The 140384-nt window shown below is 43.5% G+C and overlaps 8 protein-coding genes, 3 long non-coding RNA genes and 1 pseudogene across 24 annotated transcripts; 6 read left to right on the top strand and 6 right to left on the bottom strand.

The window, feature by feature from the left end:
* The first annotated feature begins 4303 nt into the window (after positions 1-4303).
* On the top strand, positions 4304-5131 carry LOC133931061 (uncharacterized). The gene is made up of 3 exons (XR_009911844.1): positions 4304-4393; positions 4775-4910; positions 5047-5131. It is a non-coding gene; the product is annotated as an uncharacterized LOC133931061 (long non-coding RNA).
* A 3526-nt stretch (positions 5132-8657) lies between these two features.
* On the top strand, positions 8658-15351 carry LOC133883198 (protein PAT1 homolog). The gene is made up of 5 exons (XM_062322434.1): positions 8658-8820; positions 10109-10269; positions 10768-10824; positions 12077-12146; positions 12649-15351. The coding sequence occupies exons 1-5, from the start codon at positions 8775-8777 to the stop codon at positions 14775-14777; spliced, it is 2463 nt and encodes an 820-aa protein (XP_062178418.1). The 5' UTR covers positions 8658-8774; the 3' UTR covers positions 14778-15351.
* A 25389-nt stretch (positions 15352-40740) lies between these two features.
* LOC133883197 (uncharacterized) lies at positions 40741-60736 on the top strand. 5 transcript variants are annotated; one of them, XR_009902834.1, is made up of 5 exons: positions 40741-40987; positions 47142-47258; positions 47373-47512; positions 52665-52791; positions 52866-54746. XR_009902834.1 is itself a non-coding variant. In XM_062322430.1 (4 exons), exons 1-4 carry the CDS (start codon positions 40956-40958, stop codon positions 58799-58801), a joined length of 366 nt encoding a protein of 121 aa, XP_062178414.1. In that variant the 5' UTR covers positions 40741-40955; the 3' UTR covers positions 58802-60736. The 5 variants fall into 5 exon arrangements, 4 of the variants coding, with proteins under 4 accessions (XP_062178414.1, XP_062178415.1, XP_062178416.1 ...); XM_062322430.1 differs by lacking the exons at positions 52665-52791; positions 52866-54746 and adding an exon at positions 58750-60736 and having other exon boundaries at positions 47117-47258; XM_062322431.1 differs by lacking the exons at positions 52665-52791; positions 52866-54746 and adding an exon at positions 58246-58727 and having other exon boundaries at positions 40745-40987; positions 47117-47258.
* Positions 60737-65230: 4494 nt separating this feature from the next.
* Positions 65231-68398, bottom strand: LOC133931111 (uncharacterized; annotated as a pseudogene).
* A 941-nt stretch (positions 68399-69339) lies between these two features.
* LOC133931276 (uncharacterized) lies at positions 69340-71302 on the top strand. Its single transcript, XR_009911866.1, has 3 exons — positions 69340-69816; positions 70796-70878; positions 71052-71302. It is a non-coding gene; the product is annotated as an uncharacterized LOC133931276 (long non-coding RNA).
* Positions 71303-73314: 2012 nt separating this feature from the next.
* On the bottom strand, positions 73315-88224 carry LOC133883194 (uncharacterized). Of its 9 annotated transcripts, XR_009902829.1 has the most exons (7): positions 88022-88219; positions 86417-86611; positions 85155-85409; positions 83305-85057; positions 83063-83167; positions 82910-82972; positions 73315-73781 (listed from the first exon to the last, which is right to left on the bottom strand). XR_009902829.1 is itself a non-coding variant. In XM_062322425.1 (6 exons), exons 3-6 carry the CDS (start codon positions 83063-83065, stop codon positions 73551-73553), a joined length of 369 nt encoding a protein of 122 aa, XP_062178409.1. In that variant the 5' UTR covers positions 83066-83171; positions 83305-85057; positions 85155-85480; the 3' UTR covers positions 73315-73550. The 9 variants fall into 9 exon arrangements, 4 of the variants coding, with proteins under 4 accessions (XP_062178409.1, XP_062178410.1, XP_062178412.1 ...); XR_009902830.1 differs by having other exon boundaries at positions 83305-83601; positions 85155-86611; XR_009902831.1 differs by having other exon boundaries at positions 83305-83441; positions 85155-86611.
* A 608-nt stretch (positions 88225-88832) lies between these two features.
* On the bottom strand, positions 88833-94723 carry LOC133930336 (uncharacterized). The gene is made up of 2 exons (XR_009911739.1): positions 94492-94723; positions 88833-89116 (listed from the first exon to the last, which is right to left on the bottom strand). It is a non-coding gene; the product is annotated as an uncharacterized LOC133930336 (long non-coding RNA).
* On the bottom strand, positions 92384-93200 carry LOC133930335 (uncharacterized). Its single transcript, XM_062376972.1, has one exon. It carries the CDS (start codon positions 92900-92902, stop codon positions 92597-92599), a length of 306 nt encoding a protein of 101 aa, XP_062232956.1. The 5' UTR covers positions 92903-93200; the 3' UTR covers positions 92384-92596.
* Positions 94724-103591: 8868 nt separating the features above from the next.
* On the bottom strand, positions 103592-103983 carry LOC133930634 (uncharacterized). The gene has a single exon (XM_062377319.1). The coding sequence runs from the start codon at positions 103939-103941 to the stop codon at positions 103651-103653; it is 291 nt and encodes a 96-aa protein (XP_062233303.1). The 5' UTR covers positions 103942-103983; the 3' UTR covers positions 103592-103650.
* Positions 103984-117763: 13780 nt separating this feature from the next.
* Positions 117764-118480, top strand: LOC133930435 (uncharacterized). The gene is made up of 2 exons (XM_062377085.1): positions 117764-118175; positions 118268-118480. The coding sequence occupies exon 1, from the start codon at positions 117798-117800 to the stop codon at positions 118152-118154; it is 357 nt and encodes a 118-aa protein (XP_062233069.1). The 5' UTR covers positions 117764-117797; the 3' UTR covers positions 118155-118175; positions 118268-118480.
* A 765-nt stretch (positions 118481-119245) lies between these two features.
* On the top strand, positions 119246-123944 carry LOC133883191 (BTB/POZ domain-containing protein At1g04390-like). 2 transcript variants are annotated; one of them, XM_062322421.1, is made up of 8 exons: positions 119246-119452; positions 119832-119958; positions 120321-120837; positions 120943-121073; positions 121181-121587; positions 121701-122825; positions 122947-123099; positions 123211-123944. In XM_062322421.1, exons 1-8 carry the CDS (start codon positions 119295-119297, stop codon positions 123650-123652), a joined length of 3060 nt encoding a protein of 1019 aa, XP_062178405.1. In that variant the 5' UTR covers positions 119246-119294; the 3' UTR covers positions 123653-123944. The 2 variants fall into 2 exon arrangements, with proteins under 2 accessions (XP_062178405.1, XP_062178406.1); XM_062322422.1 differs by lacking the exon at positions 119246-119452 and having other exon boundaries at positions 120425-120837.
* A 1992-nt stretch (positions 123945-125936) lies between these two features.
* On the bottom strand, positions 125937-128157 carry LOC133931286 (uncharacterized). Its single transcript, XM_062378141.1, has one exon. It carries the CDS (start codon positions 127865-127867, stop codon positions 126650-126652), a length of 1218 nt encoding a protein of 405 aa, XP_062234125.1. The 5' UTR covers positions 127868-128157; the 3' UTR covers positions 125937-126649.
* Between the last annotated feature and the right edge of the window lie 12227 nt (positions 128158-140384).

The raw sequence follows: 140384 nt of genomic DNA, 5'->3' as shown, positions 1-140384 counted from the left end.
GAGATCTTAGAAAAATGTATCTGCAACAGCAAGGGATTAGACGCAATGTTGATCCATTGGATTGCGTGATGCACGGTTATGATCATACTTGTCCCGAAACATGGTGCTGGATACACTTTTCTTTTGTTGCAATCGTATTTGACATTGGCATTCTTATATATGATGGTAAATGAAGAAGAAAAAAAGATTTTAAAGCATGATACAGCCTTCGAATTCAGAAGGGAAAAAGGGAAAAAGAAATCTGCAGCCCACCCAGAAGGCCCATAAAGCCATACGATTGCTACCACAGGCTATTCGGCCGGGTTAACCACCTGAGTTGGGCCTAATGTAAAGCTCTGAAATTACCCTTTCAAAGAACGACATGTTAAAAAAAAATTAATACAATATTCTAATACTCTCAAAATTCAAAATACTACTTAAAATAAGCATTAATTTTTTAAAAGAATCTATGACGTAGAGTATTCTATAATCTAGCTCTAAGAAAATTTCAACTAAAACAATTACATGCACAACGAAAAAAAGACAAGTTTTATTATGCAGATTTGACAAACTATATACAATAAAAATTGCCTTTTTTGTTTCTTATTGTTCATATTATATTTCTGTTTGATTTTTTAGAGATAGATCATAGTATTCTCTCCACCACCAAATTTGTTTAGATTTTTTTTATAACTATTTCGATAGTGTATTGAATTTCGAGAGGAAACACATCATTTTTTTATTTGTAGACATGTCCGTTGAAAAGACCTGTTGCTCTTCCAAATCAACAGTTAGCCTTAGTTTTACAATTTTTTAAAAGGAACGTCTATTTTGTATTTTTTATTTTCGAAATATAATTTTTGAATCGGATCTCTTAATTTGAGGTTAACCTCTAAAAAAAATGGAGGCCCGGCGTCTACTCGTTCCTTCTCTCCTCTCATTCCTTCCCGTGACAGTATCGTCATTTTTCTCTCGACCTCCACCGACCACCGCCCCACGCATCTCTTGCCGCACCGTTGACCTCCTCCTCACAGGGCGCCGCTCCAGCACCGGCAATCCGAGCGTGCCACCCCTGCTTCTCCCCGTGATGTGCGCTCCTCCTGCTGCTCCTCACGTCGCCTCTGCTGCATGAGCTATGGCGCAGCAGCAAAGCCGGCGGCGATGACGCAACGGCTACCTGCACGGAGCGACGGCGTGGTGGCCAGAAAGCAAGGGGGGCATTGTCGGGAAGCACCAGGAAAGTTACTTTTGATGGGTACAGAGTTTGTAGTGCTAAATCGAATGATTTTTTTCCCCAAGTTGAAGGACTTTTGGTCGGTAGTCGTATGTTTTTAGTCCAACATCAGAAGTGTTCCCCGAATCGAATGTTTTTGGTGACAAATTGAAAGTTTCTCCCTGTGAATCGGAAGTTTTTAGTCCCGAATCGAAAGTTTATGGTTCAAAATTGAAAACTACTACGACCTGCAAATCGAAAGTGTAATCCCAAATTGGAAGTTTCGGTCCCAAATTGAAAGATTGCAGCTACAAATTGGAAGTTTTTTTTGTCCCAAATCAAAAGTTTGTCTTCAAATCGAAAGTTTTGGGAAGGCAGGAGGAGGCTGGGCAGCTGGCTGAAAGCAATTTTGCACAACGGGCCTTGATTTTAACTTGTTGCCTCATCGATCATCGTCATGGACTTTAGATACTCCAGTAAAGCCGGTTTGACCACAAATGATCAGAAAATATAGTTTTAAATAACACATCTCTACTACTTAAAAAATACATAATAATTTCTGCATAAGACAAAACATCTTACCTCCATATCCTGTAAACTATCCTCAAACTTTACAGAAATTACTCACCCTATACCACTCGTTAAATACTCAATCACCCGCCCGCCCCACACATACGCACCTGAACCGCCGCTGCCGCCCTCTTCCCCTGCGCCACTGCCGCTGGCACATCTCAACTAATGCCGCTCCCTCTACCCCACCTTCCTGCATCCATGTGCGCCTCCGGTCGCCCAATCTGCTCACCGCCCTCACGCCAAAGCCGCGCGCCACCCTCATGCCGAAGCCGCGCAGCCCTCCCGTGGCTCTGGTCCTCCTGTGCGTCGAAGCCGTCGTCTGTCGCGGCCCTCCGCTCCGCACGGCCGACGACACCGCCACTCCTCCGTACGGCTCTCCGCTCCCCCGTTCCTTCGCACCTCCGCACCTCTGCGCGCCCCACCGTTGCCCTCCTTGCCATACCGCGCTGCTTCTCGTGCCTTGCAACCCCCCGCGCCCATCTCCCTTGATCCAAGCCCTGATCGCCTTCGAAGATGCTGGGCGTCGCGTGGAGGCGGCTCAGATCTAGATGCGTGAGTGCTCTCCCTTCTCTACTTGCTCATTGAGATTTCTCCTGAGGGGTTTCCCATTCCAGCATTGTTTGACTATGATCCGTTCCGATCGGTGCAGGTGCTGGGCAGCTAATGTAGAGTCTTCGCTTGGCGATGGCGGCGAGGACCTACTCCGCTGCCCTGAAAGAGGTGAGCGTTTCACCGTCATACCCCAGTTGGCTCTTGTGATTTTGCACGTCACACGCGCGCTCGTGGTGTCAAATCCATCTCCTCTAGATTTTTTTTCTTCAGTGAGGAATGGGAACAGTCTCATTGCCAGTTCTCGCCTTCCCCCGTAGGTGTATGCGCCTCCGGTGGTCTGGTAGAGTGTTCTCTGATCGGCCAGTGTTGGGGTTAGCTGATGAAACGTGTTGTGTTGCGCCTATTTTGTGTCGTGGTGGTTCAGTTCCGGAAATGGCTGGTCAGCGTGGGATCCACAGATGCTCTTGCTGTGAGTGTCTCGAAATGACAGAAACTTCGTGCTGATGAATGGTGTTTGTTGTTGAGCTTGATGGATTCGATGGTAGTTGTACTGGGAAACGGTTAGGTGGCATCTAAGTGGTTGGGTGATGAAGCAACTGTGTATGAGACTGATAATTAGTAAGCTCACGGTGACAACCAACGGCAACTGTAGATTATGGATTGTACTTCAGTGCAGCTATTGTTTAGATGTATGTTATGGAGGACACTTGACATTAGGGTGTGCTGTATGGTGGTTATCATGGGGGCCAAACAGTATGCTCACTATATGGTGGTGGATGCTTAGTGTGTATACTAGAAGACTTGATTTGGTTATGTTGGAAGATCTTGATCATCTTATCATATGCACTTACCTGTTTCGATACCTGCTCCTGGAGAAGTGGCATTGTCTTAAGGTCTTGTGACATTTCACCTCTAAATTGGAAGATGCAATGCATGCTCATTGAAAACGCTGGCACTGGTAAATTCTTTTTTACCAAATAGCACTAGTAAATCCTTTTTTACCAAATTGGAATGATTGAACCAAACTGTGGCAGAATAAGTTGATCTTGGTGATTGAACATTTTTTTATCGATAGTATAGGTAAGTATCCAGTGTGATCTTAGCTTTTGTACAGCCAAAATAATTGAAATCCAATTTTCCATATGCCTTAAGATTTTTGGGATATCTGGTATAGTTAGACGACCTTTTAAGTTGTTAGTTCAAGAAAATGGCATGTTTCTTTAGATAATTACTTCTCTGTTATGCATGACTTGAGTTTACACAACTATTCTTTTTCTTTTAGATGATTGTGCGGGAAGCGTTGAATTCCTTCTTAGATGAGGAAATGTCTGCAGATCCTTCTGTTTTTTTGATGGGAGAAGAGGTACTACCAGTAGCTTAACTTATTTGTTTTTCTCCTCTTTGTTTCTTTTGGTCTAATAATTGTTACTTTTGTGGTAGATTGGGGAGTACCAAGGTGCGTATAGGTCAGTAATATTTCTAAAGATTTATGTTTCCTTCTATCTCCTTGTGGCAACTGAAAATCAATATACGAATGCTATTGGTGTTGAGCTTCTTTTCATTAGTGCTCTCTGCAGATATTAAAGGGATTGCTAGACAAGTATGACCCTGATAGGGTTCTTGATACACCAATCACTGAGGTTATAAACCTGTAAAACTATCAATCATCATTGTCTATTCATAAGCTGTTAGTTTCATGTCATCACATATTAATACTGAACTGCTTTGTTTCTGTTCAGGCTGGTTTTACTGGCATTGGTGTTGATGCTGCCTACGATGGTCTTCGACCTATAGTAGAGTTTACGATATTTAATTTGTCAATGCAGTTCAGTTACCTATAAATAAAATTTTCTAATTTATTTATTTGCTTGATTTGAACGTGCTTTCTAATCCTCACGTTCCGCTCCTCCCTTCGTGTCCGCGATCCACACGCTCTAGAACGGCGGCCCACCAGCACCCCCCCCCCACGTCTCTCCAGGCAATCTTCCGTCCTCCTCTGTGCCAGATTTAGAGTTGGGGTGGATGTCCGAGTACGCGGTCAGCAAGCCGTTTGCCTCTATCCATCCATTACGCGAGGTGATTCCTCGCCGAACTCCAACAGATTAAATAACTGCACGTCCATTGCACCATTGCACCTATGGATTCACTACATTTTGATGTATTGGCTGTTCACTTTACAGTAGTTTTGAATCATCTTTGCAAAGGTTTTGTTTGGCTTTCTAGATACTTCTTTTTTATCGACATTTGAGTTTCAGAAAACTAGAAAAATACAACACAATCACAGTGGACCATAACACCTAATCTAAAAAGGGACAAAATGATTTTTTTTCAGCAACAAGACCATCGTGCAGTAGGTTTTTAATGCTATCTTTTATGAAAAAAAATTGACATTCGGGATCTCTTTGTAATCCTTTTATTTTTGTTTATCTGTTTTTCCCTAACAGTGCCTTAATGCAGTTGTCAATATCTGGAGAGCTTATGAAGCAATGGAGTTTTCAATATCTTGAGAGCTTAAGCTGTTTGGATTATTTCCTCTGTAGCAGTCTCTCTACATGCTAAGCGATTGTACAGGGAGCTCCCTGCTTAATGACAGGTAGGCAATCCCTAAAATTATTTTGGTATTGATCTTTCACCTATTTGAATAGTCCTCATCTTTCTCTTTTTGTGCAAACATTAAACTCATAGATTTGCTTCCATGTTTGCACTCATAGATTTGCTTCAAAAAATAGATAGCTTGCAGGGTGCTGCTTTGAGCATCCAACATTCATGGCTAAAACTGTAAGAAACCTAATGGGCGGCTCAGGTATATGTGGGGGCTCGGGACAAGATAATAAATGTTATTTTTAGAGTGTTATTTCTTCAGAAATTTGAATGGTCTTAACAAATTGTTTTCCTTTTCTATCTAGTTTAGGTTTTTGAATTGAAGGGAATAACTTCTCTGAGCATTAGTGTTAGAGGGCTATGGCACTACAGGGGTACACGTCGGTGGAGGCTGCAATGGGGGCAGGTGTTGTGCAGGGATAGGGAGATGGCGACGCGATCCGGACCGACGTGGAGGATACACCAGTCGAGGAGCTGCCGTTGATGGACAAGGTGTCTGAGGCCGTTTGTTCCTATGACGCCGGCGTGCATATGATCCCTACCTTTGCCGGTTAGTCCTCTGCCCCACGGATAATGCTGAGATATGTGCCTCAAATAGACTGTTGTGATCTCTCTGTTGGGGTGCTGAATTGGAAAATTTTAGGACAAGATTTCATGTTGGTAGGGGATGCAATTGTGGAAGTGTTCGTTAGAATATTTGCATTCTCGTCAGTCCACATGTGAGTATGATGTATATCTCTTTGGCACCTTGACGTTGTTTCTAGTCCGACAATACCTAAATGCTCTTATGCCAGCGTTGTGTTACGTTTGCCATGGTGTCACGTCACTTTACAAGTTATAGTTTTAATCATTATTTTTTATTAAAATATATTTTATAAAATTCATTGCATTTGCCATATTATGAAAATATTCTATAAAAAATATCTACACATATGATTTTAAGATTTTTAAAACTAAATATTTTAAAAGCTATTGTTAATTAAAGTTTTAAAAATTTGATCAAACTTTTTTCTAAATATTATATATTTATGACAGGAAAGAGTACTTTCTATCTTATAAGCTGTGTGTACATCCATTTTTTTTTAACTCTTTTTAGATCTGACGCATTGTGCTTTCTAATTTCTATGTCTTTCGCTGTCATTCCTTTTGCCTTTCACTAAGGGAAGGGAGAGAGTGGTTGAGAGCAAAAGACAGTGTAGATTGAAGGCGTACTTTGTAGGTTTATGAAATTTACACCATTGCAGCTTAAAGATGGCCAACACTGAATAAAGGTATCATTGAAGATCAAGTTGGATCTATCTATCAAAATCAGTGACAGAATGTACAGATCCTCTTCTTACCAATGCACCTGCAGTTACTATATGGCATCCAACTGTGAACTTTACGAGTACATAGCACAAACGTATAAGTTTACAAGAAAGTGCCGTTTTGAATACCGACAGAGTCCACAAACATAACTTTGACAATGAAAGAAACGCAACACACAAACATAAACGTGGAATAACCATAACGATCACATACTTCAACTTATAGCAAGCTAGCAATAGCCGTATTCTAAGCTCTAGTTGTTGGGATAGTAGCGTGCCGACCTGGATAAGTGACCACATCACCAGACGCAAAAAGATGCCCAGAAACCATAGAAAACTCGGACAAGAACACAACTAGACTTTGTCTTGGTCTAATTGATTTGATTAATATGCGGAGATCTGCATCGCGATTCGCGAATATCTATTGGCTCCGGTGGAAGTGAGCCGAGTCAACATCCAACTCCGAGCCAAACCGGCCACAGATGAATAGGACACACATGGTTAGCTTGTTTAAGTGTATCTTCAATTATAAGACCATCCTCAACTGATTCTCGTCATATTAGAATTTTTTTATGAAGAGATTTTTTCCCTTCAGTATTTCAACAGTTTTTTTCACAATTTTTGTTACCAAGAAGTTCTAAGATCATTCCTTTCAGAGCATGATTCTCTCTTTTGCTTTTACGAATCCCTTCAAAATGAAACTGTTGGAGATGAGAGAAAATAAAAAAAATGAGAACGAGAAAGTAAATCGGGAAAAAAATAAAACGAGGAAAATATGATTAGGGATGATCTAATCGAGATTATATTAGATTTTTATCTATGTGGATAAGAGAATGAATGAGAAGAGAGAAAAGCTAGTTATTAATAAATAGATAGTCTACTTATTAAATATAATAATATTATAGTATATTGCATGCGAGGCTACACTAAATTTGTAGACAGTGCTATAATATACTGTTAGACAAGTTGACTATTATATTATTTATTAGTGACCTATACAACTCTTATATATATATATATATATATATATATATATATATATATATATATATATATATATATATATATATATATATATATATAGGAAAATTAGTATGTACTCCTGGGTGTATGTACTCCCACCTCTCATATACCACTTTTACACGTGTGTTATACTTCTTTATCACTTTAAATATACTTCATTAGTAATTATAAGATACTACAATACAAATCCCACGAATTTTTTTATGAAATTCTATGATTTTTATCTTAATTTGCGTATATACTTCTTTTATGTATAAAAAAGAGCATATAGCAAAAATGAAAGGCTAACATTGAATTTTTTTTCATACAACTCATATTGGAGTATCTTAGAATTAGTATTAGAGTATACTAAAAATGATAAAAGAGTATAAAGTGTTTGTTTAGGTGGTATATTGCATATGGGAGTACATACTCCTAGGAGTATAGAATAGGTGTCCTATATATATATATATATATATATATATATCAGCTATCGACTCGATGTTCTTGTCTGTATGGAGGGAATTCCTGACATCAATTCCATTTGTACTTTCGCAATTTCAGTATGTTTCCAGCCGTGTAGCTGTGACCTCTGAGTGAGCCTTCTCTCTTCGGGACTTCTAAAATATACAAATTATCTTTGGGGGAATATTCAGCTCTTTTGTGAAGGAAAATTGACTTGCAGTTTCCCACCGAGAGAATTTAAATACATACCAGTATATCATGGACTTGAGTAGCACTGAATCTTAGCATAAACTTTAGTTTGCGAATGACATTACATTTGTGGTGAATTACCTAAATTTGTAAGTCTATTTCATATCCAATGCAGAATAAGGATGTTCTCCCTATATACCTCTAATTAATGTTCATCTTTTCATTTGTATGTACTCTTTTACATGCATGCATTGAATATAGGTTGCAAGCTATTTCCGTCTATGTAATAATTAGAGGTAGTGTAGTCATAAGAAGATCTCTTGTCTATGTATAAAACAAAAATATATTTATAAACAGAGAGAGTAATATAGAGTTAATGAAGATAAAAAGGAGAAAGAAAAGACTCGGACAATGACACCTCTCTTTAAAGCTCTAAGCCCCTTAAAATTTAAAAGTATTTTAAAAGTGATAGGAATTCCAAAGTTCGATGACTTGCTTATACATCTGCAAACTTGTTCATAATTATTTATATTTTCCTAAATTTTATCCAAATTAGTTGTCAATACAGTAAATACATTAAGTTCGGTTGGAGCAGATTTTTTGTCACCGCCAAGCAATGTCTTTACTTATTTACCACTCGGATCTATAGTTATTAATTTAGATTAATCCTATATTTTATAAATATGAATGATATTATAATTAAATAATCCATTTTAAAGTGACAAATCATCGATTTATACCGATAAAAGCCTCTATCAGCCTGTGTGTTTTGGACAGTTAGGACTTTTCTTTTTCCTGTTATCCCTTCAAAATATCCCCGGTTCAGATCCATCCAGCTCTCTTTCAATCGCTGAGCGACGAAACCCTAACCCTAAAATCGCAGGGGTTTATCCATGGCAGCGCTCGGCGGCGGCGGCGGCATGGAAGAGTCGGGATTAGGTAAGTTGCTTTCTCTAATCCGTTCTTCTCTGTGTCATTTGAATCTGTTCGATTGGGTTTCGATTTGGCTCGAATGCTGCGTCGATCTAATTTCGATGCCAAAAAAGTTGTGTTTTGTGGGGCTGTAGATCTCATCTGGAGGGTCTGTGCGTCTGCGACTAGTTTGTTCTGTGAATTTAGAAGGATTTAGGCGATATGGTGTAGGTCCGATGTTGTTCGTTGATTGGGGAATAGTCACGCGCGAAGGTCGCGGATTTTCTGCTTCTAGATTAGTTTGATGATAGCGTTTGGTGAATCAAGTTGCCGTTTCTTGGCTAGAGCCATTTCTGGTTTTGTGCATGGTTTGTATTTTGTTTATTGCCTGGGAATTGAAGTTGTACATTTAATAAGGTTGAATCCTTGAATAATTTTGTTAAATTTCTTTAGAAGTTATATTGTTAAATCGTGAAAGTAGGATCAGCACCGCATCCGGCACTAGCAGTGGCAAACTGGGTTGCTGTTTGTTGTATTGCTCTTGTTGCTTTGGGTGCCATTACAACCATAACAAATCACTGCTTATAAACTTAGTCAACTCATAGTCTTATCAGCATTTTTACGGTGACCAAATTAAAGTTGAGGCAGTGAATTAAGCTGATGACACTTGTTTGAATGTTTTATGCTTTTTACTCTTTGATTTGATTGCTAAGGCTGTTATTTTTGCAAATTCTGTGTTGTCTTTGTACTCTGATTGGATTATACGTGTCAAACAAAATTCAATTATTTTGCCAGATTTGTTGCTTCATCTTGTTTGGATTGTTATTTTAGTTCTCATAATCTGACGACTTTAAACTGTTTCAAACCTGTCAAACTATCCTTGATGAAATATTCCTGTGAAGTGTCCAAGCAGTGTGTGATACCTTTTTGTTTTATTTGACAGAAAATCACTAATCTGATGATTGTGCCTGCTTATTATTCATAATATGCTGTTCTGGTTTCTGCTTTTTGGTGACTGCTTACATCATGCACCAGTTCTGATTACTGTACACTGGGATTTGCATCAGTATAGTGTCTTATTTTCTGTTTTTTTTCATTCAATTGTGAATGCATCCGTATCCAGGAGTTTTTGCCTTTATTTTTTCTCTTATTGGTCGCAAGCAATAGAAAGCTGACCTTTTGTTCGCCCCAAATAGTACTCCAGGGTATACCTGGTGCCTTGTCTGTTCTCAATCTCTGTTACTTGCTGGTTTTAGTTTCTTGTATAATAGCACCTTATGTTAGTTGGCCTTATCTTGAAATCTTCCCATTGCAGATGACACCAGATTTGATGCATCACAGTATGCCTTTTTTGGCTACAATGTGATGGAGGAGATTGAATTGGGTGGATTGGAAGATGATAATGACAGCAACGCTGCTTTCGTTGGACTCAATGGTGTTGAGCGCCCACTTTCTTCTCAAGAGAATGCGCTAGAGGTACTGATATACTGCAATTTCAGACATTTTATGTCTGAGTTATTAAGATGATCTTTAACTATTTATTCCTTGCTAGATAAGTGCTGCAATGAATAAAAACTATTATACTTTTGTACAATTACGACAAATGAGTAATTTCTTATAGCACTATGACAATACTGTTTATCGAAATGGTAGGGGAAGAAAACCAAATCTTTGTTCAGAAGATTGTGAACATAGTGCACTTGTACGACATGCCTTCATCCTTCTATTCTCGTTTTTGTCTTCTTAAGTTAGTTCATAACATGGATCTTGTAAAGTGCAGTTCTAGTCATATACGCATTTCACTTAAAGTGTGCTAATCTGAATATGAGAAAATGGGCTGCCTCTCTAACAGATAGACTCAAGTGCTTCCATGTAAATCAGTCTTGTGGGCTTGCACTGAAATAGAAAGATGAAGCTCTGTGGCTCGTATGTTGTGTACCCGCTTCTCACATAGACTATAACTTGTTTTTTCAGGCTGAAGATATAGGTTTATTTTCAGATGTTGATGATCTTGCTAATACATTCTCAAAGGTTAGCTCTCCTTGAAAACTGGAATTTGCTTTGCAGTAACATTCATTGGGTTCATGTGCAAACTCATTTCCTCATCTTTGTGTTTTTAGTACATTTGATACATCTTTTAAATTAGATAGCAGGTATTCATTGTAACTCCAAAGTTATCTTAATGGTATGTCTGCATCCACATATTGAGGGAAATGAAGTTCGTTGTGTTAGTTTTAGTCATGTGGGGAATCACCTACAAACGACGCAGCAGGGCCTCAAGGACACAACAGGAGCTGTGATCAACATCTAGAAGATTGCCGAATTAATTAGGTTGTTTGGATTAGCTCTCTGGTTTGTTAGACCAAATTAATTAGGTTGTTTGAATTAGCTCTCAGGTTTGTTAGACTATAGATTCGGGTTGTTAGTTTGTTAGCAGATATCTCTTTCAAGTCGATGTATCGTCGTTGAATAAGGGCAAGCAAGAGATTTATTCCATTCTTCCTATCTCCTTCTCTTTCCCTGCCTCGTGGACGCGGTCGCTGGTCACGGCGTCTCTACCGCGTCGATGAGGACCAGGGCCGCGTCCGACTACTTCGCACAACTACGATCTTCGTGTCCTTCCTCCAACCAATAATCCATCTGTTCGTGACAGTTTTTGAGTCATTTCCCCCTTCTTTTTGTGCGATGAGTCATAACTTTAATAGTGTATTGTTTATCTCATATATGCTAAAACATGGATTACAAATTTTAGCAAAATGTACTATATGGAATTCCACCTTTACCTACCTTTAAAGAGGAATGGAAAATGTTTCGATATAACTTCTCTGAAACCTACCATCCAATGTGCCCCTTAATGTTTTACTTGTTGAGTTATTGGTTGTATGGTGACCTGATGCACAACTCCCCCTTACAATGAGATGTATGTAATGAAAAGGAAAAAGATACTTCCATGGTTGTACACTTGGACTCTCTTTTTTGTTGATTATGGATCATGATAGCATGACTGATCTGCTTGCTGCTTCAGTTCCTTCTAGCCTTTTTTTTTATTGATTATGCATTATGATAGCATGACGAAAACAAAAGAATTCGAAAGAGTACTGCAGAATATCCATCAACATATGAGCTGCATGTTCTGGCTTTAGCTGTTTGACTGTTATATGACAGTGTAACTTGCACGCATGTGTTAAACGTTGTATAAGTTTTTCATTGAAATAGATTATTCATTAGATTATCTCTGCACTGTTACCATTTTTATTTGATATTATATGCATTTCACTTTCAGCTGAGAAGAGATGTTAATGAACCAAAGCACATTGGAATAAATAACCATGGGGTTCTTTTTTCAAGAGAAAGTGAGTTGTGCTCTTCTGGTTCATAATCTACATAACTCTTTAATTTAAGAATTTGATGGATTGCTTTGCTTCTTTCAATAGTATTTCTACCAGGAACTTCAAGTATCTATGTTAAATGATTGTCATACATTCTTGTGCAATACCATTTTTGTCTTACCAAGGAAAAGATTTGAGTATTGTACATAAAACTAAATCAAAGTTCTTGGAGATATTTATTGTGCTATGTATATCCCCTTAACTGCGTGGAAACATTCATGACATGGTAACACATTTGTAATAATTGTTTTATGGAATTTTCCCATGGATTTTGCATGTCCAGTTATATTATTATATAGTAACCGTTCATTTTCTTTGACTGTTTATACATCGCTTTATTCGTGTATGATCTCCTTTCATGTAATAATGTTGTAATGTGTTATAGTAAGTTGAACTGCAACATCTGCATGCCCATTTTCTTTGTTCTAATATAATATTTTAATATAATTTATATGGTCATTGGTAGGTTCTACAGCAGCTGACTGGGCTCCGGAATTTGAATCCTTGTGCTGGCCTGATCAGTATGTGCTAGGCGCGAAGCAAGGGAAGGATGGCAATGGCTGGTGGTCTCAACAACATCATTCTTCTCACTTTGCTGATTCCAGATTGCACAGAACATCCTCATCCCCTCAGCAACAGGAACAACACAATCCTAGTGAACCTGTTCGCGGACCAAGGCCATCTCCTTTGCACCGGACATCCTCATACCCAGAAAAGGAGCCTCAATACAATCCTACTGAAGCCATTCCTGCTCTAAAATTACCATACATTTCACACCCTCCACCTGGTGGGCCACCCAATTCATTGCCTGGACAACCGCATCAGATGAACATTCCACCTTTCAATGAATTTCAGATGCATATGTCTGCACAAAGTGAAGCTCCACTCTCCCAGTTCCCTCATGGAGGGACACCTCCAGAGTCATTATTTGGTGGAAACCTGGATAATATAGTTTCAACAGGCTTTTCAACTAACAGCAGTGGACTACAAAATCATCTGCTGAATAATGGACAATTTCCTAAGGAAGCTGCAAGGATTATGCCCAATTTGGTGCAGAACCATCTGCAATGTCCAAATGGATTTGTCCCCCCTCAAATGGTCCCATTGCGCCAACAGCATGGAATGTTCCAAATTCAGCAATCTCCGCAACACTTAGCAAGGATGCAGGCCCAGATGTTTTGTCCCCAGCATCCACCACGAATGATGAATAGGTTTGATAATTTTGGGATGCCTGAGTTGAGCGATCCAAGGGCAAGATCATCAATGCAACATGGAAGGCAAGGCTTTCGTTTTCCTCTGCAAGGTTCTGAATTTGGTACTATGAGGATGGATAATGGGAGGCCAAGGTTTAGATCCAGGTACATGTCTACGGAAGAACTTGAAAACATTTCAAGAATACAGCATGCCGCCACTCACATAAATGATCCATACATCGATGATTACTACCACCAAGCTTGTCTAGCCAGAAGATCTGTGGATGCAAGGTTGAAGCACCACTTCTTCCCAACCTTGATCCGGGATCCATCTTCTCATGCTCGCAGCAAGGATGAGCCACATGCATACCTTAAGGTCGATGCCCTTGGGAGACTCCCATTTTCTTCCATCCGGAGGCCACGTCCACTTCTTGATGTTGAACCAGCTTCTACAACTGATGATAACACTCTTGAAAGGTCTGTTTCAAAGCCTCTGGATCAGGAACCTATGCTAGCTGCTAGGGTCACAGTTGAGGATGGCCTCTGCCTACTACTTGATATAGATGATATTGATCGCTTGCTGCAATTTAGCCAGCAGATAGATGGTGGTCTGCAACTTAGGAACAGAAGACAGTCTCTCCTTGGTCAGCTGGCAGAATCACTTCAGTTGGTTGATCCGCTAGGTCCAAATAAAACTGAACATTTGTCAGCAAATGATGATTTGGTATTCCTTCGCATAGTTTCTCTACCTAAGGGTCGGAAACTACTGTCCCGCTATCTCAACCTTATGGTTCCTGGTAGTGACCTTGCACGGATAGCTTGCATGGCAGTCTTCCGGCATCTGAGATTTGTGTTTGGCAATTTGCCCTCTGATTGTGGTTCAGCTGAGACAGTTACTAAACTAGCCAGTGCTGTAGCTGCATGTATTTGTGGGATGGACTTAAGTGGCCTCAGTGCTTGTCTTGCAGAAATTGTGCGCTCGTCAGAGCATCCGCCTCTTCGACCCCTTGGGAATGCTGCTGGTGATGGGGCTACTGCCATCATAAAGTCTGTTCTGGACAGGGCGACAGAGCTTCTTACTGAGCAGCTTGCTGCATCAAACTACAGTGTTCCAAACCGAGCCCTATGGCAAGCATCGTTTAATGCTTTTTTTGGGCTGCTTGCAAAGTACTGCGTAAGTAAATTTGACAGCCTGGTTCATACAATGCACAAGCACCCTGCTGCTGCAACAGTGATAAGCAGGGAACTGCCTATTGAGCTTCTGCGTGCCAGTCTTCCTCATACAGATGAGCAACAGCGCAGACTATTACTTGAGTTCGCCCAACGGTCTGTACCTGTCACTGGGCATAATTCTCACGGGGCTGCTGGTGGACCCATGACATCTGAATCAGTCCCAAGTTGAGGTGGTCTCCCAGCATAAGTTGAAGCATTAGATACAGTTTTTCTTCTATCCTATAAACTTGCACAATGAATTGGGCGTCCGATGTGCCTTTCCCATCAGAAAAGAGGTCAAAGATGTGATCTGTAAGGAGCACAAGCTACAAACTGAGTTGGATGGAGTATGGGCGCTGGCAGTAATCTGGTTGTATATTTCCAGGTTTTCTTGGACTGAATGCAGTCTGTGCCTTTGTTGAGCTACAGTATTTACTCTGCGTTGTTGTATCACCCTACCAGTCGAATTAGCAGGATAGGTTCCTTCTGCAGGCTGTGTTTTGTTGCCCATGGGAGGAAACCCCTGCGGTTTCTAGGTTAGCGGCTGTACAGGTCGTTCCTTCTCCAAGAAAGTATCCCAAGTTGTCTTGTTTTACTTTGAATTTACGGGAGGTTTTGCAGTCGTATGAAGCCCTTTAGTGGGAACATTACCAAGATTGCTCTTTTCCTATTATATTCCTAAGTGAATACATTTGTGAAGCTGTCAACTTTGTAATGAGCTCAGTGAATTGAATTCCACTATAAATCCTTGTTATTGATGATGAGATGATTTTTCTGCTGGTGGTTCTGGGGTACTAACACATCAGCGCTCTCCTGTGCTAATGCTTCGTTTGTTCTGTGACATCGTGATGCTCTAGTTTGGGGAGGCCTATGCAAACGCATCAATTTACTTCTATCTTTGTGAGCTGATTGTCAAGCTTTGTTAAGCCTATGCAAAATCAAATCTGGATTTACGTGCAGTTGGCAACTATGCAAGATAGTAACCTAGTCGTTGTTGGTTATCAGAGAAGCAGATCTAGTAATCATTAGAATATGAACATCATAAATCGAAGGGTACTACTGAATTACTGAGTTTCCAGGTAGCATAAATCTTAGCCGTTGCACTCGCGCAACTGAGTAGCTTAACAATTTTCAATAATTGACTTTAAACGAAACTAGAAACCTGTGATCTATGCCACTTTATTCTGTTTCTCGTGCGAAAGCATGGCAGAGCACAGCCCTTGTTGTAGTTTTGTTCAGTTTAGAGCAGTTAGCCTGAGAACTGCAGCTGTTCTTAGGCAGTTAAATCCTAATGAATTGAAACAGGAGCATTATGCAACCATGGAATACTTCAACTAAACATCAGAAACGTTCCAATGATCAAACCAAGCAAATTGAAGCCTCAGCAGTGCACTGAGAACAAACATCACACAACACAACGACACGTTCGATCGACTTTTCAAACCAAGCCCATAAATCCCACGAACTGAACCTTCTACTCCGATGAGAACCTCGAATTGAAAAGGCAGGACGTAGAAGAAAACTACTAGATCGGAAACCTGACACGAAGACTGATGATCCGTGCACGCATGGGATCGGTCGTCAGATGGTCTTGGGCTTGGCCGGTGCGAGCATGGCGAGGGTGATGAAGGCGACGCCGAGCAGCAGGAGCGCATAGGCCGAGAGGACCGTACCCGCCCCGACGGCGTGGCCGGCCCAGCTGGTTAACACCGGCGCGGCCACGAGGAGGTACCCGCACCAGGCCAGGGTCCCGGCGTCAGAGACTGCGATCTGTTCTCGGTGGTTGTCGTCGTTGCCGTTCACCACGGCGGCGTGGTTCTCCTCCTGCACGCGCTCCATCTGTCGGCGGCGGGCGAGGGAAGCGGTCGGCGGCGAGAAAAGGACGGCGAAGTGAGGGAGTAGCTTCGCTTGCAAGCACCGTCCCCGTGATATTTATCGACGCTGACTTGCCCTTATTCTTCCTCCCTCCCGTCAAAAATAGTTACGTTTTAGACGCAGCACTATCTCTAATAAATACATTTAACCACTATTTTATAATACATTATAATATATTTGTAAAATTTAATAAATTTATTATTTATGAAAGTATTTTAGCTAAATCTATATATATAATTTTTATGTTTTTAAATAAAATATTCTAAACATTATTGATAGTCGGTTTAAATTTTTCGATCGAATCTTATTAAAAGAATCAAGTATTTATAATCAGAACCAGTACCTTATTTTTTTTAAACTTCCAAAATGTGTGTGCTACAGTACTAAAAAACATTCAACTCTACGTCTCGTGCTGACCGTCCCTTTTAGGTTACATTTCTACTAAGAGCGCTATAATAATATAATCAACTATTTAGCTATAAAATTATAAATGTCATATATAGAAAACACAAATGACAACTCCTTTCAATGACACTAGCTATTATTTTCTTCTAATTTAATATAAATTCATATGTAATAGGATATTAAAAGTTTATATACATCATGGAATACGCTATAGATTGACTTACACATTAGTAGCTAGATTTCTCTCTCATCACGTTAACTCTACTCTATTTAGATAAAAAAAAATATGAGTAGATATCTCAAAGTTAGCTGAGAAGGACTTACACGCACATACATATCCACACATAATAGAAAGAATTAGAGGCTCAAAAACCTTAATATATAAAAATGCACAATATCACTAAACATGCACTATGTATTCTATCCTAAGTCTAACTTTGACTCAACCCAACCACGGTCCACGGATAAACAACTGCGTCAAACGGAGCTAGAACGCAAGTGGACTCGTCGTGACTTGCCAAACGAGCTGCTGATGTACACGTGTGATGGTGCCAGCTGTCCGTCACGTCGTGCTGCATTGAACGACTTTTCTATTGACCTGAGCCACACACTACGTGAAACTTGGCAACTGATGTCCACGTGTGATGGTGCCAGCTGTCCGTCCCGTCGTGCTGCATTGAACGACTTTTCTATTGACCCGAGCCACAAACTCTGCGAAAAATAGATCATGAAGACATGAAGTTAGTGACATATCATATGATATGTTATTTATGATAATAATTATAACTCAGATGGATCGTTTTAGATCAGTTATTATTGATGGATTAAAATTTGATCTATTATCAATGACGAATTATCAATAACGTGTCATCCTAGATCAGTGAAGGATAAGTTTTGACTCATCATCAATGACTAACTCATCAGTAAAGGGTCTTCTAGGTCAGTCATTAGTGATAGAATAATTTGTAACCTGTCACTAATTAACATGCACGCCCTTCCGGTTAAACAAGTGCATGTAGTCATATACTATTAAGAAACTTTACCAATGAAGATTTAACAATAAGATGGAAGTGGTTATCGTAGATGAAATCAAGATCATTTTCTATGAGATAGATCAATCCGAAGCACTTAAGCTGATAATGGACAATCCTACCTATTATTGGTAACAATAATACATGAGATATTACCAAAATAATTTTTATTTTATTTTATTTTTCTTTTATTTTTTCTCACCTCAAAAACACTAGAATATGAACCATTATAAATTTATTCTCAAGTTTGATATAAGGGGTAATAGCTATGGACATAAACTCGCGTTCCGAAAACTATAGAGAAAATTTCGGGGGCGAGAACTCAATATTTCAAGCCGTTTTTGGCCTCAAAAAATTCACCGAATCTGACAAAGTCGAGGAGAAACATATGTAACTTTTATGTAGATGTTCGTAGAGTAAAAAAACGTTGAAATCAGAGTCTGTATGAAAAAGTTATGACTATTTTACCAAAGACACTACGGGTTAACTGGTTTGTGTGTCTATCGTACAATGAACATGAGTGACGGATCCATCACTTATAACCTTCGGCAAAATGGTTAAAAGGATAAAATATACTCTCCCTTCAGAAGGCACATGAGGGTGAGGTGGTAAGGTGAGTACGTGTATGAGGCTAGGTCGCGGGTTCGATTCCGTTGAAACGTAAGTATAAAAACAGTGTGAAAATTGCATGTGACACGTGGCGAGTGGTGATGGCCTTGGGTTGGGATGGCTCGGGTGAATTTTTTTGACTTTTTTCTGACCAAAAAACACGAAAAATGTTCATCATTCATTGTGACCCATCACATATGAGTTGTAATAAGTGATGAGACACAATTACGACCCGTCATTTATGACCTTAATGATTTCATTGGTGATGGGTCCTTACCCGTCACTTATAACTAGTCATCAGTGATACGTTCGAGGTGATGGGTGCGATACCTGTAACCTATGACGATTATGACTCGTCACTTTTGAGAAATTTTCACGTAGTGGCAAGCAACACCAAAATTAAAATGTTAGCGTCAATCGTGCTTTCCACGCTAATCCCTGTTACCTAGAACGTGTGGCTGAAGCGAAACTGACGAAGCAAGGAGTTAGGCCAACACAGGTGCTTCTATTGAGATATAGAAGGGAATCCTTCGCCCCTGCAGCGCTCTGAGAGGTGGCTTGGGCGACACTAAAACCCTAGTGCCCCGCTCTTACCATCGCTCCTACCTCGCCGCCACCCGAGCGCGCCATAGGAAGCCCACGCGATCGCAAGGACGACAGTGACGAGGCTTTCCACCTGCGGATCTGTCGAGCTGGGCTGGCAGGAGGTGATGCGATGGTCGCTCTTCTGAGCAGTGGTGGTGGTGTCACGGGAGGTCGAAGCCGACAAGGTCTTCAGCGGAGCCTCTGCGGGCGAGCTTCGGACAAGGCCAGCGCGACGTTGTGTTTGGCCGCGGGCAAGGCGCCACTATGTGCTGCTCTACAGGAGTGGCACATTATTGTGGTGGTGTTTCGACCAGCTTTGAGGCAGCGAGGGTGGATCCTGCCAGTGCGGCGGCGCGGATCGAGTGGATCTGCGCATGCGGGTGCGCGAAGGAGTGAGGTGGCACGAGCGGACCCCTCTGGTGCGACAGAGGCGTTCCGGTGGATCCGCGCCTGTGTGAGTGTGTGGAGGACAGTTGACGACGCGTGCCAGCTGACACGTGGTTGTGAAAATACATCTAGCCCTTATGTATGGTTTTGGTAATTAATGATAATACCTATGGACTAACAATAGTGTTGAGTGTGTTAGTAGGTAATGCATTGAGAGATATGCATGAGCTATAAGTGAATTGGGAGATTGAAAATGCATCAAGATAAATGAGCTCTAGGTTATTTCATAGGAGATGCATAAGTGATGAATCATGGATTTACTGAGAAATGCTATGAGAACAAAAGAAATACATCGTTATCATTGAGCTCTTAGTGATGCTCATAAGGAGAAGCAAAAGCTCAATTAGATTGGCAATAAACTTGAAGATTAAGTTACTTGTGGAGATCAAGTAATTAAAGGTATGACATTATCAATAGAGTTTTATGGACTAACCTGTGTTTTGTGCTTGAGAGTGAGTTGGGGTTAGGATCCATAAGAAGGCATAAGTTGAATTGAAATCATATATGTCAAGAGTAAAGAACAAGAATAGACTCCATATTTGATAAAATGAATTTCTTGAAGATGTTGAATACAAAGTGGTTTTCTATGGTAAGAGGGTGAAGGACAAGCAAGAGTCGGCTGCGATCGACCATCCGATGGTGAAGGGCAAGTAAATGGCTTGACGCCGAAGGACCAAGGTGGTGGTGAAGAGCGAGTGAAGACTTTGCGCCAATGGACCGTGTGAGGCCATAGGAAGCTATGAGTGATTCGCATCAATCATGTAAAAAATAAAAAAAGATGGAGTGAAGAATATATGAAAGTTGACAACCCTCAAAGTTTGAATGAAAGAAGTGGTACTTGAAAGTATTCAAATGCTCAAAGTGGTTCAAATGAGTTTTATCTTAGAATTTGAGTATAGATATGCCGTACTATTAAGAGGGATGCAACGTGAGCTAATTGTCGTGTCTCAGTGCTCAAGAGTTTCTAACCAAACCTATGTGAGTTTTTTTAGAAATCTGGAGTGAAAAATATGGATGTATTCGAATTAGGTTTCGAAGTGTTCCTAATTTTATCCTATGTGTTTTAGGTCATGAATTCAGTTGGGGTGTGTAGCCCTCTGAATAAGCTTTCTATAGAGTCTAAAATCATCAAAATCGGATTTCGGGATTAAAAGTTATCGATATTTTTCAGTGGGTAGTTCCGCTGAATCCGGATACTCCGGGTTGACTCGGATATTCCAGGTTGTCCGGAGTCTTCGGGTGAGGTTCCGAGGAGAGGTCTCAGTTTGGGCCTTTTTAGTTGACCCGGATACTCCTAGTTTCGGATATTCCGGGTGAGGTTCCGAGTCTGGGTGCTTGGTTTTGCCTTCTTTAGCTTACCCAGATATTCCGGGTTGACCCTGAGACTCCAAGTCAGAACAAAAAAGTCTGTAACGGCTAGTTTTTGAGGTGGACTATAAATAGCCCCTCACCCCCACAGGCCGGCCCTAGGAGGGGAGCGGGGCAGCCGCCCTGGGCGCCCAAATCCCAGGGGCCCATTAGGGTTTCATTTTTCCCTAAATTTTAATCCTTGATTCTCTTGATCTTTTCTCTGATTTCGTCGCCACTCGCCCGTACGGCCGCACGCCCGCACCTGCCCGAAGGCCTGGAGCCGTGGAGCGCCACGCCACGGCGACTCAGTGGCTCGGACGCTCGGTGCATGTGCCTTGCCGTTGCACGCCTACGCCAGCGCCCAGCGTGGCAGCGCCACGTGCCCACACCGACGACCCGACGGCCCGACAGCGAGCCCGACAGCGACAGGCAAGTAGTAGAGTAGGCGACAGCCGAGATGCCCAGACGCCACATGCGGACACGCCAGACGCCCAGACGCCACACGCCAGTCTGTCGACCGTCATCTCGTACAGTCGTACTATCGTCTGATCGTCTCCCTGCCTGCTAGTCTGCACTCTGCCGAGTCCGCGAACGCAGAGCCGGAGTCGCACTGTCGTCTGTTGCACTGTCGCAGACGCGATCGTGGTGGTGAGTGGTGATCGGTGAATCCGATAGTCCGTCTGTCCGTGATCAATTCTCAAAGTATGCATATCAATTGTTAATTTGTTTTAATTTTCAGTGGGGAGATGCCGAGACGATGGCTCGTCTAGTCGTCTTAGTCGATGAATTGGTGATTGGGGACAACGGTGAGACAGCAACATGGCCTAATCGTTGAGATAATAACTTGTCTTAATCGTCTAGTTGGTGATCCTTGTAGTATTTCAACCACTAATGTATTTTCTTTTTAATTTTCAGCATGTTCTTGAATTATGTCTTCTAGAAAGTATGCATCTGGCAGCGAAAAAAAAGGAAAAAAAAAAGGAAACGAGTAGATGAGTTGGTGGAATCACAAAGGGAGCCATTGATAAATTTTTTAAGAGTAATACGAGCAGTTCAAAAAACCCGGATGAGTCGGCGATAGCTATTATAGAGGAACAACCTAATGAGAATTCAGAAGACCAATGCGCTACAGAAGAAAATATTGATACCAACGGGGATGATAACAATGTGAGTGATCATGAGTATATATTTAATTCATCTGCTAGTGTTGATGAACAACCATTTTTTTCTATGGATATCTATGATTCACGAAATTGGGGTAATCTTGATAACAAAGCTAGGGACGTATTAGTTGAGAAGGGACCTATAAGAGAAGAAAATCTTAAATTCCCTTTAGATGGTAACTCAAGACATTTCTTGTATGCTCATTATTCTAGAACAATGAGAAATGGAGAGGTACATGACAGAAAATGGTTGGTTTATTCTAAGCATGTTGACAAAGTGTTTTGCTTCTGTTGTAAGATTTTCAAATCTAACAATAGCAAGAGTTCATTAGGAGATAATGGATTTAGAGATTGGAGGCATCTCAGCGAAAGGCTCAAAGAACATGAAACTAGTTTCAAGCATATTACTAGCATGAGGTCTTGGAATGAATTAAGTACTAGATTGAGCAAAAATGAAACAATTAACAAAGATTTCAACAGGAAATCACAAAGGAGAAAGAACAGTTGAAGCAAGTTTTGTTTCGAATAGTTGCCATTGTTAAATATCTTGGTAAACGAAATTAGGCTTTTAGAGGATCTAGTGAGCAGCTTTACAATGATAACAATGGTAATTTCTTAGCTTGTGTTGAGATGATTGCAGAATTTGATTTGGTAATGCAAGACCACCTTAGGCGCATTCAAAACAATGAAATTCATTATCATTATCTCAGTCACAAAATTCAGAATGAGTTGATTTCTCTTTTGGCTTCCAATGTTACAAATACTATCTTAAAGATTGTCAAAGAGGCCAAATATTTTTCCATTATCCTTGACTGTATCCCTGATGTAAGTCATGAAGAACAAATGACTTTGATAGTTTGATGTGTAAATATGTCTAAGAGGAAAACAAAAATTGAGGAGTACTTTCTTGGGTTTTTGAAGGTGGATGACACATCTGGTCTGGGGCTTTTTAATGTATTGCTTGAGTCTATGAAGTCATTTGGTCTTAATATTGGTGATATAAGGGGTCAAGGTTATGACAACGGTTCAAATATGAAAGGAAAACACCAGGGGGTAAAAAAAAGGTTGCTTGATATCAATTTAAGAGCTTTGTATATGCCATGTGCTTGCCACAGTCTTAATCTCACTCTTTGTGACATGGTAAAATCATGTGTTAAAGCTATTTCATTTTTCGGTATTGTGCAACGAATATATGTATTATTTTCTGGTTCTACCAAAAGATGGAAAGTATTACTTGACCATGTTCCAAGTTTGACTATGAAATCATTGAGCAATACCCGTTGGGAGAGTCGAATCAACAGTGTTAAAGCAATTAGATATCAAGCTTCTCATCTAAGGTCAGCTTTGTCTGAGTTACATCAAGCTTGTGATACCGAACCCAAGGACAAGAGTGATGCAAAAAATTTATTCGATGTTCTTGGTAGCTTTGAATTTATACTTGGTATGGTTATTTGGTATGATATTTTATTTGCTGTAAATACTGTGAGCAAGAAGTTGCAATCATCATCCATATGCATCGACTCTGCCTTGCACCAAATTGAAGGTATGGTTCAATACTTTGACAAGTACAGAAATGAAGGGTATGCATCTAGTTTGAACATTGCCAAAGACCTTACATCTGAAATGAGTGTTGAGCCATCATTCCAGTAAAACGTCAAGCTCTTAGGAAGAAACAATTTGATGAAATTGATTGCAATGAAGAAATACTGCAAGCCTAGAAGGCATTTGAAGTTAATTACTTTTTGGTCATGGTTGATATGGCAACAACTTCATTGAAAAATAGATTTGAAGAACTCCAAGTGTTTCAAGGTATATTCCGGTTTTTACTAAGTTCAAACGCCTTGAAGCCACTGAATAATATTGAACTAACATATTGCTGCACTAAATTTGCAAAAACTTTCTATCTGCATGGTTCATCTGATGTGGAGTTAAATGATCTAATATCTGAATTAAGGGTTATACAATTGACTTTGCCGGATAGAACAATGTCTGCTATGGAGATTTTTGAATTTGTTAGAGAAGTGGACTATTATCCTAATGTTTCTATTGCTTATCGAATCTTATTTACTGTACCTGTGACTATGGCATCGGTTGAAAGAAGCTTTTCAAAGTTGAAGTTATTGAAGAACTATTTGAGATTAGTAATGTCTCAAGAAAGGCTAACTGGTTTGGCGATCTTATGTATTGAGAAAAAATTACTAGATGAGATTGATATTGATACCATCATTAGTGACTTCGCTTCTGTAAATGTTAGAAGAAATTGTTTCAGATGATCTCCACAGGTAAAGTTACAATCATATGTAATTTTACTTTGTAAGCTTAGCTACATTCATTGTGTCTAACATGTATAATCATATTCTTATATTTGTTTCAGATTTATGATAAGCTGGCTTCTGTTTTCAAGTTGGGTGATGGAGTCATGATTGCTAATCTTGGTGCTGATAAATACAGAGACTTGACTAGGAAGTATGTCTTTATTTTACCCTATCATGTAGTCATATGTCTCGTCTACATCTTATTTTCTCTGTTTATGTTATTGTGTACTAGGGCATGCTATTTTTTCCATATGATACATATAACTGCTATTTGTTTGATATAAAAAATAACACTATTGCTTTGAGCCACTGTGGTACATAAATATTTTGAAATTTATATTTAATAGGGCCACATTTTTAATCTCGCCCTGGGCCACCAAAATGTCAGGACCGGCCCTGCACCCCCATCCTTTGGGACAACTGCAAGGGCACGAAAGAAAAACTTTTTAGAGCAAAAAAACTCCTTCCCACTCTATTTTAGTGAGAGATTTGAGAAGAAAAGTAAATTGGGTTGTGAGATTGGAAGATTAAGTGTAAGTGAGCTAAATCCAATCTTGAGCATTTAAGTTCATCGGCAAAAAGTTCAATTGCGTTGGTTACTCTTGGAGCTTTGAGTTCCTAGCCGATTAGGTGTCGCCGGTGAACTCCCGTGCTTTTGGTGAGCCGTGGGAAAGTTTGTGAAGACTTCGATTTCATCTCCGCAAGGGAAGAAATCAAGAGTGGAAGTCAAGCTCAAGTGTGACCGAGCTTGGAGAGGAAAGTGGTTGAAATAGACCCAACTCATTAGAGCTTCCTCAACGGAGACGTCGGATTCACGGTGGTGAATCCGAACTTCGAGAAATAAATGTTGTGTCTCCTCTCTTGTTCCCTTTTATTTGAGTTATTACTTAATATTTGTGTATTTTAATCGATCTACTTGTTCGTATGTATTTGATTGTAGGTTCTCCGTGGATCTACTCGAAATTATCACTTGGAACACACGATATCACTTGGTTTGAGCTAGAACTCTTTAGGCATACATTAAATTCAGTTTTGAGCTCAGTTCTGTACAGAACCTGGAGAATCCAGATTTACTCGGAGGTTCTGGAACTGTACAACTCGGAGACTCCAGGTTGACTCGGAGTATCTGGGTGAACGGTGTTTTCAGCCTTTTTCAATTAGTGTTTTCTTGCATATCTTTTGCTAGAATTGAGTAATTTTTGTCACCCTAAGATTATAACTTTCACATTTATTTAAGGTGATTGTGCATTAGTTGAGCCTAGCATATTTAGATTTTTCACTTATGAAAAAACTATTAATTTATATTCCACTGTAAGTTTAGGCCAACAGTAAAAGGGGACGAATTTTTGTAAAAACACCTATTCATCCCCCTCTAGGCATCATCATTGTACTTTCAATTGGTATCAGAGCAAAGTCTTTCTTTTTGGGTTTTACCACCTAGAGAGTAAAGATATCGATTAGCGGATTAGTGCATATAGAGTCACTCTTACTAGATGATTCAAATTACTTTAAGTGGAGTACTCGCATGCTTAATATCTTTATGATCATGGATCCTCATATAGAGCGAGTTTCTCCTCATAGTGATAATCTCTTATCATTTGAAGAGGAAGAGAAATGCATACATCTCAATGCTCAAGCCACTAATGTTTTTATTTAATGCTTTGAGTATAGATGTGGTTGAATCCATCTTGCAGCTTGAAGATGCTCATCTTATTTGGGCAACTTTTAAAGAAAGATGTGATAAGCCCAAATGTGATGAAGAAGAGCTTCTTCCGGAGACGCCATTTGAGGATTGCTTTACTTCATCATCGCACCATGAAGAGCATCAAATGAATATCTCTTTGTCCAAGAGGATGTCACTCCATTGTGTACTTCACCAACATTTAACAACAAGTAAGGTAATGAAATGGTGAGTATGATAAGTGAGTGTCTAATCCCTCATTTGGACTTTAACAACACTTCCGATGAAATTTCTATGTCTACTAGTGTTGTTAAACCTTTCATATCATCTAGTGCAAGAATGCCCATTTATCACGATGATATAGTTAATTGTCCTCATTCTAATGAATCTATTTCCATTAGTACTTGTGAGACTAACTTTTTGAAGGAAATAGAAGTTTTTGAGAGACAAAACCTAAGTGGAGAAGCATCCTCCTCTCCAACATCCCCCTACATTGATTCTCCATTATGCTTTATGGCAAAACGTAAAAGGAAATCGGTAAGTGAGATAAATAATGCTAATGCTAGTCTTAGTGCTAGTGATAATGACGAGCTCGGGTTTGATCTTTTGAGAAAAAATGATATGTCTAAAATGATCAAGCTCTTATGTATAATAGAAGGCCATGAGAAAAGCCTCGAGAGATAAGAGGAATTTCTCATTAAGAAAATAGAAGAGCTTAATGCCTTAAATATAAAATATGAAAAACTTCAAGAATCACATTGTAAAAATAGAAGAGATTAAGGTCTTAAATAATAGAAGACCATGAAAAAAACCTCGTTAGGTGTTGCTATTTCGTAATTTTTTAAATAATATTATTTTAATAAAAAATGTAAAAATAATACTAGATTTTAAAAAATTTGTACCACATTCCCCACCGTCTGCGTCTACACGCACGCCGTATAATTTTACAATTCTTAATGGTTTAGACACAGCTAAACTGATCTACACATTCAACTAAGCACACATCCGGTCCTTCCTGCCTTCGCCTTCAGACCAGCTGGGAGGGAGTCGGTGAACTCGGGCAGAGCCGTGCACCTAACAACTGTAGTCACCATGAATATTGTAGTTCTTAAGACGGGAACTCCTTTTCTTGCAGTCTGAGATTGAACAGTAAGCGAGTCTCTTCAGTCATGCATTAGTAGTAGGATTGTTAGTTTAGTATATAGTAGTATTACACAATCACGGAGCACTTATTCTTGTATTTCCTCAATGCAATGTCGTGCTTTTACCACGCAAAACATTCTTTCCGAGAAAAAAAATTAACACATCTCTCAAGTTACATGCATAACTGTTGACCTTAAATTATTAGAATATTGACACATCTCTCAAGTTACATGCGTCGCCTCCAACCAGCGCCGCCATCACGGTGGCGGTCACAACGACCAGATCGAATGCCTCATTGTTCATGGAGGAGAGGGCCCTGACGTCCTTGGTACGGTAGCCGGTAGGTCAACACAACCAACATCAGCGTCGACAACTCGCTCACGAAGCTGTGCGGCGGCGGCTCACCCTAGGCTAACTTCAGTTATAAAATAGTATGTGTTTGGATGTTGACACTCTGAGCAAAACACTACGACTTTTACAACTAATTATTAGGATAAAATATATGTAAAATCTAATAAGACTGTAATATCATGAGGCTACTTTTTCAAGGCAGATATAGAAAGTTCAATCAAAACATTAATTTTTTTTATGGTCTTAAACATATTAACTGCATGTAACAAAAAAAATATCCGGAGAGAGTATCATGCAATTTAACACTACGAGGGTAGATATCTATGATAAGGTGTCTAAAAAAATACTACTATAAGGAATACATGCTACCTTCTCAAGAGTCGTGCTACGTTTGCTCAATCAGCTATGTTTGGAGCACCTGCACCACCGACACCTCAGGTATTTCGTCTATGCTATAGATAGCTAGTTTTAGAGATGAGAAATGAATCTAAGCTAGTTTCAAAAGCCCAGACAGACAGGTTGAGGGCCTTTTTGGTTTGTTATCCTAGTGTATCCAATATGGTCAAGCCAAAATTTGGTCACTGTTTGGTTGGATGCAAAAATTTGGCTTGACACCGCTCTCATTTGGACACCTAGTTCATTTTAGAGGCCAATGTTTGCCAAAACCTTGGCCACCAAATTGGTGTTTCTGATTTTTGGCATGCCAAAGTTTGGCTTGGCCTCACCATAGCAAATTTGTGTCTAAACCAAACAACCCCTCATAGAACATGCATGCGAACAATCTACACGGATATAAGGATACGAGGCAGAATCCAGACTCGAACATATGCGTCCAGACAACCAAAGGCAGATTGAGAGTGTCGAGGGTTAATTCCTGATAGTGATTCCGGAGTATATTGGACAGTGAGTGTATGAACGACGTTTCTGGAACACATGGAGTTGATGAGCCGGCGTTCGGTAAAGCACAGGATGAATTGTATGTGTGACGAACTCTGAGACGCAAGGAGTTATACAGGTTTGGGCCTCCCAGAGGATAATAACCCTACGTCCTGTGTGTTGTGTTTATGGAGGATGTGAATGGGTTACAAAGGGTTATTAGAGGCCCTCATACTCAGCAGTGTTATTAGTGGCTGAAAAATATAATAAACTATGTACCTGAGGATGTCACTGGTAGGCGAGGTCAGAACCACTCTAGCCCCAGCTCCCTTTAGTGTGAACGATCTGTCGAAGTACATGGTCCAGTGCTCGCCTGCCCCTGGTCGCTGTACCTGCTCAGGCTCAAAGGAAGACCACTCGGCCACAAAGTTGGCTAGTGCCTGGGACTTGGTAGATGTTCGGGGGATGAACTGAAGATCGAATCCCCTGAGCTCTACTACCCACTTTGCTGTTCTTTCCATCGCATCTCTATTATGGAGAACTTCTCTAATTGGGAATGAGGAAATCACCTTAACTCCGTGAGCCTGAAAGTAGTGCCTGAGTTTGCGACAGGCCATTAGAATGGCATATAGCAGTTTCTAAGCCTGTGGGTACTGGGCCTTTGTGTCGTGCAAGACCTCATTGACGTAATATACTAGTCGCTGGAGACCTTCCCACTTGACGATCAGTACTACGCTAGCGACCTGTGGCGTTGAGGAAATATAGAGCAAAAGCTCGCGGTTAGTACGGGAGGGGAGGAGTGGTACCTTTTGAGCTCTTGAAATGCTGTCTCTGCCTCTGGTGGCCACTGGAAGTGGTCATTCTTCTTCAGGAGCTTGAAGAGTGGCAGTCCCTTCTCCCCTAATCTCGAGACGAACCTGCTCAAAGCAACAATGCATCTTGTAAGCTTCTAAACCTCTTTTAACCTGGTCGGGGATCTCATTTGGTCGATGACCTTGATCTTCTCGGTGTTCGCTTCTATTCCTCGATGAGATACAAGGAATCCAAGCAACTTCCCTGATGGTACCCTAAATGTACACTTCTACGGGTTTAGCTTCATATAGTACTTCCGAAGTTTGTCAAAAGTCTCTTGAAGGTCTGCAACCAGGTTTGCCCCAGTCCTACTTTTGACAACCACATTCGGGTTGTGGTCTTCCGAGTTGAATACATAGCTGGTACGTGGCATCGGCGTTGTTTAAACCAAAAGGCATTTTTACATAGAAAAAGACCCTAAAAAGGGTAACAAAAATCGTCTTTTCTTCATCTTCCCTAAAGATACTAATTTAATGGTACCCTGACCGAGCATCTAAGAAACATAACATGTCACTGCCAGCAGTCGCATCAGCTAGCTGGTCGATGCGCGGAAGAGAAAAAAGGTCTTTCAGGCACGCCTTGTTGAGGTCGGTGAAGTCGACACACATTCTTCACCTACCATTGTGCTTCTGGATCATGACTGGGTTAGTTTGCTTCCAAGAGCTTGTTGATCTTCTGACAAAGTGCTTCCTTTCGATTGGCTACAAACCAACGCGCCTTCTGCTTCACTGGTTGCGCGTCTGGTTGCATAGACAACTTGTTCTCAATCACATCTCTGGGGACTCCGGGATATCAGACGGATTCCATGAGAAAATGTTCGCGTTTGCCCAGAGGAAGGCGATGAGCACGAGTTCCTATTTGGTGTCCAATGCGGCCCCAATCTGAACCATCTTGGATGGGTCGGTGTTATCCAGGTTTACCGCCTTGAGCCGATTATCTGGGTTGACGACTACGTGAACCTTCACTGGTCGCCTGTCGAGTTCGGTAGTTACGAGTTGCGACCCGGGAGTTCGTTCGACCATGTGGAGGCTCCTCTTATCATAGTGCAGGGCCATTTTTGCGTTGCCCACAACAATGATGGCCCCTGCTGGTCCAGGGAGTTTTATCACTTGGTACGCGTAGTGGGCTATGGCTATGAACTGGGCCATCACTGGTCTCCCGAGGATCGCGTTGTACGTGGTCCCGAAGTTGGCCACATCGAACAAGACCCTTTCGGTCCTGAAGTTATGCGGCGAGCCGAAAGTGACGGGTAGCCCGATTTGCCCTAGCGATTTAGCAAAGGAGCCTGGTGTGATTCCGAAGAAAGGTGGAGATGGCTTCAACGAGCTCCTTGGAATCTGTAGGGCGTCGAGCCCGACGGTGAATAGGAGGTTGATCGAGCTCCTACCGTTGACTAGTACGCAACCCAGCCAGATGTTCTGCATCGTGGGCTTGACCACGATGGGGTAGCGACCAGGGTGTCTCACGCACGCGGGGTGGTCGGCCTGGCTAAATGTGAGCGGAACCTCCGACCACCTTAGGCGTGGGCTCGGGTCTGATGTGGTCGCCCATACCTCCCGAACCACCGACTTATATTCCCTGTTTGAGGAATATATCACAGCGCCTCCGAAAATGTGGTGGACCATGTGATCGGCTTGCTGGTAGCCCAGTGCCAACTGGTCAGGAGCGGCCCCGTCCTCATCGTCATTGCGCCCTTGTGCTTGCGCTCCGTGAGCTCCTAGTCGATGATTCCTCACACGACTTTGCACTCAGTCAGGTCGTGGGCGTCTGTTCGGTGGATCATCCAGTAATCCCAACCCTTTTTACCTTCTTTCTTTTCAAAACGATGGCGTGTGGGGCTGGTCTATTCGATCGCCAGGACCTCGGTGGGTCCAGCCTTGCGCTTGCTTTTCTTGTCCTTCCGATTGACCCCTTTGGAAGAGGCAGGTTGTTTGGAGGCAGGACGTGGCCTGACGTCGATTTGCCGCTCTCAGGCCTTGGTGGCCTGTGCGCACTTGTCCGCAAGCTCGAAGAGCTCAATGGTGCTTTGGATTACTCGGGTGGTCATCTTCTTGACCATTTTCTGGTCTTTGACCCGCCGTTTGAACGCTATGATCACGGATTCTCCTGTGATTCTTGGGACGGTGTTCCGGCGCTCAGTAAAACACCGGATGAAGTGTTGCAACGACTCTCCTTATCGCTACCGGACTTGATACAAGTCGTCCTTGACCCCTGGTCGGGCGTAGGACCCCTGAAAGTTGGCGACAAACTGGTCGCATAGGTCTTCCCAGGAGCGAACCGACCGGCAAGGGAGGTTCATGAGCCAAGACCGGGCTGAACCGATCAAGGCGGTAGGGAAGTAGTTGGCTATGATCTTCTCATGGCCTGCCGTAGCCTGCACCATGGTGGTGTAGATCTGCAGGAACTCCTCCGGGTTGTTGAGCTGTCGTACTTTTTGGCTAGGACTGGTTGGAACTTGTCCGGTCAGCGTACCTCTCATAACCGGACAAATAGGGTGTTACACCCTATCCTGTAGCGGGGGGCCACTCGTTGTTGGGTGGCAGCCCGCGTTCGGGGGGAGAGACAACTGTCATGGGTTCTAGTGGCGGGGTGGAGCTGTCTGATGCCTCCTTGCCGGGGGAAGGCATGCGGTAGGGCTGTTTGGCCCTTTCTTGCTCCCGCCGAGCCCTGTCCTCCTGCTCTCTAGTGGCCACCTAACTCCGGATCACGCCACAGAGGTCACGTTGGCGCAGGGAGTCATGCAAGTTAGTGGGTTGGCTGTCCCGACAAGGCGGTGGTCCTCGAGTACTCCCAGTGATTGAGGGAGCGCGGGATTTATTCCACCTCAGACCTTGTCTTGACCCTGGGCGACCATGACCCTCACCGGCCCTTGCGGTGGGCACGGTGCAAGTTGACGCAGTCTGGTGTCGGGCTGTCTCAGCCAAGAGGGTAAGATCACGCAGCCATGGATCCACCGGCGAGCCCTCTGGTACATGTACCGGTGGGTGGCTGAGGAGCACTCGCAGGGTCTACAGGTTTTGCGCTGGTGTCATGGTCTCGTAGTTGAGACGTTGGGCCTGGAGCGGCGATAAGTCACGGGGAGGGGAGCCCCCGACATCTAAACGGTGTGATGGTCTAGGCGACGATGCCACCACAGATTGTTCTCTATGCAGGGGCTCCTCAGGACGGCATTGGGGATGCGGGGGCTGTCCTGAGGCACCTGCCTGTCCGGCGCTGTGCTGGTTTCACTCTGGATGTATAGCCGGGGTTTCGCCACCGGCGTTCGGGATAGAAGTGCCTCCGGCGTCTCCTGTTGCATGTTCTGCCATGCATACCTCGTGTTGGGTCTCGGAGCTCTTGGATTATGGCTCGGTGTCCCTTGCCTAGAGCACACCGGATTCATCCGGATGGTACCCCATGACGAATACCTTGCGGTGGCCGGGGTCCTCGGAACGGGACTTTGCGGTTGCCGTGGATTCGGCCATGGGTAGCCTGATTGATTTTTTTGAACTTGTTGAAACGATGAAACACACCCCCCTACCTGGCGCGCCAAATGTTGAGGGTTAATCCCTGATAGTGATTAGTATGTTGGACAGTAGGTGCATGAACGACATTTCGGGAACACAGGGAGTTGATGAGCTGGCGTTCGGTGAAGCACAGGATGAATTGTGTGTGTGACAAACTCTGAGATGCGAGGAGTTATACAGGTTCGGGCCTCCCAAAAAATAATAATCATACGTCTTGTATGTTGTGTTTATGGAGAATCTGAGTGGGTTACAGAGAGTGTTCTAGCCAGCTACCAGGCTGTTTTCTCCTCTATAAACAGGGTCCTCATCCCTTTATATAGGAGGAAGGAGGAGAACTTACACGTGGGTACAAACAGAGAACTCCTGCTTATCCTAATATCTAACTCAAGCCATCATTACATAGGACAAAGCGTGTCCACTTGCCCTGAGGGTTTGATACATCCCCTTATTATGCGTCGCAAATCTTTGGCTGTCACGCCGTCTTGTCCAGTTGCTCTGCTTGCCGCTTATATGTGGAGTTATCAACTTGCCTCTTATATGTAGAGTTATCAACTTGCCTGACTAGCCTGCTAACACCGTCCCATCCGTTGTGTGACATCGTGCTGGTCTGAACTGTCCCACTTCGTAGTATTTAATGCCACAGAACAGGACACTACCCTTCTGCACCGTCCATAATTTTGTTTGTAGTGGAGAGCATCTAGAGAAGGAAAAAATACTTCAGTAGATATTAATAAATGTGATTGGACAGTTTGTGTCAGCTCCGACACTGCGGCTAGTGGGGTTGATCGCAGGTTCATGCAAAGTACCAATGAGACTGATCGCGTAAGTCTTGTACTGGTTACAGGACTTCCTATCCTAATCATGTGACCGACTAGTTTTTAAAAAATACATATTGTTTTTAAAAAATATATATTTCTGATTCTTATATTTCTTAGGACCTTTTATCAGGTACCCTATACTCTATATACTTATAGAGAGTATATACTTATAGAGAGGGAGAGGAGAGGAATCGAGAGGTATGTACCTTAACGAGATGATTGTGGGAGCCTCTTTCGCTTTCAATCGGTTGCAAGGATCTCGCGGTTGGGATCGGGGGAGACTGGATTTGGAAAGGGGAGGTGACGAGGTGGGAGTTTACAGGGAGGGAGGGACATGTGGCCAGCTAGGTGACGTCACGGCTCACAACAATCGCCACACAGTCCCGAGAACCATCTGGATGCGCCCTCCTCCGATAATTGCGGACAACATATTTTTTATTTTTATATTTGTTAAATAAAAAATTATAAAAATAAGCACCGTTTTGTAAAAAAAAAGTAACTGAAAATTTTGTAATTTTTTTAGAGCAATGGAACGTGTCATATTTTTAATTTTTAAACAGGCGACCGGTCCTTGTACAAAAATTTAGACTCTACATTGGGTGGCAGGAGTCTAGTGTGCGATTTTTCAAACAAACATTTATTTTTGTAATTTTTATTTAAAAATAAAAAAGTTCTGCGGACAGAGCAGTTGGATAGTGGGCTTTTGAGAAGGCCAGTCCATGGAAGTTGGCACGGGCTACTGGAAAAAAGAGAATTATTTTATTTTTATATTTTGTAAATCAAAAAATTATAAAAATAAATGTCTGTTTTGAAAAATCGTATATCTATACTACTATCGTCTGTTGAAAATTTTCAAAATGAACCTGTGTTTTTCAATTTTTCGATTTACGAAATATAAAAATAAAAAAGTTCGAAACTGATCCGTTGCTAGGTCTAGAACTACACAGGCCGAAGCGGACACAAGTTGATCTGGATTCATACATTTAGTGGGCTGTCACTGAGTGATCACACCCAACCTAACTCTCTCTCTCAAAGAAAAATACTAACTCAGGCCCAAATGACTGACGAATGCGTTCAGCCCAGATATTTTGGTTTAGATTAATTTTACTTCCGCAAATCGATACAACTGAATAAGCTAAATTGTCATAAAGGTCGTATACATACCATGCGCATTTAGCGTGCGTTTGGTTAGAGAATAAAATTAGATGGGATATGTCATTTATGTTTTGTTAGATAGAGTGATTTAATTTCTTGTTTGGTAGTACAGAATGAACGATTTAATTTCTTATTTGGTTGGACGGATAAAACTTAGATGGGTTAGCTAAAATTTTATAAAATCCGTTTATCATATATTTAATTTTTTATCAAAATATAATCATATGAAATCTTATTTTGTTATTTAATTATAATGAATATGATGATACAATCGGATTGCACATCAGATAAACAGTTTAGAAGATAATATCATTTAAAGTGTGCTAACAAAAAATACATTTACTTTAACTAACCAGAATATGTATATCATCAAGAATAAAGCTCATCCAGAGTATGATGGTTCCATCATCATTTTTTGACAAATAAACTTATCCAGGATTAAAAAAATATTCTCTCTAGATGATCATTCCATACAACTTATTCTTCAACCAAACACCTTAGAAACCTGAATGACCATCTTTCATCTAGAGATACCTCTTAAATCAAACACACCCTTATACTATTACAGACAATGATCCAGAGTTTCTTTACTCAATGTATTGCTTTGCGAGGAACTACATGTTTTTGTTTAACTAAAAGGTCATATAAAAAGCACAATTCACATATATCCCGCAAACACAATGTATCTGACAAGGTTCCGGTCAAATGTATGTGACAAGGTTCCGGTCAAATTTATGTAAATTCGGCTATCAATAGCTTTTAGAATATTTTATTGGAAAACAGAAAAAAACCATATATGTAGATTTATATATGACCGAGAACAGTGACTAGAGGGGGGTGAATAGGCACCTGACCAGTATCTTAGATTACCTTTTCCTATTTTTTTTTTCACCCAACATACTTCAAAATAAAAAGCGGAAGTTAGAAACCTAGAGAAACAAGAGGAAATCACAATGATCATGAAAAAAATCATAGCTCTACTGAATGGATCTAAACACTTTGATTCCATGAGAAATGAATCCAAATGTCATCCATCATAAACTCTTTCAACTTGATTGAAAAATACTTATATCCAAGAAATGAGAATCAGATGAAAAACCTATCCAAGTTGATGGATCTAGAGAATAGGGATGGTTTAGGATCAACTCATATGTAATTCTTATCCCTTTAGCAACAAGAAAAAACACTTCAATAAGATGAAAATTTCAGCTCTTAAACAAAAACGAAAATTACAACAAAAATCGAGAAAATTACAACCAAACAAAGGAACCAATAGAGAAAAACTAGAATGAGATAAACACAAGCGTACGAGGAAACATAATTTTCTTTACTTATAAAGGACAACCTTATTTTAAGAGGATTACGAAGTATTTTACATAAAAGACTCTCACCTAATACATAGGCTAAGCACTCATCTTACTATTCTAAAACCTTAGCTCACAACTCCCAAATAGCTCACTAACTTCCATGTGTATTGCTTGAATCACTCTTTCCTTCGCTCAACCCCCTTGATCGTCCAACACCAAGCACACTGCTTAGTCCCGATCATCTCGTCGTCGATTGTCAAGTCACATCATCACCTACACATCATAAGATAAGCAAACAAATATCTCTAACACCCTTTAACTCCATCTCCAGTTAATCAAAACTAAAATTCTCTGTTGAAAGACACATCACACAGAAAATATGAACACCGGATGATACGTTGTTAGCACCAATACAATCACCGGACTATCCGGTGTGTACAACTTCTTTTTCTCTAAAAACTCCTGAAAATGCTCTGATGAAGCCTTCGGTGTACACACTCCGACGTGTACAAAAGCTATTCCTCTGGAAAAATTCTCCTCTGGAACAAATAGTCTAGTGTGTATAGTGCTCCATCGCCTGACCATCCGATGAGTACAACTGCACCACACACTCCATTTTGTAATCTCTTTGGAACAAATGGTCTGATGAAGCATCCGGTATAAACATCTTTAAACACCGAACCATCTAGTGTGTAGTATATCTATATACACTTTATTTTGCATAACTCCTGGAAAATAGTCCGTTGTGCTTATTGCTTGAACACCGGACCATTCGGTAAACACATCCGTTTTTGCATTTGAACTGAAATGCTCCAGCGTGAATTTTTCTAAACACCGGACCATCCGGTGTGGTCACTTCTGCATACACCAGATCATCTGTTGAGTATAATTTTCTTGAACTCAGAGATAAAAATGTCGACTCTATTTTTATCTGCAACTTTAGTTAGTTACGATCATAATGGTAATACTTAGATATATTTATGCAATCTCACAAATCATCAAATCAAATCAATAACCTTATTGATCACTTGTCACATATAAATCAAGGTCCATTTCAACTTAATTTTTCAATTTATCTTTTAAATATTTTTATAATATTGCACATTTATTAGATTTTATGAATATATTTTAATAAAAAGTATTAGTGGTCGAAGATACATTTTGGATATCGGGTTGTTTTCTAAAACGGCAAGTATTTGTGACTGCAATGAGTATTTTTTGGGTGTAGGGAAATCACGTTTCACTGGAATAATGTTACATAAATAAATAGTTAATCCAATTACCCATGTTTTAGTCTGATTAGTTTAGATCGAAACAGTACCGGGGATATCCAATCCACGGGTTTCTCACGAGCACCTAAACTTTGAGCTGAGCCAACCAAACTTAATTCGAACACGCGGTAACACACAACTGTGAACTCGTACTACTAAAAAAAAAAAACTGTTTACTCGTATTGCAACCGTTGAACTGATCAACTCAAGAATCCAACCCGAATTACTTATTTGAACCCAAACAAAACAATTGGACCTTTAAACGCATCCCATCAGATTTAAACTAGAAAAATCAACTTTCAATCGGAAGATTAAACTTTTGGCTAAAGCAAATTTTACTACGGGCATGTTCGGTTTATGACCAAACCAACCTACAAAAAATTTGATCACGATCAAAACCAGGGCATGACCAAAATTTTTGCAGTATGGGGTTGCTTGGATTGCTACCAATTACTTAGTAAGATTTTTGGCCAATCTTTGTTTTTAGATTTTGCTAACTTCTTGCTTGCTTGTGCTTGATTTGAATTTTATATGTACTTCTGATTATTTGTTGATTATCAGTGACCTCCTTTCACATCCCTGGATTGATAGGCAGGCAGCATGACGACCACGATTTTTTCCGAAAGGATGGCTCGAGCACTGTCGATTTTATATTAGAAAAAGAGAAATGATTCAGTTTATAAGGAAGACCGAATCCTAAAATCTTATAACCACATGATTAATTAGTGAGGAACCAGGAAAAAAAATCCATAACTAGAGGAACGCCACAACAACTGAAAAACCACAAATACCTGGCACCACACATCAAAGAAAACACCAACCGATACGAGTTTGATGTGAGCCATCGTTGCTGAGCTCGCCGTACTAGTGGTGCAGCAGCTCCGACTTCCTACGGTGGACATCAATCTCTACCTCGATGTTGATACAACTCTACTTAAGACCAACACCGGGACACGAGAGAAAGCACAGCTTCGATTCATCATTGCCGAGCTCATCGAACTCCTTGATGTAGCAGCTCCGACTCCTCTACACCCAGTTCAACCAAGCACATCCCAAACGCTCGGCATGAGCAAAATGCGCATCTCCAAAGGGGTAGAAGCCTCGCAGTAACAGGCCCCTACGGGGACAGATGTGTACATGATCGCCGCTGATCGGAACCACACAACACCCCAGTCGGTAGCCACCGCACCACAGTGTTGGGTTTTCACGGTGACGCCTCCAGAAAGGACACAACGCCAATGATGCCGTCATCATCGGTCCAGGAATTGGACTAACTTTTCACATGAAAAATCCAACTGGATGGGAAGGGGAGGCACTTCGACAAATACCTCCATAGAGGGGAACGGCACCATCATTGGCGTCGACAGAAGCCGGGCAAGGCTTTTGCCCCCACCTCCATCGATCCACTTATTGTGAAGGCTCTGACCCTAATTGCCCTACCTTCGTAGTGGTCGCCATCCTCATGGGCGCACCCCGCCCCCTGTCAGCTGGAGATGGCCACACCGCGAAGGGAGCAGCAGCAACAACACGATTAATATTTTTTATTTTATGAGAAACACTGATCTAAATATATCAAACCATAAAGTAGTGCACTCTACATGATTCCCCGTTCGAGAAAAGTGCAATCTACAGGAACTACAGCGGGCCGTATGGGGACGACAATAATCGAACTAAACATGAATGAACTAGAACCAACCGAACAAGCCAAACTGAACCTGTCAAACAACAATCTAGCGAACCCTAGATGAGCCATCATCACGGAATACTACTATGATGAAACCAAAGAAACAGCCTGATCATAGAACATGCATACAACCAGGGCAGATCCAGCATAGAGAAGCATTAGTGTCAATGGTGTTGATATCATGGTCATTTGTATCGTTGTGTCTTGTAGCTACATTATTTTTGTCTTAGATTTGCAAATCTATTGTTATTAAGTAAGAGCTTATTTGGTAGAGCTCTCGTAACAGTTCTAGCTCTCTGACTGAAATTAAGGAGAGCTCTGTCAAACAAATATTTTAGTTTTTAGTATTTTAAACAAAATCTGTGGGAGTAATTCTCTAAAATAAACTAATGCTAGAAGCCAAAAAAATTAGTTTTTTATATTCACTTTCCACACAGAATCACTAGTTTATCTTAAAAAATCGCTTTACTCAAATAATTACACCTTTAAATAAATTTAAATTAAAAAAAGCTCTACTAAACAAACTCTCACACCAGTAAAATTCTTTGGATCCGCCCCTGCATACAACAGTCTAAGATGCATATAGGGTTACAGGAGAAATCGAGACTCGAACATATGCCGATACGCGTCCAGCCGACCAAGCCAAATCGAGAGAAGGGTAGGGATTGAGAGGTCCCACACCTTGAGGAGATGAACGTGAGGGCCTCTTTGATTTCGATCAGTTCCCTGCCTGTGCTGCGATTTCGCAATTGGATTGGGGAAAAGAGGACTGCGATTTCGCCTCAGGAGCGGAGGGCCTCTTTGCTCATGGATTTTGATACGGGTACCCCTATGAGCCTAAAATTAGAAAACCAGAGAAAATCTATTGTCTTTTACCATGAGAGAAGAAAAGGGAATTTCGCAACAGTGTAAAAACTACTAAAATTTCGAATTCAATGTTTATAACATAAGACTTGTGGATAAAAAAACAAAAAAGAATCCGATCAATCTCGACGCTCTCCAGATAATGGTCCACAGCATCAGTTCCCTGGTGTGCTTTTATGAAGGCCTACCTATTCGTAGCGCTGGCGCTCGGATTTGAAATCAGCTGTTCGGCCCAGCCCAAGCTTGTAGCAGCCCCGATCAATTCGTGGGCTAGCTGGAAACGATGATTTATCTTACCAGTGGGCTGCTAAATAAGGACATGTTTGGTTGGATTAATGTTTTTTTTTAAGTTGTGGTTGAAAAGGTATTTTTAAATTATCTTTTGATATGATTAAAATGTATAATATATATAATACTCTTAGAATATCATCTTTTAAAAATTACAAAAACTTTTACAAATCAGTTTATAGCTTTTAGTAAGAATGATAGTTTTTGCTTTTCAAAAGTCATTTTCATAAACAAATTGTTTGATTTAGTTTTCTGCTAAGTAACAAAAAGCAGTAGAAGCTAAACCAAACAGTGCCAATTGCGTGAACAGGTGACATAGTCTAGAATTGTAATATTTCAAAACCGACACATATATTTAAAATATATATAAAAATAAAAAACCTCAAATTGTGATATAGATCCGCAAACTTAAAGCCCGTGTAAGACACACACCAGTAAGACAGACCCTGTGTCAAATAGAGACTGACATCAGGGGACGCGTATTTCTGGCGCCTTTCTTGACCGACCGACAGGCCAAGAGACAGAGATGGGAGGGTACCCAATTTGGTGAAGAAATGGAAGCCGATCGAAGGACCGAGTCGTCCTTCATTTGTTGCATTAGTTGACTTGACTTGGCGACGACTGGGTTTAAACGAGCCCAGATCCAGAACTCCCCGAGCCAATGCAGTTGACAGCAAGAGGTTCCATGCCAGCGACCCTGCAACGCTCTCCATCCAAGCGGCCATGGCCGTCTTTGGAGCAAAGCTCAAGTAGCTGTGCGCGTGTTGCGAGCTCAGATAGCTCGCTTCATGGATGGAGCTAGCCCTTCAGCTTCATACTTGCAGGTAATTCATCATCGTCCTACGCATCTGCTCTCAAGTCCTCGATATAGAGATGAGTTACACCAAGTTTTTTTGCTAGGAAGAAATGCACTTATAATCTGTGCCCTTTTTTTCATTTATTTTTCCCTTTCTGTTTTCGAGATACTTCTGTAGAACGCTCTGAGCGCTCGTGGTGAAGTTTTTTTTTTTTGGGGGGGGGGGGGGGGAGCTCGAAGCAGGTATGTTTTTATGCGTCCTGTGTCATTGTGTGGTTACTTGAAGTGTTCATCTGGCCATGGCTTTGTTCGGATTCCTATTTATCGTCTCAGAGAAGACTAGCTAGGATAACCGGTTTTCTGGTGGTAGTGCCTCACTAGGCAAAACTTTTGCAACCGATATTGCACGTGTGAGTGTGTGCCTAGGAGCACGGTTCGTGCTTTTTGGTTACATTTAAGTAGATTAATGTGTAGATTTTTCGAGATTTGATTTGCCATGTTGTTTGCTGAGCCTTCTTAAGATAGTTGTAGACTTGAAAGAAATGTCTTTTATCTTTATTTTTTCGAGCCGTGTAGCGCGTGTTAACTGGATCCTTCTCTACTCGCCTCAAAAAATCATATCAAAGCGTTGCGCCGGACGTGGGAAACCGTCCCCTTCCTCACCATTCCTCCGTCACCACCGAAGCCGACGAGGTACGCACGGCCTGCAGCCCTGCACTATCCCGATCTCGAGGCACGCCTTCACCGGTGTGGAATAAGGGTTGAATATATGTACGGGTCAGTTACAAATAGATTTGTATTTTAATTGAATGAGACTAAGAATAGAGATGTAATCGGATTTTGGAGTCTATAAATATCAGAAATTTTTATTATTTGCCATCGAAAAATATCCCTTTTTCCTCTGTACCACTCCAGTAAATAAATTTTCTTATCAGCCATTGGTTCATTTTGTGTTCTTTTCATTCCAATCTGTTGTTAGCCTCTCTGTCAGTTCTGTCATTAAAATTCACTTTTCACAGGTACTGTTTACGAACACAGCAGTCTTCTATTTCTTAAAAATCAGCGATCTTCTGTTTTTTCAAAAATCTTAAAACTTTTGTACGTGTTTTATAATCTATATGTAACTCATTTTAATTGTATTTACACAAAAATAATATGTTAATTATATCTTCTAACAATTACCAAGGAACTCACTTTTCATCATAAAACCTAGGGATAAAAATAATTTTAAAATTAGTCCATCACATAGAAAGAATATTAATGATTTTTCTCAGATTTTTGAGATTTTATTAGTGGCCCTAACAATTATTAGAAGTTATAAAAGTAGTTTTTTTTTAAAAAAAATTAGTTTAAATTCTACATAAGATTTTAGTGAATCCAATTAAAATAGGTTTTACATGGATTATAGAACACATTAAAAAAATCCTAAGATTTTACGAGAAACATAAGACTATCTATTTTTAGAGAAATAAAGACTATTGTGTCCATAAATAATATCGGTGAATAGTGAATTTTGACGACATAACTGCTAGAGAGGCTAATAGACTGGTATGAAAGGAACGAAAAATAAAACCGATGGCAGATAAGGAAATTTGTTTCATAGAGTGGCATAAAGAGAGAGGGATATTTTTCGATGGCAAATAAAAAATTTCCCCATAAACATTGGGCACCACCGTTGTAACTACATATCAACAGAACATAATATGGGGTAGAGCGCCCGTAGTAATACTCTAAGGATGTAAGCAAGTTGGTTGAACCATATTAAAAATATCATGTCTTATATATTGATTTTGTACTTAGCTTACCAATCCTAATGATGCTTCCTCTAAAACACTAACAAACGATACCTGAGCTATGGACAAAAATCAAGGAAAACGCGAAGAGATGTTCCACACTACATAAGGTTTGCACGGTTTGGAGAGGAACATAGCGCAAGATGGAGCATGACGGCGATCGACGATTCGATCGGTGGATTCAGATACTTTGAGCGCGGCGACTAGAACTGTCCAATGAGCTGCATTAACGGGAATTCATCTAGACGTGGAGATTAAATTGATAGCGACTGGTGGTTGATGTTCGATAAGAGTTGTGAGACATGACGACTAAGTTTGATTGTGTGAATGGAAGACGTAGTGAATGGAGGTGGCAGCTTTGACTCAAGATTTGATTGACGAGTGACCAATCTAGATCGGAGTTGTTCAAGATGAAACAATGACGGTGATGGTGAAAAGGATGGTGGACTTCGAAGGTTGGTAGAGGCGCAGGTGCGGTCATCAGCTATGGCGTGGTCTAGAGGATCTACGGCGAATTGGGTTGGCTGGTCTCGGCTTGGGACAAGACGCAGACGTCTCGGTGTCTCCGTATATGGTGCGTGTCGCGGATGGGTGCAGCATGAAACAGGCAGACATGTGTGGCAAGGAGACCGAGCGAGCATTGGCACATGGCTGAGGAGCTAGTGCTTGAGCCAAGCGTGGTGCACGCGTGAGGAACGGCCTATAGCAGCTAGATGCAAAGGAGCCCATGTGGGCGTGCAGTGTGGCAGCCCAGCGCTGCTGGTGGGGTGAGCCACGCGGTCAGGCGCGTGAGGGCCCAGAGCAACGGGTGGGGCACTCCTGGCCCAGGAGCTCAGGTGCGGCCTGGAGAAACTGGAAGGTGGCCTAGAGTGAAGCGTCTGTGGTCGTGGGTCGGCTGGGTGGCCTAGTACGGGTTGATGCGCCCAGGCGGCTCGGTTACGGGGCCGTGGGAAGTTGGCCCGCCTGGCACGCGGGCGAGCTGAGCGGGTCCGTGACTCGGCCCAAGCAGTCGATGGGGCTGGTGGAGCTTGGCAGGCTGGCGAGTGTTCCTTGTGGGCCGGCTGGAGGAGGCTGGCCAGTGGGGGTGATGAGTCGAGTAGGACAGGGCCCATTACACGACAGCGTGTGAAGCAGGCAGCCGAAGGTGTCGCGCGGCTACTGTATCGCGCGTGGGCTCAGGCAGTCATTGGCGTGTGGACGAACGTGTCAGGGACCATGGCGCAGTTGGAGCGCGACCGTGACGTGACCGATCAGGACTTCTGTTGGGATACATGACGTGTGAGGCTGGTCGACTGGGACTTAAAAACGAGAGCAGCCAAGGGACCGATGAATAGAGGTGCAACAGAACGTGGAGGCAACCAAGGCGATGGAGTCTACGGGGATTGCGGAAATTACAATCGTACTATTCGTGAATCGGTGTTTGCAGTTATTGATGGTGAATCGTTGGGGCGATCGAGTACGTCAACTCCGTCGTGTGTAAACAGCGAAGTTGTCGATTTGGCTCGAGAGCGGTGGATTATGCACATACGATATACAAGATGGTATGTACATAGTTCAGTGTGTACATAGTGGTGTGTTCAGACGGGATGTAAGGATGAGCGTGCGAATGCGCGTTTAGCACACGTGAGGTATCCGTGAGCGTAGAGATTCAACTGTCTGTGGTAACAGGCAGATGGTGTCGATAGTGTCTAAATTCGAGGTGGCGAGATTTGACGAGACTGACAACTTAGGCTTTGGCAGACGATGAGCTTTTGGCACAACAGTGTATCCTGAAGGCTCTGCAGATGATGATGCCGAGCACGGTAAATAATGACAAGTGGGAGAAGATGCAAGCGCAAGCGATGGCAACAATCAGGTTGTGTCACTCCGATCAAATTATGCATCATGTTATGGATGAATCATCATCTAAAAGGATTTGGAATAAATTATCTAATCAATTTATGTCCAAAACATTGACTCAAAAGCTATATCTGAAGTAAAAACTGTATGGGCTAAAGATGCAGGAGGGGTCGGATCTTGCTAAGCATAGAAACATCTTCAATCAAGTTGTAGTTGACTTTGTGAAGATGGAGGTGATAATTGATGATGAAGACAAAACGATTATTCTTCTCTGTTCTTGTCATGGTCTTATTAGCACTTGGTTACTACATTGGCGTATGGCAAAGAGGCAGTCAAAGTGCACGGTATCCTTGCGATGTTGCTTGCTAATGAATAAAGGAGGAAGAATAATGTTGGTGAGAGTTTATCTGGAGACGCTTTGCTAGTTAGGGGTGATCGAGGCAGGGAGACTAACATGAAAAGGAAGAAGGGGTCGAGCCACAATGCTATTTATGTAAAGATTGGGGATATGTGAAGATAGATTGTCCATAACAGAAAAAGAGTGTGGTAAATATTGTGATTTATAAGAAAAATGACTCAGAGAGCGATGATGATCTTGTTCCTATACTATCGAGGGAAAAGTCTTGTGGTGAAGTGTTGCTGTTAGATTATCAAGTCTTATTATGCAACAACTAACAAGGAGTGATTCTCTTCATATTATGAATGTGACTTTGGTATTACTCACTTAGGAGATCACACGGTTTATCGTGTTATGGGAGTTAGCAATATTAAGCTGAAGATGTATGATAGATAAGAAGTGTTATTTGAAGGTGTGTGGTATGTGTCAAGACTTATGAAGAACCTGATCCCGCTTGAAATTATGCATGTAGAAGGTTGTTTATATTAGGCGGTGCCAGATAAGAAAACCTTGAAGGTTATGCAGGATGGCAAGACTGCGATAGGTGAGAAGACAAGAGCTCGTTAGTATAGGCTAAAAGGTGTGGTTGTGGAGGTGGGAGCTGCAAATTTTATGGAATTTATTCCTAGCGGCTAGGCATCCTTGTCAGGCTGTTCGGGATGAGCAGCGAAGATGCACGACTCAAGTCTGCGTACACGAAGGATCATACGTGACAACTTTAAGTTTGCGTTCATATTCGTTCAAGGTGGAGCTTGTTGAAATACGTATCGAATATGTATACAAGTTAGATTACCGATAGACTTGAGTTGTAATTGATTGACACTAGAAATAGAGTTGTAATTAGACTCATATTTCTAGACCTATAAATATTAAACACCACTGTTATAACCACAGATCCACAGAACATAATATGGACAGAGCAGAGTATCCGTAGTCATACATGAGAATATAGGCAAGTTAACCAAATCTTATTAAAAACATTAATCTAGTACTTGTTTGTCGATCCTGTGATATTTCCACTAAAATCCTAACAACCGGGTTTGGAGATCCTTCGCCGTTGCTGAGGTCATTCGCGCTGCTGCCGAGCCAAGCAGCGATCGCTTCGCGCAGGAAAGTCGATTTGGTGGAACTTCCTAGGTCAGGGTCAGTCAAACATGATTGCTAACGAGGTTTTCCAGAAGAACCAAATGCGTTATTGCCTCTCAAGGCGAGGCGAGCTTTCGCTGGAGAACCGAATGTGTCCTACGCCCCTAGTGTCTTTTTTTAGGAACCTTACGTGTCTTTTCAAAGACTCGGAGTAGTTTATTACGTGTGGTTCTAGAGACAGATGGGATTAATCTAAAGTATGCTATGATCTCTTCGGGTTTTGACTCAGCACCGTGTGATGTCATCTTTAGAGAAATCAAGTTTCTAATGTTTACTAGTTTTACTAATGTCCAGGTTTAGCCCACGTTCTTGTAATAGTGTAGCGCATAAAAGCTAGCTAGTTTGGATGCTAATCTCGGGCAGGAGGTGTTCTAATTTGGCGAAAATACTATCCTAAATGATGTGAATTCTCTCGTAGCCACATATATTTTTATACGCTACATTGAGTCGGCTCTCGTTAATGGAATTACTTTCCATCTAAAAAAAGACTCGGAGCATTTTTACGGGTTTGGTGGGAGAGAAGCTCAAGGTGCGGACCAACCTAGCTAAGGCTATGTGGCCTACTGAGGCCTTGGGCCATTTCCTAGAAGGCCAGTTCACATACTGGGTTTTTTTCTGAGGTCCAATGCATTGAATAAAACATGCATGGACTGAAATCAGGAACGAGCAAGCTAAGGCAACACATGTAGCGTCAGCTTTACTTCAGGGTAACAATTGTGTGCTACGCACATGCGTATCTGCAAATGATTCTGTATGAATGGATTGATTAATACTCGAGTTCTTGTTCTTTAGTTTCTGTGACTTCTGACATCTTTCACGCTGTAGAATCTGTCAGTACTTGCAACAATCTGAATAGAAAATGTGTTCCTATATATGGCTGATGGTTTTGTACGTACTACGTACTTCTCAGAGCATGCATGGTTTGCATTGTGATTTATGAATAAGCAGCAAAAAGGGATACTAATTAACAATTAATATATAGTGTGCTTCCCGTCCTCTTTGCGCAGAGGAATGAACGGAAGAGGGCGAAGCCAAAGTTTCTCGACCCTAAAACCGGCGTGCCAGTGACCCAAAGAGCTCCGCCGGCGGCGTGGTCGATCTCGGCTAGCTCGAAACCCACTCAGGTCAGTAACGCCTGCCGGCCGTACCATTCGGGTAGAGGTTTTAATTTGTGTCTCCTGTGTAGATTTGATTGAGTAGCCACTAATTTATGTCTGCGCTCGGTTATCTGCACCCAGGCAGCAGTAGCTCATGCCGCGGAGACGCGCGCGAGGCCTGGTTCATGCGCAGCAAGTCAGCAACTACCGCAGCCGCTGAAGCATCAGCCTCCGCCGCATGTCGTCGATCGAGGCTGTGCCGTGCAATCGCAGGATGAGAGGTGCGGAAACTGTTGCCAAGTTATTTGGTTTCTTTGAGTTATTTATCGCGTGTGAGAGATGCACCCCTGCTGTACAAGTGCAACGACCTCGCCGCCGACGTTGTGGACAACGCGCGCGAGTTGTGCTAGCTAGCTCTCCGATGATGAACACGCGAGCGACGTAGCTAGGCGGGGAAGAAACTAATCCGGGGCCACCGTAAGTTTGGTTGGAGGGCGAGTTGGGATGGGCTAGGGTCATTCATATTGTTTTTTTGGATGGGATGAGATGAGTCAGTTTTTTGTTTGATTGTGGGATGAGAATAGATAGAATGAGTCAGTTTTCTGTTTGTTTGATAGTATTAGAGTGGATAGGATGATCCATTCATATTTATATTACATCATATGAGAAAAATATTAGTGATTTTTTAAATTTTTTTTGATGTATTAAAAATTTCTAGAAGTTACAATAGTAGATTTTTTTAAAGAATTTTAATTAAATATTGGCTCATATTTTTTGGATCAAACCAATTAAAATAGCTTGTTGCTAGTGAGCTATACTTTAGTCATAAAAACGTTTAGAATTTTTAGATCATTTTTATACTTTCAAATAAAATCATAAGTTAAATAAAAAATCACAACGCACACGAGACACAGAAGTTGGATAGCTCCATCAGCCGTTTTCACCCGGATGGCTTCGTCCAGCATATGAACAAATATTCGTTTCGCCTGGCCACCCCATCCGACGCATCTAAGATCCAAACAAGAAAAAAAGTGGATGTCCATCTCCCGGCTCGCTCGGTCCGTCGAACCAAACAGATGCTAACTGGATAGTTAGAGCTAGGGTCTCAAGGAAATTGCCGCTCTAGCTCGAGGATACTCTTTGCATCGTAATTATTATTTGAACTTACTTGTATTGGTTTTCCCCTTCATTCAGCTAGCGCAACAAAAAGAAAGTATTATCAGCATGAACTCCTTGGATCGAGTGGACACGAGCCATTAGAAACCATTAAAAAGATAAGAAATTAGCTCGATCAATTCATTCCAAGAAGGAGGATGAACAAAAAGTACAAGTTGAACTCAAGCTCGATCTGTACATGGCCATAAACCTAAAGAAGAGGAGTAGATGGCCTAAAATAAATAAATAAAGAAAGAAGAGGAGAGGGAGTCATACAGACTGGCGCGCGAAACACGGCCTCCAGGCTCCGGCCGCGTGGAGAAGAAGAACTAGTGTACGTGCCCGGCGTTCACCACTCCGGCGTGGAAATCAGTTCGTGAACGAGAACAACAAGTTCAGCCCGACGATCCACAGCACATAGGCCGCGAAGAACCACGCGGCCGGAGGGGGCGCCACGGCGAGAGATTCGGCGAACAGAAGGTACGCGGCCGCCGCGATCATTACGGCGAGAGCTACGACCCCGAGGTGGACACGGCGCGGGCGCCGCCTCCTCTGCCCGTACCGGTGCCCGCCTTTCGCCCCGTCAGCATGTGGCGGCGGCGGAGGCGGGCCGGGTGCCTTCCCCTTACCACGGACCACCGGTCTGGCGCCATTCTCGCCTTCCATCTCTCTCTCTCTCTCTCTCTCTCTCTCGCCCGGCGGAGGTGGGCCGGGTGCCTTTTATTTTATGAAAGGGGGGAGATGTCGAGCACGAAAGTTCCTGGAAAACGGAGAGATAAGCTTCTAGGAAGTTTCATACTTACGTCAGCTTACGTCAGAAAGCAAAGGATGGTAGTCGGCACGGGATAGCCAGGCCCTGGCCAAAACACCAAGCAGGGACGATCGATTTTGAGGGTTTGTCCAGAACGTGTCAATAAAAAAAAAAGAAACACTTCGCCCATCCAAAAATAAAGAATGTCTCGTGCAACTGGAAAGTAAAATGATGGCGTACTGAACTTTCAATCAGGTCCTAAAAACATAAAATGTGAATTGTAACTTTTGAGTGAGTGACTCCAAAGTTCAAATTCGAATTTGAAATCCATTAGACCTATTTGAAGAGGGTTGTGTTACTAATATGTCTACTTCCACTGTAGCTTCCGACTGAAAAATTTTAAAGCCATAATTTATAACCTTCACGTAGGAAGTTTTAGATTTTAAAGTTTTCAACAGCGGGCATTCAATATTGGCTCGAAACTTGCATCTGGGAATCGAACTCCCAATTCGAGTTAGCAAACTTCATATCAGAGTCTTCAATGAGTTCGAAATCAAAACTATTTAATCCAAAACTAGAAACTTTTATAGTATCATGTTTACATGGCACACTGTCGGTGTATCTGGAACCGGGGATCCCTGAGTCCCGAGGCCAGGCCAGCCGCCCGTCACGTGTCACCATCCCGCGAGGTCCCTCCTGCGGGGTGAGGAAAGTCCAAGTTCCGGGAGAAGGTGCTCGGGGCCACAGTCCCTGGTCCCCGAGCATCCCAGTTTCCCGATGATCCGCAGAGTCTAAGTACCGGGAAGAAAGTGCTCGGGAAGGTGCCCTGTCACCCCCGAGCACCCTAGTCCCCCGACGATCAGAAGAGCTAAGTTCTGGGAGAGAGTGCTCGGGGGCTGCGTGCGCCAGCCCCTGAGCGCCCGGTTCCCCGAGGGTCAGTGTGAAAGTGCTCAGGAGAGAGTGCTCGGGGCTGCACGTGGCAGCCCCCGGGCTCTCGGTTCCCCGAAAGATCTGTGCAAAAGTGCTCGGGGTTGCACGTGGCAGCCCCCGAGCACTCGGTTTCCCGAAGGTTCGTGCAAGAGTGCTCGGGGAGGTAAACAGTGCCCCCGAGCACTCGGTTCCCCGAAGGTTCGGGTAAAAGTGCTCAGGGTTGCACATGGCAGCCCCCGAGCACTCGGTTCCACGAAGGTTCGGGCAAGAGTGCTCGGGAGAGAGTGCTCGGGGAGGTAAACAGTGCCCCCGAGCACCCGGTACCCCGAGGGTAAGGGTAGGCATTCTCGGAAGAGAGTGCTCGGGGAGGTGAACAGTACCCCCCGAGCACTTGGTGCCCCGACGACCCAGAAGGGCCCCCGAGGGGCCCGCCGATGAGGTGTCAACCGGTCAGAGGTCCGAGGCCGCATTTAATGAGCGTGCGCGGCCTGACATCCCCAACTGCTTCTGCCGCAGTGTCAGTCCTTGCCATGCTTTGGCAGAGAGGCGTGGGGCAATTAATTGCACGGGTCCCGTCCCGTATCATTCGGTGTGTCTCGGGATAACATCGCCAGGATCAAGGTGTTCCGTCCGCCACCCTGCTGTGGCAGAGGAACAAGACAGGGCGGGCACGCCGGGTTGCTCTGTGGCTGCCCGGTGGGCCCTCTCTACGGCGCCCGTTGCCAGGGCATTTATGGTGATAGGTGACCGGGCGTGCGCCGTGTTTTCCACCCCCGGTCACTTCACCCAGAAGAAATGATGACGTTTTTCCTAGTTATGGCGTCTTGGAACTTGAGCCCCCTCCTTCCCGTTCGGGGCATGCCTCAGCCGGCGAGTGTATAAAAGAGTCGGCACACAGAAGAGAGCCCGACGGATCAACCGCCCCCCGACAGAGAGTCTCAAAAAGAGAGAGCCCGAAGAATCAACTGCCCCCCCGATCAACGAAGAAGAGACCGTAAGCATCGAGCACAGAAGCACGAAGAGCCGAACCATAGTCCCTGCCTAGGAACAAGGAGCCTCAAGCTCTTAGTTAGACATAATATTCTTGTAACCAGCACACCCTTGAGGGACTTCCTCAGGGCAGTTATTACATCCACACAGGAGTAGGGTATTACGCCCCTGTGCGGCTCGAACCTGTCTAAATTTTCGGTGCATTTACTTCTTTCTGCACTAGATCATCACCCCCATCCACCGACCGCTGCATTTACTCTCATTCATTTCTCCGGTGAACTTATTCAGGATCATCCCCCCGGCCGAATCTCTAAAAAGGGGTCTCTCGGGATCCCTGCGACAGGAGTTAATCCTCCGACACACACGAAGACCCTAACTTTGACATCCTACCACATGGGTGACGGAGGAAATGCCGAAATGATCCTTTTTTGCGTCAATGGCCTGTTAAGCTGGGAAAGCGTGTAGCAGCTAGCTAACGACAAAATTGAGACTAATCAACGTGCGGCTGTTAGGTCAAAATTTTACCCATATCTTTGTAGCTTTGTTGTTGGTCCGGTAGAATTTTTACCTTCCTGGACCCCAATCTTATCCAGGATAGGAGTAACATGTTTTTAGAGTTTAAGGGCCTGCACCTCGTCCCCTGTATTGCACTACAAAAGGACTAATGTAGCGTTATGCAGCATTCGGATTATGAATATGTTTGGCATGCAAGCCCAAATCAACATAACTCTCCTGCTAAGCAAGCTGAAGCGACGAACCAAAACACACTCATCTCACTCTAGCCTATTTAGGCCATCTCCAATACTCTAAAAAATTTGTTTCCTCACTACTACAAAACGCGACTTATATGCTGGTATCATTACCGATTCGTAAGTTGTGTGAGAAGAATCAGTCATCGTGGCTTATGAACTGGTAGTGATAAGTGTCATCACTGCTAGTCGATGAATTGAGCCGATAATGATACCCTGCTTGCTCATCACTGCCGGCTTAATCCATCAACTGACAATGATAGCATAACATCACTGCCAGCTGGTTAAATGAGCTGGCAGTGGTGCCCCCCGTACCCACCTTCTCCAAGCTCGAGCTAATACGAGCTAACAGACAGTTTGATCAGAACTTTCTCTCCCCCTCATAAACTCTCACATGGCAACACCCACTTCATTCCTTCTCTCACTTTGATTCCCCCACCACTCAAGCTCATTTTTGGTCAAGAAGAATGTCTAGATGAGCTCTCTCTAGCTATCCAAACAAAATTCCTTCTTTCCTCTCCATTTACTCATTTGCCTTTTCTTAATTTTTTGGGCAAGTGAACCCTGAATTTTTCACAAACAACAAGCAAGCTTCTAGGAGCCTCTTGAGCTCAAGTAAGTTGAAATCCCCAAGTTAAATCCTATATTTAGCATTTCAACTCAAAATATTACCTTAAAAACCAAAGTTGATCATATCTATTATTTTTATTTTTAATGAATTAGAAATTTTCACCATGATATTTATGTATGTAGCAAGATCCAATTGTATCTATGATATTTTATTTAATTAGCAAGCTCCAATATAGAAACTTTATGCATGAGCGTATTTATTTTTCATGTTTCCTTAATGATTCATAGATAAGGGGTTGAATAATGAAGAAAATTTCTAGAGATGGCATAAACAAATACTCATCGGGAGCAGACGCGAAAGCATGTAAAAGACGGCTCCTCCAACCTGTGCCAATTGCCGTTAGGAGATGACGAGGTAATTTATTTGTTGGTGATCTAAAATTTTCTAGATGTTATGAATTTGGATTTACAATAATGATATAATTATAGATGGACAGAAGATGGATGTACGATGCGAGCTGTGTGAGCACGGAGTACAAGAATGCACGTGGATTATTTTCTGGTATAAGCCGCGACCTACAAGTCAAATACAATCTCAATACATGTGATGTACATGCGTCGATTGCGAGAACAACAAACAGTTTTTCACCACCCAGCAGATACATTGCCACTTGATGCTAAGGAGCTTTATGCCTGGCTATACTTGTTAGACCGAGCATGGTAAAGCTGAGATCGTATAGGAAGGGCAATACATTGGCAGAGAACACGAAGACTTGTGCACCGATATGCCGACTGACGAATACACCAATATACTGCCAGCTGGAGATACATTGGTCGATGATGATCTAGAGGAGATGTTGTCCGTCACCGACGCCAACACCGATTATCTGGAGCAGATGTTGCGCAATGGGGAGGGGAACTTCACTAATGAAATAGAGTTTCAAAAGTTCAGCGTATGGTAGAGGACTCTAAAACACAGTTATTTTCGGGCTACTAGAAAGAGCACATAAAGTTGCGCACCATACTTTCACTGCTACAATTGAAGGCAAGCAACATGTGATCTGATACAAGCTTCAAAAAGTTATTACTGTTCTTACAGAAATTGCTTCCAAAGGGAAATGTGCTACCAGAAAACACGTACCAGCCAAACAGGTTGTGTGCCCGTTGGGGTTGAAAATGCAGAAAATACATGCATGTCCAAATGATTACATGTTGTATCGTGGAGAGCATACAGACTTGGAAGCGTGTCTCATCTGTGGTGCATCACGGTACAAGCGTGACCGTGATGATATCGATGGTTAAGGAAAGAATAAAAGGTCTCCCGTCAAGGTGATATGGCATTTTCCTATAGTCCCCCATTTAGAGCGTTTATTTGCGAACAAAAGACATGTCGAACTGATATAGTGACATGTCAAGAAGCACAAGGATGATGGAATACTTAGACACCCCATTGATTCTACGTAGTGGAGAAACACCGATAGGAAATATAAGGAGCTATTTGCAGAAGATGTTATGAATATAAGATTTGGGTTGAGTACGGATGAGATGAATATATTCGGCAATATGAGTAGTAGTCATAACACTTGGCCTGTGACTCTATATACCTACAACCTTACTCTTTGATTATGTATGAAGCGGAAGTACGATATGATGCTGGTGCTGATACCAGGGCCGAGGCAATCTGACAACGATATCGATGTCTACCTGAAACCATTAATGGAAGATGTTGTAATTCTATGGAACAATGGTGTGCAGGTATAAGATGCATACAAACAAGAGAACTTCACCCTGCACGCAATGCTGTTCGTAGTGATCCAGGATTGGCCAGCCCTTGGCAACCTATTGAGCAAGACTATTAGAGGCTACTGTGCATACGTGCATTATTTGGATGAAACAAAAAGCTTATGACTAAATAATAGCAAAAAAATAGTGTACCTAGGTCATCGTATATTTCTTCGCAAGGATCACCCGTACCGCAGCAACATGAGAGATTTTGATGGAAAAGTTGAGACTCGATCACCTCCTAATCATCGCACTGGGAGACAAGTATTCGAGATGGTAAATGGACTTAGGGTTATCCTTGGAAAGGGACGCGAGAGTACACCGGTTCTGAAATCTTATCTTAGAGCTACTATGTTCAAAAACAAATTTGTTTTTTAACTTATTGGCTGAATTTGGTGGTTTGACACGTAATCGTTTTCATGCACGTTGAGAAGAACATGTGTGAAAGAGGTTTCACTGCCAGTGGACATAGTGGGCCGGCAGTGAAACTAGTTTCGCTACCTATGGACTTATTAGGCCGGCAGTTAAAGTAGTTTAACTGCCGGTAGTCCTTTTAAACCGACAGTAAAGATACCATTTCATTAATTAGCAAGCCCCAATATAGAAACATAGGTATGCACATATTTATTTTAATTTTTTATTGAATTAGAAAATAGAACCAGGAAATTTAGGTATATACAAAACTTAATTTTGGTATATAGCAAGTTCAAATTTAAATATATATGTATTAGAATTTTAGGTAAACAGAATGTTAATAAATATAGATAGTACAAACTCGATCGAAATCACTTGAGTAGCACAGTAGTTTGTTCGGTCTTACTTGGTGCAAGTCGTGAGTTCAAGTCTCTGCGCGCGTGCGAAGGTAAATTTCTTTTTTCACCCCGCAGCACCAGCAGTGAAAAGGGTTTCACTACCGGTAGACATATTGGGCTAGCACTGAAACTAGTTTCACTGCCGGTGGACTTATTGGGCCGATTGTGAAAGTAGTTTTACTGCAGGTAGTCCTCTTGAGCCGGCAGTAAATGTACCATTTCACTAATTAGCAAGCCCTAATATAGAAACTTTGGTATGAACATATTTATTTTAATTTTTTATTGAATTAGAAAATTGAACCAGGAAATTTAGGTATATACAAAACTTAATTTTGGTATATAACAAGTTCAAATTTAAATAAATATGTATTAGTATTTTAGGTAAACAGAATGTTAATAAATATAGATAGTACAAACTCAATCGAAATCATTTGAGTAGCACAGTGGTTTGTTCGGTCTTACTTGGTACATGTCGTGGGTTTGAGTCTCTGCTCACGCGCATGAAGCTAAAACAAATTTTTTTACATCCCGCGGCACCAACAATGAAAAGGGTTTTACTGCCGTGGACATATTAGGCTGGCAATGAAACTACTTTCACTGCTGGTGTTTTTTATTGGGCCAACAGTGAAAATAGTTTCACTACCGGTAGACCTCTTAAACTGATAGTGAAGGTACCATTTCACTAATTAGCAAGCCTCAATATAGAAACTTAGGTATGAATATATTTATTTTAATTTTATATTAAATTAGAAAAATGAACCATGAAATTTAGGTGTATATAAAACTTAATTTTGGTATATAGCAAGTTCAAATTTAAATAAATATGTATTAAGATTTTAGGTCAATAAAATGTTAATAAATAAAGATAGTATAAACTCAATTGAAATCACTTGAGTACTGCAGTTTGTTCGGTTTTATTTGGTGCAATTCATGGGTTCGAGTCTCTACGCGCGCGAAGCTAAAACAAAATTTTTGCACCCTACGGCCCCAGCAGTGAAATAGGTTTCACTGCTAGATCAAGAGGACTACCGACAGTGAAACTCCTTTCACTGTCGGTGGACTTATTGGGACGATAATGAAAGTAGTTTCATTGCCGGTAGTCCTCTTGAGCCAACAGTGAAGGTATCATTTCACTGCCGGTGGTCATATTGCGTCGGCAGTGAAAATCCTCCCCTATAAAATAGCTCGACACCCTGTGCCCTTTGACACTTTGAAATTTTTTTCTCTTCCCTGTGCCGTCCATCGAAACACCTCCCGATACCGAGGAGCCCACACCGCCGGAGGACCACGAGCCCACACCAACGAGCACGTGCCCACTGTCCCTGTCCTCCTCGATGTCGTCGTCCTCCTCCATGGCGCCATTCCCGTCCTCCTCAACGCCCAGCCCGTGCACCTCGCTGCCCAGACCCTTGCCATCTTGCAGGTACCGGCCGTTCTGAACCTTGTACTCATCTTCTTACATCACCTCCCTGTCTCCTAGCTATTATAATAGAGGCAAGTGGCATATAATCCTTAGTTCAAATTCAAACATTAATTTTTTTTATCAATTCTTTAAAAAAGATTGTATTTGTGTTATGTAGTAGTAGTACCTAGTCTATATTTTTTTTGCTGGCCTTGTTATCAAGGTCAAATTGGTGCTTGCCTTGGGATTGTACACTTGCAGTGGGGTAAATATGGGTGCATAGTTCACTGTTGCTGAGCTTGTGAAGGTGTTCTTCTCATTACATAACCGTTCATCATCTTTCAATCTTTTGAATATAGGAAGCATGTTGGGACAAAGGGCTGTAGGTGTGCTAAGTGGTCTTGCTCTTGCTTTTCTTTGGCACCGACAGTGGGAGTAATTTCACTAAGTGATATATATTAGTTTCTCAATCTCTCACTTGATGAGTCCATTGACAACATACATAAAGATCAAAGAAGGAGTTGAAACATGAGAACCATTTAGCACATCTAAGTGATCCAGAGGCTATAGGTGTTTTCTGGGGTTGGCCAAGGGGTATGTAAGAAACTAGTTGAATAAAAGGACATCTCACTGAACAGATATGATGATTATATCTCGCATAGTCATGTAGGGATCTTATTGCCAATACTCTTTAGAAAAGTAGCAGATGACACTAGATAGGTAATTGAACTTGAGGTTGTTCCTTTACTGCAGCGGGAGATGTGAATGAAGTTGCAAAGTTTAATTTGATGGTCTGCATAACATGTACAAATCATGATCCTTCTAGTGAAAGGTAGATGAAGAAATGAGTGATAGAAGTAGCAAATATTGTCTTATAATTAGCATGTCCTTTGGCATTAGTGTGAACTCTGTTCAAAATATGCACAATAATCTGCAAAAAAAATTGATGGTAAAGAAAGAAAAAGTGGAAAAGTTGCATACTTATATGACAAGCTATATGTATCAAGATGAATTTACGTGTTGATGGATCATTAATGGTGCTAGACAGATCTTAGATGTATCTAATGATAGTTTTCATTAATACTTAAGAACTTGATAATAATATAATTAGAATTCTAATTGCACAAGATGCATAGAATAATTTGTAGCAAGTATGATCTAGCACAATGATAAAGCCAGACTTATTAATTGGGAGTTTGTATTCCTGTTTGTTTAGCAAGTTAAATACCTGGGAATATTCTTATCGCAGCGGTTACTTTGTAATAGTACTTTGATACCAATTCGAGCTGAGAACATTGGGCCATATATAAGGGCGATTATGATCCTACCATTGGAGCCTATTCTATAGTTTTTTGTTACCTTCTATTGTTCATTGTTAAATGAGGAAATGATGAAAGGAGACAATTATCTACATAATCTGATGCAAATGCTTCTAGGTTTCCAGATTTTACATTAATATTGAGTTGTTATACACTATTTTTAGATACATGCTCTCTACAGAGAAGCAAACATTTTTTTTAAATACAAAAAAATAGTGACGATGATGATATGGCTTGAGGCCATATTTCTTTATTACTTCTAGGACTTTAGTACTGATTACCTATTCGGAGAGGAAGGACGTCCAGCTCATCTTGAGAGAAGCTGCTATCTGAACTAGTAGGACTGACACATAAACGCTAACTTGGGAAGAATGCTTGCTCTATGAACAGGTAATCAGTACTGCAGTTCTAATAAGGTCATTTGTTAGAGCCACTGTGCCTAAGAGTTTTTTCAAGAACATTCTTTGGTGTTAGTGTGGTTTGTAGTTTTTTTTTTTGCACATTCTCTTAAATTTAAGACTACTATGACATCGTATGTTGTTCATCGTGATCAGCAAAGTGGAATCTTCTCCAGTTGGGAAAAATACCACACACAAGTAAATGGATTTAAAGGAGCATGTTACAAAGGATATAAGTCCAAACATGAAGCTGCTGCGGCATACAATAGTCAAGTTATCCAAGCCGAGCTAAAATTGACTAACTTCGAAAATAAGAAGAAGTGTGATTTCACGTGTAAAGATGTCATAATCCTAATTCTGTTTGTAATCATCCTTATTTTGCTATGTAAGATGATGTGACTTGTAATATCAATGTGTCAACTGTCAGTACCTTTATACCTTTTTTGCTATGTGAGATGTGACTTTTTTTTTTGTTAAATGTGGTCGTAACATACTCATTTACAATATTATATGTATATACATTCTATCTATCGACTCCTTCATGGTTATCTCACTCTTTCGACAACCTCCCTCCCTCCCTCGTCAGCTTTATCTCTATCTCCCTCCTTCCTATGTTCTTTATATGTAGAATACTCAACCGCTCATCGTCATCGTATGCAGAACTTCCAGGAAGGGATGGCATCACCAACCGCCGATCCAGCTTAGGTGCTAGAAGGAGATATAGTGCCACCGTTAAACATTGAAGAAGATAGCTCAAGCCATTACCTCAATCTGGACCAAACAGACGCCCATAGAGGCGATGAGGTAATTCATAAGTAGATGAATGCATCTGTTCTACATATTATCGTATAGATTCCCAATAGTTTTTTTTCACTTATGCGCATATGCTTGTTGCTCTGGAGGGTCATGACAATGAGCAATCTCAGGACCGACACCGTGTTCGAGGTCCCTTAAAGATGCTTACGGGATGATTTGTGATCACAGAGGTCTCACCAGAATGGGAGCCAACTGCACCAGAGAGAGTTCTAGAGCCATACAAGTCAGTATGTGGGATTGCTGTTAAGGATCACGTGCTCATAAGCTACAGATTATGGACTGACAAATGAGTTGATCCGCACGTGGTTCCTGATTCGATCAAGAATAACATCTTGTGGCCCAAAATATTAGAGAAGTTTGACTTCCCTAAAGAAGCAAATATGGAAGTAGTTAAGCGTAAGACGCTAATGATCATGGGCCTTTTATTTTAGAACTAGAAGGGGACACTGAACAGAACATATGTGCAGAAAGGTACAACACCAAATTTCGGTAAATGGACATAACTGGAAGATCATTGGCAAGCCTTTACGGAGTACAAGTTGTCAGAAGAAGCACAGAGGTTGAGTGAGGTGAACAAAGCAAATTCGAAGAAGAACCTGTACCCCCACAAAGTCAGCAGTCGTGGGTACGTGAGGAAAGAAAGGCAATGGCAACAACAGTTAGATGAACTACGAGAGAGAAGTGTCACAGCTGAGACAGAGGGCTGGAGCAAACGATCGACACACTTCCTTCTTGGGAGGGGTGCTTCTTACTCGTCCGATGGAAGCTTATCCTTTATGACCTTCAAAGACCCGGAAGTGACGCAAGATCTTGCAAAAAAAACTCATGGAAGCCCACGAGCAGTCTGCACAAGGCTCTTTCAAGCTAGACAGGGATAGGGACGAACTCACCTTGACCCTGGGAAACAAGGATCACGATGATCGCACACAAGGCGTTGGGGTGATGGGTTGGAAATATAGATTTCCAGGCGACATGACAGTTACAAGAGTCGAAAGAGATCTCAAGCAGAGCGAGATGCAGAATGAAAGGCAAAACAAACTAGGATGATGTAAATGCTTGAACAAGCGCTAAAAATGAGAGAGAATGTACAGAAGAAAAAATAGCACAAGCAGTACGACAAGCCCTCATGCGTGAACAGGGTGCCATTGTGAGCGAACAGGAATGACTGACAGTGTCTCCTAATGTTGCGCACTCCATCCACGTGGTCGTCGGGGTAGCTCTGCGTCCATGAAAGTTTCAGGAGCTGACTCCATCACTTATGCTCATCATAGCACGGACACAGTGTGAACTACACATTTGTGCTATGAACATTACCATCAAGGTGGCTTTTGGTGTGGCTTATCCTCATGGCTCCCATGAACATTTGCATGGACGTTCAGTACTGGAGGGCTATGCCGTGGTCGAAGTAATTCAGACTTCACCGAGGACTACTTATTGAAGTGTCTGCTTCACTACAAATAAAAGAAATTCATACTCTTATCCTACAACTACGAGTACGTGTTTGCACGCCAAGGCGTCATCATTTTATGGGTAACTTGATTCTAGTACTAATTTGCTATAGTGACATATTTTGCAGTTTTTATTGGTTCCTTTTTGTTATCCACTTTCCATTTAGGAAGTAGTAAGATATAAAAATTGACTTTTCGGTACACAATCACATATTCATGTCTTGCATTTCCTACTCAATAAAAAGTTTCAATTCATTCCACCGATGAATCATTTTCTTTTGAAGTGTATGTGGCAGTCACCCAGCAATAATCTCTGCGCGTTTTATGTTCTTACTTTCATGCACGCATTTAGCTTGGACGGAGATGCTGTTAGGTTTAATGATCTTGAGGTATGAAATAATATTTTGATGCTTTCTTTTCAATTTCTACATGCGTTAAAGGACTAATTCTTTTGATTATTCAAACGTAGCGCTCCAAACTACGCACAAGTGTGTTACAACCTTCAGAAATACATGCCCTTCAAGAACAGATGACCGGATTCTTCTTGGAACATATTATCAACCCAAACAGCGAGTTTCATGAATCGATCGTGCCGTCCACGCGTGAGAGACCTTCAGGTGACACCATACCTTCTAGTAGAGAATATGTGATAAGGAGGAAGGCTACCAAGGGGCTTGACAACGTATTATATTTCGTCAATTGACACAATATTAATAAATAACATTAATTTCTATTATTAATGAATGATATGAATTACTATGTATTATGCGAAATTGGTATCATCGGATAACTCTTCAACGGAATAACCTTCCAACGATGATACGAAGGAGGAGCAATAAGCAGCATCCCGTAAGTATGCTCAAGAGGAGGAGGATGGGAGGCTGGTCCGTCAACCGTGCACTGTGGAGGAGCAAGAAGTAGCGTCTCGTAAGCATGCCCAGGAGGAGGAGGACGATAGGGTGGCCCATCGGTGTGCTGCGAAAGAGGTCAAATGCTCAAACCGTAGAGGCGTTTAGGCGTCAGAGTTCAATGTCTCTGACATGCCGGCGAGCCTGGAGCATAGGCGATGATGTGGTTGATCAGGCGTGGTCGGGTCCTCCGCTCCACCACCATTGGCCCCTCGGCGTCCCCGGACGTACACACGCCATCAGTCGTCAGTGCAGAGACGCGGTCTTCCTCATCGCGGGAGAGGTAGAGGAATACTGAACTGGCTCAACTCGATTGACTTTTCAGGGGATGACCTATGAGAACTATTATGTATATATGTGTATTTATCGATGCCTAACTTGTAATATGTGTTCATTACTATGTATTAATGAAGATGCTTTTATTATTGATTTACAGTAAATATATGTATCATTGTATGCATGTATTGAAAGAGAGATGGAGAGATCGAAGAGAGAGAGGGAGTACAGAGAAGATAGAGAGAGGGAGGACCGATGAGGGAGGAGAGAGAAAATATTGCCGGTTGAAACCTTCAGTCGACAGTGATTCCAGTGAATAACTGTCGGCTGAAGGCTTCAGCCGACAGTGATGCCTTGGGTATCATTACCGGCCAAATCTTTCAGCCGGTAGTGACAACTCCCTTCACTGCCTATCCACCAAGTTGGCAGTGATAGTCCTCGGCTATCACTGCTTGTTGCCCACTGCTAGCTCCAAAACTGACAGTTAAGAGGGTTTTAGAGCCGATAATAAAATGAGTTTCTGTAGTAATGCTTATAATACTATTACAACATCATCTAACATTATTATATCATCTTCTATTTTTTTCATCTCTAACAGCTACTCTACTTCATATCTTTCATTACTCCCATTTTTCTTTCGGATCCATAATCATGCACTGTCAATAATGATAGGAGCTATATTCCATCAACAAATATGCAGTACACTCTCTGCTACAGTGACACATATTCATTACTGTAGCTTCGAAAACGGGCTAGATGGGCGATCTGGCCAACAGAGGCGGCATCCGTATTGGCACGATGCGGCTGGCGTTTGCCGCCTCTGCCAATGAGACCCTGAATTTCATGACCCGGGCAGCTGTCGTCATGGTTGGTGACGTATTATTAATCAGAGTATCAGACACGTCACGTATGATCGATGGCACGACGGAGTGCAGCGGCTCATGTAGGTGCCGACGTGCGCGCGTCCAGGTGTCGACCTCGCATTCGAAAAAGCGCGGTTGAATAAGGGAGCGAGAAAGGACCCCCAAAAAAGTACCAATCCGTCTATAGATTGGGGAAGATTCGGTTCCGGCGCCGTAATGCAGCGCAGCTAATTCTGACCAGTACGTGGAGGCAGGACAAAAAAAAGTACCAATCTCGAAGACCCAGAACATGCATGTGTCCGTGTCAGGTCTCCAGTGGACTAAAGCTTGGATACACCAAGGATCAGGGGCACGAAGACACTCACACGGACTATAAAAAAATTATTTTTAGAAATAGATGGTAACTCGTTTTTATAGGTATTTAGTTTATTTGTCTGCGATTGAAGGCTTATAGAAATAAATAATTTTCACAGACGTAAAAGTGACCGTCTGTAGAAATCTATTACCACAGACGGTTCACTTAAGTCACAAGTCACATGTTTTTTCGCGCGAAATACGCGCGCTACGTGATTTTTGACACTCGAACTCGAAAACTGTCAGGTCGCGCGAACCCTCTCCACCATCATACCAGAGAACGACTACCGAACATATGAGCATATGTAATTCTTTTGATATCTGCAATCCGAAACTTCAAACGATTATTTGGGCATCTAAATGACTTGAAATGAAAAAAATTTCAACTACAAAGTTATAGATCTCGTTGGGCTATAATTTTCATATAAAGTTTATCCTCATCCGACTTCATATAAAGCTATAAAAATTCATAACTTTTTCATACGAAGTCGGATAAGGACAAACTTTATATGAAAATTGTAGCCCTCGATGAGATCTACAACTTTATAGCTTTATATCTATAATTTTCAAAAATTCATAACTTTTTCATACGAAGTCGGATGAGGATAAACTTTATATGAAAATTGTAGCCCAACGAGATCTATAACTTTGTAGTTGAAAAGTTTTTCATTTGAAGTCATTTAGATGCCCAAATAATCGTTTGAAACTTGAAACGATTATTTGAACATCTAAATGACTTCAAATAAAAAAAAATTATCAACTACAAAGTTGTAGATCTCATCAAGAGCTACAATTTCATATAAAGTTTTTCCTCATCTGACTTTATATAAAAAAATTATGAATTTTTTAATTGATAGTCATTTTCAGAGGCGGTTCATATAAAAAACCGCCTGTGATAATAATCTACTATCACATGTGGTTCACATAAGGAACTATCTATGAAAATATATTTTCGCATGCGGTCCGTAGCCGCAGGAGGCTCTCATCAACTGTTCAGACGGTTTTTCAAATAAGCCATATGTAAAAAGTTACTCTAGGTATCTCAAAAAATAGTTTTTATAATAGTACAAGGAAACCGAAGGAGGACCCTTGAACACCTGGAGGATTCAAACCTCCGGAATATTAGATCCAGAGGATTCAATGCTCTAGGGCTTTTGAAAACCCAAAAGATTCAAACCTTCGGGCATCGAAAGACCCAAAGGGTTCAAACCTCTGGGCTCTCAAAGACCTCGGAACTCGGAAGACAGGTGATACCAGGCCCGCATGCCACCTGACCAATCCATATGCAAATTTGACAAAGTGAAGCCAACAAATGATCATACCATTGTATTTATTGTACTAGACTATTTATCCTTGGTCAATCCTAGCCAACCTCATCGACCAGAGGGCTAGATCATCTTTTATACATGGTCATATCTATGGGCTATATATACCTCATCATGTAAACCTCTCATAGGGAAACTCAACTCTTATTCAATTATAATACAATATATTCACATGGACAACCTCTAGCACTCTAACGTCGGAGACTCGGGAGGCTTGCCTACTAGACGTAGGGTGCCTCCCGGCACTGAACCAGTATAAAACTATCTTACTTTGACACCTAGATGTGAGGCCCGTAAAATGGCCATACTTCCCTCACTTGTGTTAATGTGGCTCCATGACGAGTTTCGATCCAAGTCATAATCGTGTGAATGCATTACCCATGTTTGTTTACAACAACACTCGCTTAGCTATATTTGCATCAAGCTCAACAGTAAGTATATTTCGGCTCGACTTGTTACGTTTGAGCTCTACCTCTTCTAAATTAAGGACGATGCTATATTACAATCGTCTGAAAACAACATTGATCTCAATCGATCGAATTCCACCATACCAGCTATATTTGTGTCGTCCTCTTCCTCCCTCAACATCTTCTTCCTCTCCCTTATGCATGACTGACACATCACCAAAGATCCTCTGCTCCCCTGCACTCCCTCCCAGTGGCATCCCCGCCGTTGCCCACCGCTACCATGCTTAACCCGACTTCATCGGAGCCACCATCCAACGCCACATGTGGCTGGCGTCGTCTCCGCTGCCACGCAACCCTACCATTGCGTCGTCCGTCACAACCATCGATCCGTCATGCTGCCCCCTGCCTTCCCTATAAGCCTGGGGATCGGAGAAACCTCCGGAATCTAAGCCCAGCACAGCTAACCTTGTCCGCAGCAGCTTCTTTTGCCGTCGCCAAAATAACTCCTAGATTTCAGACGCTGAAATCTAGGAGGCACATAAAATTAAAGGATATCACAAATGTCAACTTGTACGTATGAACTTATTAGTCAATATTCCACCACACATGCATAAAAAAGATAGATCACGTGACAACGGAAAATCCATCAAAGTGATAGTATCGAGATTCGAATATGTCATCTCATGCATGCGTGCATGATTCGAGTAGGCAGCGTGTTCTCTTGTTGCTCCTTACTTCCTTAGCTCATGCCGCCGTCTGATAGTAGAGAGCGAGCGCCGCGAGCACGAGAGCGCCAAGGCCGCAGCACGCCAGCACCGTGGCCGCGAACGCCGTGCTCGCCTTCGTCTTCTCGGCCTGCGCCGTCCCGGAAGCCGGCAGCACCCCCAAGCTCACAGCGGCGACTAACGCTGAGGCCAGGAGGAACGTGCACGCCTTTAGCTTATCCTTGCCCACACCACCACCAAGCAGCCCGGCGAAGACGGCCAGAATGGCGCCGAACGATACCGACGCGACCATCACCGATATGGAGTACATTATTGTGCCATGCACGTCCTTCCTGTCCTCTGTCTCGGTGCAGGACTCGACGACCACCCATGCGGAAGCCCCGGCGACAACAGGGAACATGGCGGCGACGAGTAGGCCGTGCAAGATAGTTTCGGCGATCATGAGGATAGCCGACACAAGAACGGCAAGTATGACGATGTTGGCGGCAGAGAGTATTGCCCTCTGCCATGTTCCAGATCGCCGGTGGTCGTCATTGCTGGAGGGCATCCTGCACAAGAGCAACGCCAAGATCCCGGCGACGCCTCCGCCGAGCAAGAGGTAGGCGGAGACTTTGACGTACGAATACGCAGCGCCGATGCTAGCTTGCTTTGTGGTAGATGGCAAGGAGAACACCGACGAATCCCGAGAATGACGTGGAGACCAACGAAAAGGTGAGCTGGGTTGCGCGCTTCAGTTCCTTCTTGCGAGCTTTGCACTGCTCTGGACTGATCTCCCCGTGGTCAGTTCCCGAGTGATAGAACAAGTGAAAGCCAGCTACAAGGAGTGATGGGAGCAATGCAAGAGGCAGGAAGTAGTAGGCCTTGGGTAGCAGGGAATAGGTGATCGAGATGTACGTCAAGAAGAGGGAAGCCGCTGCAATGGCGAAGAGGATCTTAGAAACCCGGAGCTGACTCTTGAGGATGAGCCGTGCAGGGTTAATGGTATCGACTGTAGAAACAAGATTAACGATTAGATAGGTGAATAGATGTCTCATAATTTTTTTTAAATTAATAATCTTCTCCTATTTGGATCATCCAATGTACCTCAAAATTTAAGCAGAAGCAAAAATTGAGAGAAGTTTTAACAAGAGAAAATCGAGGCAGCATGACACCACGGATAGTATATAAACCATAGGTTCTATTTAAGATCAATATATATATCTTAACACTCGAAAGATCACAACTAGCAAATAAACAAGAAAAGATGAACACTGAGTAACAAAACTCTCTAAGAGGCAAATGAATTCAAGATCTCATCACATAAGTGTGTGTATGTGAATTTTATGCCTTTAGCAACTAGAAGAATGATCTCACAAGGTGCTGAAATTTTAGCCCAAAAATAAAAACGAAAATCAAAACCGGAAAGAAAAAACTTGCACACAAGATAAGAGAACTAAGAGAGAAAAATACTCTAACGTACATAATCAAACTTGACGCCAAAAATCTACTCTCTTCAGAAAATACTCCAGCGTTCTCAAAGTCCATTACCAGACCATTCGATGTATATTTTTATTTCCGCTTCAGCACTGAAAATGCTCCGGTGATACTCTTCGATGTAGCCACCACACTCACCGGACCTTCCGGTGCATTGATCTCCAATTTCGTCTGAAAAATTGTTCTCTGCAAGAAATAGTCCAGTGAGTACACACTGTCCACACCGAAACTTCCGGTGAACATCGGAACATCCGGTGTTCACACCAAAACTTCCAATGTGTGTAATTTTTCTACGTACAGAGAAGAATTCATCAATTCCAAACATCGCCAACTCGAGTTAGACTAGAATAAAAACAAGCATCCACAAACATATATTAATTAAATTCAAGACACACCAACTGTTGTAATGACTCATCAAATGCAAACTAAGGTACTTCTCCATTTAGTTTCTCATCAATATTAAAGTGTGGAATATGAGGCAGATGGCAGATAGGAATGCAATGAACGCGAAGAACAACAAGAGCTCGAGAATCGGATCTAGCTTAGCAGTGGATCCACGGAGGAAGAACATGTCGATCAGTGGGATCATGGAGATAGTGGTGAGAGTCACTGACGCCTTGAGGTCAAAATCCAGCTTTCTCTCGTTGCTCGCTGTCGCAGTGCTACTCGCGCCATGCTGCATGACATCAAATTAAGCACAAGCAACCCTGAGTAGTTAGATGCAGATTCTTTTATTAGTTATACTCGATTGATACGTTATCATTAGCACGACTATTAGTAGTGGTTCCTATTTGCATTAATATTGCATGCAACATATTAGGGATCTCTGTTGAGTAAAGTATAGAACGGAAAACTTATCAACTTCATATGAGAAATAGTACGCATGTGAATGCAATGTCATGTTTGGTGAAAAAAGACCTTTGGGGAAATAGAGGTACCATTTTAGAGGGAAGTGTGTTAGTGCATATATAGAGTAACAGAACTAGCATGCCCAAAAGGACTTTATTTACAAAATAGATAACAGAAAAGTCACTCAGAATCAAGGATGATGCAGAGTTGAAGTTGCAAAAAATGGTTATTTTGGGAAGTGCATGCCTTCATGGTTGTCGGATGGGATGAGGTACCTTCGAAATCATGGAAAATTAAGAATTTTTTATCCCTACCTCAAACTGGCTTAGTTGGTTGGAAAAAACCCATTTCTATATCTCCAACTGGCACAAGAGCATTTCCACCTTCTATGCCGTTGTTCTGTGAGTTTCCCATCTCTTCCAGCTGTTGTATGTGCACAAATTAAACATGCATCCATTAGATCTGGGTATGAACATGATGGATCCACAACTTAAAGAAGATGCTGTGATGTGATGGGCTAACTATCCATATCTTTCGCAGGTGCATGACGACAAGGGGATAAATCAAAGAAAGATGAAACATAAATTTTGGTTTATTATTTTGTACTGTAGCTAGGATGAAACATAAATCAAAGAAAGATGAAACATGAATCCACAACTTAAAGAAGATGCTGTGATGGGCTAACTATCCATATCTTTTGCATGCCTACTACACAAATAAGGATTTTCTTTTGTACCGCAGCTAGGGGGAGCTGATCTGCTGGAAGCGTCCCTTTCTCTTCATCTCCAGTGTCCACCAACTGATCTGGAGGAGGGACATGAGGAACAGGATGGTTCTTCTCCGTTGTGCCCACCATGTCCTTCATCTGCACATCTACCAAGCAACGGAAGCTAAGAAAACCATGCATGGAGGAAGAATAATTACAAACGAGTGACGAGGTAGCTAGCCTGCATATCTCGTCCGTGTTCTCCCTTATGGAAAATTAAGAAGCAGAAGAATAAGGACTGATAGGTCGATGGAAGGCTAGCTCTAGCTGCTCATTAGATATGGGAGAGGAAGAGAGGGAGGAGTGAAATATAATGGAAAAGGAGAAAGCTTTCTAGTTTGTGGAGTAGGCTAGTAGCAGTATAGCATTCGGCCCTACCTTTAACTGGCCAGTAACATTTCATAGGTCGTTCGCCTCGAAGTAACATTTCACAGGTCCAAGTCCAAAATTTGCGGGCTGGAAGAGGTGGTAAGCGCCCGATGCCTGGTGGACCACCGAGAATCTTTGAAAATAGCTGCGGAGTGGTAGGGCAGGCCTTGAGATTTCAGTGGTTCAAAACGAAATTAAAATGGAGTCTATTGAACATAAATATTGAAATATTTATATATCAATTGCAAAGATAATATTTTAGTAGAGTTCGCGAGCATTTACGGTAAGCTGTAACAACTTGAATACGTCTGTTATGATAAACTGGAACAACTTGTAATGCGTCCGATCGGACGTATTTTAGGTTGTTTCAGCTGACAATCGGATGTATTCCAGGTTATTCTAACTTATCGTAAATGCTTACGGGAATAAAATTATCATAAATACTCACGAGAATAAAATTGTGAGGGATCGGAGTACACGTACGTATACTTGCGTTAATACATGCTAGCTAGGTAGAGATACTCACTCGATCAGCTGTATCTGCATGTCTATGTATAACTTGCTGCATCACTACAATACCAACCCGCCTCTAGCAATGCATGCCTCGGAACGGATCTTGGATCCGCTGCTGCCCAGCCCACCTCCTCGCCTAATAACTGGCCTCGGCCAGTCCACCCCTGCAAGGCCGGCGTCCAACTTCCCCACCCCCTCCGCTGCGCACATAGGATTTCGCCCCCATGCGATTGCTCCTCTTCAGTTGGCGTCGGCCGCCGGCCTCCTCAACAGCTGCCCCCCCCCCCCCCCAGGTTAGTCCTGCCCTACGTAGACACCTGCAGTTAGTCGCCTACCACGACGCCCGCAGATCTCGAGCGCGCCGTCCACCCTCTACATCCTGTTTGCGCCCCCATCATCCTCCCATGGGCCGTGGGCGTTGTGCTCCCTAGCGTGCTCCGCTCCTCTGAAATCCCCTTCAGATCCAGCTGCAGTGAGGAGGGGGCAAGCGGTGGCCAGATCTGGAGGAGGTTGTCGCATTCTCATCGCGTCCGTGCAGCCATCCCCTCCACTCAACGGCGCCCTGCTGCCTGTCCTCCATCACCCTCCCCTGGCCCCCGGCATGTACCTCCCCTCGCAATGCCTTCCTCCCTGAGGTATTTATCCCCTCCACTCCGCCCTATCTGTATACATGCGGATCAGTCTATGACATTTGGTGCATGATGTGTGATGCTCTGTGGTTGTTATGATTGATTTTGCTCTACAATATTTCCTTCCAATCAGTAAAAGTCGCTGTTCAAATCTGATGGACCCTGCTGCAGTAGCGAAACAAACCACCCTGATGAGTTTTCCATATCTCCAAGGTGTTCGATAAAATGCCATTAAGATGGATTTCTAGGATAATAAAGATGAGTTGTCTGTCTGTTCCTTTCAATAATATCGAATGGATCATTATCACTCTTAAAGGACTAAACCAATAGAATCGGTCTGCACTAAAAACAAATGGTGAAATTTGACATTAAATGTGCTTGCTGTTGGTGCATTTCGTTTTGTCTAGTTTGATTAAAGTGGAGACCAATAGTTGCTGATCTAAGGTAGAAACTTCAGGCCATTTTCGTTGCAGTGTCCATTATTGATAGTGTTAACATAAGGAAACCTGAATTTTATTAGTTCTCTTTGCTGCAGGGCTTGTCAGTGCGATTTCCGTACTCTTTTTTTTTTCCAGAGGTAGTAGTTCCATCTTGTGATGATACATCTTTGCATGAGCGTTATCAGTGGCTCACTTGGTGCTCTTTCATGATTGAACAGGCCTTCATTGAGAATTTTTTCTGTACAGATTTGTTTCTCAATACGAATCTCGAGGAATAAAGTTAGCTGTTTGACATCCTTGCAGAAAATATAATGGTTTCCAATTAGTATATGAGATTGAGTTGTGTCAAATATGTTGTCTTTAGGATTCCCTTTTTCTCGGTTCAAGTAATAAAGGGAGCATACAGCATAGGATTTGAGATCGTCAGTATGTGTGTTGTCCTATTTCCCAAACTACCATCTTTAGTTGAATATTTACAACTATTATAACATTCACATATGATAGTTTGAGGGCGTGCATAATAACCATTTGTGTTTTTATAGCAGGGCACTAAACATATGGAAGCTACAGCCTGTACCATACTGCTTTTGGAAGAGTGGCCACGTATTGTAAACTACGGGGAACTCAGGTGCGAGAATTCTGTTCAGTTTGTATGGGTTAGAGTACAAATATTCTTTATGCACTTTTTCATCTAGATATGATTTTTTTTCTCAAGCTGACTTCCTATTTAGAATGTGTGTAGTATAAGATAGCATTCTTATTTCAGCTACCTTACTGAAATTGTGTACGTCTCATTTGCAGATAATTAGATGGATAATTCATGCACAGCTCAAGGAAGAGATGAAAATAGCAATATGAAGAAGTTACCAATCTGATGAAATGAGATGCATTCTGATTTGAGAGAGAAGCAGATCAAACATGTTAATTTGATTATACTACAGTTGAGTTGTGTAGTATTTGGTGCATAGTTCGAGCTGAAGTGTGTATTAAGAGGTTGCATATATGTACCATATACAATACTAAATTATTAATGAAAATCTTTTCAGCAGCTATTCTTGATTGTATGTCATATCTGTTCTGTTGCTCAATTGATGCTCCAGAAATTTAGAAAATGGTAGAAATATCAACATGTTTATTTCTCCCAGTGAGCTAGTTGTAATGTCAAAGAACATTGCTTATTCAAGCTTGCAACGCATATGCAGGTGTTGGTGAAACCAACTATATACGTTGCTAGCTTGCAACGCTTCTTTGCACTTGTTACCAACGCATATGTATGCGTCCCAGTAGACCATTGCAACGCCACCTCTTGCAACGCATGCTTAATCTGTTGGTATAGATGCTAGCAACGATTATTTAGACTTATAGCAACTCGCATTTGTAGTGCATGTAGCTCTAGTTACTCACCAGTACATGCAGCAGGTAGCTTGCAGCCATAATATGACTTTGGAGCTATTTGCTCGCAGATGCCAACACCACAACATAGACGCTACGTTGGTAGACAGCTACTTACTGCTAAACGGCTAGGTTCAACTGCTGATGGTCGATTAGCTACGTGCTTATGTGATTGGTAGTGTGAACGGTTGGGTTTTGTGATGGCGATGATTGGGCACACGCGGGAGCCGCCCCGTACCGTGCAACGGAGTCGGACCCATCGATCATCAGAGCAAACAAGGACTTCTTCATATTTCAAACATGCGATATCAGCAAAGGTCAGATCCATTTGAGGTGGAGTAGAAACTATAGGGGAGAAAAAACAGCGACGAAAACTCATATGGCAATAGCTGACACCTGTCTTTGATCAAATCTACGGGCATATAAAACGCCTTGGAGGTCGTGGTTCCGTGGAGCGCAGAAAACTAGACTGTCTGGATGGAAAAAAAACACAAAACAGACAAATAGCTAAATATGCTAGGCATACAGGTAGGTCACTTGATTTTTATGGACTAAAGAAATCAGGCCAACTGTGTTCTATTGTATGAACTGTTAGACCTACCTCCTATTTTAAATATAATTTTATTGTTATCATATGAATTATTAGATATATATAATATCTATAAATACCTAGAGAGAGATCCCTCGATTTTAAGCCTAAAACAGCCACCCCGCTCGACCCCCACATAGCCGGCCCTGCTGAGTGGTCGGGGGCGTACGAGGATCTTTCCAAGTGTTGCGTAGCAGTGCTAGCTGCTAGGCTACTACTGCAGCAGCACTGCAAGATTTGACTCCAGATCAATCAATATGCAATGACTGCAAGGGCTGACTAGTTTTGTCCAGTGACTTCAATTTGATTTTCCTTGGGCTTGTTTCCTATTCGCATTTCCCTCCGACTTTAAAACAGAAACGCAAGGGAGTAGCCGGACGAATTTTGAGCCCACCTTCTAGATTACTGTGAGTTTTGAGAGGTTGCTGGTTCAGCCAATTTTTTATATGTGATACATGGAAAGCACACATTGACCAAACACGTATACGTATGCACGGTGACATCAGCATTTAACAATAACTGACATTAATTATCTGTGTTGAACCGGATGATTAAATTAACTGCGTGGCAACAGATATTACTACAGACGAAGTCTTGCATGTTGACATAATGCATGATAAATATCGCCCAGAAGCAAGAAGAGTATCATTCATGACAGCAACAGTATCAACAGTAGTTAGTTATAGGAGCACATGTGATAGATCAAGGAAAGACTATTCTGCTTCAGCCATATCTGATACTGTCTAAACTATAACTATAGCAGAATCCTGCTGTGATCGATGTAAGTTGGTATCAGTCATCCAACAGTGTGGTTATCTGATTGTGAGATCAGAGACCGGTGACGTAAACTTTCTCCTGAACCTAAAAAAATAATTATAGCTGAATTGGCAAAGCAGCAACTTTACTTACCCGATTCTACTGCCCACCGGAACGTCATCCTAGTCCAGCTGATCTTATTATTTACCGTGCCGAAGACTGATAAGTACATATTCGTGGCAACTGCCGATCCAGTTTAGTTGCACAATATTACTAATTTGAGTCATCATAATTGTTGCCAAATAAACTGCCTGTCAGAAACGTACGTACGAGCAAATAAAAAGCAACTGAAATTAAGAGCCAGGGCTCTGAAGTTTCAGGAGTCGAACATATCCTGGAATTATTACACACACCTTTGTCCATGCATGCACGTAAATATGCTGAAACCGTTCAAACTTAGTAGAAACGCAAGATGCCCGGCGATGCATACCACGGAAAACGCATATATAGCTAGAATTTAGGTTCCAGTACTCCGGACGATGAGGCATGAACGCGACGCACTCTCACATCGTCTGCTTCACGGTGCGAAGCACGAGGCAGATGGCACAAAGGAGCACTGCGAACATGGCTAGCTCCGGAGAGATAAGCTGGCCCTTTGGGTCGGCGTCGTCTCGTCCGTCAGGGAGCAGACGGTTGGTCAGAGCTATCACCGAAACAGCCACGAAAAGCCAGTACGGCAGCCACTTTTTCAGGTCATCAGAATTCATCTTGGCAGCAACTACGCCCCCTTCAACCTGCTTATGCCACATTACGAAAAAAATGATCATGTCAAACATAATACTCTCATTATCATGGTTCATACATATATAGCAAGGGAAACATAAAATGGAGATAGAAATTGATTTCAAGTTTGTTTAATTAGTTGTTGTACATTAAAAGGCGTAAGTTCATTTGTGTAGAAGAATATTGTTCACCAAGATTGTTCCAAAATACATGTTTGTCATTCACACACCTTGATAAACACGATTAGCTCTAGTTGATCGTATATCGAGCTGCCTGGATGATGTATGCTTAATAAAGGTTGATACGGAGTGTTATTCAACAACGTAGTGTCAAAAAGTAGCTCACAAAGTAATTGCATGCATGCAATAGCTTTGATGATGTTTACACTAATATCAGAAGTATCCTACCAGCAGTGACTGAGTTGATGAGTTCATGCACAGATCACCAGACCTAGCAAGCACTAGAAACATTATGTGTATATGTATTGCCCAAAACTCCAGTTACTTCATTTTACTACTTTAATCTTGGCCTTGTTTTTATGCATGCTTTTGGTTTAACTAGACGTGTTTGCAGGATACATAGTTCACAATGAAAATTAGCTAGGTACTATCCGCAGCCAATACATGCACCATGCAAATTAATTTGGGTTAATTAGCTAGCTTATATTGAGATCTTGATTCTTCTATATGTATTGAGCTCGATAGAGAATTATGATGCGTGCACTACAGTTCCAAATATTTTATGAATTCTTTTGATAAAAGAATTCTCTAGATTCATTTGGCTTCAAAGCTTCTTTTTCAAGATCAGATTGAAGCTAAGGTATATATAACAGGGCATGCAGATTGGAGTTTCTAAAGACTTGGATCAACATTATAAAAAAGCGAAGAACTATAAATGTTGCTAGATGATGCGGAGTGGAACTTGCTAAGGTTGAAGTGCTGACCGAAAGATGGGTCAAATTCAGAGAAAAAAGAAGACGTGATTTATTTTCCTCCAGATTTACACAAAAGAGTGGCTCGAAAGAAAACAAACCAATAATCCCTCACAAACGGAATCAATTAATGCATGAAATTCTCCAAAACAGCTCGTTTTTTCAACTATAGATCATGCTTCCATGCAGGATTAGCAAATCCAAACAATACCAGGTAAATTGGTGAACTGATCTGGGAGGAAATCTTGTACATATAATTTCTTTTAAAAATCCCTTCTATAAAAGTTAAATATGTGGTAATTAGACAATAGGGTCTGGCATACCGATGGATCCATATTTTTTTTCTACAAACAATACACGCCATAGATACATGATCCATCGGTATGTGGAATCACACAAACAGAAACAACACACACACACACACACACACAGAGAGAGAGAGAGAGAGAGAGAGAGAGAGAGAGAGAGAGAGAGAGAGAGAGAGAGAGAGAGAGAGAGAGAATGACGAAAAACAAGAAACAAAACAAATGGACATCTGTCTATTTATCTAACTATACAACATATACAAGGTGAGCCACCCAACTAAAAGAACTGAGTGCCAATCAAGGCCCAGAGATTGAACTCCTCAATGATTCGATGGCGTTTGGGGCTGTGCATTTGTCTTCAAAGATACGACATTTTCTTTCCTTCCACAACTGCCACACGGTGAGGAGGATGAGGCTTTTGAGCTTGCGTCGGGAAGCTCGAGGCATAGAAAGGACACATTGTTCCCATCCTCGTCAGAAGTTGTGCGCAGCATCATGTGCGAGGGCTGGTAGGTTGGACCAATCACCCACGACGCGCCACATGTCAGCCGTGAAGGGGCAGTCCATAAAAAGATGGTCGATGGTCTCCAGGTTATGAACACAGAGGGGGCAGAAATATGAGTTTGGCCATCCTCGATGAAGCAGCCGATTTGCCATGTAAACCCGTCGATTGATTAGGAGCCAGGCAAAAAATTTGAATCGTTGGGGTGCCCATGGCTCCCATACCAAAGGAATGAAGTCACCCGAGGAGCTTCCTTTGAACTTACTTAGATAAGCAGATCGGGCAGAATAGGATATTATCTCAACCCCCGCCAAATAATGGTGTCCAGCGTAAAGGTTAGAATGACTACCCTCAAGGCTTTCCATAGCCTAACATAGTATGGCAGTGTGTTGGGTGTGATGCGATCTCCGATGTCCTCGATCCATTGGTCATTGGTCAATGCCATGCTCATAGTGCGGCGTCATGGCCGAGTCTCCATATAGAGGTCCGGCGCAATGTTCAGGGGAGCGAAACCTTGTAGCTAGCAACTGTTCCAAAAGTCAATTGTACATCCATCACCTACTGAAATTGTTGTGAGAGTGTTGAAGAGCGCCCGATCCGTATCATCACAAGGGATTTCAAGTCTGGCCCAAGACTTCTTTGGAGTTTTCCATGCAAATCACAGCCAACGAGGTCAGAGGGCAAGATCGAATTTCTCTAGGTTGATGATACCCAGTCCGCCTAAATCCTTCGACCGGCAAACACGATCCCATGAAACTCTGCATTTGGTGCCACTAGCCTCCTCTGCATCGGCCCACACCCAAGTACGTATTATTTTCTCCAGTCGCTTCCGAACATAGACTGGTAGATGGTGGATGGTCATGATGTAGATCGGTAGAGCAGTGAGCAAATTTTTTGCCAAAGTCACCCTCCCGACAGGGTTGAAAAATCGGCCTTTCCAGCCTGCCACTCTACGCGTGGCATGGTCGAGTAGCGGTTGAAGCTCCACCCGTCACAATTTATGTAAAGATAGTGGCATCCCGAGGTATTTGAAAGGAAGAGATACTTGGGGACCTGGATTGCTGCTAGGATGTCTTGTAGGTCTAGCTCATCAAATTGAATAGCTGCAACAGAACTCTTGGATAAGTTTGCTCGTAGGCCAGTGACTTGGTCGAAGAGCTCCAAAATCTGACCTGTTAGTTCCAGCTCTTCCTTGATGGGGCCAAGAAGATGGCTGTATCATCAACGTAGAGAGAGAGTTGCATCCTTGTAGCCTGATGATTAATCGGAGATAATAAACCAACCCTTGTTGCTATCTCAAAAAGGTGTTGTAACGAGTCGATGGCGATGATGAACAAGAAAGGGGAAAGTGGATCACTCTGTCGTAGGCCCCTACGGTGGTGGAGAGTCTGTCTGGGGTAACCATTAAGGAGCACATTGGACGAAGCCGTGGCGAATAAGATAGACATCCATTGCCGCCAATGGGGTCCAAAACCACGTGCTTGAAGGAGATTTAGGAGATAGGGCCAGGAGACCATGTCGAAGGCCTTAGAAATATCCATCTTGAGCAGAAGTGATGGTTTGTGATTGCGATGCAGATCCTGCACCAAATTTTGGACATATAGAAAATTCTCTTGGATACACTGCTTCTTGATAAATACACTCTGGGTCATGGAGACAAGCTTGCCTAAGAAAGGGGCCAATCGGAGAGATAAAGCTTTGAAGATGAGCTTCGCAAAGCTACTAATCAGGCTGATCGGTTGGTAGTCTCCCACTTCAAATGCTCCTTCTTTTTTCGACAGTAGAGAGATAAAAGCCCCATTGATGCGATTGAAGTGATGATAGTGCATGCTGTAAAAATGGTGAATGGCTGCCATGACATCCTCTTTGATAAGGTCCCAACACTGCTGATAAAAATAGCCCGTGTATCCGTCTGGTCAGGGGCTTTGTCTGGTGGAGAAGCTTTGATAGTTGACCATATCTCTTCCTCCGAGAAGGGAGACTTGAGCGATGAGAGATCGCGGCTTGGAAGGACTATGGCATCCTAGTCGAAGCCTAGATTGCCATGTGCAGGGGTACTTAGGATGGTCGAGAAGTGCCAAAAGATTTTGGCGGCCTTCTCCTCATGGCTAATAGCAAGACCTTCTACTGTTTGGAGGGAGTGGATATGGTTCTTGCGACGTCTACCGTTGGCGCGAAGGTGGAAAAATTTTGAGTTGGTATCTGGAGCCTTGAGAAACAACAATTGAGAGCATTGGCGGTGTCAAATCCACTCTACAACTGCCAGACCGAGTACTGGAGCCTTTAGTCAGGTTTGTAGCTCTCACTCAGCTTCAGTGAGAGGATGAACTTCTTTTGCCAAGTCAAGAATGCGGATAACCTCTTGAAATGTTGCAAATTGCAATTCAAAATCACCAAAATGCTTGGAGTGCCATTGTTGTAAGGCCTTTGCCACACGCCTCAACTTTGTGTCCAGGATGTGGTATAGGTTGATGAGCTCATGTGGCTCCGACCATGCTTTGCTAAACCACTTCCTTGAAACCATCAACATGTATCCAGAAGTTCTCGAAGCGAAAACATCGAGGAGGTCAAATGTCAGCACTAAAGGTGAGGAGCAGCGGATAGTAGTCGGAAGCTGATGAAGATAGTAGTTGGAGCATTACATCTGAATGTAGGAGATCCCATTCCGAGTTGCAAAACACCCTGTTCAGACGCACAAGGGTTGGGGGGGATTGCTAGTTGCTCCAGGTCAATCGCCTCCCGACTATAGGAAGCTCGCGTAATTCGCAGTCATCCAATGCACGTCTAAATTGGCCCATTAATCTTCTGTTGAGGTTCAAATTGCTTTTGTCCGTGGCCTCATAAATTAAGTTGAAGTCTCCGAGGATGAGCCAAGGGCCGGTGACAGAGCATGCAACCTCCTGGAGTTCACTTAGAAAAGCTGGCTTCCAATTGTGGCCCAAAAACTACATAGATGTGCCATGGCGTGACCCCCACCACTGGAGTTACTCTAGTTGTGATTGAGTGTGCCCGATGGACAACCATATCCAAGGCTATCACCATGTTGTCCCATAGCAACAGAATGCCCCCCTCCAGAGCCATCCGAGCCAAGGGCACTTGACAGACCGCCGCACGTTTCGCCAGCTCGTTCAACCGCCGAACATTCCAACAGAGAATGTTACCTAACATGATGCACTATGTAGCAACAGAGGACTCCGAGCAAAGCATTTCAAAGCAGGGAGATTAAACTCAAGACTGTATGACAACGCAACACCCTCCTAAAACAAAGAATCACATAGCCATGAAGGCCTAAGCTACAAGACTAGCTAACGATGGCTAGATGGAAAAATGAAGATACATGCCGGGGCGATGGGGCCCGCACGGCCAGAAACACCCAACCACTGACCAGAACTCTGAGCGGCTAGAGAGAGAGAGGATCATTTTGTCAGCAACTACACATCCCGTTCAATCTGCTTATAGACAATTGTCACACCCGATTTTAAGACCAAAACCAGATGTAAACTATATGTATGACAGGATGAGTTATTCATACATATAGCGACTTCATTAGTGTAACAGACACAATGTTTCTTATTACAACGCTAAATTATTATAAAATGACCACACACGGGTCTAAAGAAAAGAACACCACAGCGGAAGAAAGAAAGAAAAAAGAGAGAACAGCGCAGCTCCAAGCCAACAGGCAGCCGACCGAGAGTTCCACAAGCCTAGAACTCGGCATCATCCTCGGGGAAGTTGTCCTTATGAAATTCTTCAAAGGTTTCACCTTCTGAAACAGCAAGCGTGAGTATTTCCAATACTCAACAAGTAGGGAAAAACATTTAATTTGATATGGTGGCTTGAAACAAGGCTTCCTATTCTCTAGGGTTTCATTTGCATAAAAGCCGATTTTTAGCCCTGAACTATGGAAAACAAATTTTTATTTTAACCGGGAAAAAAATGTACCAAAGATTTTTTTCTTTAACCTCTGGGAATTCAACCCAATTCCCAAAGATCTCTTTTAACCTCCGGGAATTCAACCCAATTCCCAAACCAAGAAAAACACCCACCCGACTAATCATGTGAGGGTCCATGCTGCTCATAACCATGAGCACGGCTGAATATTCAGTTTGACACTCTGCAGAGTTTGTACACTTTACCCACGAGTCGTGATCTTCTCTGTTGCTGGCACCTGATGGTACCTTACACACTTCCGGGGTGTGCAGCAAGAGATCACTACGAGGCTTTTCCAGAGAGTCTCCCAGTATGTACTCGCCCACTGAGGTTTCACCGCCGGACATAAGTGGAGTAACCCTCCACCCCAGAAGCCCCCTCTTGTGCCGGGTAGAATCGGAAAGTAACCCTTCCTTTTCTACATATCCGATTGGCTCATACAACACAGAGAGAACATCTAGTTACTAGGTCAAGCCGTACCATATTGGTCTCGTGGTTGCTTTATTTGCCATTGATGTTCGCTCCACTAACCGGTCCTTAAAATGGTCTGGGCAAGACCTCCAATAACCCCATAAGAGTATGTTACAAAATATTTCCGAACAACCAACCATGTTGGGAAAAGTAGCCCTTTCTTGTCCAAAACCCTAATTATCTTTGTTGTTAACTCCCTTAACAACATCAGTTTCTAAGATATTCTTTCTATATCAATTTTTAGTTTATAACACAAGATTCATCACCTACACGCTACATGTTCATCTAAAGCATGGCTAAGCATATACATGATGATCTTGTATGGATAAAGCATTTATATCTAACACTAGTATTTGCTATACTACCCATTTTGTAAAACAGCATGCATATTTGACAAAGACTCGCTTTATGTAAAAAAACTGGGTTTACAACATGGTCAAGACACTTGCCTTTATTGAAGTGTTGCACAGGTCCTTCAAAATCTTCCTCTTGAAAGTTGCCGAACTCCTGGACTGAATCGTCTACACGAGCACACAATCTAATATAAGAACAGTACACCAAACATTCCTAAAACTATATGAAAACCCTATAAACAGATTCTACGCGACGCTACGATTGTTTGAGCGCGAAAATCGCCTAAATCGGAGCTACGAACAAAAAGTTATGATTATTTGAAGTTCCAGGGGTGTTTCTGCAAAATTTCCTTATTATCAGAGAAAATCCGAATTGTTTTTATACTGAAAATTGGATTTATGACGTCATAAAACAAAACAGATTTAATTCTTAAAAGGAAAAGATGTGGAAAAGGTTCACGGGGCTTGTGGACCACGGAGGACACACCGGTCCACCGGTCCATGGTGGACCGAAGGGGTATGCCCCTGGCCGGTCTAATCCGAGCCGTAGATCGGAGATCCGATGGCCGGGGTTTGTAATAGCGGTGCCGGCGGCTTCCAACGGAGGGGGCGACGGCCGGTAGCGGCAGGGATGGTGGCGAGCTCGCCGGCGATGCGCCAAACAGCGCATCCGGCCATGATACTCAATGGTGAGCGGTGGAAAAGAGAAAGGGGGAGAAAGGGAAGCTCACCACGGGTTCGACGACGGCAGAGGAGTACCGGAGATGGCTGGCGACGGTGAGGGAGGCCGGCGGTGCTTCGGTCTTCGGCGGAAGTGGAGTCCGGCCACGAGAGACACTCCAAAAAGCGCTGAGGGACGAAGACCGAGACCCTACGGAACCGTTTGAGCGAAGAACAAGGTTAAATGAGGCTCAGCCATGAAGGAAACGGGCGGTGGCCAAGCTTCTTACCGTCAACAATGGGTGTCTCGGCGGAGGGCTTAAACCCGAGCGCAAACCGAGGGGAAAAAGGATGGTTCGGGTGGGGAATGATGCAACGATGCCGATAGAGGGCTTAAATAGCCGAAAGGGGAAGGGAGGCGGCCGGATTCGAGAGGTTTGGCCGGCGGCCCCAAATTTTATTCCAACTACGGTTTCTATGCAAGAGGAAGGGGAAACGGTCGGAATCAAGAGTGGGGAGGGGGAGGATCACGACCATGCAATTAATTTCGCGATTCAATGCGCGGGACGGCTTCGATTTGAAACGACAGCGGCAACGAGAGCTCAGGCGTCGGGCGTCGGGAGGAGGAAGAAGGCGAGCCGACGGCTTCGAGGCTCGGCGCGTGGCTTCGGCTCGAGCTCAGCGGGTCCACACGTCAGCGAGAGCGGGGCGACGGGCCGGCTGGAGTGGGAGGCCGGTCATCTCGGCGGACTTAGGCTGGCGCAGGGGAGAGAGGGGCCGGCCCACGCGGGAGGGGAAAGGAGGGGGGGAGGAGGGTGAAATGGGCCGGAAGAAAGAAATCGGCCCAAGCGCAATTTCTTAATTTTCAAAACTTTTTCCATTAGAATTTTCAACATAATTTCAAATGATGTTTTAAAGTGGCTAAATCTAGCGAAATTTTGCAAACTTTTTCCACCCAATAAAACCTTATTGCATCTATAACGGCATGAATGCATTCAAACAATTATCCTAGGCCAAATTAATTTTAGAAATTAATTTTCCTATTGAACAAAATTGCAACCATCTATTTAATTTCTAGCAAAAGTTTAAATTATTGCAAAAATTGAAATTTGGGTGTTACAACAATGATAGAAAAGGTAGTGAACATGTCATACATACTATATTCTCATTACCATGGTGCATGCATATAGGGAGGGGAACACATGGAGTCAGAAATCTCAAGTTGTTTATATAGTACGTGAGCACAACATAAAAAGGCATTCATCTGTATATAAATAAGAATGTTCACCAAGATTGTTCCAAAAGTACGTGTTAATTTGTACCAGCACATGTACCATGATAAGCACGATCAGCACTAGTTAATATCGAGCTACCTGAATGATGTTTGACATATGCCTGGGAGTTTTTTTTTTTTCGATGAAGGAATTTTTTATTCCAGCCTTTGCATAAGACATGCACTAAACCATTATTAATTATTACAATTTATATAGTGTTAAAAAGTAGCTCACAAAGTAATTACATGAATGATTGAAGATGCTCATGACGACACAGAGGGATATAATTAATGACATCGAATAAGGACTGCATCGATGATGCAATCATGCAAGAAGGCTTTAATTTAATGATAGCTACAATTAACTATTAGAAGTAGTACCGTGATTGAGCTCGTGCACAGATAAGAACAACCAAGCACTAGAAACGTACTTGCGTGACCAAATAACAGTCCAAATTTTACTACTTTAACCTAGGGCTAGTTTGCATGCATGCGGTTGATATAACTAAAAAAATTAGCAAACAACACGTCGCGAGCTCTAGTGCTTGCATGTCAATCGATTCCTTTGGCATGTTAATCAGTCAATCGATTAGTCCCCTCCCCCCTCCCAAACAGCCGAGAGAGAGAGAGAGAGAGAGAGAGAGAGAGAGAGAGAGAGAGAGAGAGAGAGAGAGAGGAGAGAGAGAGAGAGAGAGAGAGAGCAGTATTTACCGGCTCATGAGCGTCCATCCCGTCGTCGAACGCCTGCTTCTCCATGTCCACCATGCCCTTCGCCTATACCCACCATCAAACAGAAAAAAAAATGTAAGAAAAAAAATCATGTAAGGCTTGTGTCTAATTAGCTAGCTCAAATAAGATGCTTACCATCGATCGATCGATGAGCTTCGTGAAGCTGTAGCCTCTCAATCACGTACGACGTAGATGGATATGCCCTGGTTCCCTTCTTCGTTCTCTCAGATCGATCGATCTCTGACTAGTTAGAGGATGAAATTAGGAAACCAAGAGTACTTGATCGATCTAGTTAAGGGCCGGAGAGAGAGTGGTAAGGAGGGAGGGAGGGAGGAAGAAGAGGGGAATGAAAAAGGGTACGTAGGGCAAGAACTCACCAGATCTCGACCGAATCCAGCAGCTAGCACGGACGAACAGATCGGTGACGACGCGATCGTTGGGGTTTTAGTACTAAAGATAACGGAAGGACGCCATCGCTGCTCCCAGTGGGCTAATCTCTGCACTGCGAGTCTGCCTGCGATGGATCGAGCTCGGTGGGAAGGAGAGAGGAGTCAATATTGGCGGATGCGCAGAGTGAATAAAGGGCTCGCAACGCGGAGGCGGAGGCGGTGGTTGCCTTGCGTGGGGATGACGTAACCGCATATAGCTTAATCTTTTGTTTTGCCATTTCATCACTGCTATATATGATTAGTGTTGATAGAAAAGAAAATATCTTTCATGAATAAATTACGACGAGAATCTCTTTTAGAGAGGAGATTTAAGCTTGGAGAAAAGTAGAGAGAATGAAGAACCAAAGATTTATTGATATTAAAAAAGATTAGTTCTCTGATTTGAGGGTCATGTGTCTGTATTTATAGTGTTGTTCAGGGTGAAAATGTGCAAGCATGATCTTACAAAGATAACGTACAAACTATCATTATACCACATAGACTCAAGATCGATCGAATCACATAACATGAGTCTAGTTAGTATGCATTTACCCCTAATCAGAAGATATTATCTACTATAGCAATACAGTGGGGCAAGTAATCCTAAGGGCGTGGTACTCAGTCGGTTGCTTATTATGACTCTGCACTGTTCAATGTGTCAGTCTGTCTTCTACTTGCGTAGGATATTAGAATGATCAACACTTATTAATAAATGCTAGTAAGTTCCTTACAAATGGAAAACAGCTAATGGATCCCCTCAGACTGATCTTTCCTCAAGATCTGATAAATCATCTTCGTGCTTCGAAGAGCCTACCTAAGCTCAGAGAACTAAGGCTCCAGAAAGCTAAGGCTCTCAAGAGTTTCAGAACACAGAGATCCGTAAGCCTTCAGGGACTCATGGTTCAGAGACGTAGACCGGTAGGACCAGAGATGTCAACGACCCCCAACCATTGGTACGTAACCATCTGTCAGAAATGGAAGCTTTTTTTTTCGAATGGGAAATGGAGGGAATTAGTTGAGCTGAGAAAATGATTCGGTCCATCGGCGAACGGATCGGAGTAAAAATGAGTCCAAGTGTTAGCAGCTTAGTTATCCTGGCCTTGGCGTCTTAATTTTCTCTCCTGGCAATAATTAACGCGCCAAAATTACCTTTTAACACTGTATACTGGTACGCGCATTTCTACGTACGGCCGGACTAATCAAGCCAATCTAATTGTTCTCATCTCACAAAGCTCTGTACAGTGAGTTAGTACATACTATACTTTTCAATGGACTTAGTGAACCTTATCCCTTTGGTTGATTGAGTCGTCGTCCTCCTCCTCCGTTACTCGTCACTTTTCCTACATTGACTGGTCCATTTCCGGATAGAGATGAAAACTTGGCTTGTACTGAGGAAAGAAATTCTTAAAAGAGTCTGTGGCTCCTGCCGAGCGACCCTGCTACCTTACTAATCTATCTTCTAAAAAAAGAAAAATAAGAGAGAGAGAGAGAGAGAGAGAGAGAGAGCAACAAACCAAGCAAAGAATCATGGCGATCTTTCTCCAAGAAAAAAAAAAGCGAACCACACATGGTGTTATATTGCAAATCTAGACATTGTTAGCATGTAGGCAACGCCGTGGTTTCAGACTTTCAGCTAGCAAACCAACTTGAAGTCTTCAACAAAGTCTAGTACCTTGAAGCATCGCAAAACGGAGCGCGTTGCCTACGGGGAAAAAAGAAGATGCGAAAACGAAACAAAAACGCTCCAGCATATGCAAGCGCGTACAGAAATCCGGTAAGGGGTGGGCAGGAGGACGTACGTGCGGCATGTGCTCAAGTTGCGTGGGGCCGATCGAGAGCTCCTCGCGGTTGCGCGGAGGCTGTCCAGGTCCGGCCGGCCGGCCGGCGGCAGCATGCCGGGAGAGTACAGTTGACCTCCGAGGAGCTGGACGCTCCGGACTCGAAGCACGGCCATGTGCATGACCTCCACATCCACTGCACTGCAGTACTAGATAGATACCCGTGATGAAGTCCGGCCGGTTAGAAAATCCTCACCACTCAGATGCCCGTACCAGCTAACAAACGACACACACACAAAAGAAAACAAGTGATGCTAATTGGTCTTATTCAACTGTTCAGTACTAAGCCATGCCCAGTGGCCCCAGTCACTAAAATATATGTCCTTTCTATCATTTTTGTTTTTATTCTAAGACTTTAATTTGCAAAATGTTTTCTTTTTATCATGGTACGCTAGCTGGTACACACATAGCACTGTGGTTTGTGTCTAAGATTTAAGAGACAGCTGGTCCATGTACTGTGTATGCTGACCACCACATATATATATGTCCGCTGCTAAAAAAAACAAATTCTTGAAATCAAGCCCTTTTCTGTGGATATGCACGCTGGAGCCTGAGGGTGTAAGTAACATGTTTATCGAAAAACATTGAGTTGCTGAAGATCTAACAGAAAATGCCCAAATTAACCGGTCTGGGCAATGAAAACAACATAAGTAACTGCTCAACCACTCAACTTGCATTATTGAACACTGAGGAGAGCTCCAACAAGTTATCAGCAGATTAAGCAATTCAATATGCAAAGTCAATAGAACGAATTATGTGGAAATTAATACCGATCATGGTGAGCTGTAAAAACAATGGAACCAAATTGGTCCATTCCTACAGAGGTCATCTAGCTACTATTAACAGCGATGAATACGATGAACTCTTTTATACAAACTTATTGGAGCAACATCACCGTCACGATGCAACCCTCGCATTACTACTACTACTATTATTATTTGGAAACATACGGCAAGAGCTCAGTCTGTTCAATCAAGCGAAGAGAAAGAGTTCAAAGATAACACCAATCCGCCATGGACACTTGACAGCTAGCTAGGTGCTACTACGTACGGCCACATATATATTGTCATAGTTGCATGCTGAGAAATGGTTACTAGCAAAACCTCTGTGACAATAGAAGAAAGAACGAATAGCCCAACTTATCAGCTAGACACGATCAAATTTGTTGCTCGGTTAATTAAACTACATTACCAGCACAGCATTGGCACTGTTGTATTACTCACCTGCATCAATACCCGGTGCCTCTCTGGGAGATCTGGTTACTAAACTCCATTTGGATCCATGCCCTATCCTAGGGTCCTTGTGCTATAATGCGGAAGCTGGTTTTTGTCAGGCAACGATAAGGTAAAATTGGTGTTATAATTTATCATCTGCTGCCCATCTCCTTGAAGCCTGGGCCCTGTCTTGGATGCTACCATCTGCACAAGAAGTGTGCCTCTTTTTTAGGGACAAGCTAAGCATACAAGAAAACAGGTTTCATTGTTGTCAACAAACGAAAAAAAAAATGATCAAAAGGCCACATCAATTCATTTGCACAGAGGCATTTGTACTAGTTTGAGTACAACACAATATAAGAATTACAACATTCTTTAGAATGACACTTGCAGCCTGCAGATTACTCGAGTCCCCTATTCTCTCTTAAGACATGCATGATGGATCCCAGTTCAACTAGTCAGCCCAAGCCAAAATAATCCAGCTGCTACTACATTAGATCGAATCAAAACGGGGGACATCTATCAGTACATGGATGAAGATCAAAGGGACAATTCGTAGACAGCATTTTATTCACAGGGAAACTGTCATTGCAACAACATCGTCAAGTATGCACACACATCATCTCACACTGCACACGCACCATCCCAGGGCCCCAAAGCCCCAAGCGTTAGACAGAGGCATCGGTCGCTACAGATCTAGAAGAACCCCCTGAGCGCCTCCTCCAAGCGAGCTGCGACGCGCCCGGGCCCGGCACCGCCCAGCGTGAGGAGCGAAAGCGCGGCGCCTACGGTGAACAGCGCGTATCCCGCGAGGATGTGCTCCGGATTGGCGGCGCGGTTCAGATCGGTCCCGTAGAGCACCATGCAGCACCCCCAGCTGCAGCTCTGGATGCCTCACCTACCATCCGGGGTTTATTTTCGGATATGTTTACCTTTGAGATTTGATTCTGATAGATTATGAGTATGTATTTATGTATGTTCAGTGATATCGTGTGGAAGGCTTATGGTCCTTTGACGTGTATAGGAAACGCAAGGAACGTATGCAGTGTGAGTCGGATGTGTGTGAGTATGTGCATTTTTAATATATACTTAAAAAAAGTAGCGATGTAGCAATTCTACTCGGTGGTCTATCTTCTAAACGGTTTCTTCTTCTTATCTTGTGAAATTGAGAGATCTACTTCTGATTAACTGCATATGTCGTCAAGAAATGTTCTTTTCGGTTCAGTTTCTACAGAGAACATCTACTCTTGATTCTGAACTGCCGGTCGTACGAGCGAGGTTAGTTAAGCGCAAACTATGCGACCTCTATCATCTCTAAATCTACCCAGCCTGATGCAAAAGCAAAACAAGTTTAACTAGGGCGTGGCAGCAGCATGCGGCCGGCACCATTGCTCACATGCAAACAGCAGGTGCTCAAGTCAAGGACTTGATTCTCTCATATAAATGTATTTGTTAAGATACCGCAAAGCGAAGGTGAAAAACAAAACAAGATGAAACATAGCGAAGCGCCTCATTTGATAAAAGGGTGAAAAGAATGACACGCTGAAGCGTAGAATATATATGTACTTTAAATTCAAACCATGCATAGGCGAATGGAAGAGAGGAGCGACGTACATGGCTGCCGAGCGGGAACAAGAATACAGACGGCGGCGAGTTGACCTGAGGAGCTAGCGAAGGCGAAGCATGGCGGCCAAGATGATGAATAGCTAGCTAGCCGAGGAGGTTAGCAGTGGCTGACGCAGAAGTGAAGTGTAGAAGGTTCTCCTCTTCTTCCTCCTCTACCTCTCTCTCCCTCTTCTCCGTATGTATCCACCCCTGGAGGTTAGATTTACATGGAATCGTTTTAATTAGTCGCCGTGGGCGGGCGTGGCTAGAAAATTCGCACCAGTCAGCTTCGCAGATCTAACAACAATGCAAGTTGGTCCTACCGTGCTCAGTCAGCTAGGACACAGTTATATAAACGCAAGCTGCTGTGACTACGATGCAGACCAGTCGGCCGCCAATATAGTGACTCACCAGCCACTAGGATTATTTGGATTGCAGCTTGTTCAATTCGGGCGAATTTGACAACCGGATCCTGTCTCGCGGCTAACCTGCAAGCCTTGTGAAGGAGCAGGATCCGGCTGAAGATGGCAAGAGCTGCTGCCATGGCAACTGCTGAGCGGAGTTGCAGCCTTGTAAGCAGAGGGCGCTTGAGGTTTTATTTGTATTTTGTAGATGTGCATGTACCCCACAGGGGCCCAGGGCATGCTAATTCGTGTAGCTTTACTTTCCACCAGATTCCAGAACACTTACTACGAAATCAGTTAACGTCGCCATGAGCCAATCGGTCATGAACGGATGTCAGCTCTGCTGCTCTCAGTCAAAGCACCAAATATACACGGATAAATGCAGAATGCATAATGTTTTTCTTTTGGGAGGACAATGGAAGAAAATTGCCAACTTATATTGAAAGCAAAGACTTGTAGGATTAAGCAGAAATGAAGAGAGAAATATGATTAGCTCGTAGCCCTAACAAAATATGAACCGAAGGAAACCCAATACGGTCCTCGAAACATTATTAGGAACCAAGAACCATCAAGCTTAGATAAACACTGAACAGAAAGGAAATGAATGAGCACGGCTGCTTCATGCCCTAGCTTTCGGCTGCAAGACCTCTGAAACTTCCAGTGTCAGCTTGATCTCCTCCCGCAGTACAACCATCCGGTGCTACAGAAAATTGGTAAATTTGTAGAAAAATATCAGCAAGATGTTTTCTAAAATCGGTCTTTTCCACATAGCAATTACTCCCTCTCATCCCAAATATAAGTCCGTTAGGATATCGATACAGTCTTCAATATAGTATTTTGACTAATAATATCTATAAAAATATATTATTTCAGATAAAAACAATTATATATTATGATAGTATTTTTTTCACGATGAATCTAGTAACATCAACATTGTGTTGTCAATCTATATGAGTTTTTTTATTATTGAAGGATAAACTTAAAAATGTTTGACTTAGAATATATCTAAATAGACTTATATTTGGGATTAGAGGGAGTCGCAACCAATCAATTGTGTGCCCGAAGGCCACGAACTTCGAACATTTTTTTACTCCCTCCTGGCATTAACCACTGGTCAGTCAAATCCTGCAAAGAAAATGGGATTATATTCCAAGCCCATCGCCTCCTATACAACACCATGTGAAGACTGTCACAGGACATTGAAAATGAACGTGATTATAATTCTCAGGAGCCCCACATAAAGCGCAGGTTTCGTCTTCTAGCCAATGCCTCCTTCAACTATAATACTAACTACAGTTTGTCCTGGTAAGCTTGCTAAAAAACATCTTTATCTTCAGAGAAGATTTATATTTCCATTGGACACATCGTCATCTTCAGAATACATGATACGATAGAGGAATTGTACAAACTAGGTTCTAAAGGCAAAATGCAACACTTTTTTGATCCTGGAGGGGGGAGACCCAATATTATACTAAAAGTTTGCATGACACAGCTGATACAAACAGACACAAAATAAAACATTGTTTTATAAATATACGAAATAGAAATGAGTGCTCAAAATCAACGTTTTAGAACATGCCAATGCCCTAAACGACTGTGTATTAATTAAATTTGTAAACATAGATGCATTTTGCCCATATATCTCTGAAAAATATATCCGAGGTCATTCTTTAATTTCTCCTCGCTTCATCAATAGAGGATGATGATATGTATTATTCCACATGTCATCCTCACTGAATAGTATTTCCCTTGAATTTCATGAATCAAGAATATTTGATCGTAGTACAAACATCAGCCTGGAGCTCCTGAATTACTAAGCTCTGGTAATATAGTAGAAGAATACTATCTAAAGGTACGAGCTACTGCTATCACATAGTCAAAGTTTCCATACTGAGAAATGCGTACTTGCATTGCAACTTAACACTATGACAATCCAGAGAACTGAATTAATAAGTAGTTAGCTAGACAAGATCATCATTGCTTTATTCTACATGACCAACAGGATCGCATCGTTATTCAGCTGCAAAAACACTTGCTGCTGGCTCTTTGTGAGATGTGGTCACTAATGGCTCATCTCCATGCATGCACAGTCCTCCTAGGTAGATGGTAGTCTGCCGCTCATCTCCATGCACATCGGAGAGCTCGGTTTATCAGGCTCTCAGGCTAAAATAGCGTTAATAATCCTTCCGACCTTCCCCAATCCAGCTGCCCATATATCTCCTCTAACTGCGATTATACCATCTGTACAGTACTCAATTGGTTTAGGGCCACACATATATTCATGAGAACTAGTAACTTCTTGTGGGCAAGATGATCTTTTTGAAACGAATTGAAGAAGAAGATGTCAATTGGGCATTAGTAATTTGCACAGAACGTTTGGGTTAATTTGAGGTAAGGAAAGCATTACGGCATCATTCAGTAAGATAATTTCAACTTATTCATTTCCCAAAATCCAGTCCCGTACGTCTACTGATCCCAATTCCCAAGTTTGACAATCAACCCCACCCCCAATGGCAGCTACTAGGCTACTACATCAGAAAGAGCAATGGGGGCTTGAAGAAACTGCACATGATAGATCAAAGGAAAATTTCTTGCAAAGCATTTCATGATTCATTAGGAGTAAGATTCCTTTATGGGCTCATTGTGCTTTGTCCGGCGGGCTTTCCTCTTCCATTTGGGCCGAGCTCTGTGTATGGCCTGCTAAAGGGAGCTGGCTAGGGCTTCTAGCTCATTCGGCATCCTTGGAAGTTGAGGGTTGCGCGATGGAGAGAGCTAGCGGCTGCTCGGCAGGGGCGGCGGAAGGCGCAACTGCCTCCGGTTCCTTCGGGAACGAGGGCTGGAAGGCGCCATGGCTGTCGCTGCTTTAAAGGGGCGCTGAATTCCTCTGCGCAGATGAGTTTTTTCTCCTCCATACCCTGTTCTCTCTCACTGGTTCACCTCTTTGGTCCTGGGAATCATCTCCCGAGCACAATCCGAGTGAAGCTTGGATTGAGTGTTGATGATAGTGATACAGGAAGGAATTGGTGAGTGAGTTCCTTGTTTTGGTGCTCTCTGGTGCTGCGACTGTCAAGGCTCGCCCGCACGCGCCGTCCGCGGTGCGGTGAGGATTTGTACCTCCGTCTTCCACGTCGGCGTCTACGTCGGCGAATTGGATTTCTGGGGCAGCGACTTCCTTGCCGTGCTTATCCTCTGTGACCGATTCGGTCGCATCATTCTCCCTGTGAGTTTTCCTCTCAGATCTGAACTGTTGGATGCCTATATAACCCATGCTCTGTGATGATTTAGTTAGATGAGATTAAATTAGGATGTTGAGTACAATAGATGTATTCTTGAAGCTCTGCTTAAATCATATGCAGTGACCTGTTTTTGAGTTTGATTGTCAAGATCACTATCTGTCTTTAGATCTTGATTTGTTCAATTGTTGTCACTGTCTTGATAGATACACTTGGGCAGGAACATCCTAGTATGTTCTGTTCTGTGATATGAGCTTTGATGATCGTGCTTTAGATCACAGCATAACATGGATTCATCTCTGTCCCTGTATGTTCCATACGCCTATGGCTTATGCTGTTGAGAAACCTTTGGTTAATATACGGTTCTGTTATCAGGTTATTCTGGTACTGTTCTTTTGCCCAAGTGTATGCAATTTTCAGAGCTTAGTAGATCAAGAATACTATCTAGGTGTGATCTCATGTTCTAATTTAATCGATGAAATGCTGTCTAGATCAGTTTTGGTACAAATCTTTAAAGATTTGAGGCCACCTGATAATAATAATCTGAGAGCCATTGCAATAATGCATCCAGTCCAGTTCAGTTTCAGATACATTTTTATTAGATTCTGTTATTTCAGTATGACAGAACTTATTGCTATATTTTTGTATTTGTTCAGAGGTTCCTTCTGCTCATTTTATTTGTTATCTGGGATATATATATATACTCATTATATCGCAAATTATTCAACAAGATATGCATTACAACAACGTTGATTGACTAATTACAACTAACTCAGTCATCCCAACTTAGTAGATCTCAGCAAATGAGACCACAATTCACAGATACACGATAGGAAACGCCGTTAATCCTATATACTAGCTCGTTCTTAGTGGGTGGTGCAGAATACACAGAAACATCAGAAGTGAAGAGCAGAATATACAGACGCATCCGATCGCCGCGGATCTAGCTAGAAGAAGCCCCTGAGCGCTTCCTCCACCTGAGCCGCGGCGCGCCCGAACCGGGCACCGCCGAGCGTGAGGAGCGCGAGCGCGGCGCCGAGGGTGAGCATGACGAACCCTGCCAGGACGTGCTCCGGGTTGGTGGAGGGGTTCAGGGCCGTACCGCAGATGATCGTGCTGCAGCCCCAGGCGAGGAAGAAAGCTGCTGCTTGGAGGCGGCGGTCTCTGAGCTCAAGCAGCTGCAGGAAGCCGAGGTCGTCGCCTCCGGCGGCGGGATCGTCGCGGTTGTCGTGCTTTGGGCGTGGCGCCTCCATCGGTAGATCTAGGTATAGGTGGTGGACTGGTGGGCGGTGGCCTCTGGTGGCTTCGTGTTCGGTCGATCGATTTAGGGTTCAAGCTCTGACACCCCCAGGTTCGTGGCTTTTGTATGCGTGTGAGTGCGAGGTGTGAACGTTTGACGATCCTTCGGCTGCAAGGCATTATTTTTTTTCTACTTTTGGATGCAAGAAAGTAGGGATGGACGTGGATTCATTCTAATTCAATTTAATTAATTAATTGATTAATTTGATTTAATTAAAATAACTAGTTAATTGATTAATCCTATTTGGATATTTTTCTTTCAGCTTTTCTCATAAAAATGACACAAGCTATTCAAACGGTTGGTTTCTGGTCCTGATTTTTAGTGTTTTTTTGGTTAGTTGAGGAAACGATTATGCCTGAAATGAACTAAAAGCTGAAAAGCAAATCCTGATTGATTTTTAGTGTACTGAGAAGCTAAAAATTTATTATAAAAATTAATAACCAAAATTCAACAAATACAACCACTTTCTCAGCTAGCTAGAAGTTTCGAAGCCACAACCTACCCAAACAAATCTAAAATTAAATTATAAAAACCAACGACCAAAATTCAATAGTAACAGTTACTTTCTCAGCTAGCCAGAAATTCCGAAGCTACAAATTATTCAAATAGACCCAAAATTAAATTAGAGTGCATCAATAGATATCTATAAATCACACTATATCTGCCTAAAAAAAAGGCATTAGATGGGCCCCTCTGCAAAAGAAAAAGGTATTCAATGGGCCTAAGCCATCACATGAAGAGCTTGCCGATACTTGATGGGTCTCAAGATGGGCACTCTCCACATGGTCCATTCTCCATGTGCATCCAGACCTGAGTACCTGACACTTGTGCTAGGAATTTTTATTTTTATATTTTTTTAAATTAAAAAATTACAAAATATGTTGCTTTTTCAATGAATGACAAGTTTAAAAATAAAAAATACTATGTTTTATTGCTCTCAAAATTCAAAACACTAGTTATGAAAAATTCTGTAAAAATTTGGTTGTGTAGAAGACTATGATCTAACTCTCTAAAAAGTTTTAAATAAAAATATAATTTATCCAATGAGAAATAAAAAAAATTATTGTACATAGTCTCTCATATGGATTCAGCCATTCTACTTGGTGGATTGGTGATTGATCTTCTAAGCCGTTGATTCTTCTTTTTTGCAAGATTGAGAAATCTATTTCTTATTCAGAGCTCATGTCGTCATGGAAACATCTTCTTCTTCTTCTTGGTTTTTTTAGAGTATGGAGTACAACTAACCTCGGATCTGAACTGTAAAAGGAGGTTAAGCTGAAATTATGCAACCTATCATGAATCCCTAAACCTAGTCGGTCTGATCCAAATCATTTCAAGTTATCTAGAGCACCTCAACATCAAAACATTTTCGAGACCTCATTTCACACATATTCGAGAAAACACCGCAAAATAATGCTGAAGGTGAAATCAAACCAAGCAAGATATAACAGAGAGGAACACTTCATCTCGAAAGGGTGAAGAAAAAGGTACAGCCTGAAACGCTCAAACTACATGCAAATCAAAGAGGAGCTAGCGACGTACATGGTTTGCCGAGCGCGATAGGCAGAGCGCCACACGGCGAGCGCGGCAGAACGCCGTCGGCTGCGCCGAGGCAGCGACCCGGCGAGTTGACCTGAAGAGCTAGCGGTCTAGCGGAGCAGGGCGGCCATGGAGAGTTAGCGCGGAGGAGGCCAATTAGATAGTGTGGAGTTAACCCGGAGGTGACCGGGTGTTTGGTTAGGAAACTCAAACCAATCAGCCTCGCGGATCTAGCAACAAGTTGTACTTGGGTTATTCAGTAGAGAGTAGACTACAGGACGGGTGCAAGCTACCTCGAATGCCATCCAGAGCAGTCGAACGCCACAATAATCCACGAGCCAATACGACGAAAGCGTACGTGTCCTTCGGGTCGGGTGCTTTGGTTGCTCAAAATTGGCAGGGCTTTTGGTTCACACGGCCTGCTTCGTGCTGGATACCAGGCCAGGCCAGCCTACACAGGTTGGGCCAAGGAAGCTGAAACGGATGTGACTCGGAAGTTGGCTTACGGAGGCACGAGCCCAGCATACAGTGGTACAAAATCTTCAAATATTTCAAGATTATATGTCCGTTTGAAAAATAATAAGATCTATTCTACCATTGTCAGTTCAACATGTGAGAATATTGTCTTCAATGGGCGAGACTTTGTGGACGTTGGCTGCCAGTGAATTTAATAACCGGAGAGAGGAAGATATTACCCGTTCAGCGGATGAAAACTTGATCTCGCTGTTACAACAGGTGACATATTTGTATCGCTCACCTCCTGGGTGACATATTCGATTTAATTCAATTACAAAAATATATATATAATTAGTTTTTGTAATATACAATTTGTATTTAGTAAATTGAAAAATATTACGTATTTATTCGGCGAAAAATAGTAGCTATGCATACAATTGTCTAAATGGTTCATTCTATCCTTAATTTTAGTTAGATGTTATTTTGTCAATATTTTCTTTATTGAGTTGGTGTAAAAGTATGTAGAATTTTTTTTTAATGAAGCGACTTTGTGAGAATACAAAATATAATTTATCAAACAATAGTAGTTATAAAACACAAATATCATATAAACCGGTATGAAGTTTACATACGCTGATAAATATTAAATGGGAGAAAGCCCTTCGTGCTAAAGTGGAAAGCCCGAAGCCCTGAGAAAGGACAAGTACCCTAAGTGCACTCAGTACAGAGTATCTATTGTACCCGAGCCTATTTTCATTTCCTAAGACATGTTAGATTTAGCAGCGGCACATTATTCAGTTAGTCTTTATGCATATCGTACATGCCAATGTTGTTGTCATCTCTTTATGGTTAGAATCGATTCGCACAGCGACGAAAAACCCCATGTTACATGTAATATTTATTAGCATATGTAAACTCTATGATATGTTATATGATATTTGTACTTCATAACTACTATTGTTCGATAAATTAGATTTTGTATTCTCACAAAGTTACTTTATAAAAAATTATACACACTTTTACACCAACTAAATAAAGAAATATCGACAAAATAACATCTAACTAAAATTAAAGATAGAATGAACTATTTAGACAATTGTATGCACAGCTACTATTTTTCACCGAATGAATGTACAATATTTTTCAATTTACTGAATACAAAATCTATATTACAAAAACTAATTATACATATATTTTCGTAATTGAATTAAATCAAACATGTCGTCCATGAGGTGGGCGATACAAATATGTCGTCCATTGTATGGGCGAGATGAAGTTCTATATCGTTCAACGAGCGAGATCAAATTCTTACTCGCTAAACGAACGAGACATTTCTCTCTCTGGTTATTATATTCGCTGACAGAATGAGACATTTCTCACAAAATCTCACCCGTTAAACAAATGACAGTAGGATAGATCTAATTATTTTTCAAATGAACATGTAATCTTAATATTAATATATAAAGATTACATGTCCATATATATATATATATTCGTGATACTCTGGCTCGATACACAGTGATCAAGATTATATATATATATATAAATAAATAGTTACAAATATAGGTATCTGTTTTAAATAATTGAAATCTAGATTCATGTTACCTGTTGAAATGACGACAGGCTATTTGTCCCTGCAACGGACAAAAGTCTAGGTACACCATTTTTTAAAATAGAGATGTATATTTGTAATTTTTTATTTAAAAATATATAAATAAAAAGTTCCAATGATCAAGAACCGGCCTGCGCTGGCACGAACGAAAGGAGGCACACGCGTGGCAGCCAGATGACGAAGCCGAGGAAGGCCTGCGTGGCGTCAGCGGTGACTGCTCCTAGCAGCATGAGCGCAGGAGGAGGTGCCGACGGCTGGTCCGATGTGGTGATTAGGAAGTGCTCCTTGGCTGGCTATTGCCCATCGGTGCGGCGCATCTAGCGTGGATCTGTGATCGCACTTTTCGGCCGACAGGGCTGGGCTGGTGACAATGACACGGCACACTTCTATATTCGCACAGTAGAGCAAGAATTTGGGTGGAGGACTTGGGAAGGAAATTTTTACAATAACATTCCGACGTATAATTTATTAAGACTGTTTATTTATATTAAAATTCGTGTTAGAGGGGTAGCTAAAAAATATAAGATATATGAGAGAATTAATGAATAAATAAGTATTAGTGAAAAAGATATACAGTTGGAATAGATTGTAAGTACGTAACATATTATAAAGTTGTATTTTTAAGAAGAACTTGAAATAAGCCGCTCATTTGTCCGTAGAAAATCGTAATAGTAATCATAACCTCATGTTTTGACATCCAGTACATGCACAAACCACACAACGTTGGAAGACGCAAAATCAGCAAAAGCAGAGTGAAACAGGGGAACACATTCTAACACAGCTTAAACCACACTAACGGTGCATAATTTTTAATTTTCCTTGGCACAAGGATTCGGGGATCACAAGGCGCGCGCTAACTCGTGCATTAGCTAGTTCCCGGCAGGTGCGAAGAAGTAGAAGAGGACGGCGTCGGCCACGGCGGCGCCGACCCATGCTCTCGGGAACTGGTTCGCCACCAGCGACAGCATGATCAGGAACACGCCGAGCAGCAGCAGGGTGAAGCCGACGAGAGCGTGCTCGGCGTTCGTGGCACGGTTGCCGATGGCATAGGTGAGGGCAAGCCAGCCGCCGGTCACGAGGATGCGGCCGGCGTAGAGGAAGCGGCGTTGAACGTGGTTGAGGGGCGCGGCGCGTGCACCGATCACCTCCGCCTCGTCGGGTCGAGGCACGTAAGCCACTCCCTGGTCGCCCATTTGCGTGAGCAGAAGTGCAGAACTTGGTGTTGCACCTCGATCGGGTGGTGTTTCGGGACAAAGTGACTGACTGAAATTTATAAGGGTGGATGCCAAGGTGAAGGAGAGAAGTTAGTTAAGTGAAAATGAACGGGAAGAAGAAAGGGAAGGAGAAAGGTACGAAAGGTGGATATGGGAAAGGGGAGGAAATAGAGGCAGCGTTGAACGTGGTCGAGGGCCGTGACCGGGTGCTTGGTTAGAATTTCAAGCCACTCGGCCTCGCGGATCTAGCAACAAGTGGTCCTAACCAGTCAAACGCCACAATAATCCACGAGCCAATAAGACGGAGTAGCCGAGTGCGTGTGTTTGTTTCATAGGATGGGTCTTTGATGCGATATGATTATTAAGGTTTTTAAGTTGTTTGGTTAGGGGATAATTTAGTGGGGAAGACTAGCCTGAAGGAATATTTTATTGAGATGATAGATGCGCTCGTTCGTCAAAAAATACTGGATGGTGTCATCTATGTTCTGGATAAGTTTTATTCTATTGATATAATATATTCTGATTGGTTAGAGTAAATATAATTTTTTTAACACGTTTTGAATGATCCGATTATATCATTGTATTTGTTGTAATTAAATTAACAAAATAAGATCATGCATGATTATATTTTCATAAAAAATAAAATATATGATAAACGGGACTAATAAAATTTTGACCAACCCATCCAAGTTCTATCCATCTAACCAAACAAAAAATTAAATCATTATATTTATAAAAAAGAAATTAGAATATCTCATTCGATAAAATATAAATAGCGATTCTACAACCATAAGTATTTAGTTGCTTTTGGTTTACATGGCCTGCTTCGCGCTGGATACCAGGCCAGGCCAACCTACACAGGTTGGGCCAGGGAAGCTGAAACGGATGTGACTTGGAAGTTGGGCTACGGGGGCACGAACCCAGCGTACAGTGATACTCTGGCTCCATACAGTGATCAACATTTTTTTATTTTTTAAATAAAAAAATTACAAATATATGCCCCCATTTTGAATAATTGAATTTTAGACTCCTGCATGTAGCCATTCCAATGGACGACATATTTAAAAATAAAAATATTGCGCTCTAATTCTCTCAAAATTCAAAACACTATTAAAATAATCATAAAAAATTTGAAAAAAAATTATGTGGTATAGATGATGCTATTAAAAAAATTTCATACAGGTCACAGTTGCTCCTGCAATGGACGACATAAGTTTACATATGCAATTTTCAAAATGAAGACATATATTTGCAATTTTTATATTTAAAACAATATAAAATTTTCGAATTTCAAAAAAAAATCTATATAAAAAAATCCTACGATCAAGACCATACTTTGCCAAAAAAACATCTAGAAAGGAACAGGGCCTACTGGTGAACACTACAGGTTTAACAACATAACACAGCTTCCATAGCGAACACAACAACACTACATGCTTAGGAAAATTGGAACAGAGCAAGCCAGGAGAGACAGCATAACAGAGAAACGATGAAAAAGCAGAGAGTATGGAGATCCTTATTGACCAACAAAAGCACACCAAAGCGTAGCCCGGCTCCCCACTGCCCATGCGAGATGGCGCTAGTTCCATGGGGTGAACAAGTGCTTGAGGACGGCATTGGAGTTGGCCATGGAGGCGCCGGCTGATGGATCAGCTTGTGGGAACCGGCCTGCCGCTGGCACGAACGAAAGGAGGCACACGCGTAGCAGCCAGATGACGAAGCCGAGGAAGGCCTGCGTGGCGTCAGCGCGGGGGCTCCCCACGGATGAGACGGCGGTGAGCCGGTGACTGCTCCTAGCAGCATGAACGCGCGCGCGGCGTCGAGGAGGAGGTCCTGGAGGCGGGCGCGGCGGCCTGCGATGTCGACGGCCTGTTGTGTACTATGACCTCATGCTTCTTTGCATTCATTTTATAAAATCGACACGTAAAGCTTTTTGCATGTTCGCGAAAAAAATGACACTGACAATTCTAGGTTGAAACCAGCTCGTGGGGGGCGTTTAATTTGGTGCTTCTCACAGGTCAGCTGCAGTATGTCTTTAATCGTCTGATTCTGACGTCAAACAACTTGTTCGCCCCAAAAAAAGAAAGAAACACGGCACACTTCTGTATTCGCACACTGTAGAGCAAGAATTTGAGTGGAGGAACTTGAAATAAGCAGCTCATTTGTACGTCGAAAATCGTAATAGTAATCATAACCTCATATTTTGACATCCAGTACATGCACAAACCACACAACGTTGGAAGACACAAAATCAGCAAAAGCAGAGTGAAACAGGGGAACACATTCTAACACAGCTTAAACCACACTAACGGTGCATAATTTTTATTTTTCCTTGATACAAGGATTCGGGGATCGCAAGGCCCGCGCTAACTCGTGCATAAGCTAGTTCCCGGCAGGTGCGAAGAAGTACAAGAGGACGGCGTCGGCCACGGCGGCGCCGACCCGTGCTCCCGGGAACTGGCTCGCCACCAGCGACAGCACGATCAGGAACACGCCGAGCAGCAGCAGGGTGAGGCCGACGAGCTCATGCTCGGCGTTCGTGGTGCGGTTGCCGATGGCATAGGTGAGGACAAGCCAGCCGCAGGTCACGAGGATGCGGCCGGCGTAGAGGAAGCGGCGTTGAACGTGGTCAGGGGGCGCGGCGCGTGGACGGATCACCTCCGCCTCGTCGGGTCGAGGCACGTATGCCACTCCCTGGTCGCCCATTTGCGTGAGCAGAACTTGGTGTTGCACCTCGGGTGGTGTTTCGGAACAAGGTGATCGACTGAAATTTATAAAGGTGGATGTCATGGTGAAGGAGAGAGGTTAGTCAACGAAAGGGAAGAAGAAAAAGATGGACGTGAGAAAGGGAAGGAAATGTTGATAGCTTCAGTGATGTTGATAGCCAATCCTTCATAAATTTCAAACCTGCCTTGCTTCGGTGATTTAGGTACGCGTATGCCTGCCTTGCTTCAGGGCGGCGTCAGGGTGATTGGAATATTGGACATGGTGAAGTGACCGAGTGTTCAGTACGAAATTTCAAACCACTCAGCTTCGCCGATGTAACAACAGGATACAGCGTGCGGCGTGCCTCGAATGCCATCCAGAGCAGTCGAACGTCACAATAATCCACGAGCCAATACGTATCCTCGCGGTGCTTTGGTCCGTCAAAATTGACAGGACTTGATTTACACGGCCCGCTTCGCGCTCACTGCCGGCCGGCTCTCGGCGATTCTAGACTAGTTGTTTATTTTTACACGCATTCTAAATTTTAAATGACCTAAAATTTAGGAGATCTATTTAGCGGCCAAGAACACCACAGGGAGGGAGGGAGGTTGGCTCCGGTTGGTGCTGTGCGACGCCGCCGTTGAGTTGGATTGCGGTTTGCTTGTTTGTTGCTGACGAGTGTGTCGCGCCGTCGCGCTGACCCTCTGTGATTGTCGCGCTCTGTGCCGCCCTCGTGCTTGTTCCACTACCGTCGAGACGCTCCGGTCAGCCTTCTTGCTGTTTCCATCGAGGTATTCCGGTATATGCGTGTGCGCGGCTGCGTGGGTGCTATCCCCGGCTGACGTGTTATTACCGTTGATTGAAGCTCCGGCCGGCGCTCACGCCGTGGCCATTGAAGCGTTCATGCTCTGGTGTTCTCGCCGTGGACGCGTACGTGCTCCGGCTGGCTTCATGCCGTTGCTGTTGAAGCTAGGTTGGTCTCCGGCCGCGCGAGTCTCTGACGCCGTGCGCTCGCGTCGAGTTCATTGATCTGTGGCAGATGTACTGACCTGCTGCGATCCGCTGCCGTGCTGCCATTGAGCTGATGGCCGGATGCTTGTACTGTTGCCGTAGTTGTGCTGCTGCGCGTGCGTGTCCGGCGTCTCGCCGTTGATCTGTATTCGCCGTGCTAATCAATGCGCCGGTGCGTGTTTCCGCTGTGCGTACATCTGTACGCGCGCGCGCGTGTTTGGCGGGCCGGTGAGCCATCAATCCGCGTCCGTGCCGTCACCGGCGATCCATGCATGCGGGCGTGGTGTGCTAGCCGCTGTCGTGCCGCGGCTTGCCCGCTGGTGCGGTACGCTGGTCGCCGCCGCGCTGCCGTTGATCTACGCGCATACGTGCGGGCCGCCGCCGTTTGGAGTTGCGTGCGTATTTGTCGAGAATGCATCAATAAGTATATCTCCATAAACTGCCATTGATATGAAAATACAGTACCAAAAAGAGAAAATTACATAAAAATATTTCTGCAGACAGTGAATACATAAACTGTAATTCATTAACTTACAGGAGGAAAACACAAGTTTGCATTATAATGTAGGCACAGATAATTTCAACATAGGTTATGTTTGGCATAGCTGAAATTTATGAGTTTTGCTGAAAAACAATTTTTGCTGAAAGCTGTTTATGACTTATACCAAAAACTGTTGATTTTTACGAGAAATTTTTAAGTTTTCAGCACACTAGTTTTTAGAAAAAATACTCTCAACCAGCTTATCAGCTTTTAGTTCATTTTATCAGAAATTAACTTTTCAACTTTTCAAAAATCAACAATAAATCATACTGTTTATTTCAGCTTATGCCAAACAGAGTCTAGTCATATAGACAGATGTAAGTACTTACTAATGGGATGCACCCACAATTTTCAAATGTCAAGCTAATTTAGTTTTAGTTTTATTTGCCATGATAAAATGAATAAATGAGTGTTTTAGTAATTCTACCTGCCTGGGTGTTGGAATCGGGGGATCGGTAGCAGGGAGAACGGGACAACGGGTGGAGTGCCTGGCTGCTCGCCTCCCCTCGTCCACACCGCCTCTCCACGCGCCGACACAATGACCAAAGCCAACAAACAAGATAAAATCAGAGCACGACAAATGAAACGGATCGGATCGGAGGGATCAAAATTCAACTGAAAACACTAAATTAATTAGCTCACTACCTGTATCACAAATCACTAATATTTCTACAACACACACAAGGAAGATGTTGGCGCGCCACGGTTCTGCTTCTGCAGTTAGAGCTGCGGCTGCATGCTAGAACTAGAGGCTGGTTGCTTCGCTATTACACTTCGCCAGATTTTTCTATAGTAGCTGCTTAGTTTGTTGATATAGCTTCAACGTGATACGGTTCTTTCAACCTTTGATCATATTTATCATAGACTTATATCTTTACCAAACCTTGTCTAAGATTGAGCGATAAAAAATCCGGCAGTATGTGGTAGCTAACCAAATAGGCTTGCAGCGGGCACTGGCCAGTGGGGTCTCATCTCCTTTGCGAATGATGTTCTTGTCTTATGCTCCTAGTTCGCACGTTTGTTCATGAGTCATGAGACCGGCCGGAGGGTCAACCTGCCGGGATTCCGTACCAAATTTTGTGTTACCCAGCACCTTTGGGCACTGTAACACTGCAATGGAAGAAAGAAAAAGAAAAGAACCTCCAGATGATATTGGCGCGCCACAATTCTCTGCCGTTAAAGCTGCTAGCGCATGTGTGCTTACGACTTAGCAGTTAGCACAAAAGTGCGAAACGATGTTGATTAAGAAAGAAAAACATGAGCATATCTCCTGTCCCGGACACAGCACACTGCTTCGTTTACTGTTTTTTTTAAAAAAAACTCTGCTTCTTTTAATCCGCACACCATCAGAGCCTACCAGTGACTTCAAAGCTTAAAACGTCTTCCATTTTCATGGCGAGCACAGGTATACAACAACAGTGTTATAACTTTCATTTCCATGGCGAGCACAGGTATAAAAAGTTAATAAAACTTTCTTCATCGGACAAAGAAGTATACAACAACAGTGCACCCTCAGAAACAGAGCAAGCAGAAACAGAAAACGCGAAGAGCATATATGATCATACTTATTGACTAGCAAAAGAACACCAAAGCGTACCGGCAGCACCATCTGCAAGGTCGAGCTAGTTCCACAGAGTGAACGAGTGCTTCAGGACGGCGTTGGCCATGGCGGCGGGGACTAATGCGACTCGTGGGAACCGACCTACCGCGGGCACGAGAGCCAGGAAGCACACTCCAAGCAGCCAGAGGAGGAGCCCGACGAAGGCCTGCGTGGCGGTGGCGCCGGGGCTCCCCAGGGTTGCGACGGCCACGGCCGTGCCGTACAGCATGAGCACACGCGCGGCGTCGAGGAAGAGGTTCCGGAGACGGTCGCGGTCTCCAGGGACAACGGCAGCCTCTCCTCGGTCGGCCATGTAGCGGCGGCTTGGCCTTGGCTCCGGGGCTGTGGAGGTGGAGTATGCTTTTGTCTGTGTGCCTTCGGAGGGGAAGGCTTTGGTCGTCTTATAGGAACCTCGTCGGTGGAACGACGCTGTACTTGTCTGGAAGAAAGATGAAAAGCGATTCAGGACTGGTGTTCACATCAGTTGTCTGTACTAGCTTGCATTGGCCAAGCCATGTTGGCTCCTCTTAAAAAATGGAGCATTTGGTGAATCAACGTGATGGAGCAAGTCAACATAAACATATCGAATAGCAGGATCTGCTCATCATCTTCGCTCTCCATAGTTAAAAATTAGCAGTTGCAACTTTCACCATGGGGGAATTCGATTAGGCACAAAACTATGGAGCAAAACAGCGTAGGATATACGGGAATCAGGAGCTCGTCTTATCCATTCCTTTACGGCGTCGCTGATTTCCATTTTTTAATTTGATGCTACTGATAGACGGGCATAAGTTGGTTAAGAACTGCAGTTTGTGTTCTAACGAATTAACTTAGATGCTGTTTGGTTGGCAAATACAAACGCGAACGTAAATGGTATTAGAAGACGCTGGGAATGGTAACAATGTAACGGAATACAAACTTTGTTTGGTTCATGTTGGTAATGTAAACATAAATGTCATTCAAGCCCCAAGAACCAATGGAGCACACACCTCAAGGAGAAGTTGCTCATGGTGGTGGTGGTGAGCTGCCCGTTGACCTTACGTGAGGCTCTTTTTGTCGACGCTGCCAATGCGCCAGGGAGAACCATGAGCTAGCTGACGCATCGGCGAGCCCCTCCCCTTTCTGCCTTGCGCTGATCTAGCAGCGCCCTCACCCGCGTCGATCTGGACGGCCTTGATGCCGCCAACGGCTAGATCCAATGGCGATGACTTCGGCCTATCATCCCCGACCGCGAGCGGCTCCGGCGGCGACCCCTCTTCCCCTTTCTCGCACAGATCCCGACGGTGGCCACTGTGTCCTTGCCGGTCCACGTCGTCATGCCCTCGGCATGCTCCCCGATCCATGCTATCGTCGCTCCGTTGATCCATTCCGCATACGAGCTTCAATGACTGGATCTCGCGGGATCTTTGGCCATCAGCGGCGGTGTGGAGACCGGATCTAGAGGAGGAAGGGGTGCGGAGACCAGATCTGAAGGACGAGGAGGAGGTGGTGGGGATGGGTGGCCGTCAAGGAGACAGCGATGGCAAACAAGTACGAGCGGAGAAGATTGGTATGGAGGCGATAACACTCGGGTGGGAACGGTACCAATTTTCTATAGTGTGGTATCTGATTACGGGAGAGTCGATTACATATAGGGCTGAAACAAACAACAAAATAGGACATATTACCCATTGTAATCGAATCGGATTACAATAGCTCTAACCAAACACTACCTTAATGTAAGTCTTGTTTGACCACGGCGTGAAAAGAGCTTATTGATATTGAGCCGAAGCAAGCTTCTGTTTGTCAAATAGATGCATATATATTCTATGAACCTAATGGCTGTAAAAGTTTGCTAGGCCTGAAACATTATAAAAACCGGTTGGGATTAAGATGATACTGTATAAGATGCCGAAGCGTTCCATAGATTGATAGCGATGATGGAGTTGTATGGTGCGGGCTGGCTAAGGCGGTGTTCCGACGAGGGAAATTGCTTCCTAACGATTTTGAAAGTTCAACTGAGGAAAATATTAGGTGAAACCACATTCTCAGTGGAAACATGCTTAAAAGTCTTGAAATAATAGGGAAAAAAATCCACACATGTAGAGGAGACGTTGACATATACGCATACACAATTTCAAGATCAAACTCGAGTTCGTTTGTGAGTTATGAAATTGACAAATCGTGAAGAAAGAGCAAAGAAAAGGAAAAATGAAAGCAGTACCTGCGCTTTATTTTGGGTCCAAACCAAATCTAACGTCTCGTTCCGAGGCGGTCAAATTTTCTGAAATAGACGCAAATGCTTGGCGGCACAGCGCTGGAAACTCTACGCAACTTTTGGCCAATAGCGCTGTGGCACGCGACGCTAAACCTGCTCTAAAGTATCTTCTCCTCTTTGTCGTATCATGTAGTATCCATCACCTGCCTTACGTATTCAATGACAGGCAGCCGTTTTTTTAAAAAAGAAAAAGAACGGGCAACACGCTGATAGTGCTCGACATATGATTAACTGGATTCGCACGCGATGGGCTGCTCGCCGGTCATGCGAGCGGTCGAGAGTTCGACTTCCAGCCTCCTACAATCTATTGTTTTTAATAGTCTCAAGCGTCTATAAATTATAATAAGAGAATGACGTGTTTATCATTTACAGAGCCCAATGATTTGTGAATATTTTTAATAGACGTGTGTTGGTCATAATAAGATAAAGACGTAACTATCGCTTGCAGAAAATGATGTTTCATAAATATCTTCAGTAAGTGTGTATAAGTTATAGTTCTAACATGCGCAAATGTGTATAAGTTATATTTTTAACGTGCGCTTTATGCGTGTGTAAGGTAATGTTGAGCCTTAAAACTGTATTTCAGCTGGCAAGTTTTCACATATTAGATGCATTTCCAAACAAGTACCACCTCTGTTTTTTTATACTCATCATTTAGGACATCCGCATGGTCTCAATACATATATTTGATAATTACTTTTCATGACTATTTTTTATAAAAATTGATAAAAATATAATGATGTAAAAGTATTTTTCATGACAAATCTAATAGTATTATTTTCATGTGCGACATCTAATAGCTTTGTGAGTATAAGTGGTCAATTTTTTTAAAATTATATCTATTTTAGAATGACAGAGTATTATTCAAAATTTAACTGTCCTCTTTGAAATCTTACACGGAAGATTGTTTTCGTTGATAAATTCATGATATATCAATGAATAACTGCTTATTTTCTAATATGATATCTATTGTGAGAATGATATGTAGAATCTAAACCTTTATGGTCAAAATCATTAACATAACGAATTAATTGTTCAGTTTCAAATTGTATAATCTTATTTTTTTAAGGTAACAGTGTACACGGAAGATAAGAACCACCCAGCCAGAGGCACGGAATACTAGATCTTGGGCTGGCACGAGGTATCAATGTGGAAATATTTATTTAACTATTGTATGTGACGGAAAACATGAGACATATAATTTAACTCAAGTAATTAATATCTGAAGTGCTGAGTATGACTGTACTGTAATACAATAGATGAATTGATTGAGATATACTATACTGGAATTTATATACACGCACATGTTTTAGCCTGGGTATATCACATGGTGAAATAGCTAGGTTTACTTTGTAAGATCAGCTCTGCAGGCTGGTGGCTTACATGATTATATTGAAATTAATCTCATACATAATATGATGATATCACATGACTCACATATATGTACTTAGGTACTTAATATATATTATAGACTTATATAACTGATATGTCTGGTCGTGATTGATAACATGGTTCCGGAGTCTGAAAACATGTATATCCTCTGATCTCATCATGTTATCCACTCATCATATTATCCTCTGACCTCATCATGTATTGGGAACTGCACCACACATAAGACAGAGTAAACCGGACGGTCGACATGGTGATCTTGCTGCTTTTCTGCGACGGTGACCTAGCAACTTTTCTGCGACGAAGACCAGGACCTTGATACTGTTACCTCACCTTGTTACCTGTCTATTTATATTCCATCGTCGCCTCAATGCCTCAAGCCAGAGGCAGCAGATAGGAAGTACTAGTGCTCCCGTCCCGAGTGGAATGGCGGACCCGGCAGCGGCTATCGACCCGCACATGCCCGCCGGCTTGCTCCGACACGCGATCGCCCACGCCAACAGGCGCCCCGCCGCTCCCCGCGTTCGAGCTCGGCGCCTGGTCATCGCCAACGACTCCAACGTCCTCCTCATCTCGATCGCCGGGTCCGCGGTCATCTACGCCTTCGCGGACCCCTCCGGCACCGATGACCCGGCGTTCGCGCTCCTCGCGTTCCTGCTCTTCGTCCTCGGCGCGTGGCTCTCGCTGCTGGCGTTTGTCGCCGACCAGTTCCCGAGAGCGGCAAGGGTCGGCGAGGCCATTGCGAGGGCGCTCCGGGACTACTTGTTGGGCGGCAGGAACTAAGTTTCGTCGAGTTCCTGAAAGGTTTGCTCGCCTCGTGATTGATCTCATGGTTTGGTTCCTGTTCTTTGTTCGTTGCACTAACAGCTCCCTCTGCTTGCCTTTGCAAGGCTCGTAACGGCCCGAGGTGTCAAGCTGGGTTGTTTCTGCTTTCAGTCTACTTTCACGTGGACCGTTCGCGCCAAGGTGGCAAGGTCAACCGATGTATAATTAGGTGACGCGTGTAATAAGAGCGCACGGCTATGCTGTCGAATGTCCCCTGTTGCAGTAAGGATCATTCGCATGAGCGATCAGAATTGACAGATACCGTGAATGTGTCCTAAGCGGCGCTAGTGGGAAATAAGTTAATTGCTTGGCATGAGTTCATAGTTAAAATAGTGGATATACAATAGAAATGTTGGTACGATGGCATTTTGCCGTAAACTCCCACGATATACCCATACATACATACATATATATATATGTATGTACCAATCTAAAAAATAAAAAAAGAAGAGAAGAAGTTTGGGCTGCTATTTCCTTCTTCGGCCCATATGCATGGCCCACTCCTCTCCCAGTTCCCTCGGTCCAAGCCGGCCCGCTCCCGCGGCCCAGGCCGCTTCATTTCTCCTCCCAGCCGGTCTTTCCCTTCTCTCTCCCGCTTGGCCCAGTTAGCCCGGCCCACATGGCCTTTCCCTCCTTTGCTCTTCACGGGCCAGGGGTGCTCTCTCCTCTTTCTTCTATCTCCGGCCGCTTGCCTCAATCTCCAGAGCAGAACGCCAAGCCGCCTCTTATCCCCAGCTCCCGAAATCCAATTCGCCTCCGGCGAAGTCGCGCAATCCAAGCTCCCGAGAAATCCGGCCGGATACGCGAGCTTAAGTCCAATCCTAATCGAATCCCATCTTATCTCTATGCGACCTCGAGGTGATTTGAACCCAAGTTGGATTGAATTCCCCGGCCGGCCGAATCCTCCCCAATCCCAACTGATTTGAGCTTTATCTCTTTGTACTGGGACCTATATAAAGGAGGAGATCGATCTACGGCAAAGGGGCGCGCAGAGGGGAGATGGGGCGGAGCCCTGGCCGCTGCCTCCGATGATGCCGCCGCTCCTGGACGGGGAGATGGGCGAACGCCCGTGCCGCTGCTGTTGAGGATCGTCGCGCCTCCCTGCGGTTGGCCTTCGTGCCGCCGCCGGCGAGCACCGTCGCCGTGACGCGGCCTCTGAGCCTGCGCCGGCGTGAGGTTCCCTGCTGTTGCCGCCACCCACGCTTCGCCTCTGAGCCTAAGCCCGTCCACAGCCCGGCGGCGCGGCTGCACCGCACTCCGGCGGCAGCCTCCTCTTGAGGCGGCAACGCCCCCCACACTTCCGTCCTCTACCCTCTTGTGGAACTCCGCCCTCCGGCAACGCCCAGCCTCCACCCAGCAGCTCCTCGCCCTCCTGGTGGCGGCGCCCCGCACCACCCAACACCGGCGGCTCACAAGCCCAAGAACGGCGGCGCACGGCTGGCAATCCCGCCGCCACCAGCTGCGCGCCGGCCCCATCCGGCGACAGCTGGCCAATGGACAAGCCGTAGCGGTGTGGCAACCAACAGCCGGCGTCCGAGCGCGGCTGGCGCGACGGCCACTATAAGCGGCGGCGGCTCACAGGGCACCGGGCGAGTGGGGTGGAATCCCTAACCCCACCCCCCTATCCCTTTTATATGGGGCGGTCCCCCAGGCCGAATGGGCCTCTAAAGGCCGAATGGACCAAGGCAACCTGGGCTGAGCCCCATCAGGCCTTGCCTTGTTCTATGCGGCTTGAGGCCAATGGCATTTTACAGAAAACACCCCGCGTTTTTGTTTGATTGCGTTAAAAAATACATTGAATTGTTGTTTTACATTTAACCCTCTGTTTTTAAATGTATTGCACGGTATTATATTTACATCATGTAAATATGCATTCTAGACACTGTTTTTCTGTAAAATCTGTAAAGTTCAATGTATTTGCTATTAAGTATTCCCTATAACATGCAGTTGAATTAATGATTGTGTTAATTTTACAATTGAGAATTTTCTTGCAGAATTACAATGCAAAATTTTAAGTGACTACTTCAACTAATATCGGTATAACATAAGGTCGTGGATGTTATGAAATCTACTGTAATATTTGCAGATTATACTCATCACAGCGAATTATTCGCACCACTATTGTGCGGTCTACACTATTTTTTTTTACTACCGCCAAAGTGTTAAACCATTGCTATACAGTTTACACCATTTTTTTATTATGTGATTACCTCCATTTAATATTTGTGACACATAACGTAATGGAATGGCATCTACTGCGTATTTGCATATTATCCACTATTACTGTGATATCTATATTTTATCATCTTAACTTAATAACTACTTTCAACGTGTTCTTCCAAATATTCTACTTAGTATAACACAAGGTAATAGAAATATAGGCGTTTACTGACAAATATCAAATTATGTCTCCTACTACTGCAAGATCTACACTAGATTTGGTGATTATCTTCAACGTACTAGCTACATAATTTGATGTCTATACCATGTAATTTAAGTATCAACTTGACTTTACAAATTTTGCACCATTATTACAAGATTACCATGACAATTTTTAATTTACCTACAGTAAATTAATCAAATCTATGGTTCAAAATCCATGTACGATACAATGACCGGCTAAGACTTCGATGAACTCGTGCTTGATGGTCACAATTATCCAACATGGGCAATTGACGTCAAGGTCAGTCTTGCGTCCCACAGATAGTAGCGGCACTCTAACCTCCCCAAGAGAGAGATCTATCGCTACCAGATCAAGTTAAATATGGAGCTTTATACATAATAAGGCACCATATCCATCCGGATCTCAAATATGAGTATCTGACAGAAGAGAATCCGAGCACTCTATGGCTAGATATGAACAGCAGATGACAGTCATTCAGCCCAATGCAAATCATAAATAGACACATCTCTGACTTCGAGACTTTATGTCTGTCGGAGATTACGATCATGTTGTTCATAAAATCTGCTCAAAATTGCGTTTCTACGAACAAGAACCTACAAATGCGGAAAAGATAGAGCTACTATGCTTCCCGCTGATAGGATCTTAGAATAATAATACCGTGAAAGAGAATACCATGTTTATTCTGACTTAATCTATGTATTATTTTAGGCCAAAAAGCATGATGATCTCCTTCTAAGGAATCATAATCAGCATCCAATTGGCGCTACTCCTTTACCTGAAGTATACGCTGATATCCAGAATAACAATAAGTTCGGTGGCTTTTTTAGATACCATCCAAAGGACTTCAATGGTAAACGTAAACGCAACAAGAAGCAGAAGCCCTGTGCACCGGATCAGGGTCAATGTATTTCCAAACATGATAAATATAATGTTTTGTCGCAAGTGCGGATGCTACACACACTCCACTAAGAAATGCCGCATCACGAGACATTTAGTTGATCTGTATTTCAATTTGTGGGACGTAACCGACCTGCTCAAGAACTGCTTCAAATCTTCAAACTGACTCCACCAAGAAGGCTAGTTGTTACAACAAGTTCTACAAGAACCAAGTAATAACCAGACTCTTCTGCAACCAGAAAATCCTATGAACATGGAAAACATGTTTGTCGAATTTGTTTCGCATGACATGTTTGGAGATCTTAACTAGTTTCCTAATTCCTTAGATGCATTGTTATCTACGTCCTATTAAGTGTTATAATACAATATTGTAACAGCACTTATGATACTAAATAAGTTTGTATGTATTCTATATATCTGATAAAGAATTTTATATTAAATTCTTCATTTCTATATATAGATTTTTACGGGAATCAATCCGACGGTGGAAGAAATATGCCTTATGGTCATATGTACCACAAACTCTATAGTACTAGGAACCAAAATATTTTCAAACTCTTACTAAGAGATAAGAAAATATTTTGATAATCGCTGGACGCATTGTAGTGAATGTTGGTTCTGATCGTGCTATAATTACTCTCCCTATAGGTACTCAATTCATAATCGATTATACTCTATATTATCCCAATTCAACCCGTACCTTACTAAGTTATAAAGATATCTGTTAGAATGGTTTTCATATTGAAAGTCATAATGACAATAAAGAGGAATTTCTCTTCTTAATCAAAGGATATGGCAAGCTTCCCTATATACCATCTGGATTGTACTATACATACACCAAACATGTACCATATATTGCGTACAAAATAATTTTTCTATCTTGATCAAATCAAGACTCGGCATTATTGCCTTGGTCATTCTACCTTAGAGATGATGAGAAAAATTATTAACAATTCTATTGGTCACAGTATTCCCAAAATTTTCATATTTGTGTGCACCACATGTGTCACAGAGAAAAAATTAATTTTAAGGCCCTCTTACCTTAAAATTCATAATGCGCCATCCAATTTCTTGAACGCATTCAAGAACATAAATATGGTTCTATTCAGCAATATTATGGACCATCTAGGTACTCTACAATACTGATTGATGCATCTACAAAATAGTCACACATGTGCCACACTTATGCTAAACTCGTTGCTCAAATAATTAAAATTAGAGCAAAATTATCCTAGACGTAGGATCAAATCCACTCACATGGATAATGCCGTTCCATAACGTGCATTCAATTATTGTTTGGTTTTTGGGAACTACTACATTAAATACACTATGTACACATTCATAATGATCTAGCTGAATTTCTGATCAAGAGAATCAAATCATTTACATGACCAACTATAGAATTGCAATTTGCTAACATCTTGTTAGTGACATGCGACTTTACACACCGCATCATTAAACCAAATTCATCCAACTGCAATCATACACTCCCTCCGTTGTAGTTAATGCGTAGAAATTTGACCTCAGCCAAATATTTCTCATCTGTGAATCGGTTATGTTCTGCATGTACTGATATCATCACCCAATAGGATACATCAAAGGGCATTGGGGATCCAAAGATGTATAATTGTTCGCCAATCATATAATATCTCGTATCCATCACAAGGAACATATTCATTGTCTTATGCTCATAATATTTTGAGGATAATTTCCGGTATTAGAGGAAGATTAATATCACAAAAAAATATCAGAAATCATAAGAGAATGTCACACATATTTACATTCAATCCTCATATCCACGTACATGAGATCTGAATCCTTATTCAGAATATCTTGCATTTGCAATATATTGATAGCTTGCCAAGATGCATTTATTGACAACAAAGGTGTCACCAAATCCTATATTCCTATTAGGAATGTACCAGAAAGAGTGGAGGTACCAAACAAAACTACTCATCTCTCAAATCAAAATAAGAGAGGAAGAAGTATGGTCACAAAGGATAATACTTCTTGCAAGCTATTGCAAAAACAGAGGAATCTCTCCTCCACAACAGTAAATGCAAATAAACATCAAGTTGATAGACACCTTGTGGATATTTATTATCTAAACGCCTACGAATGTTCAACATCCAAATGCCCAGTACAAATATGTACACAAATTCAGACGCTGGGTCCTAGGAACATCCTAACTGTATTGTTTTGGGAAATATACGGAGTTAAATGGGATATTATTTCCACAAACTATATTAATTTCATAGAATCAATCAATACTAAAGACTACAAATTATCGATAAATATTTCTCCACGAAAATTGTAGAAGATCTTCAATTGGATCTAGGCCAAAGTCCATGGCCATGGCAGGGTGTCTCAAGCACTCGGACTGGACCAAATATAAGGAAGCAATTGAGGTAGAATTGCATTCGCTTACAAAAAGATAGGTATTCACAAAAGTAATACCTACGCCTATGTCTTCCCTACAGAAGCAAAATGAATTTTTATTATATAAGGTGGTGAAATAGCTAAGCTAGTAGCACAAGGGTTCACGTAGAGACCCGGCATCAATTACGATGTTACATACCCCATGGTATGTGTGAAAATTATATTCTCATATTCAATATCATTAGTAGATCAAATGAATTGGATAGATTCGGACATATAAGTCCCTAATAGACTTCGCATTCTGAATCTAAATACAAATCGCAATATATATTGTGTACAACTTAAAGTCATTCCATAACTTCAAGCAGTTAAGTTGATTGTGGTACAACTGACTAAATGATTTTCTTCCACATGAGGGTTACTCCAATGATTGCATATGTGTGTTCATAATAAAATCCCAATTGGATTTTATATCATCTCCAAACTACACACGATAAAGTATGTAATCATCTTAAAATGGAATTTGAGATGAATGATTTGGTTAAAACTAAATTTCGCTTAAGTCTGCAACTTAAGCATATTCCTTCAGGAATATGTATCTATCAATCCACCAATATCCAAATAATATTAGACAATCATATCTATCAAAGCACTTATGATCATTTAATCCCTAAATATAAATCAAGATTCATTCATACCTTGGGTTGACAATGAAAATATATTGAACCTAAAGTTTTATATCTTAGTGCAATCAAAGTGCTCATATATCTTGCAAATCGCAATAGGTCTAATATTGCATTTGCAGATAACTTACGAGTTTAAATAGCGTAGCTCTAACAACGCCATTAGGTGGGAGTTAAAGAGCATATCCACAGATATCTTTATGGCACTAAAGATCTAGGTTTCTTATCAGAAAAATCAAGATATAACTATAGTGGGATATCCAGATTCTGGCCATATAATTGATTCCCATAATGCCAGCTCACAGACTGATTCCATGGTGATATATCCATCTCATATGAGTCATCAAAACAGATTCCAATGGCTATTTCCACCTATCATTTTGAAACATCACATACATATGTATGGCTTCGCAGAATGATAAAACACATACATCATGTAGTATTGATTCTATTGAATCACCAACCAATAATTATCTATGAAGATAATTCTGCATGCATTGCTCAAATACAAACATGTTATATAAAGAGCAATATTACAAAACATATTACTCCTAAATTGTTCTACCCTCATAATGGGAGATAGAAATCTTACAAACTAAATCATGTGATAACCTCGCTAATTTATTTACTAAGTCCTTACCAACTTCCATATTCCAATATTCACAAAATTGGTATATGACGACTACGAGATTTACAAGGTTCAGATAGAGTTGATCTCTAAATAATAACATGTTCATATTATATTGCACTCTTTTTCTTTATGAGTTTTTCCTATACGATTTCTCATATAAGGTTTTTAAGAAGGCAATATCTACAAAGATCAAATGTCATATCTCTTATTTTGGTTTTTAAATGAGGTATCAAAGATATATATATTGTTCTCTAAACTTGCTTATGGATTTTTCCTTTTAAAGGTTTTCTCATATGAGTTTACAAAGAGACAATAATTAATATATGTGTCGGAGGGTTAACTCCTGTCGCAGGGATCCTGAGGGACCCCTTTTTAGAGATTCGGCCGGAGGGATGATCCTGAATATGTTCGCCGGAGAAATAAATGGGTATAAATGCGATGGCCGGCGGGGTGGAATGATCTAGTGCGGAACGAAGTAAATGCACTGGTGTTTAGACAGGTTCGGACCGCACAGAGGCGTAACACCCTACTCCTGTATGGATACTATAAATGTCCTGAGAATGTCCCTCAAGGATGTTGCTGGTTACAAGAATATTTGGCTATCCTAGAGCCTGGGGCTCCTTGTTTTTCGGTCTGCGTGTATCTGTTGGCTTTGGGTGCTCTTGGGCTTCTCTTATCTTCTCTACCCACTTCCTCTGGGATTTTCCTACTTCTGAGAGATTGTCTAACTTGTCAAGCTTGTTCAGAGATTGTGCCGAGATTCATCCTGTTCTGATATTCTTAGCCTATCTTTGTCCGCTGCTGCTGGCTGCTTTAAATACCTTTCGACAGTAGTGTGCCCCGAAGGGGAGGCACGAGTTCCAAGGCACCATAAATGGAAAAGGCGTCATCATAGCCTCTGTGCGAAGTGATTGGGGGTGGAAAATGCGCCCCGCGCCCGGTCATCCGTCACCATAAATGCACTGGCAACGGGTGCCGTGGGGAGGACCCACCGGGCAGCCGCAGAGCGGCTTGGCGTGCTCGTCCTGTCTTGTTCTCCTGCCATAGCAGCGCGGCAGACGGAACGCCTCGGCTCTCACGACGTTATCCCGAGACATGCCGGATGGCACAGGATGGGACCCGTGTATTTAATGACCCCACGCCCTTCTGCCAGAATGTGGCAGGAACTGACACCGAGCGTGGCGGGAGCAGTTGGAGGTGACAGGCCACGCACGCTCTTAAATGCGGCTTCGAGCCTTTGACTGGTTGACACCTCATCAGTGAGCCCCTGCAGAGGGCCACTGTCAGGGGGCTTCCTGGGTCGTTGGGGAACCGAGTGCTCGGGGGTCACTGTTCACCTCCCCGAGCACTCTCTCACGAGAATGCCCTTTCTTGGTCCTCAGAGAACCGAGTGCTCGGGGGCTACTGTTCACCTCCCCGAGCACTCTCTCCCGGGCACGCTTGTACGGATCCTCGGGGGCCGCTGCACGCGTCCCAGAGCACTCTCTCCCGGAACTTCCTTCAGTGGATCCTCGGGATACTTGGGTGCCCACGGGGCCACCGCTCGTGGCCCCGGGCACACTTCTCCCGCTACTTAGCTTTCCTGGTCGTCGGGGGACTCGGGTGCTCGGGGGTCACCGTATACCTCCCCGAGCACTTTCTTCCCGGCACTTAGAATTCGCAGATCATCGGGGAACTTGGGTCCTCGGGGACCACTGACTGTGGCCCCGAGCGCCCTCTCCCGGGACTTAATCTTTTTTTGCCTCGCGGAGGAGACCCCGCGGGATGGCGCCACGTGGCGGATTGCTGGCCTGGTCTCGGGATTCGGGGACCCCCGGTTCCTGATACGCCGACAATATGATGTACCATTTTCTCCTTATTTTCTCACTGAGTTTTAAAGGAGTTTTAACAACATATCACCATTATTCCTCCTATTTTCATAAGAGGTTTTTGGAGGTTTTAATATGATCTATAGATCATAGTTATTGTTCTCTAAGCTCACTAATGAGTTTTCCTATTAGGTTTCTCATATGAGCTTTAATGAAGCAATAATCAATATATGCCATATCATTTTCTCATTACATTTTTTATTAGGTTTTAAAAGAGTTTTAATGGCATATCAACATACTATTTTCTCTTTATATTTTTTTATAGGGTTTTAGAGGAATTTTTCAACAAGAAGTTTACATTACCGATAATTGATCAAGAGGGGTGTTAGAATTTGATTACAGTTAGTGATCAATTAGCAATAAGGTGTCTTTACCAAAGAAACATGCCTTTTTGTTAAGTGACTTCATACCCTTTCATTGTGTCTATTAAAAAGAGACCTGTCACTCTCCAATAACACTCCTTCATCACATAATATTAAAAAGAGACATGTCACTCTCCAATGACACTCCTTCATCACATAAAGAGACATGTCACTCTTCAATAACACTCCTTCATCACATAATATTAAAAAGAGACATGTCACTCTCCAATAACACTCCTTCATCACATAATATTAACCTTCCTTGTGAATACACGGAATTAACACCAGCGAGGGAGGACGACAGCGAGATGGTGGCACCACCACCCTCCACCCTCCACCCTTTGCCACTTAGTCTGCTACGGAGATGGTGACCGTTGGAACTCTCTATATATTCCTGTCCATCTGAACTCCGTCGCCAGTGCCTCAAGCCAGAGGCAGCAGATAGAAAGTATTAGTGCTCCCGTCTCGAGTGGAATGGCGGACCCGGCAGCGGCTATCGACCCGCACATGCCCGCCGGCTTGCTCCGACACGCGATCGCCCACGCCAACGGGCGCCCCGCCGCTCGCCGCGTTCGAGCTCGGCGCCTGGTCATCGCCAACGACTCCGCCGTCCTCCTCATCTCGATCGCCGGGTCCGTGGTCATCTACGCCTTCGCGGACCCCTCCGGCACCGATGACCCGGCGTTCGCGCTCCTCGCGTTCCTGCTCTTCGTCCTCGGCGCGTGGCTCGCGCTGCTGGCGTTTGTCACCGACCAGTTCCCGAGAGCGGCAAGGGTCGGCGAGGCCATTGCGAGGGCGCTCCGGGACTACTTGTTGGGCGGCAGGAACTAAATTTCGTCGAATTCCTGAAAGGTTTGCTCGCCTCGTGAATGATCTCATGGTTCGGTTCCTGTTCTTTGTTGTACTAACAGCTCCCTTTTAACGGTTATAATCTTCGGCTGCAGGATATACTGATGCTGATTGGCAAAGGAATTTGGATGATTGAAAATCTACTTTAAGTTATATATTTATTTTGGTAGGAGATACTATTTCTTGGTGTATCAGAAAAGAGAATTTAATTACTCTTTCTTGTATGGAAGCTGAATATATTCTCCTTCCAGGCTACTTCCATGTGGACCGTTCGCGCCAAGGAGGCAAGGTCAACCGATGTATAATTAGGTGACATGTGTAATAAGAGCACACGGCTGTGCTGTCAAATGTCCCCTGTTGTATTAAGTAAATTGTTTGGCATGAGTTGGTAGTTAAAATAGTGGATATACAACTTAGTGATTAACGGGATACCTGGTACTTACATTAGTATGGTCAATTTTCTTTTCCAATCTATCTATAGAGCACTAATAAATAATAGTGGCATTCCACATAATTGCTACACATGGAAACTTCAACCCCTAAAAATATCAGTTATCTTATGGTACTTACAAACTGGTGTAATTCTAACTAAGAATAATTTAATAAAAACACAATTGAAATGTTCTATTAAATGTAGTTTTTTAATGGTAATGAAACGATAAACACTTCTTTTTTATTATCATTTTACTTAAACTTAAAAGAATAATCTCTACTATTTAAAAAATTGAAAGCACGTAGTGCTTTCTTCCTACGATATGTTCTTCCGTAGGTCCCACAACCTCCCACACCGTAGACTCCCGCGCTCCCGCCCACGCGCTGCCACACCGCAGTGTGTGCTCTGGGCCTCTTACAGTAAGAAAGAAGACAACAACCAGATTGGACGCGTGGACCTCATGGGCTAGAGCCCAATTCGGGTCTGGACATGGTGGAAACGCTGGAAAATCGCCCACGACCCCAGATCTGGCCCAAAAAGGGATACAAAAAACAAAATGGTCCAGCCCATCTAAGCCCAACCGTGTCCCTGGCCCAGCCCAGCCCAACCCAACCGCCTCTAGTAGACCACTTCGATTTCTCTTCTCGTCTCCCCGTCCATGTCCCTGCGAGTCCAGGCGCGAGCACGCGATGCGACCTGCCTTCTCGGCCGCCAAGCCGTCGCCGTCCGCGAGGGAGAAGGGAAGGAGGAAGGGCGCCGCCGCCACCGCCACCGAGCAGCTGCTCACCGAGCAGGTCCTCTCCCTCCGAACACGCCTCCACGACGCCCTCGCCCTCGGCCTCACCAAGTAATTTGCCTTGCACACCTCTCCTCCGAATTCGTAGCATCTGTACACTCCGACTGACGGATTACTTCTTCTCCGATGGACGAACAAGCTAGCGCGAATAGCTCTTGTTTGGTCACGTACTCGCGTATGCAGCTCTGATAATTTAGCTAGATAATAATACTATCACCCAGAGTTCAAAAGGGGAACGGAGTGGACGGTTGTGTTCACGCTTCACAGTCGTGCTGCTGTTTGATAATCACCGGAGCAGAGTTATTTTATTGTCGAGAAAGAGATGGAATCAAATGATCGGAGATGATTGAGCTTAACGGCTGGGTTTTTGCGATGATGCGTTCTTACTTCTTCTCTTCTCTCTATTTGTGATCCTCAATGCGTATGTCAGGTCTGATGGACACGGTGCTAAGAAATGGCAGTCTACTGATGCTGGAATACAGTCTCATGCGCTCAAAGCAGTGGCTGCGTTTGTCGGTTGTCTATCGAGTGAAATGCTGAGGCTTCATCCTATAAAGGTAAACCCCCTTTGATTCTGTTTGTGTTACTAAGCTCTTCTCGGCTGTTCTAACAAAAAAAAAAAACCAAAAAGCTCGACCATCCTAGGAGGAACTAGGTGGCATTGCATTTAGAAGAATAGTCACCTAAATTGAGTTGAAGAGAACTCGAACCTGTGGGATGGGGGTGTACACCCTCACCTCCCACCAACTGAGCTAGGTTCAGTTCCTTCTCAACTGTTCAGCTATCTGAGTCGATTTATTCGGACCTTAGATTTCCCTTCATGTTTTCCTAATTTACTTATGGCGTGTTCATCCTAAGTAGTATGCACAAGAGCGAAAATTTTAAAATCTTTGATTGTGACCAAATTTTCGGTAAACAGGAGTCAATTTCAGATATAATTATCGCACTGGACGGTATTCTTAAGACAAAGAATGTTTCAGTTCTGATACAAGCAGCAGATGTGAACTTAAAATTGGTTACCAGTGTAGGCAATTCTATTCGCCAATACCCAATCTTGGAGATGGTTTCGTCCCTCTCGTGCCAATTGTCTGCGGGCCAGCTACCTATATCTATGTCATGTGCAAGTGCACTGAGTTGTGTATTGAACAGCCTAGTGGCAGCAAGAGCTTCAGCTCAGACAGAAATTTGGGAGGCTCTGGAGGAAACCAATGCAGTTGCAAGTATTGTTTCAGCTCTGCTGAGTTACACCCATGATGCCCATCCGCTAAGCTATCTGACAGAGATGATCTCTCTTCTAAGAATTATCCTGTGGATTTGGCCTTCTTCGAGATACCATGTATGGAGTAACAGCAACTTGATGGGCAAGCTGTCACAATACTGTCTTAGCATCGAAACAACAGTTACTGCTAAAATTATGAAGCTGTATGCTGCTTTAGGTACATCTGTTTGGTAATTCTCCTCTATGTTAAGATTTCGAAAGATCGTTTTTCTTCTCCTTCACTTTCCTTTTGCATACCTGAAAACTTGTAACTGTAATGCAGCTTTATGCGGCAATGGAGCGATGATCCTTCTCAAGAATGAAGAGTTGATGACTAAGATTGGTGACCTTATTGGGAAGTCTCATCCTAGCATCACTAGGATTGAAGCATTGAAGCTTTTCCAGGTTCTTCTGGTAAGAGTTATATTAACAGAAATTTGATGGTTGACTAATATGATATATTTGTGTTGTGTTGTCCTTTTTTTTTTTTCAGAATCTGAAAGTTGCTTTGTTTTCTACAGAGATCTTCAAAGGGGTGCAATCTGTTTATGACTTCACATTGTCAGCCTATTGTTCAAGGCATAATTGATGCAATGTCTGAAATTGATGAAAAATCATTAGTAGCAGAGGGATGTCGTACTGCAGTATTGGCCCTTCGTTATTCTGGGATTCATCATAAATGCTTTTGGTCTAAAGCTATTGATGAAGTATTATATAAGATTCTTGCTGGGAGCTGCATCTCTTCACGTCATTCCCATCAGATCTTGTGCCATGAAGAGCTGTTGAACATAGATTCCAAAGACCTTATGAATATACATCCATATGTATGGGATATACTTGGATATCTAGCGGTACATTGTAATAACGAGTATCTCTTTGTAAGGAAACGGCGAAATTGTTTCTTGCAGGCACTGATATCTTGTGCTTGGTAGGTACTAGGTATTATCCCGTTTGAATACTATTTTTCTAGAATGTTCTTTGGTACCAAAAGGTACTTACAGATTCATGCTGATTTACACAACATCCTGTTTTTTTGTGCAGTTCACTCGCTACAAATTTAACACAGAAAAACAGCCCCATGAAATTTTCCAGAGAGGAGCAGGAGCCGGCTTTGAGGGCAGTTCTTATGATGCTCCTCTCTCCTAGCCAATACATTTTTTCTGAGGCAAGTTCTAAATTTCTGGAAGTTCTACCATTGGGTGATGAGTATTTGAACATTCCCTTGTCGTCATTAGAATCAAATGTTACCAGAAATCTTACCTCATCTTTTGACTGTGTCAAAATTATGACCAACCTCATGAACCTAGCATGCTTGGTGATAGTACAATCTAACCATAGTCTCAACAAGAGGAATGCTGTAGATGTATTATCCACCATTATAAAGGAATGTCTGCACAAAAATTTATACATTACAAGGTCAAACATCGCTTCCCATCTGCAATTTTGTTTTGATGGAAGTTCATGTTGCTATCTCGCTGAAGAGTGGGAAGGTGAAAATATTGTTTTATTTTACGGTCTCGTGGTGTTGTATAATCTGCTGAGGAGAGCCAGCTTTCTTTGTGTTCACTGTAAAAGGAATTTGGATGTGGGGATTGTGTGCCATGATTGCAGAGAGTATTATACTGAAGATCTGATTAGAGTCCTTGAACATGCCTTGTGTCAAAACTTGAGCCCAGGACCCAAGTCTTATATTGCACATATACTGAGTTTGTTTGGTCGTTGTGGTATTCCAAGCAAGTTGGGAGGAAAGATGAGAAGTGCATTATGTGATAATGAGCTAGTTGATCTGGAACTGTTGCTTGCAGACGGTGAATCTCTAAATGTTCATGCAGCTATCTTATTAGCAAGGTGTCCTAAGTTGTTGCCATCCACAAAATCTCTCACCAAAGATGGAAAACTGACTGATGAGCTAGCCAAAAGATCACTTTATCATGTCCGAATGTCTGATCGTGTAGATAGTCATGCCCTGAAGAAAATTTTGGAATATGCATACGCTGGTTTTGTCACAGTAGATGATGACATTGTTAAGCCTGTGAGAACACTTGCGAAGTATTGTCGCTTGAGATCACTGCAAGAGATGCTTCAGAAAGAGCAACCCAGATGGAACTTCGATTGTCCCAGATATGCTCTCACTGCAGCACTTGAACCAGCTGAACATTCATTCTCGTAAGCACAGACTGATTATACTGTTATATTGTTCTAACCAGTTAGCCAGGAGGCCATAATACATTACGTGCATTGTCTAGTTTTGCTGACTCTTGAAGTTCTTGATTCATATTAATTTCAGGGACAAAATTCTGGAGGCCCAATCAAATGACAAAATGGAGTGTCTCCATGGCTCATGCCAATTATCGACCCCACATGTTCATAGCCATAAAATTGTTTTGAGCATGAGCTGCGATTACCTTCGGGCTTTATTTCAATCTGGGATGCATGAGAGGTTAGCCTTTTGTTTCTCAGTATATTAAAGAAAAATCACACTCATTTTGTTAGTTATCTATAAGGGTATTTGATGTGCGTTTCAAATGATTGATAAGAAACATGTATGCAGCTTTTCAGAGGTTATCAGAGTTCCACTCGGGTGGGAAGCGTTGGACAAACTAGTCCAGTGGTTCTACTCAGGCAAGCTGCCCAGAGTTGCGCCGGATTGCCGATGGAAAAATCTGAGCGTAGAAGAGCAGTTATACCATCTAAGACCTTACGCGGAGCTGTCCTCCCTAGCTGAGTTCTGGTTCCTGGATGGAGTGAAGGAGGAGAGCCTTGAAGTGGTTACCTCCTGCCTGAATTCTAGCACAAACGCTTCTGTCGAGTTCATCGGCTTCGCAGCTAACTTGGGCCAGTGGGAAATGGTGGAGGCCGCCATCAGCAGCGTGGCTCATCTGTACCCGAAACTGCGAGACGCTGGTCAGCTGGAACAGCTCGACGAAGACCTGCTTAACATGCTGCGAACAGAGTATGTTCGGTACTCCCAGCACGGAGATAGACATAACTGAATCCGGAATGTGCTTGTCATCGGGCACTACGTTAGACAAGATAGCTTGCGTGTTTTTGTTGCTGAGAATGTATAGTATGTTGCAGACACGAAAAATGGTCATCTTGTTCGTGGTGCTGTAAACAGCCTTGTGTTTGGTGATACACGTTTTGGCCACGTATGAAAAATCGTAACTCACAGGTCCCCCGTCATATCCGCAATTCATTTCGCCTGGTACTTGTCAGTTCTCAGTCACTTTGTCCTGGAATCCTTGAGCTGAAAACTGAATTAATGTACTACTAAGATTACCGTGATGGAAATCCTGCATAGTTCATTTACGGGGTTGTACTGATTGTGCATACAGAATTCAGATCCCTGAAGACTGCCTCTGTCAACAAGATGTGTCGGCTATCCTCACACAGATGCTTATGCATACTCGCTACTCAGTACACAAAACTGCAAGGATCTGAGGATCGACGACCCAACCGACTGCAGTCGCTAGCCAAGTGGCGCCGTTCATTCCAGCTCGCCAGCCACATCACAACGGACTCTACTGCTACTGATCCGTAATCACCCCATGACAGCAATTAACTAACACTCGCCCAACGGAACAAATCTCTCCATCCACCATTATCTATTCCAAGCAATCAAAACACAAGAGCAACATGGGAGGGAGGCATTAGCAGCAACGGTCAGTGATGTAATCGGATGATGGATATAGCTTATTTTGTATCTTATTCCATATTTTTTTCTCAAAATCAAAGTCAGTCAAGGATAATACTGAATAATTATTTTTTATTATGTATTATATGATATCCTACATTAATACTCTGTGCGTCGGAATCGGAACTTATGATGCCAGCAGTCTAGCAGAGACCAGTACAGGCTGTGCTCTCCTCCCTCTCCTCCAGTCCAGACCTGCTGGCTCCTCCGCTAGCGTCCAAACCATCACTGGTCGCTGCCAAACCCGGCGACATAATTGAGTTTTCTTTTCATGCCTATTTTATGGCCGGCGGCCAGGCCGCTGCCTCCCGGTTGTGGGGCAGGAAGTCGCGGCGCAGATGAATGGCAGCCGTCAGATGGCCGTCGCGTCGTGGCTGGAGACGCATCAGACGGCGCAAGGCGGATAAGGCGAGGAGCGTCCTGCAGGTGCTGCTTGGTGGACGACGGACGGAGGAGGGGGGGGGGGGCGCTCAGCCGCGCGCGCAGGCGAGAGACTGGCGCGCGCGCCCGGAAAGACGAGCGAGCGTTCAGCAGCACGGGCTTCTGAATCTCTGGGCTCGGTTTTCTGTTTTCTTCGGTCATCAGTCACTCGCACGCAGGTGTGGTTTTGAAGGGCTCTCAGCTTTTCTTCAGGCCATGATGGCTTCCCGCTTTGGTGTCAGTCGTCACTACATGCCAAGGTGTGCATTTCAGTAAATTCAGTACGGGCGGTTTGGTCTTTTCTTCCATTTCGTCGAGTTTGCTTTTTATGATTCGGTTTTGGTTTGGTGAGACAGTTCAAAAGTTGCCAGAACCAGCAAATGCATCAGCCAGTGTTGGTAAGAATCACTCCCATGAGGCCTGCAGCTCATGTTAAGCTCATTCAGAAGCCTATACCTATACACCATCCTAAAACTTAGAGGAATAGAGGTGCATGTTCTGACAATTAAGCCAGCGGTAATTGTTGTGTTCAGTGCAGACGACGATACGTTACCTTCTAGTATGACCTCACCATACATCCATCATATATATAGCATAGATCTGCGCCATGCCATCAATGGACTGGATCGACTTACACCAAGAACGCACACAGCTGCACCACACTACACCCATGGCATCGATCACTGCAGTGGAACACGGCAACCGTAGGCCCCGATCCATACTCCATGCTCATTATTAAACGTGACAGCGCCATGGCCTACGCACCTGCATCGCTGCAGGAAAAAGAGTCGACGAGAGCAACGCGCCCATGCACCTCCCGGGCTACGCTGCTGCGTCTCCCGCTCGCCGAGCAGGGACCGCGACGAAGCGAGCGGCCAACAGCAGGATCAGCTCGTCGCCATCATCACCCACGCGCTGGCACGCACGCAGCGAGCAAAAGCGCAAAGGGTGGCAGGCACGGGCAGGGGGAAAGCAGCGGCAGGTGACACGGCACATGCAGAGAGCCCAGCGGCACCAGAGGGCTCGGCGCGCGGCGTCCACATGGGCGCCGAAGCGCGAGAGCAGCGCCTTGACCGGCCGTCCGCCGAAGCGCGCGGCGAGGTGGAACGTCGACCGGCGGGCGCCCGGGCGAGGGTGAAACCACCAAGGTTTTGCCGGTGAGATGCCGTGGCGGCAACGGGCGCTAGCCTGCCGCGCCGATCGCGGCGACGCCTTTGCCGTGAGTAAAAAAAGAAAGCTGTTGGTGTATGCCACCATGCCTCTGCGCGAATATTTAGAGGCGGGCACATGCGGCACAGTGCCCGGATCAAGAACAGATCAAACCGGAGACAGGGCCGGTCTGCTCGGACCGGCCGTGTTACTTGGTCTGCCTACGCTCCCCTGAACCGGCATCTACTGGCGGCATTTGCTGACTCCGACGCAGATAAGCACAGACAGCGAGGGCTTGCTTCGAGCGAGCGGATTTCCATCACTCTGCCCTAAAAATGCTGCCATGATCTGTAACTCGACTGTTCAAAGTTCAAACCACCAAATGGAACAGTAACCGATCTGAACTGAACAATGTAACCAGAGCATAAGGTTTTCAGCAAACAGCGTTGTGGAAATTTTTTCATGTTCTTGCAAACAACCTAATAGATCAGGAGTGCCAGTGCCAGGGTAACAACTTTGAGGTGGCAGAAAAGCAGAACAAAACTCGAAATTTACAGTCGAGCAAAAAAGAAAAGAAAAAGGAAGAACAGTCAGTTGATTAGACCTTCTGATCGTCTCCAAAGAACAAACAAAATCAGTTAAGACCAAGCTACTATCCTCCCATCATGGCGATTCTTTGGCAAACAAGACAAACAAGGTCACAGCTACCCGGTCAAACATAGTCAAATTAGCTGGAGCATCTCGGCAGCTCGCCGCTCCACCCTTGCGGCGGCGTCTTCCGGCCCAGCGACGACCGGGACCTTGCCGCCGCCGTCGAGTCCTTCGCCGCGGCGGAGTCCTTCTTGTCCTTGAAGAACCCGAACACCGGCCGCGAGCACACGGGCACGTTAAGCACCACTGGGGCCACGCGGACGCCGGACGAGTAGAACCGGTCCACCGCGCGGGACCGTGACTTGGACGTGGCGTGGAAGCGGCACGGGGAGCTGGAGCTGCGTTCCAGGCCTTGGAACACGATCTTGCCGGACGAGTTCATGCGCGGGGAGTCCACGGAGAGGCAGCCCGGGGGAGGGGGCGGCGAGGGGCGGCGCCGCGCAGGGCTGCGGCCGGCCCGGGTGGAGTTGGAGGTCGAGTGGCGGTGGTGGGAGGTGCGGACGAGGCGGATGCGGGGAGGGTTGGGGTCGGCGGCGGAGTCGAGGGAGAGACGGGGGATGTCGTCGTGGTCGTGGCCGGAGGAGGACGAGGAGGAGGAGAGCGAGAAGCGGGAGGAGGCGAGGGACAGCGACCCCTCCGAGTCGGAGCTGTCGCGGAGGAGCGGTGCCGACGCAAGGTCCGACGCCGCAGCGCCCGACGCGCGGCCATTGTTCCGCTGGAGCAGGAGCTTGAGAGACCTCGCCACCGCCGAGTTCGTCGCCCGTGCCGGGGTCTTCGCCGCCGCAGCTGGTGAGGGCGAGGGCTTCGGGCTCGAGCTCTGCTCGGCCGCCGCTCTCTTGAGCCCGAGCAGCTCCCGCCACCGGCTCGAGCAGCTGGGCGCCTTCGGCGAGAACACGTAGGGATCGGTGCCATTGGCCGCGGCGACCGCAGCAGCGCGGAGGAGCTTGATCGGCTCCGTCGGCGCCGGCATTGCCTGCGCCTGCGCCGGCGGGAGCACCGCGGCCTCCGGATCCTGCAAAGGCGCCGCCTTTCTCAACGGGAGCAGCTTCCCATCAGCAAACAACTCGTCAGCGGGGAGCATGGTGGCAGAGCCACCGAGACTGAACTCAAAGTCGATGAAGTCCTTCGAGATCGCCGGCTCCGGCGTGGCCACAGTCATGGTCACAGCCACGGCAGCCGCCGGAGAAGACACGACCGGCTCCTCAGCGGCCGCATCACGGCCGAACGAGACGCCCGGGCTGGGCCAGCCATACGGCACGGCGGCGGGGAGGTTACTAGCGACGGCGGAGGCCATGGCCGGCGGCGGCTAGGCGCATCAAAGTCAGAGCACCACGCACTGCGCAGTGAGACTCCTACTGGTCCGGCACTAGCTAAATCCTGTGGCGTTGGCGGGCGGTGGACGTGGAGCAGAGCAATGTGAGACGGCTAACGGTGGAAAAGGCGCGTATATATAAGCGGGTAAGGGTAAAATGCAAAATGGGTTGCGGACCAGGCCGGCGTCCGGTTCGCGGAAGCAGAGGCGCGCGGCAGCGATGGCCTTTGGGCTGGGCGACGCGTGAAAGGGCGTTCCGGGTGCGCGCAGAGGCAGCGGAGGGAGCAGTGGGAGCTCGTCGGTTTCCGGGTTTATTTTTGTAACGGCAACGGCCACCCGCAGGCTACAGCTACGGCCAGAGGTGATGCAGAGGGGATCGCAGAGGGAGGCCGCGTGAACCATGGAGATGTTCAGTAGTTTTGTGATGGGTTTGCAGTTTTCCAGCTCATCTGAACATCTGATCAACATGGAATCTGAACTGCGAGATGCATTCCCACGCGTTTGGTACTCCAGGTTGCAGATAAGATTGCAGGTAACCAGTAGGATCAGGGTAGAATCTGTTGAGGAGGGAGGATGGGGATCAGGCATTCAGGCTAGATCTGTACATAAGAGTTGCCATCTAATCCAATAACCATCTTTCCTAAATGAAAAGTAGAACTCCTGCTAGATTCCCATCGAAATTTTGGTTGACAACTCACTAGAGTGGAAATTGTTGCGACAAACATTTTGGTTCCTACAAGTAGACACACGAGGTTATATTACTCTCTAAATACAAGTACATGTGGGTTTGTTTTGGGTGAACTTAGGAATCTCCCTAGCAAAACGCCATGATGTAATTGTACAGTACAAGATCAGGTGGCCGGGTGCACTAGCTTCCACCCCTTACAGAACTTTGGCCGGGAGATAGCTTTTTATTATAGAATTGCAACTTTGCAGGCTACTGGCTGCCGCATTATTAACAGCACTAAAAGGCCAAAAAACAAATCTGAATGCTGCAGCGTGTAGTGTTGCGATTTACTCGTGCAGGAACAAACGAGATCGATTAATCTATAGCATGGAGTGGGGCTTAGGAGGTGACAGTGCGATCGAGCAAACCAACAAAAAGGCCAGATGTAGCTCCAAGTTCAGATTTTGGGAGCGTATAAACTTTGGAGCTTATTGCGTTACTACTCTACGTTTGCTGTCCAAAAGAATCACGGATGTTTCAATGCAAAGTTCAAAGGAGATGTGCATGCAGCTTCCTGACTCGGCACTGCACATTGCTGTCTTCACCCGTCGCTATCCTGCTTGGGGATATACGAAATGAGCTCATCGTCAAATGGAGCTGGTTTACCACCATGAGTGCTAGCCTATCCTAATTAAACAGTGTTAAAAATCAGTATGCTGTTGAAATGTCATTTGTCCGTAGAACCACAAATCAACTTGGCGTAATCAGTATGCTGCTGAAATGTCATTTGTCCGTAGAACTACAAATCAACCCTGGTTCCGTGGTTCGGTTCAAGTCACTGTTGGCTCTTTCCTCGGCATCTTCTTTACCTCTTGTTGTTAGTGTCGAGTGCACAGCGCACAGCATCATCTAGTCGTGACCTCTTTTCACGCTGGTGCGTGCGGTTTTCGACGGCACCGAGCTTCGTTAACTAACGGCTTGTGCAGACCGAGGACAAGGCGCGCTCGGCTGTCGATCGCTTTGCTCGCGCGCTTCCTCGATCCCCCACGTTGACCGCCCCTCTCCCGAGGCCCGGCGGCCAACGGCAGCCGACCCGATCGAGCCCCCGTGCCACCGCGCGCACTCCGAGCAGGCCGGCACGTAATCCCGACCCATTTTCATCCACTCTTCTTCGCGGAGATCAACAGCTAGCTTCTAAAAGTTGTCGTCAGTGCCCGTGCCCACGCGCAGCAGCACGTCCAGTAAGGAGCTAGCGAAAACGAGAGGGCGAGGGGGGGGGGGGGGGCTTTTCCTGCCAAAGATCGAGTGAAGGCCGGCGTCGGGACCACGAGCAGCGTGGCGGGGCCGGCGCCGGGCCGCGGCCTGCAGAGGGCAATGTGCGTCCGCAGGCGCCCCATGCTCGACCACTGTGCGTAGCGGCGAGAGCTGGCCGGCGCGAGAGGCGGCAATCATTTGAACCTCCGGGAGAACGACCGCCCTGGCCCTGCCCTCTCCTGCCTGTCGTTTTCCTCGCTGGCGCCACTGTAGCAGGCAGGCAGCGAGGAAGTATTGGCAGTGGCAGAACGGGACTGGGACGCAGGGCGAACGGCGAGGGGCACAGTGCAATGCCCGCCGTACTATGGCGACCGTGCGGACGGATGGGGAGGAAGAGCATGCTTGTGACGCGACGAGGCATGCGTCCGCCTATTTCTATTCCGTCCTCAGCTCGTTCCCCTGCTGTCCTCGTCTGCCTACCGTTAAGTGCACTGTAGAAGTGCAGATATAGCCGTTATGTACCATGACCCATGAGATGCGATTTCACTGATCTAACTGTATGAGATAATATCATCACCGACACGTGAGTTAACTTTCGATAGCCCACGTATCACTGGTCTATGGACTGTGATTCTGATAAAAAAATAAATTTTATAGATTTCGATCTTATAAAAGATGCTCTTTCTTACGATGACATAGGTTTATTTTTTCTCTTTTTTTCAATTTAACTATTAAATCAGAAGATAGATAATACAGATAGATCTCATACAAATCTTTTTAGACAGCATTTTATAAAATTCGCTATTTGCTTTTTATACTATGCCTCTGTCCGCTGCAAAGGCTGCACAGCAAGGCGCCAAGAAGGCTTCTCGATCGGCTTTACCCGGCGGGCCCAACCAAGTGGCCACGTACGCTCGTGTTGCAGATGGCGAACTGGCACGCCGGCCGTCGGGGCACGTACGCGTTCGATCCTGTACCCGAGCTGGCCAGTGCGAGCATGACCCTGGCCGGCCGTGCCGCGCGCGGTAAGAGAGAATTGCCTCTCTGGCGTCCGGCCAGTGCTGCAGAAAGCGTGGTGCGGTACCCGATCAACGGCGGCACCGGCGCGCGCATCATTGGAGCTTCCGCTATGGCTCCGTCGTACGTAGACGCAACTGCATGCATGCGTTCCAGACTCTGTTACATATAATCTATACTTTTATATCTATATTCTTATAAAGTATAAGAGTTGTAATAGATTTGATAGATATTTACTGTTTATTCAAGTTGATCAAATAATTACTTTGTAAAGTTAAATTTCGTTTTTCTTTTTAAAAATATATTTTAAAAGAGTGAAGTATACAAAACTATAATTATTGTTCTATTTGTAACATAAAACTACAAGTATCATAGCTAGTAACATAAAACTACAAGTATTGTGTATTAATTTTATATAAAACATAATTTTAGTTAAATTCACTCAAAAATTAGTCCTATATTTCTCCAAAATCATAGAACTATTCGTACGTGTTTCATAATTCATGTGCAATATATTTAATTGGATTAAAAAAGTATGTTAAATTTAAACTAAAATTCTTCAAAAAAAAGACTACTTTTATAACGTTTAACAATTGTTAGGGTCTCAAATAAAATTTTAAAATTTATGAAAATTTATTAATATTCTTATTATATGATGAACTAATTTTTAAAATTATTTATAACCCTAGGTTATAGGTGAAAAAGTGAGTTCCTTTGTAAGTATCTAAATAGAGCATTACAAAGAAACTCACCTTTCACCATATAACCTAGGGCTGTAAATAATTTTAAAAAATAGTCAATCACATAAAAAGAATATTAGTGTTTTTATTTCATATTTTTGGGATTTTATTTGAGGCACTAAAAATTGTTATGAGTTATAAAAGTAGCATTTTAGAGTATTTTAGTTTAAATTTTACATAGTTTTTTGGTGAATCCAGTTAAAATATATTACACATGAATTATGGAACACGTACAAAAAGTTCTAGAATTTTTGAGAAATATAAGATCACTTTTTGAGTGAATTCAATTAAAATTCGGTTTTATGTGAAATTAGTGGACAATACTTATAATTTTATATTACAAATGGTATAATACTTATAGTTTCGTGTAATTCACTCATTTTAAAAATATATTCAATCTTCTGTTATTTTCTTTTCATACTTAGATGTTTAATATTTTTTAGATTGATTTTACGTGTGTAAAACATATGTCCAATTAGTATTCTATTAAAGTTCCTAAATGCGTCGCGAACGAAGTCAACGTTTCCATCAAATAGATTACGGTTCACTATGCATATTGCTAATATATCTGGGCTCGGGATTTGGTACTTCTGTTCTGTCGACGCTAGCTGTAACCTAGAACTGAACGAAGCTCTGACCTCTTAGTCCAAGCACGCTTCCATCGATTCCTTACTAAACAAGAAGTTTACCTTGTCATTTTCTGTGCTCGATCGAAGATTATTACAGGACTGCAGTACCTAGCACCTATAAAAATGTCTTGGCAAAAGTCAAATGACCGCTAGCTGTACTGTTCTCCTGCGAAGCTTCGATGCGGTAGGAAGAAACACCAACGTTTTGACCAAATCACATGTAGTATGTATACCGTATATAGCTATTACTATGTATCATGTAAACAAATTACGAAGGTTTAGCTAGTCAAACCAATTTTCCCGATCTAATAATTGGTTTCCTTGTTAGCTATGACCATATGATCACTCGGAAGAATGTTCAAGTGATAATAGTAGTATGTTTCTGAATTATGGAAGTGTGTTTTTGGTACGGTTTAATCATTCATAACGCCCTTCACGAGCGGACTTCATTATACATGGAGTACAGTATTTAGGATAGTGTGGAGTATCAATAGATATTCGTAGATCCATCCTAGTATATTTTAATTAACTAACTAGTTATTTTGATGTAGTTAAAATAACTAATTAATTGATTGAGTTGAATTATGATTTTGTTTGGCAAACCTCTACCTCTCAGCTTCACATCAAATCTTGCGTTTGTAAGTTAAGATAAAGTGATTTAAGTTTATATTTTATACTTAAATAGAAATAGAATATCTTTTTAAACATCATCGATGTACTTATAGCTCAAGCTTTACGAATTTCTAGAGCCAGAATATCTAGCTCTAAAAATTCTAGAAGCTAGAGCTCTACCAAGTAAAGTCTAAAATGGATCACGGATACTCCACCGCCTTCACACCTAGCCCTAACAGTATTCTAACCTATCGAGGGTAAATCCTTGACAATGGTTCTAGGGTATGCTGGACAGTGAGCGCGTGGATGGTGTTTCAGGAAGCATATGTGTGTGTTCGGTGGACTAGGGAACACAAGGAGTTATACAGGTTTGGGCCTTCCGGAGGGTAATAGCCATACGTTCTGTATGTTATGAAGGATCTCAGTTGATTACAGATAATATTTTTTCTAGTTTATTGCTCCTCCCTTAGGAACGAGACCCTCGTCCCTTTATATAATAGGGAAGAGGAGCACTTACATGTGGGTCCAAATAGAAAGTCATATGCTTATCATAATATCTAATCCAAACTATTATTATGGAGGATCAGACCTGCCACTTGCTTTTGAGGGCACCATGCATCAAGTTGCCGTGCGTTTAATACCACAGGACGGGATAAGGTCATTTTGTGCCGACTCTATCCACTTGCCTAGTCGGGCTGCTGATGACGTCCCATCCGTCATACGCCACTATGCCAGCCTGTAAAGTTCTATCCCGCAATATTTAATGCTACGGGATGGAACAATGCCCTTCTGCGCCGACCCCGTCCACTTGCATGGTCGGGCTGTTGACAACGTCCCATCCGCCATGTGTCGCTGTACTGATATGCAAAGTTCTATCCTGCCGCATTTAATGTTATGGGATGGGATAATGCCCAACTGCACTATCCATGACATCGTTCTCTAGTGTTGGCGCCTGGGGAAAGAAAAACACTTGAGTGGATAGTAGCAACTGCGCTCAAATCTAGCCCTGCGATCAATGAGACTGGTCGCGGGTGTAAGCGATGGTATAGAGAGACTGGTCTGGTGGACGTTAGACTGATCGCTGTGGTCGCACGATCGACCTGACTTCGGGAAGTATGTTGCTCTAGTTGTTAGTCCTCTGTGAAGACCGTTAGTCAGAGTACCCCTTTATAACCGGAGTACTATTCCTATATAATACTGTAGCATTGTAGTAGCATGTATAGGATACGGAGGGGAACTTACGTAGAGCTAGCGTACTATCTATAGCTATACATGGAGGTACGTAGTACTACTTGCTAAGCTGCAAACTTGACAGCAATTGACTAGACGTTGGAACAGGCTACCACTAGAGCCAATTACTACAATTTTCCACTGAAAACCAGCAACCACTTGACAAAATCCACAAGAACAGTAGCCAGAATAAGAAATACTTGTCCAAAATGAACTAAGAACCAAACCCCTTTGGCCTTTTGTACTACGTGAGTAAGTAAAGCTGTGCAGGTATGCATCTAAACCAAGGTGTATGTCCAACCCTTTTGGCGACCAGCATCTTAAAATAGGCCCCTTGTGCTGCTGCATGAGCAAAGCAACGTACGGAATAATGGAATCCCCTGCATGTCTCTCCTGTGCACCATCTTTATCTCTCTGCATCTAGGCACCCTAGACACCAATATTTTTGCCCTCACATCCATGTGATCTTTGTGGTTAAAAGATACAAGAAAGAGATGCTTTAGATTTGACCCACTGCGGTGCGGGCTCTCAAAAGGGACAAGCACACTTTTAGCCTGCAGAACATGGACGCATCATGTGCTAATCTCTTTCCCTGATATCCATGTCCCTCTTGCTCATCTGAAACCACCCCAAAGTTGCCATGATACATTGTTTTTTGGCCCTATCGTGAAGCTGTCCTCCTGCCCCGGCCCTGTGTTGGCCTTTACAAAAGGGGGACAAAAAGCACTGAGACCGTCATAAAAAACTTGAAGGAGAAAGAAAAAATTCTGTGCAGGGCAAGTTAGCACACATATATAACCCTAGCCAACTTGAACTCCCAACTGTGACAACTCAATGGATGGAACCTGGCTCTAGAATAGCATTGTCATCATGTGCTCCCAGACTCTCCACTGTTACTTATAAGGGAGTGGCAACTAGCCAGAGATCCACATGCAAGAACCAATCGAGTTTTGACTGATGCACAACACACCAAAGACCGATAGCACAGTGCAGCTTGATGGCATGATGAGGCTGTAATATATTCAACTGCCTGATTCAGAGGCCTGGATCCAAGCCATTTCTTTCTTTCTGAATTCGGATTCTTATACACTGGCACAAACCATATGATACACACCTATAGCCGCGTAGACCAGGCATCAGGCCGCTCCACCGTAGCCACCCAAGCCATGTGCCGGATTCGTAGGTCGACTGGAACTGCTCACTGGACCGGCCTGAAGCCATCGAGGCTCCGACTCTGATCGGCCAGCCAAGTGTGCAGGCGTCCAGCTGTGCCCGCCGACGAGATTTCTCGGCAAGCCTACGCCCGCGCTGCCAAAGTGCCAACTTGTTTGGGCGGCCAGCGGCCTGCTGCAAGCCGCGAACGGCACCGTCCCCCTGCGATCCAGCAGAAATCACATCGGGACTCGTCGCAGCCACACACCTACACAAACCCCCTGCTCTCCTCCATGTGATCCAGTTGCATTGCCTCCTCCGTTAGCGTGCATGCTCAGTCCTACGCCGGTCGATCGTTCGTGAAGTTCTGGCCACGCGATACACGTCGGTATATAAAACTAAAACTGGCAAATTGGCATACGAGAAATCGAGTTGAAATGAATTTTAGTTTACTTATGATAAGAGATTAATAAAATATTATTTTTATTTGATGATGTTTTGATTGCATAAGTATGTATATGTGTTAAAATTATAATCGTGATTAATTAAAATTGAAGGAAATGAAGTTGGTATAGTTTTGTCAACGTTCAGAAAAAATTGCACTCACCGGATGATCCGCTGTGTGAGAATTTGTACACATCAGATTATCCGGTGAGCACTTGGAGACAATACCGGAGTGTAACGAAAATGACTCTATTAGACCATAATTGTGATTTTGATGATAAATGACAACATAGTCATTAAGACTAATATATTTATCGAAAGTATATATTAGTAGGTCTTATGGATGCAATATATGAAGAAGTTACCAAAATCAGGTAAAGTTTAGATTGAATTGAACAAGTTCCAGTAAAAATGACCTCACCAGATGGTCCGGTGCTCAGGACTTTGCACATAACAGAGTATTCCTTCCGGATCTATTATACTCACCGGATGGTTTGGTGATGGGAGCAGAAGCACACCAGAGTATTTAACAGAAGGGTTGATCTTCAAAGGGAATTGAAATTAAGTACACCGGATAGTCTGGTGGTAGAAAAGTAAGTATACCAGAGTATTTAACAGAAATTATGCAAATGAGGGAAGGAAAGATTTTAACACACCGAATGATCCGGTGATGAAGAAGCCAACAAACCGGAGTATTTTTCAGGAAGATATCAAAGCAGATGAATATCAACACACCGGAAGTTCCTCTGATCAGAGAGTTTATACACCAGACTAATTGCACAGAGAAGAAGTGGCTCAACTTAGCGTAATACAACACACCGGATAGTCTGATGATGGAAGTGAAGGATACACCAGACAATCCGGTATTCAGAATGTATTTGAGTAGGGTTCCAACGGCTAGTATTCACTGATGTACACACCAGATGATCCGATGCTTATACTACTGTTGTCACCGGATTATCCGATGTTCACAGTAAAATTGAGCTATTGGAGCAACAGCTAGTTGACGGATTGGAGGCTATATATACCTACCCACTCGGTCATTTAAATGTGTTGAAGTCTAGAGAACCTCATACATATTTGAGAAGATATCCAAGCTATAAAAATACTTAAAGTGTTCATCCAATGTGATTAAACACACTATTAGAGAGTAATTAGTGCTTATAGGCCTAGAAAGAAGTGTTGTTAGGTGTTGCAACTTAGAGAGTATATCAAGGAGTGATCCAACCGTGTACTGAGAGGTACACCGACGCCTTGAAGTCCTGGTGACTCGTCGGTAATTTGTTGATCTAACTTTGTGTGGAGCGGCGGCAAGAAAATTGTGCGGGGACGCATAGACTCTTGTCTTTGTGACTAAAGCTCCGAAGTGAAGACAACGCACAAGTGAGAGGAAGAGAGGTTAGTGGTGAGATCTTGTCTTGGTGACTTGGTGGCTTATCGTGTTTGAGGCCTTGTCTTGGTGGCCTGGTATCTCAAGAGCTGTGATCGAAAGAGACTTAGTGATTGGGAGCATATCCTTTATTGAGCTCCAACGCGGATTAGGGGTGACATGTGTACCACTAATACCACAGGATAAAAGTTCCTTGTGCCGAGTTTGTTTCTCTACCTTATTTACGTTTCCACATTTATATTCTTGTAATTTATCTTGCTAGAATAGGTTACAATCCTCTTGAGCAGTAGAATAGGCGCACTAGATAAATCTAGAGCACATTTATATAAAAATTAAGAGAGATTTATTTGTGAAGCTTTTGGAGTCATTAGTTTTTAAGTGCCCTAATTCACCTCCGCTCTTAGGACGTCACTGTTCCTTATAACTGGTATCAGAGCCTCGTGCTCTTAGTAGACTTAACATCCTAGAGTTGTGACATCCGGGTTGGGATGTATGCCCATAGCGCTTCATATTTTCCTAATGAATTGTTATTTGCAAACTAAAGGTTTAGATGTTTAGAGAGTCACCGAGAAAGGGATGAGGCAATGCCTCACAAACAAAGAAAGACAATTAGATATATTGGCAAAGAGTATTCTGTTATCATCTTTCTGCATTGATGCATTTAATCATGTTTATTTTCTTACCAATGCACATGATATTTCGACTAGTCTCATTGAAATACATGAATATACAAATGATGTGTACAATGAAAAATATCATGTGCTAGTCACTAATCTCAATGATATCAAGCAATTACCCTATAAAAATGCTAACGATATGTATTCTCGTTTGAATATTCGTGTAAATAAGATTAATGAGCTAGGTTTGACGCAAATTAGAGATGATCAAGTGGTAAGAAAATTACTTTAAACTATTCTTCTGAAGTACAAGATAATTGTCTCCATCATCTATGATAACCATGACATAAGCAAGATGACTTCAAGTCAAGTTCTCGGCAAGATCACCGTCCATGAGATGATCATGAACATAGGGTGTCGGTATATTCAGAACCAGGGGTCCCTAAGTCCCGAGGCCAGGCCGGCTATCCACCACATGTCACCACCCTGCGAGGTAAGAAAAAGCTAAGTCCCGGGAGAAGGTGCTCGGGGCCGCCGCCTCTGGTTCCCGAGCACCCTAGTTCCCCGATGATCTGCAGGGTCCAAATACTAAGACCGAAGTGCTCGGGAGAGAGTGCTCGGGGCTGCACGTGGCAGCCCCCGAGGACTCGGTGCCCCGAAGGTCCCACCGAAGTGCTCGGGAGAGAGTGCTCGGGGCTGCACGTGGCAGCCCCCGAGGACTCGGTGCCCCGAAGGTCCCACCGAAGTGCTCGGGAGAGAGTGCTCGGGGCTGCACGTGGCAGCCCCCGAGGACTCGGTGCCCCGAAGGTCCCACCGAAGTGCTCGGGAGAGAGTGCTCGGGGCTGCACGTGGCAGCCCCCGAGGACTCGGTGCCCCGAAGGTCCCACCGAAGTGCTCGGGAGAGAGTGCTCGGGGCTGCACGTGGCAGCCCCCGAGGACTCGGTGCCCCGAAGGTCCCACCGAAGTGCTCGGGAGAGAGTGCTCGGGGCTGCACGTGGCAGCCCCCGAGGACTCGGTGCCCCGAAGGTCCCACCGAAGTGCTCGGGAGAGAGTGCTCGGGGCTGCACGTGGCAGCCCCCGAGGACTCGGTGCCCCGAAGGTTCGCGCAAGATCATTCAACGACCCGAAGGGTCCCGTCGTCAGGGTGTCATCCAGTCAAAGGCCCAATGCCGCATTTAATAGGCACGCGCGGTCTGACATCCTGACATCCTGACATTCTCAGCTGCCCACGCCCCAGTGTCAGACCCTGCCATGCACTAGCAGGGGGCCGTGGGTCCATTAAATGCACGGGTACCGTCCCGTTTCATCCAGGTGCCTCGGGATAACGTTGCCAGAATCGAAGCACTCCGCCTGCCACCCTGCCCTGGCAGAAGAACAAGACAGGGTGGGCGCACTGGGCACCTCTGAGGCTGACCGGTGGGCCCCTTTTAGGGCGCCCCGAGGCTTCCGCAGCGGCTGGTGGTTGAATGCGCGCCGCATTTCTCCACCGCCCCTGTCACTTCGCCAAAATGAAATGATTACGCCTTTCTCCGTGGCACCTTGGCATTCGCGTCCCCTCTTTCCCATTCAGGATATGTTGGGGTCGGCGCGCCTATAAAAGGAAAGGATGGAGAACACTAAAAGCAAGGAAAAAAAAAAGGCCCCCAACCACCAGACGACCAACAATCTCCGACGAACCAGGCCAAAGATAGATCGACAGACACTCGAACCAGCTCAAGTTAAGCTAGAACATAAGAGCCTCAAGCTCTTTGTAAACAGCTCTCCCCTTAGAACCAGATACCTCCTTGAAGAATTCCCTTCAAGGATAAATATAGTGTTCATACAGGAGTAGGGTGTTACGCCTCCGTGCGGCCCGAACCTGTCTAAAAACCCGGCGTACCCACTTTTTCTTGCATTAGGGTGATCGTCTCCCGCCAGCCATCGCATTTATTTCCGTTCCCGCTTATTTCCCAAACAAGTTTTTCCAGGATCATCCCCCCGGCCGAATCTCTAAAAAGGGGTCTCTCGGGATCCCTGCGACTGGAGTTCACTCTCCGACAGCTGGCGCGCCAGGTAGGGGGGAATATCCCTGAATTGTTTGTTTCACTTTTTTCTCCACAGGAAAAGATGGCAGGTGGGCACCGTCTCCAGCGTTCCAGCTCCACTTCCAGTAACGGAACGCTGCCCCACGAAGAAAGCCCCGTCGCTGCTGCGTACCCGCGGCAGCCGCCATCCACGCGTGCGGTTTTTCCCGCCCAAGGGGATCAAGGGGCTGGGCCCATCAGCGCCGCCGCCGCTGCCAACGTACTTTCCGACCCCCAGCAGGTGGTCGGGACCCCGGCCGCCAGGTCTACCTCTGGACCACGTCGGGTGCCGCCTCGGTGCAGGCTCGCTTTCAGTGAGGCCAGCCCAGGGAGCGCGTTGCTTGCAGCACAAGCTCTCCTCAGACACCCGCCCATTCAGGCCACGCCAAACACTCCGGAAGGCCGGTGGATGCAAGACGTCGTCGCTTTGGTCGGCACTGCTCGTCGCCAGGTGCAGGCCGGGAGTCCTCGCGCCACTTCTCAGCACGGTGCCGCCAGAGCCGGCTCCTCAGCGGGCAACACCCGCACGGGCCGAGGGGTCTCCAGGCGGAGTGCCGTCCCCCTGGCCATGTCCGGAGCCCGGGACCTTCGTTTGCACCTTGACGAGCGGAGGGGCCACGAAGATGCCCGAGTCACTCTCGAACGTCAGCGGGAGACCCGGCAGGGGGTTGGGGCAGAGGACCA

This window comes from Phragmites australis, chromosome 10 (assembly GCF_958298935.1).
Source record: "Phragmites australis chromosome 10, lpPhrAust1.1, whole genome shotgun sequence".
NCBI classification, from domain to species: Eukaryota; Viridiplantae; Streptophyta; class Magnoliopsida; order Poales; family Poaceae; genus Phragmites; species Phragmites australis.
The sequence above is the reverse complement of the archived record's forward strand: the minus strand, read 5'-3'. Positions and strand labels throughout refer to the sequence as shown.

Bases quoted from the DNA above. Each gene is read 5' to 3' on its own strand.
- LOC133883197 (XM_062322430.1), top strand. From the start codon at position 40,956: ATGGAGCTAGCCCTTCAGCTTCATACTTGCAG. The intron at 40,988-47,116 runs GTAATTCATCAT...ATTAATATATAG, and splicing joins CTTCAGCTTCATACTTGCAG to TGTGCTTCCCGTCCTCTTTG. The intron at 47,513-58,749 runs GTGCGGAAACTG...CATCGTATGCAG, and splicing joins GTGCAATCGCAGGATGAGAG to AACTTCCAGGAAGGGATGGC.
- LOC133930335 (XM_062376972.1), bottom strand. From the start codon at position 92,902: ATGGAGGCGCCACGCCCAAAGCACGACAACCGCGACGATCCCGCCGCC.
- LOC133883194 (XM_062322426.1), bottom strand. The intron at 80,434-82,909 runs GTAAATACTGCT...GTGCTCGTGTAG, and splicing joins GGATGGACGCTCATGAGCCG to ACGATTCAGTCCAGGAGTTC. The intron at 73,782-80,361 runs GCAAGTGTCTTG...TGGCATAAGCAG, and splicing joins TGTGCAACACTTCAATAAAG to GTTGAAGGGGGCGTAGTTGC.
- LOC133931286 (XM_062378141.1), bottom strand. From the start codon at position 127,867: ATGGCCTCCGCCGTCGCTAGTAACCTCCCCGCCGCCGTGCCGTATGGC.
- LOC133883191 (XM_062322421.1), top strand. From the start codon at position 119,295: ATGCGACCTGCCTTCTCGGCCGCCAAGCCGTCGCCGTCCGCGAGGGAG. The intron at 119,453-119,831 runs GTAATTTGCCTT...TGCGTATGTCAG, and splicing joins CTCGCCCTCGGCCTCACCAA to GTCTGATGGACACGGTGCTA. The intron at 123,100-123,210 runs GTTAGCCTTTTG...ACATGTATGCAG, and splicing joins CAATCTGGGATGCATGAGAG to CTTTTCAGAGGTTATCAGAG.
- LOC133930634 (XM_062377319.1), bottom strand. From the start codon at position 103,941: ATGGCCGACCGAGGAGAGGCTGCCGTTGTCCCTGGAGACCGCGACCGT.
- LOC133883198 (XM_062322434.1), top strand. From the start codon at position 8,775: ATGGCAGCGCTCGGCGGCGGCGGCGGCATGGAAGAGTCGGGATTAG. The intron at 8,821-10,108 runs GTAAGTTGCTTT...TTCCCATTGCAG, and splicing joins CATGGAAGAGTCGGGATTAG to ATGACACCAGATTTGATGCA. The intron at 10,825-12,076 runs GTTAGCTCTCCT...TTTCACTTTCAG, and splicing joins TTGCTAATACATTCTCAAAG to CTGAGAAGAGATGTTAATGA.
- LOC133930435 (XM_062377085.1), top strand. From the start codon at position 117,798: ATGGCGGACCCGGCAGCGGCTATCGACCCGCACATGCCCGCCGGCTTG.